Source organism: Pezoporus flaviventris, unplaced genomic scaffold (assembly GCF_033815535.1).
Source record: "Pezoporus flaviventris isolate CSIRO_AGI_PZ_B2104156 unplaced genomic scaffold, CSIRO_AGI_Pfla_v1 ptg000083l, whole genome shotgun sequence".
Lineage (NCBI taxonomy): Eukaryota > Metazoa > Chordata > Aves > Psittaciformes > Psittacidae > Pezoporus > Pezoporus flaviventris.
Genome location: NW_026892631.1, coordinates 4,993,251 through 5,136,805, shown reverse-complemented (window position 1 = coordinate 5,136,805; position 143,555 = coordinate 4,993,251). Strand labels below are relative to the sequence as shown.

Here is a 143,555-nt window from a genome sequence, read left to right as displayed (position 1 = left end):
TGCAGAATGCACGCAGTGAAGCCGACAGGCACCTGCTGTACCCTGACTGCAAACTAAACGTGTGCACCAACTCCATCCAGGAAAAACGAAATAATTCCAGTTGTGTGTGTGTGTATCTTGTGGCAATAAGCTCTAGCTGAACATTTTGTTTGCAAAGGTTTGATCAGTTCCTTTCAATTTCACCTCAGTCTTACTGTTACAGTATACTTCATCATCCAGCTCCCCTTCTCATTCAAGCCATTATTTGCTGTTCTTGTTATTTGCACCTGCCTTTTCCAAAAACGACCTTTATTAGCAACACTAGTCTCAAGCTGCAGCCCCACTTCTCTTTCATTTCTCCTAGAGCAATACCACCCACTGCAAAGCTCAGCATCTCTATAAACACTGTGGATACAAACAAATGCATCCTTCAGCAGCCTTTTAGACCATTTTTTCCACAATGCACGTTGTAAATGAGGAGTAATACATCTTCAGAATTGCCCAGAAAACGTTATTCTGATAGCAATATAAAAGTCTCACAGTGTCCGAGTAGGTGCCCTTGCCAAAAACATTTTATTGTGAGCCAAATAATTCAGTTTGAATTGTACACAGTTTGGTCTGATCATTCCAGTAAAGCATTCTTTACAATTCTGTAACAGCAAGTCACATGGCTCAATAAAGTTTATTGCTGCAAATGCTTAGTGATTCATGGCATGGATGAATTCTGTTTCTTTCCTGGATCAAGTAATCAATAGCAAAATAATCTGCCTGCAATTACATTGCTCTGCATTAAAGAGGTGTGAAGTAAATAACTACAAAATCTGATTTGAAAAAAAAATATGTACAACATTATTAATGAACTGCAATTTGAAACTGGGTGTCCTGCACCACAGTTTTGCTCACAGCCTGTGGCAGAGCTACTCCCAGCCTTACATGACTCTTGCTCAGCTGATTACACACATTGTGCAACAAACCCAGTTGGGACTGATAGGTTTCCATCCCTTCACATCCAACAGAGTCCTGCTGTGAACACTCTACACTCACACAAAACCCCCTGGCCATCCCCGTGGGTGCCAGGGACCATCTTTTTTGGAGTGTGCTGAAGCGCAAGGCCTACGCTCCCTCAATCAACTTTTCGGGTTCCTCCAGTGCTGCTCCTGCACACAGTAAATCAGTGTTTATAACATACCCCACTGAGCTGAGTGCAAATTAAATCAGGCTAATATAGCTTGCACCACCGTGTTCAGCTGCAAGCCACAAAAGGAAACAGAGGCATGACAGTTGGGAGAAGGCATGTGCTTTGTGACGGGAGCTGCTAACTGAGCCTCTTCGGCAGCCCAGCAGGACAGCAGCACCACGACACCGCTGCTCAAGGGCTCTGGGTGTCCCTGCTCCCTCCAACCTGCTCTGTTTCCCAGATCTGAACCCTTTGGCTCCAGTGACACCACAGCAGGCCAAGCACAATAGATGATAGATATATCATCTGTAATAAAAAAGTCCAAACACAGCTATCTATTTATCTGGTTCTAACAGTTTTCTCATAAAAACAGAATGAGAATGATACTGTTTAGAAACAGACTGCTCTGGGGAATAAAGTGCACACTGTTGTTTTTACTGTTTAATGCATCCTGACTAGGAACACTTACACGCAATGGGGTTCCTGTCTAAATATGCTTATGCTGTTGCACAGGCTTCAGTGCAGCAGTAAGCACACAGCCGAGTTCAGCCTTTTGCTTGTGTTTACATTCTTATCCACAGTCCACCTCACTCCTGAATCTCATATACACTCTCAAAGGACATTTATGAGATTAAGCACCTTAAAAGTCACAAAAGGCCAGAGGGAAAGCTGCCTATGCAAGCTTAATGTAACTCCTTCCTACAAAGGCATTAGAGTATGGTCTTTCATTATATGCTCATTTCCAGTGGAGCTCTGTTTCATTCAGCGCCCAGACTAAGCTGTGCTCTGGAAAAGAGCCACAATAGTGCTGTCTGCAGGAACAAAGGGAAAAAAAGCCTGTAATAGGCACTCAGTGTGGAAATTTCCAGCAAAGATAAATAAATGGTAAGAAAGTGAAAAAGGATCCCCCAGACAGATGCATCAGGCGACTCCAGCATGGAGTTTGATGTGAATAGTCCTACTTACATGTTCTCTAACGCTGTTCACAGCTACACAGCCGGTTTCCACTATTTAATTAGCTATAACCTACATGTGGCTGCATCACTTAAAAGTACACATACATGCACGCGCGCACACACACTATCTCTCTCATTCTGCTTTATAAGAAGTAACTGACAAATATCCAAATGTTTTACCAGACTGCTCCTGCATCATGCTACAGAGAACATCTACTCCCTGCCAATCCCTGGTGACTTAAAGACAATATGGGATCAGTTGACTTCTCACGATCCTGTACTTTTCAATCTGCACAGAGAACCCACTGCCTTTCTGAGATAAATATACAAACATCACAGCCTCCATCTACAACAAAGAGCTGGAGGCCTGGCTCATCGCTTGGTCAAATCAACTTAGTTTCACTTTAATAGAACTATGTTGACTTCTAAAGGCAAAAGAGACGGTTTGAATGCTTGCAAACCCCTTTTCCAAGTCATGGTTAGGGAAGAGCATTCATTCAAAGAGTTCCCACCCCTTCTTCCTCACAAGCACACAGACTCCTGCCCTCCGCCATGGATTTAGCAGCTGCAGAACTGGGATTTCCTCTGTTAGGCGACAAGCCACTCGTGGCAGGAGCTGTTTCTCTCCCAGGTACAAGAACCCCAGCACCAAGCACAGCAACTCAGCCACTATACTCCATATTGTCACACTGTGCACTCACAGTGGTTGGCATCCAGCAGCCTGTTCCCAGATGGGTTGTCTGAAGTGAAATAGGACTCAAAATAAATACATTAACTAGCAAAACTCCAGTTCACCAAGTCCGTGGTTATTGAGCCAAGTCTGCTTGAGGGGAAGACTCTTCATAAATGGTAAATTGCAGGGCTGAGCCAGAGTGTACAGGAAGTTGATACAAAGCAGCTTTCCTCATCCTGGTACAGGCTTAGTCGTCCCCTCATCTACAGCATTGCTTCAAGAATACAGTGTCATCATCATCCACTGTAAAATAATGGGAAAAGTGGGTTGAACTCATTGATCTCTATGAGAGCTCTGCAATATTCACAAGTGAACTGGACTATGGGGCATTAGAGAACTGTCTCCAGAAGGAGCAGAAGCCAGAATAAGGCAGAAGAGTTGGAAGCCTGAACCTCCTTCTTTGTTACCTAATCTCTTACAGAGAAGGTTAAGATACCTTTTGTTAATGCTACAACATAAAACATGCACTGCACCACTTGCCATGAAGAAGTCTGCATTTGACAGTCTGGGAACAGGCTTTACCTCGGATTCCTGGAGATAAATCCCTTTGCCATCTTGTGTTAAGTTACGAAAGGCTTCTGCAAAAGAAATAAATGAGGAGCATTAACTTGATATCCAAGAGATCAACACCAGCCAAGACTCTGTCTCAGGAAAAGCCTCAAAGGCATAGTTCAGAAGCTATTTGGGAGTGTATGTGAGCTTCTCTGGTCTGTCACTTGAACAACCCTGAAGGCTGGGACACAGAGAGCAGCTGGACAAAGTCAGCCATGTTACTGTCTGTCCATTCAACTGTTAGATCTTGAAAAGCATGTGGCCCAAACCTCATCCTCTACAGCACTGAGACATGTACAAAGTGTCTACAACATGAGCTCACAGACTGAATAACAGCTGTCTCATCATAACTGCAGTCCTACCACAGGTATATTCTAAGGTTCTGTTCTTCCTGGAGAATGAGGAGTCTCCATCTGTAATTCACCTACCTCCTCCTACAAAAGGCTGGTGCAAACCTGCAGGGAACTATACCACTTTGATATGTACAGCCTGACTGTCTGTAGAAAGTGACTGGTGGAAAGATAAAAAAGAGTGCTTGATTTTCTCTGTATCTGTCCCTTGCTTTTAATTGCTTGCTCTTGGTCTATTCAGAAACCCAGTCCTTATTTTGAACTTGCCACTGCCAGATGGAGCAGTGCCAGAACAGCCAGGGCTTAGCTGGGCAGCCTGGCTTGGCTGGCCAACCACATAGCTCCAACCTCACCTCCCACGATCTCCACTCGAAGCATGAAGCACACAAAACTCTCAAAGCGGATCTTTAAGTCAGGGTCACCATATCTGATTGCCATCAAATTACAGACTTCATTGCTGAGAGAAATACCTTCATAAAAGGGAGAAAAAAAAAAGGGGGAGTTGGGGGTGAGAACAGAATGAGATAGCAAGTCTCAGCTGTACACAGCTGAATGACGATCATTCCAGCCCAAAGCAACCTATGATTCTACAAATGTGCACAGCTATGGGTATGCACAGAGCTGTGAGGGTGCACAACTGAGAGGTCTTCAGCCCTTCTCCAACAGTTTGTTTTTGCAGACCTCCCCTACGATAGTCAAATATCAACAGCCCAAACGGGCCATTACGCAGAGATTACATCTCCTTCAAATCTGAAAGGGTTCAGATTTGATGCTCTCACAGAGGAAGTTGGCCAGAGTTGAAATAAAATACACATGGGCACCCTTTGCTCAAGAGGTATGAGGGAGTAACAGCAGCTGTGTTTAAGAGCAATACTCCACAAAAGGATAAGAAAGAAGCTGAAAAATAAAATACAGAGGAAGCTCATAAGAAAGTATCAGTCCCAATGTCAAGCAGCATTTGCAAGGAATAGAAGTATTTTCTATTCATGGCCTGGGATTTTAGTTTGCTTTACCAGAGGTCTCCCTGGGTTTCTCACTGTGTTTGCACTGACTCAGAAGTACTGGGTGAACCACTCACCAAAAAGAACAGTGATATTTAAGCTGTACACATTCAATGAAGCTACAAGACTGAGCATCAGCCCCCACTCAAAGCCCAGTGAGAGCAACAGAGCTTAGTCCAGTATTTGGATCCATATGTACTGTACTCCATTTCTAGATTAAGCTTCAGACATTATATTAGTGAAGTCAGGCACCAGTATTGCCTCTGTGCAAGTCCCACACTTACAGGTTCAATCCCTGAGCTGTCAGCTTCAGCAGAGGTAGCAATTTAATATGAGCTAGATCTGGCCTCCTGTATCCACACAACCCCACACAGTCCTTTACAATTAAATTAGCAATGAACAGGAAGGGATTTAAAAACTGGGTCTAAAATAGACACTTCTGTTTCAGAGAACTATCTATATGAGACCACACTGGGGCAAAAATTAAGTCACCCATCCCACAGCAAAGTAAGTTTCAGATGAGTTTACACAGCTAAAGAGGGAAGCAGAGATGGCTAAAACCATGCAGCCTATGGTGTTTTCCCCTCCTCCCGAGCTCTACCTACAATTCTCAAGATGTTTCCTAGCCCTAGGCTTTTTCTAGCCTTCCTGAGGAAGAGGACTTGCCAAGGTGTGCTGTGGGCTCACCTGTCTCCTGTACAGCTGCATGCAGTTCCGCAAGGTCAAGCTTTCCTGATCTGCTAGTATCTCTTTTCTGGAACACTTCCTGGTGAGAGGAGTATTTTTAAACAAAACAAACTCCCCCAAAATGACAAATGACACCAAAGGGACTGTGAGCAAGGAGATACAGAAAGGGGCCACAGAAATTATTGTTATACCAAATAGAAAAGCAGCCTTTTCCACAGGACTCTGAATTCCTGGATACTCAGCGTGCCAGAGGTGTTCAGCTTTGGGGGAGAATTAAGGTCAGAACATCCCAACTAAATATCAGAGAACATCCATTACATAAAAACCCCAAACAAACCAAACCCTCATGGACACTCTAACAGTCACACAATTATACTATGAGGATAATGATTTCTTAACCCATAAGGCCTATCTATAGGCTTGATCCTCCCCCCACTAAATTCATAGAATCATAGAAAGGTTTGGGTTGGAAAGGACCTTTAGATCATCAAGTTCCAACCCCCCTGCCATGGGCAGTGACACCACACACCAAACCATGTCATCCAAGACTACATCCAGCCTGGCCTTGAACACTGCCAGGGATGGAGCATTCACAACTCTTGGGCAATCTGTTCCAGGGCCTCACCATCCTCACAGTAAAGAGCTGCCTCCTTACATTTAACCTAAACTTCCCCTGTTTAATTTTGAACCATTATCCCTTGTCCTATCACTACAGTCCCTGATGAACAGTCCCTTTCCAGCACCCTTTGTAGGCCCCCTTCAGATACTGGCTGCTAATTTCAGAGGCAGCAGGAATCAACCATTTCCCAAACCAATTCCATTCTGTTACAGCTGAACTGTTAATATGGAGGGTGAGAAGTGCATAGGGCTGTGTCCTGGTGGTAAAGAAATTACAGTAACACCCAGTCTGCCCTAATAAATAATGCTCCAGAAAAACATCACTCATACGAAGGATACATCCAGGAGCGCCAAGATACCCTGGCAGGCATCCAGACTGAAACTCAGGTGAAAACCCTGGAAATCTGGAGAGAAAGAAGAAAGAAAAATTGTTTTGAAGAGTCATTGAACATCTCTCAGAAAAATGGACTCTGACAAAATCCACCCTCACTTGAGAGGGCTCAGGCCCCAAAGCCTTTGTGAAACTTTACACCCACTTGAGAAGATGTATCATTTATGATGATAAAAATATGAGGCTACAGGATGGATTCTACTAGTCGCAGAAAATCCAATATGAGCTCCCTGCAGGCATGTAATACAGAATGAAATATGGTCCACTATCTCCAGCTATTAGAGAAAATGGAAGGAAAGGGACATCCGAAGCTGTAATCCCAAACAGAATTTACTGCATGACCTTGAGCAAAGTCGCTTGACCTGAAGAGCGGTGGGGAGCAGCACTGCAGATTGAAACCCTTGTGCTAATCACCTCCATCTCTCTCTTTCACAGACACACTGCCAGCTTTATTAATATAATTAAAAGTACAGGCATCACTGAAAACATGATGCTGCACCAAAGCTTAGCATTCCCAGTTCATACATAAGTTACACAAAGAGTAACAGAAATAGACTTTAATCCCACTGCAAATCATGATTATAGATTGTCTGTGGACTTCCACTGAGCAAGGGACAGAACCATAACTCACCAACCCCTTCGCTGCAGAAAGTGAAGATGTTTTAATCTTGTAATCGCCCTGTTTAGTAAGTATGAATCAAGTACTGTAAGGTTTTTAAATTAATGTCTTCATATTGATCACTTATGAAAAATGAAGACAGTTTAACATAGTCTTCTCACAGATAAGACAGTGCCTGGCGGGTCACTTTGCAAAGACAGAAGAGCTATCTTTGTCCACCTTCTTGGAAAAGGGAGCAGTGTCAAATTCAGCTTAAGTGGAAAAGGCATCACATAAGTCTTTTGTTTTTCTTTTTTGTTGCCTATAACGGCTGGATGGTGTATTTTCTGATGCACATTGGTTGTTATCAGTGAAGAAACTGGGAAGGAAAATTGGATTCATCATTATATCTGTAGCTTTGTTATCACTTTTCAGAGAAAACAGCCCCTGCAATACCTTGCTGCTGCCAGGTAGCTTTATTTATAACCAGGGACCAAATTATGAGTTTATGGAATACTCTAGGCTGCCACTGGCATACTGGATGTTGGAGGCCTTGCAAGAGAGACAACCTCAGGGCTCACCTGGTTCTCGAAAGTGCAAGTTACACAGGCTACCTGTACCTCCATCCTGTTTCCCAAATACAAACAGAGCAAGAAAACAGCCCTATGCATGCACAGTAGGGAAGAGTAAGTAAGAATAGCAGGCATGAGCCAGGCACATCAAGGTACAGGCAAGTCCCCCTTCCACTGCATAACTGCCTACAGAGCAGGCTGACTTTCTACACCCTGTAGCAGTGGTGCTGCCAAGACTGGCAAGTGGCATGGGGTGAAATATGGTAGTTCAGAATCAAGGCCGAGATTAAGCTGGGCTTGGAGGTCCAATTCAGACTTGAAATTCACACACAATATCTACGCTTGCTCTTCCCCCTCATTCTTTCAGTTGTTGAAATTCAAACCAGATTAGCTTCACCTAGAAAACTTCTACCACATCAATTCATACCCCAGCAAATCCTTTCTGGAAATCAAACATGGTGTCAGAAGAGTCAGTTCAGTCAGACTGAAGCCAATTTCTCTTCCCAGAATTCAAGAAACAGATACAGAAGCTGAGGCTTTTCTCTAAGAGGGTTTATTTCACAGAAACATTCTTTTTCAGTACTTACTTCTCCAAGATATATTATTCAGGATCCTCTGGAGCTGAACAGCATTTATTTCAGGATTCTGTGATACAGAAAATAATTTTAATTTTTTTTTTTTTTATAAAGTATTAAATCACCTTTCTCCCTCTTCTGTTTTCCCAGCATGTCCCATCTTCATTCTCTGCTTTTTTGGCCCCACTCCAGCCACTGTGAAAATCAATAGAAAAGACTCCCTTTGAATATGACAAGATTCTCAGCCTGCAAGGGCTGCAGTCTGCTCTGGGCTAAGTTCTCAGGGCTCTGCACAGATCAATACAGTAGTGTAGATTTATGCTGAGTGAGGATTCAGGCTGTTAACCTTTCAGCCCTGGTGCCATCTGTCCCATCAAGCACACTGTCAAGAGACCTGCGTCAAGTATTTCCCTTTTATCATTTACAAACAAACAAAAAAAAAAGATGGAAAGTTTGGAATACTTTCTTCCCAAACTTTTTCAAAGCAGAAACTTCCTCTCCTCCTTGTTATACTAAAGTTTACAGTTTTTTTAGGAGCTGTGACATTTGTTTCTTTGGAGGATGCTTTTTTAAATGTCACTCTTCCAAATAAAAGCCCATTTTCAGATCACGGAGCCATGCCAAGGTAATGCATTAAGAAATGGCAGAACTTGCCTCTGTGTGTACTTGGACCTCCTGAAGCAAAGGACCAGCACTTCACAATACATGGCAATTTCTAGCATGTCTGGAAGCCATGCTGTTATCAAAATCAAAATCTTACACAAGTGGCCAAAAGTAAAAGCATTGCTTGTTTTTAGTAACAGCTAAATATTGCTCAACATTTACATAGTCAAAATATTGCTATCCAAAGAGCCAATGTGTTTTTATGAAATTGTGTTTGCCAAATACAGGGTACGTTGCTAAATAAACCCCTTTCGAAAGGTGAAACCCTTGCATCCTTTGTCAGCTAGTGAGATTCCTGAAGATCAACTCCATCCCAAATCAGGACAGAGAGATCATTCAAAAGAATCTTTCACAATAAGAATCATATTCACTAGGAAAGTTAGTGAAAAAGGGAGGGGATGGGATACCTACTTCACCTCTCCAAGCAAGTTAGCTACCATCAAACTGTGTTGAAGCATGTGTGAGACGAGTGCCAATATTTCTCTAACAGGATACTTTCCCCAGTGAGTCTAAGAATACCCTAAAGGATAGGATGGAACCCTGCATCCCACCATTTTATTATCCCCAGTACAGGCAATAGGGATTAATGTTGAGGAAGAGCACGTGAGCCTGGCCAGCTTCTGCAGTTCATTCTCCTGTTTCCCAGGCACCCACACCTGTTGGAAAAGGGATCTTAGAGGGTACATCCCTGCCTAGTCCTTTAGTATCTGTTTATGCAACCGATGCCCATCATTTTGCTAATACCTTTTCAGCCTGTTGATACTGTCATTGCATCCACAATGTCCTGTGGTGTTAAGTTCCAAGCATTTGCACTCAGTTGTGGAGAGAAGGATACCTGTTTCAATGCTAACACTGCTAAGCTTCACAGTCACTGGACACACAGCCCAACCTCATGTGGCCCCTCTGCTTTACACACTTCCACATCCAGACCTCCTGTGAACATCCATGTCCTTTTACTTTCACAGAGCTATATAATAGCTCTGGAGGAGTTTACTCTGGGAGCTCAAGCACACACTTACCTGTTCAAAATATTTTGTGAAGAAATCCTCCCAGATCTTGCCCTCATACCTATCTACAATTTCCTTTAAGATATTTAAAAAAAATAAATTAAAAATATCATTAAGTCAAGGAAGAAGAACATTGCCAAAGACCATTGCTAAAGATGCTTTCCCAGAACTGCACTCTTGTCCTCTACCTTTCCAACTTCTCCCCACTACTGCAAGCAATGCTACATCACTGCTAAGATAGCTCCCACCCCCTAGAAATGTTATTTTTGGAAAGAAACACTCAGGTAACACTAGGGTGAGGAAAAATATTTCCTTCCCCCCAAGCTGTTCAACAACAAAGGATGGGGCTCATTCCATGCCAAGAAAGGGAATGGTCTCTGTCCTTTATACAGGAAGATAGAGGAGCAAATAAGAAGAATAATGGTGTCACAAAAAGAAGTTTGCAAAAAGACAACTAAGGTGTTGAAAAATTTGCCCATCCCATTTGACTGCATCTGTGCACAGGGTCCAGGGGACTCTGCCTGTAAACCCAAGCTGTGCTAGAAGAAGTGCTACAACACAAGAACACCCATTCTCACTCAGCGTCTCCATAGGGCAAAGCAACACGAAAAACCCAACATTCGGAACTGAAGACCAAAGCACAGACCTCCCACACCTCTCATACTCACCTTAGATAGGGTGAAACTGCTGTTGCCACCCATTTCCCTGGAGATGCAAAAAAGCAGACACATTAAGGAGACATCCCAGAGCTGTGTGTTTGTCTCATCGCAGGTGGCATCCCCCATTCCCAGATGAGACCACAACCTCCTGCTGCAGCATGTATTTTTTCTTAGTGTTACAGCTGCAGCAAGGGAAGCCCACATGTCCATATGGCTCTCAAAGGCCTGATGGCATTTGAAGTCTCCAAAGCACCATTTCTGCAAAAGCAACCATCATAGCATTGCCAGCAGGGTCTCCTGGTAAATTGATGGTGCATTAAAAGCCTCTTGTCCTTCTACACATTCTCAAACATAAGCATGCTGCAAGAATCCTTTCTGTGGGTCTAGCCCAATACTACTTGAAAGGATGAAGCCAAAAGCAGTGCTTCAGCCATTGAGAATCCTAAAGTAGAGGAAACCCACAACCATTCTCTCCAAAAGAGATTGTGCTGCTTTTTTGCAGAGTAAAATCTTTATGTTGCATCCATGAGACTAGAAAGACCAGACCATCCCACCATCCCAGAGAAACAGGTACTAGCGGAGGAGCAGCAGCATCTCACCGAAGAATGTGCTTCCTGGAGAAGACCCGCAGGATGAATTCAGCCTCCTGCTGAGGCTCCAGGGTGGATGGGACAATCACATAGACACAAGGCTCCAGGTGGAAGTCATGAGTCACCTCTCGCTCATCAAGGAAGACCTGGTGCTTGTTCACAGGCTGATGTTGGGTGAAGAATGCTGGGGGCAGCTTTCTGTTGCTTTCTTGGTACTGTTAAGGGAAGATACAGAAATGTGTTCTACCCCAGCCAAACAAATGGACAAAACGCAGGTGGGGAGCTCACAGGCATGGCATAGACAGCCTGCCTTCACACCTTGGATATTTTTACAGCACAAGCAGGTAACAGGGCCCAAAGGACTTAGTCTCCTGCCAGGACATGGTGATTCTCACTATACACCACCCCTGCCCAATGCTAATATGACAAAGAATGGGCTTCCTGCAACCTTATCAACTTAGTAGTACTTGAAAGGAACAGCAGCAAGGACTGGGGAGGAGAAGTGGCTCCTGTCAAAGTGGCTACTGCAAAAGTAATTTCCATACTTGCAGAAATGACTGCAGGCAGGAGCTGCTCTAGAGATTGCTCTTCACTAACCAGGACATCTCTCCTACCCAATAGGTACCATGCACTTTTTCCCCAGCTTGCCCTTTATACTAGGGATGTGGTAGTAGAGGATTTTTCAGAGCACCTGTGATCTGAACGTAATGCAGGGCCATCCTAATTCCTACCTCTGACTCCATGCACGTGTTCTTGATCTGCCTGGCACTCTTAGCATTTACAGATGTTTTGCTCTGCAGGCACTTTGCTACAGTAGGAGGATGGATAAAATGTTAATCTAGACAACTCTGAACTCATTTTTAATGCTATGGAGTGCCCAGTACACAAGCCATATAATTAATCCTGCTACCTAAAACCACTGTCCCCTTCTGATCTTGGCTGCTCCTCAGAACATTTAGCCATTTTACTCCACAGCCTCATAGTGGAGATGCTGTTCCCCTTTCTTTTGCCAGTATTTTTCTTGCTAATAGAACAATCTTTCTTCTGAAGGGTTCAGGGTTACTCCTCCTCATGCCCCTTATGTTAAATTCAAAGTTGTTATATTCCAGTCAATGCTTTGTTGACTGTAGTTCCAATATCTTATATACTCTCAGCTTGTCATCTCTCTATATTGATCTTGGCAACTGCTACAAACGTGAAACTGAAGTCTTGGCTGACACCAAGGTGTGGCACAGCAGTGTGCTAGGGCTACACTCAGAACCCCTCTGCCAGGAAGTTTAACTCATTTGTAACCCCGATAGTGCCCAAAATATTTAAGTCAGGAAGGAGTGGCATCTTACCTCATGGTTACCATGCTGCAAATACAGTAAGTGGGAACACAATTGTGCTGCCCTGACCATACACCCAAAGTAGTTCTTTGCCACCTTGAATTCAAAGGGACTCTCATGTAAACAGTGCTCTGAGTGGTAACAGAGTGGAAGGTATGCCCTTTCCAGATAACAAGAGCTAAACCTTTCCTTGTTTTTAATAGCCCTCTGAAGTCAAGGCCAAAATTGGGACTTACATCAGGGTTTAAGTTCCAGAGCCCTTCTTCAGGTCCCAAAGGCTTCTGGCTAAAGAAAATTCTAGAAATACATCTGGCCAAAGGAAGCTGAAAACACTGGCAGCATCAGCTCCAGAGCATCCCCAACCAGGAATGAACTTGGGCTCCCCAAGAGATCCCTGACTTGCATGGGACACAGGTTCTGTTCACACTTCATCCCAAGACTGAGAGGCAGCAAAAAAGTAACTCTGGCTCCCCTGAGAGCTGCAGTGAGTCCAGTTTAGACATAGTCAAGAAATGGTCAAGAGACCATCCCACAAGTGCAGCATGGACAAAGTGCTGATCAGGTAAACACTGATGCTGCTTGTAATACCTTTGAAGGCCTAGTGCAGAAGCTGAACTATTAATGCCCGCTTTTAAGGCCACTGAGCCCTGCCGATACAGCTGCTTTTCAGAAGAGTCAGTGGATAGCTCTGCATTAATAGTGACTTACCGTGGTGCCTTACTGAATTCAAATACACTGTTACTAGCTGTCAGCCAAGGAACAAAGGCAAACACACCACCTTCAGTGTTGTCATAACAGCTGTACCAGCCCAGGTCCCCCTGCAAACAGCCAGCAGTGGTGACAAGGGACTCACCTGTAGGCCCACCTGCAGGAAGAAAAGAAATAGCATCTGTCAGGAATCTCTGGGTCTCACACAAGATAGCCATGTCATTGCTGGGAAGCAGTTATGTATGTCCAGCTGGGGTCTTTGCCTTCAGAAACATCAGCCCCTCAACCTGAAAAACCTTCCCCACAGCCATCTCTCTGTAACTGTGCAAACTCACTGCAGCAACAAGAGCTGTGGCTCTGTCCAAAGAAGAAGAGTGGCTCTGCAAGGCACTCAGATAAGCAGAGAGCTGAGGGAGGGGGAAAACTCTCACTCCTTCTAGTGATACCCACTTACCCTTACTAGCAGCATTCACACATGGGCAGCTGCCACCCCACGCTAGGAATACTTCCCAAACACAAGGCTGGATATAACCAGAGAGCAGCACTCTCCCTGCCCCAAAGTAAGGGGACTTCTGGCACCCTCTTCTAGGGTTTACACATGCTCTCAGAGAGGGCAAAATAAAGCCCAGTGTGCTCTGAAGCAACAAGCACTTCTCTCTGCTCTGCAGGCTGACACACAGCATGCCAGAGAGGCAGCAAGTAAGGCACAGAGCCTGCAGGAGCCTAGCCCTGCTGTGTGAGAAGACTGGGTACAGGCAAGAAGAACAGAGACCACCCTGCACACAACAGAACTCCTGGTTTGCAAAGCTGTACAATTTACAGGGACTGGAATTTTTCCTATGTGGTGAAAGCAAGAAAGGCAAAGCAATTCTTCACACCTTGTAGAGTGAAAACCCAATGAAGAGGTGGGGCGCTCGGTTCCTATGTTTGCTGCTGTGTTTCTGCATCAGGGATATAACCACACTGCAGGAACCCAGGCTTTTCTTACTGTCTTCAACTGGTAAAACATTCAGCCAATACTGAGGGTTCATCCAAAAGGTGCCTAAACAAAATGGGAAAAACATTTTTATGTCATTTTCCATCACAAAATTGATTGCCAGCTTCCCATTTGATGCCTGGCATCAGACTGAATAGATCACAGGTTGTCCGGACTCCAGAACTCACAAGGACTTGATCTTCAGGTGCAGTTTGCACATCCAGCAGTGCAATCACTATGCAGGACAGAAGGAAGGACAGGGAACTCCATCTCTGCTCACATGCAACTGAGAGTTCAATTTGTTTATAAATGTATCACTATTCCTCTATCACCTCCAGTGTATGGGCTAGCTGACTTCAGATCCCATCTGCTCCGCCTCCAGGAGGGCTGAGCCTCTGCATTTCCCATCCACTTTACTTCAAACACCATTCTCTGTAGGTGCCAAGGATGCAAATTTTAACAAACAAGTTTAATGCCACAAAGAAGTTCAGTGCTGGCCATAACAATTTCATGCCATAACAAGCCCACTACCCTATGCTAGCAAGTAATGACTAGCCTCTGCTATCACAGAAGCTGCAAAGTCCTTCAGCTGCTTATTTCTGATGTTTGTGTGGAGGGAGAGGCAGGAAGACCATGTTTCTGTTGTCAGTTTTGTGTTAACAGGTGTAAAGTGTTGGTAATTGTGTTAAGAAAGCAACATTACCGCAAAGTCATCCAAAAGCGCAACCCTCACCATTACGGAATCCCAGACTTCCTCCTGCTGTACTTCCTTTAACCCATCTCCCTCTCTTCAGGGAGTACATCCACTTCTTCCCATATTCCTGGCTCATCAGGTCTGGAGTTAACTTACAGATCATCAGATCTACAAAATGAATCTTAAAATCTCGCAGAGACATCCTGGGAAAAGAGTGCCAAGAAACATTTTGTCAGCAGTTTAGTTTAGTCCATATGGCTTATAAAAAAAGAAAAAGAAAAAGGAGCAGGGAACTTCTAAGCTGCACCATTTTGTGTTACATATGGTAATGCTCATATTTTATTAGGCAGTAAAGAAAAGAGCGTCTGCTCCAGCAGCAGCAGCTATGAGTAGCAAATGCACGACTGAAAATTCAGTAAAGGATAGCAGCACAGAGATTAAAATAATACTGCCGCCGAAGGGAGAGCAGTGAAACGACACGGGTGACAATATTGCCACCTCGTGGCAGAAGCCATGGAGAAACCACGAACAAACAAGGCACGCAAGAGCTTCCCAAAGCTATCGTCAAAAAAACGCAGGACAAAAACTCCTGAAAGCTCCAACAACAGTGTCCTGCTTCTCCCTCCCTCCTGCCACTGAAGCACACTGAATGTCTTCGGTGTCAGCACAGCTACTGCTTCTCACGTTGTCATGTTGCAGAGGACAGAACAAAAAGCAAGCATGGGCTGTCATAAAGGAGATCCCATATACCTTGACCTAAATGGGCTGCTTCATCTCCAGATGCAGCCCCAGAGCTACTGGCAGAGAAGAGAAAAGCAAGCCTGTGCCATTACCAGAATTCTCCGTCATCCTTCTTTTTCCTCAGCAAAATCTTCTCCTTCGGGCTCAGCAGCTCCCATTTGTAAGAGCTGAGGGCAAAAACAAGGTGACTGTTCAAACATTGCCTCAAATTCAAGGCAGAGTACAGAGCTTTTCTCTAAAAAAAGAAGGCAAATTCCTCTCCCCACATATCTCCACATTTATTCCCCACTAAACACAGGTCCCCTATGCCTTCAGCCACAGGAGATGCTCCACAAGCACTCTGGGTCCCATGAGATGTAGCTAAATGACTCCAGTTTTCTCCAGCAGTAGCCAGAAATACTCCATTTCCATAAGCCAGTCCATTCACTTGCACACACACAGCTTCCAAGTACTTAAACCATAAAAATCTAGACCTGTTTTGTTGGTTAATTTTCTGTCAAAGGAGACATAATAGGAAGAGTGTTTGGCATAATGAATGAATGACTAGGACAGCACAAGAGGCAGCTGGGAGTCATTTAAAAGGCAGGCCTACAGTATGTTGCTCATTATGCTCTTTAACAGGAACAGCTGGTATGTTGTCATTATGTGACAGACACGCATCAGAGAAGTCACTGCTCTGCAGACAAGGTGAAAGTCACTCACAGTTCCCAACACCTCCCTGTGCTCTTCCCTCCTCCCTACCTCCAAGCCTCAGCAAACAGGGGATGAAGTGAAGCTTGGAAGAAAGGAATGTGCTCCCCTTCAAAGAGGAATAGGACACAAGTCTACAGTTGCCAGTGGTCTAGAATACAAACCATTATCTTGCATGGCTCTGAATCAAAAACTTCAGGCAGATGCAAATATAAGGGCCCATTTGCCCCACTAGTTGCTTCCTTTGATCTCATACTTGTGTTTCCCCATCCCCCAGCCAGGATGGAGGACTCCTTCACAGCCACTCAATTCCAACACTTTGCAGCCCATGGAGAACTTTGCATGGTCCCTCCCATGCCCTGAAACATGCTGTTTGTTTAAAGCTTCCTGCATAGCTGTCACTGTATGCCAGCCAGGTCACAGCAATGTGGTCCGTGTCTGATGTTCACATTATGTTTCCTCTGGTATTCAGTGAATGGAAAAGAACTGAGCTTGTTGAAGCTGCATGTGTGAAATGAGCCCAACTATGTGAGCACTATGTGCTGGACGAAATACAAATCTATCAAGTCATTGCTTTGACACCAGAGGGTCTGTGCAAGCAACTGTTACTTATCTTAAGGCTGCTCTCAGCACTAATTCACGCCTGAAGATGGCAGCATCTTTCCTCCAAGAAACTTTTCCTCCCACTGGGCATCAGACCCTCCCTTTTTTAAACTCACCTGTCACTCCAGTCTCCTTTCCATTCAATTTTTCCCCATGGATTTCTCAGTCTCACTAGGTTTTCCGGTCCATATTGACAGGTCACCTGCAGAAAACAGTAACACTGCATTGGCACTTATTATTTTACTGCCACTTACTGCTAGACAGATACCTTTAGGGGACTTCCAATGACACTTCTGCAGATCAGTGGGATCCACCTGCACTCTCTGCTCAGAAGCCTGGCTCAGTTCCCTTATTTTAGCCTTGACTCACGTTTCCATCTGCAGTTTTTCATGGTTTTGGCCCTTGTATTCCATTATCTCTACTTCTCTGTGGCCCCTCTTCTGATTTCAGAGGAAGACTTTTTAATCGCAAGTAGCTTTCAGCACATCCTCCCAGCATCCCCAAAGGCCAGTTCATTCTCAACATCCAAGATGCATTTGTAGGTGATGCTTTCAGCAGAGCTCTAGGAATCATTCCCACATTTTTAGATATGCTGATCTATAACCACTGTCCTTTACATTAAGGTCACGATACTAAAATGGACACACTTGGAAGTGAACTCTTACACACAGTCTCTTTCAGCCTTAGAGTAAGACAAGAGCACTGGGGGAAGAAATACTATAGATTTCCTATGGCAACCTAAAGCTTGAACCTACGCAATAAAAATTGCTGACATCCAAACAAACCTGGACCCAGGACATTAGGGATAGTCTTACCTTTCTAATACCAGTTACTGTGTATGCATGGCCAGCAACAAGCCCATTCTTCAGGACCTTTGTTGCCTGTATACAAGGAAGAGAAACAGAAGGAAAATAAACCTTTTATTTTATCCCTGCTTACACAGCAGACTCATACTAATACCAGAGACCTGTATCAGTGCAAGCAATGACTCTCAAAGCAAACAAAGATTGGTTTGAACTGGAAAAAAAAAAAAAAAGATTAAGTCTAAGCTCCTAACAGCCATATTTTGCAGTATGTTTGGATTTGGAAAGTTGATAGGAAGATCTCTTCCTAAATTATGGATCTTTGGCTAGAGACCTCACTTTTTAAAAGTCCAGGAACAGCAGAATCATAGAACTGTTAGTTCTAACTGGGGTTAGAAGGGACCATAAAGATCATCCAGTTCCAACCCTCTGCTATGGGCAGGGACACCTTCCACTAGACCAAACCCTGCCCAACCTGGCCTTAAACACTGCCAGGGATGGGGCAGCCACAACTCCTCTGAGCAACCTGTGCCAGGGCCTCACCACCCTCATAGTGAATTTTTTTTCCCTAATATCCAGTCTAAATCTTGGAAGCCAAGATCTGAATTCATGTTCTGAACTACACACCTCTCTATCTTAGATACAAGATATTCCATGAGTCTCTCTGCCTCACTGCACCACCTGTAAAAATGGAAAATTTATTTAACAAAAATGGGAAGAAGAACAATATGTAATAGAGGTTCTTTGATAGATAAACCAGTCCCTAAGCATAACAACAGGGAGCTGAGAGCAGCAGAAAATCAATCCATGTGCAAAGTTTAACTCTAAGAATGTGGCTTCTATAGAAAGTCATGTGCAGCAGCTTTGATACTTTTTGAGTCACAGTGACTAGCTGAGCAGAGCAAAACAGGTCTGGAAAGGCTTTCAGCTGTGAAGCCTTTTGATGTCACTCCAAGTCTCACCCCTAAATGTGTCTGACAGCCCATAAGAGATCTGCTGTAGGTGGCTCTGGTCAGGATATCCCACAAATCAGGAGGAGCTGCTGCAAGCTTGATCCTTACATTAACACCACCTGTAAAATCCACCAAGGCTTCTGAAACTTGCCCAAATTGCAGATCTTCATAGGAGCCATAGAGTCTAGGAAAAAAGACATCAATATATTCTTGGGATTATAGTCCCACATGGTAAGAAGAGAACAGTGTACCAATGAAAACATACAATAAAGGTTTGCAAAAACAAAAGGAAGGTTGTAAGTCATGGTTAATTCAAGGAGAATCTTTGGAATTTAGAAAGAGGGGGATCTAGCAAATGGTCCTCAAGATCAGCCATAGCCTAAAAAATCTCTCACTGACACTCCTCACTGCACAATAATGAGAACATGTACCTCACTACTTCTTTGATAATTCTGCCTTAGCAAATGTTTCCTAAATTTATCACCATATATCTATATCTAAGGTACAGTGCCTTGAGAGGCATACTGTCTCCATTTAAGTTTCTTTACCACCGCAGTGCAACTTTCTCTGGTCATTTTGCTCTAACACCAAATGAAAATATCTCAGCTTTCTCACCTTTGCCGGGATCTTTCTCTCAATATTAACTAGGAGATTTCCCTGCTCTGAAGAAATTATTTCAGCCCAATATTAACAAATGCCATCAGTTCTGCCTTCTTAGTCCCAATAAACCACTCTAGACAAAACACCCTGGAGAGAAGCCAGTATTCTCACTGTGCCATGCAACTTGTTAGATGCCTCAGTTTTGGGGCATTTTTACCAAAACCAAAATACAACTTTCCAGCAGACACCCAAAGTGAAACTCCTTGGAGGTTTCTCGAACTCATAATACATCAAAGGAGGCATCAGAAATCATTCACCTTTCAAAATCCTGGTTCTTTAAAAAACTTCTGGCCTTCGCTCCTCTGCAGTATTACAAGGAAAGCTTGAGCCTAGCCAGTACACTCCAAACAGTGATAGCACGCACAGGACAATCCCCGCACAATAGGTCTGTTTCACACCTATTCCTAAACCTTTGGATTTTAATTCAAGGGCCTGGATTGATAATAGCTACTACAGCGGTAGCTTTTACTGCATAACAACAAAAAGATAAGAACCACTTACTATACTCCAAACACGGCAAGGCTTAGGAGATGCAGTTATAAACAAGAACAAACTGTGTAGGCACCAACCAACATATTTTAGAGACACTATTTGCATAAATTGGAATGAGTCACTTACTTAGCATATGCCTTCTCCAGAAGGGCTCCCCAGAACACGTTCTTATAGACTGAGGAAACAAAGATCAGCTCCCCTGCCTCATTCACAGGCAGGCGATCATCAACCACCACATCAACCCATTCACCAAAATGCCAGAACTGTCAGGAGAAAGGAATGGGAAAAGAATGAGCTGATGTTTCCCTTGGAAGGGACCTCCCCTTGAAACAACAGGAAAGGCAAAACAGCTTAGCTATGGGCACAGGACAAGCTGCTTTGGGTCAGCGAGACATACTGACTCACCCAAAGAACCAGCTCTTCAGCCCCACCCTGCCAGAGGAGAAAACATCAGGTGCAAAAGGATTAAGCGGGGAAATGAGGCACAGTTGGGTTTCTGGGGAAGAAATTCCTAACTGCAGGGTAGCAAAGTGGTATCAAAAGCTGGGTAAAGCGGTAGAAGGGTGGAAGAGATGTGCTCAAGTCCTGCCACTTGTTGCTACTATGTAAAAAGACTTTTATCTGGATTAAAATATGGGTAGGGCACAGCTGGAGAGAAAGGCCAAGCAGGGTTATATCCTCAGAGCAGCTTGTAGTTGATCCACTGCACTGCTCTGTGGGAGGGGTGATGGGCTACTCTCCAGGCTGGGATAGCCTCTGGCCACTTGCCCCCCTGGGCAAGGGAAACAGCATACAAATTATCTCAGAGTGTGACATAAAACACGACAGAGGATTTGTAAAGACCTCCTGTGCTCTGGGGGAGCAGACGTACCTGGAAGTGGAAAATACCAGCATATTTCCTCTCAAAGCTCTGGTTTTGTGGCACGACTGCAGCAAAGATGTCCTGGTGGAACGTCAGGGCTTGCAGGGCTGCCAGGAACCAGCAGTTCTCTGCGCCAAGACAAACGGACACATGCAGTTGGCTGAAAAGTGAGTGTTGTCAGCCAAGTTCAGGAACACCACCAAGATCCTGCCGAAGAACTGTCGTGCTGATGTCTTTACAGTTATAACAACTGTCCATACAATCATAACACATCGTACCCAGAAAATGAGATGATCCAGATGTGTGCTTTACTTAACCAAACTATGGTTTGTAATTGTTCCCCCATGATCTTTTTATTTGGATACTCTTTGGTTAAATAAGAAATCTAACAAGAAATAGCTGTCAGTGGAAATATTATGGGGTTTTATGAACATTGTGCATTAGGGGCTGTTTCTCTGTTCTTTATAAAGGCACACTATTTAAAAAAAAAATCCATTTTTCTTAGAAAACATTAACTTTTCAGAAGTGAAAAATAATTTCCAATGGATCTCACACACAAGACTATATTTATCAGACTTCGTGCTTAAAGGCTTAAGCACTTCAACATGAATTTAGTCCTGCCCTACCTGTTTTGCAGATGACAATATACCCTTTCATTTCAGGTAACACGAGCATAGCATTTACTTTCCTAACTGCAAAACTGGGAAGAGAACACAATCATACTGACCCTTCAGTACAAAGATAGTGAAAGTTTCAGATTTGCCTGCTTCTGTGGTCTCTGTGCAGGTCAAGTAACAACATTCCAGATCAGTAAGAGCACAGGATCACCTCCTATTGCAGTATTAATATGCACAAAGAGTGGTGATTCCAGCTGGTGGAGACACCTTTCATGCCTCAAATCCTACCTTAAAATTTGACAGGTTTTTTACTGAGTCTATCCCAGCTTAATGATTGTTTCATCCACATCATGCCAAGTGAAGATAGAAGGATATGTACACCTTCTATTTCTACGCCAAGTTTTATACAGTCAAATTTCCAGGGAAAATGTTATCTTGTATAAAAATTCTTAGATATTTATACAAAAGAGCTTCCTTACCCACCAGTCCTTGGCAGAGATCAAGTTGCTTTCTGTTTGCAGCATAAAATACTGGACTTCTATGCAAAGCCTGGAAAGCACATAACCAAAAAAAATGAGAGAGTCAAGTCAGTAACATAAGCTGGGTTAGCCTAAAGTAAAGGACTTTCTGTAGTCTCCTAAAATGAGAAATCCAATGAGTTCCTAGTCTAGGATGTAAAAACCTCATGGATATGTGACACAAAACATTCCCTCTGCCTATTCAAAGCTTTCGAAATGCTTGTGGTCCCTTTGTCCCAGCAGACATTCTTCTGGTTCAGGTATAACTCCAGTGTTATCAAGTGCTCTGGCTAACCTGACCCAAGCCTGGGCATACATTTGTGCTTGGTCTGCATTGAATTTGGTCTCAATGTAAGTCACTGATGTGCAGATGCATTGAGAAGAGAACCCTGCAGATCTGCCAGCCCTGCTCCTCCCTAATTGCTGACAAGTATGGCAGAGCATAACTGTTCAAACTTTCAGGTAGCCTGGCTCATGTCTCCGCAACTGGCAATTGAGCTACAGACTAACTGATGGCTATTACAGAAGTTCCTGTTGCTGTGACAAGAGTAGGTCCATGAATAATTGTTCAGAGAGAAATTATGTTGTTATTTTTTTCCCCTCTCACAAGTGCCTCTGGGGTTAAATAATAACCCAAGTGTCAAACTTATGTTTCACTTGAATGACCCACAAATTGCTCAATCTAATTTTCACACTGTTGGCTTCCCCTTCAGGCAGTAGCAGAGAAACAGAAAACCCTCAGAAGGCAGTTACAGTAATTAGACACCAACCCCCATCCTTGGTGAATTTGGGTGTTCAATTTGCAGGTCATCAGTCATAGAGGCAGCAAGCTACAAGCCTGCAGGCTGAATGGCAGAATCTCAGTATTTTCCTCTGCAGCACAGGGACTGAAGGATGCACAGCATTCATCCTCAAAAAGCCTTTGCTGGGCTATGTTTGGCATTTAGAGAAAATGGCAGCCTTCCTCACAAGGCAGTTTAGAGCAGCAGAATGGTGGACTGAGAGACAAGGGAGCTTTCAAGTCCATTCCGTTATCTCTGGGGTAGTATCTACACCTCAAGGGCTTTGTAGAGGCCAGGATTCATGTTGACCTCTCCTACCCAAATACCTCTATGCTGATTTAGCTGTCTCAGCCACAGGGCAGCACAATCCAGCTCAGGCCCCTGAGGACTGCACTCTTCCTCTGCATGCAGATTCTGACTTAACACAAACCATCTGTGAGATGAATAACATACAAAACTCTGAGAACCAGGGCTGCTATTTCCAAACTCTCCTGCTCACTTAGCAAAGGTGCCTCTACTTTCCTGGTGATTTTCATGACTTTTGCAGAAGCTCAGCCCTTCTAAGAAATTGATTAAATCTGATAAAATATCACAGCTAGAAAATATCTTAGCTAGGAGATGCTATCTGCTATTACCTGGCTGAATTCTGTTACAGACATGGTAACATGAGAATTGAAACTCTCAGATAAATCTATATGTTGCTTTCAGGATGTTCTGATTGTCAGTATGTTGCTCAGTGGCTCAGTAAGAACAGAACTACCATTGCTAGTAACAGGCCTTATCTAACTGTGCCAGGCCCCTGCCATGGCCTCCTGCTCTTGGCATCTATCCGTCTGTTATGAGAATGTGCTCTGTTACCAGCCCATACAACAAGGTGTCTCTTATTCTGAGGTACAGTTTAAGCATAGGATATCAGCAAAGGCCTTGGAAATACGTGCACAGTAGAAAACAGGTCCCAGAACTAAAAACAACTTACTGACTAATGGTCAGTTACTGGTATCAGTACAAGCCAAACCTTGAAAGCTGGGAAAAGACTGTTCTAAGTAGAATACACTAAACAGTTAAGCACTGAAAAAACAGCCCAGCAAGATAAGGCACCTGCTGCTGCATGTGAAAAAAAGCAGACTACAGCATCACAAGGGTATGTGGTCCGTGGGAGAGGGTTCAAAGGCTAAGAACTGTCTCAAAACTCAGAAATTTTCTGAAAGGTCAAGATCCTGGATTTTGTGGAGAGGGATCATCACCATAAGAACTGCCATCATGCAACCATGGTGGGATCATCAGAGCTATGAGCTGTATGGACACCAGCTCCCCCTGCTCCCTTTGCCTGTTCTCCCTGCCTGCTCTGAGCATTACTGGGTATAAACTCAGTGCACCTGGTTATGATTTTGGGCAATAAATGCTTCAAAGGCAATTACGAAACTCTGCATAGCCCAGCTTCCAAAATGACAGCTGATACAACATATGTAATCTCTAGAAGCATTAAAGCACACCTAAATTAAAGTCTAAGAATAGTCCAATCAATGTTAAAACTATTTCCTGGCTATCAGCTGTGATCATCCTCTTACACTACAGTATTCACTGAAACTCACTTACATGTGGCCTCTTCCACTGTAAATTTTGAGGCAGTTTCTTCAGCAGTGCTCCAGTTCCAATAGAGCTGATGTGAGCAGGGAAGCTGTCATCTGTGAACAGCTGATTGTTCTTCAAGCAAGTTTCCAGCAAGGCTTGATAGTTCTGCTGGGTGAGAGGGGGGTGTTTCTGAAAGATACTCCTGCCTAAAGGCACAGGTGACTTCTTTCTTTTCAAGCACAGGAGAAAAGGCATGATGATATCCACAGTAACGCCTCGATAATTCTTTTACACTGAGGATTCTGCAGGGATCTCACCCTGCACAGTCCTGCTGGAAGCTCCTGTTTTCTTGGGATGAGGTGTGACTTCTCCCAGAGAATTCCTGATAATTAAAATAAGGGTAAAGAGTCAATTTAAACATGGCTTTTATAGTTTTCTCTTTAGCCAGCAGGGAGAGGCAGGGGGGTGGCCCTCCCTGGAGGAGTGGGGACTCATCTGATCCTAATCTAGCACCTATTACTCCATTTTCAGGGATTTACATTCACTGTAGATCTGAGTGAAATCAAAATGAGTGACCCCATTGACTTTTAATGAGGCTTTGAAGCCATACACATAGTTATTCTGAGTCTCCCTGGGCTATTTTAGGCTTTCCAGGATATTTTCATAACGCATTGCAACATGAATGACAGTTTTTATTCAATCACATTCTGGCATGTGGTTATTTCCCCTTCCCAAAAAGGAAGAAAAATAACACATATACCAAAGGCTAACAGAAAAATGGAATATATTAGGTGTTATAAAGCCATTACTCACACCCCTCCAAAGGTTATTTTGCCCTTTTTGCCTCATTTTGGAGAATGATACAATCTCTCCCAAGAGATCGCATTCCATCTTGCTGATTACCACAGATTCACATGCTGAGGTAATTTTTTTCTTGTAACATTTGAGATCGCTGTTTCTCATCCCCCCACTGAAAACAGCAGAGTGATTTCATTGCCCTTTTTTAATATTAGCAGCTATGCTAAACATTTAAGGAACTTTTCAACCCGAACCATTCTATGATTTTCAAGGCCTTTGAGCAACCTGGTGTAAGGGAAAAGGTGTCCCTGCACATGGCAGGGGGTTGGAATTAGATGGTCTTTAAGGTCCCTTCCAATCCAAACTATTCAGTGATCCTGTGATCACCTTCTGCTACAAGTGGTGGGCTCCTGAGAGAAATGATGATTAAACTCTCAGCAGACAAATCACACCCCTCAGTGGCAAGAAGGTGATCATAATCACAGCCTTCTCATTACAGTGTGGATTGAAAACTGAAAAGTTCAATAAACAGTTCACATGCCATAATGATACAGCATTTGGAAAGCTTTCCTGCAGAGGAATCACTGCCCCAGGCACCCTAGGAAACTAGTCTCAATTAGGAATCAGTTGATTGCTACTCCCATCCCATCAAAGTCGAAGGTCACTGGTGTTCCCTGTGAAAAACCAAACAACCACAGATTGTGACATCCTTCCCGCACAGAGCCTTCATTTGTTATAAAATCGCTCTACAACTTATCTACAAGGCATGATCCTCAAGGGCAATCAAGGAAAAATCTTCAAAATATAACCCTGGCAACAAAAATTCCATTTTCTATTGTACAGTAAACATTCCAGACTTGAAAAAGGATTTAAGTGCCTAACAACTTGCCTGCTTGTTTTTTTTGCAGATGAAAAATACTGTCCCTCCAAACTTTGCCTTTCATAGCCATTGACTTTCACGGCTACAACAACAGGAGCAACAGACAGAGAGATAGATTTAAGAGAAAAACAAGAGGAAGGAAACAGCCTGGTGACTGGCTGCACTTTATATAGACAGACAAAATACGTATGAAGAAGAATTTCTCATTTTGCTGCTCCCCAGGAAAAACACTGATGAGCAACTGATATACTTTGAGCTACACTGAAGAGGAAATACTTGAGACTTGCTTTTAGGGTGTGCAGAGTATTTATGCCTGACAAAATTATTGTAACCCTTCACCAGTTCTCACCTCATTCTGGCATTTATTTAAAAAGGACTAAACTTTATAGACAGGCCTTGAAACCCAGAGATAGTCTGAAAAAAAAAACCAACCCCAAACGATGCTTTCAAAAATGGAGATTTAAATCATTTGAATATGGAGCCTTTTTTTCAAGAAACTAAGCCACCAGACTCAACTGTATCAGTCTGTGTTGAGTCAATAATGCAGCTACTTTACATGATTTGAAAACCTCCCAGCTGAACCTACCTGTATGTGTATTGTTTTAAACACTTTTCCAAACTACCTGGAAATCTCCAAACAAAAGATGCAGTGAAGCATTTTATGTGCCATGAACAGTCACTCATTAGACAGACTACAATGTGTTCCACCTCATGTTTCCACCTTCTTCTGCCTGCTGTCTGGCTGCAGTCATGTGTATGAGCAGGTGCCAGACACAGTTGCATACAGCTAGCCAAGGTATACCTGGAAATCACTTGTACTCCACCCAGCCCTGTCACCAAACCAGACTGAATGGGGATGTCCCACTGTGTCCTCCAGCACAGGTGGAGCACAGTAATTGCAGGTCTCTTCCTGCAATTAAAATTTCTAAGGGAAAGCAGTCAAGTGTAGCAGACAGAGGTTAAAAGCTTTAGATAGAAGCTGTGAACCAGTAGGTTGGATGGATTTGATTCTCTACTCACCGCACATTCCCCTTGTTAGTATGTTTGCAGCCTAAGTCCTTCCACTACATTAGCATCCTACGATTTCTTCTATATCTTTCTCACATCTTAAAGACCTGTCCCTAAATCTTAAAATGAGTATCTGAAGAATTCACAGAAAATCCTTCACTTTTAGTAAAAGCAATTGGACCATGAAAGAATTCTATGAGAGCCCCTTACTCTCATCTCCTCTGATTTAATGAATACAATCTATCTGCGCTGAGGAGCTGCTCCTGATTGTGTGGAACAGAACAAATGTCTGCATGCAAAATAAATTTTCGGGTGAGCAGAGCAAACAATGCAGGGCCATCTTTTACAACTGTTCTCGTAATACAGCAGAACATTAGCTACATAAATTAGTAGTCATTAGTCAAAATGGAAACATAACTGAATTAGGCTTTGTTAATCTTTATTAGTCTCTAAACACAGTATAAAAAGAGCACTTGCAGGTACAACGTGAAGTCTTTGATTAAATGGAGTGGTGTATTTCAGAAATAAAAACTCAAAGCTGACTCCCATTCTTCCTATGGGCTTTTTAGCAAATAAAAATATCCTGAAAAGAAGCACTGAACTGTGTTTTCTCACAAAATGAATGAACATACCATCAAGTGGAGGACCTTGCTCTGATTTCCCAGTGCTTAGATTATTGTCCCAAATGTTGATAAACACCTTCTGGTGCTGAGATTTTCAAGGCTGAGCAGTGAATCTGCCCCAGAGCCTCCCAATGATATTAACAAAAAGCCTGTAGCAAAAATGCCTGGATGGCTTTCAGAACTTCAAACAATGTCTCCCTGACATTCACTTTTAAAGACTCTGATTGAGAATTTAAAATATATATTCTTTGCTGCGTAAATTACCCAAGCCACATTGAAATCAGTGGAAATACGAGAATCCCATCAAGATCTATCCTTCAACACTTAAGGTTACACATCCTATTCATAATCATCATCATTAGAGATTCTGACTGCCCACAACTCCCATTTAATTCAGGTGAAGCTTTTGATCTCTGCAGAATATTTTCTGATCATGTATCAGCTAAGCCACCCCTGAACAGCAGAACTGAGGGAAAAAAGGTGCACAAAATGTGGCTTGACTCTGGAGCTGTGACGTGAGCAGCTGGTGCAGCTCGTCTAGTTGCTTTACATCCCACCCATTCTTCTCACGTTTGCTAATAGGAACTTTTTGCCGTTCTCTACAACTTCCAGAGAAAAGAACAGCAGCAGCTGTACACTAAGCACTGCCAGCAGCATTGTGTAACTAATACACCCATCTGATCCTAGAGGACAACTTCAACTCAGCATCCTGCTGGGACGACAAGAGTTATACTCCTTTCAACCCCCCGCAAAATCCTAAGTCTGTACTAGCCACAGGCAACTGCTGAATGCCAGCACCAAATCCCTCCTCGTAGCACTTGGCATTTGAGGTCCTACCTTTTCCAGGTGTGTCTTCAAGTGAAGGATAATTGTCCCACTGGCAGTGATGCCTGCTGCTTTTAGATGGTGTATGTTATCTCTACCTATGTGTGAATTTATGTGCACATGTACATGCACATATATATATATATATGTCTTGCCTACGTAATCCCGAGAGCTAATGCTAACCTATCAAGCACTGGGGTAGAAGCAGGAGGTGGGTTAAAAAAGCATACTGAGTAATGCCAGAAAATTTCTGATGAGCCCAATGCAAAATATTCCAGAGAAGACATGAAAGAACAGGTCAGCCTATCATGCAGACTACCGTTTGACTCACCTATCGCTTCAATGGACAGCAGCTTCCTTGTTTAATTAGCCATTTGGTTAGTCAAAGTTCAAAACTCCACGTCTCTCCGAATACCACCAACAAGGAAGATGCATTCAGCTGTGTCTTAATATGTTCTAACAAGGTTTCTGCTTTCAGGTAAGACAAAACACAGAAAGGAAATACCCTCAAAACCCTCACATTTTCTCAGACCAGATGGGGCCTTGACAGTCTCTCAACTTTGTCAATAACTAAATCATAATGATTTCTAAAAGAAACATTTATGAGATTTTGAGGGAAGTATAAATCCTATGACAGAGACAGTCAAAACCATCTGAAAGTTATATGAGAAACCCCCAGGCTTCTGCATCACAAGGATGGTAAAAGGCTCAAGAGGATTTTTCTTTTCAGCACCATTAAAGACATTGCATGGGTCACGTACCTTATGTGCAATACAACATGTTTTATTTGCTGTACAAATTTAAGGAGAAAGCTCTCTGGAGGCAAGCATACTTCCCCCTCATTATACATACATTAGCCAACCCCACATTCTCCGTTTGTAGTGGCATTTCTGGGTCCCAGCACCTTGTTCCACCCCAGGCAATGAGGAGATAAAAGCAGCATGGAGAGGGTAGGGAAAAGGACAGCATGTGCATGCTAGGCCACATGAGAACAATGGTAGAAGAAACATAATGGGAAATATTTCAGAGGAATATGAAGGAGCAGTAAGGGCAGGAGAGCAAGGCAGCAGCTTTCTGGGTGGTAAATGCACAGCAATTAGTGAGGAAAAGCACAGACTACGCTGGAGACACTTGTTCCTAAGCCACGTGTCAACAGCAGGCAGTAAAGAAGTTTGATCTAGCTGAACCAGAAGAAACTGTCCTTCCCTTACTCATCAAATTAGTGTATTTGGTTAAATTATGGGGACCCACTGCACCTTCCTCTCCCCTCATCCCTTTTGCACAACCTGACTATTCCCTGTTGAATCCATTGTTACCTGAACTTCTGACACTGCTTAGGTTTCTTACTTGGTAATGAACAAACAGTGACAGTAACTGTACAGTCAGGAAGTTAATTTTACTGAATTACATTGTTCCTACAAGTTTCTTCACAGTGTCAAAGCATTACAGTACTGAGTCACCACCTCTTTTCCAGCTCAGTAACTTGCTAATGTCCCCATCCTCAGTTGACCTTGTGTAGGAAGTAAACCTGACCAACCTAAGGCAAGAGATAAGCAAACACACACACGTCACCATGACTTGATGTCATATGAAACGAGTTTCAGTTATACAACATTGTGTTTCACACCTCAAAATTAGGTTTCATTTTGAGTGCAAACACTATATGACTTGGTCCATTCCCATTCACTTCCAGCAAAGTGGAAGTGAATCTTCTCCAGCAAAGTTTCTCTCTCCTGGTCAAGGCAAGCATCCAGCTGAGTGACTGGCAGCCATCAGCAGAAAATACAGAGCTAAAAGTTTAATCCATCACAGCTTGAGGGAAAAAGACAAATTCTATAGTAAAGGGCGTAGCAGACCCTCATCGGTATCAGATACGGGTATGTTCTGAGCAGCACAGTAGTTTCTGTACGGGACAAGAAAGACCTTTCACGTATGAACAGCTCAGAAACTACAAAGAAAAACAGCCATTCTTCCACTAATGAAGCATCATTTAAAAAAAAAAATTCCATTATATTAATATTATTTAATTGGGTTTGTGCTCTTTCTGTTTCAGAATTTCTAAAATGTTAACTATTCTTTAGAATTGCCTAAATATTGCACCATGAGACCAACCTGTCCAACACAAAGCATCCACTACAACATCCCTGTTTCACAAATGAAAAGGAATAAACAATTAAAACAGATGAAAATTTTCAGTTCAGATTCTGGCAACAAGAAAAACCTCATTATACCCTAAGTTTCCTCTCCTCATTTTACTTCCCATTGTTTCTGACAAGCTCTACACTTCAAGGTAAAAGGAGTCCTTGAGGAAGTACGCCTTCCAAAGACAAATGGCTAATAAAACAGACTGAAAAGTAAATCAAATTTTGCAAGGTTTGTGAGACACCTAAAGAAAGTCTATAAAAACTGTCAAGCTTGGTTGTGATCTGCCCTGGTGATAAAGAATCCAAAGGAAAGGGACTCTCTTTAGACAGGGCAAGGAACCATTTTTCTGGCCATACGGTATATGATTAGCACAACTTAACGATTAACATATACCCTCTTCTTGTAAACATGGGCCAAAGCGTGGCTCTCCCATACCTGTAGCAGTCAGCTCCTGCAGCTTGCACAACAGAAACCTTGCTTTCCTCCCCTATTCATTGCACTCAGGAAGGGCACCAAGGTGGCCTGCAGAGATTTATAATCAAAGGCTTCCTGGCCTGACCTTTGCTCAGCTCGGAGGATATCACAAGTAAGCACCAAAGAGACTCCATATATAGCTGTAGAAATACCAGTGCAGCCCTTAAATGGCAGAACTATCTAGAAGATGAAAGTGATTTTTTCCTACAATATGAGCAATACTTGCCAAAACATGTTGATTTCTACGGGGTCTTTCATTTTCAGGAGTTTTCACTGGAAAAGGAGTTATTAAATTCTTAAAGCCAAAAATCTCAACTTATAAAACTAAACAAATGAGGGAAATCAGTCTTAAGGAGGTTTCAAAACATTAATCCCACGTTCAGACCAGCTTTAGGCACTGGCAGGAAAGCAGAGGAGCCTGACCTTCGGCAAATACAGTCAGCTTGCAATTCTCTTCCAGAAAACCAGTCCCTGAAGCCATCACTTGCACCTCATGGGTCAGGCTGTACCGCAGAGTGTACAAGCACATGGGATCACACAACAGGAATAACCAGGAAAACGCCTGCTCCAGCAGCCAGATGCATGGAAAGGGACCTGGGTTGTTATCCAGGCACACAAGGATGCACTCATCTGTGGATATCACCCCAACCCCATGAGAAACAACCACGTTTAATTCACCTCTGCTTACGCAAGGCTGGGCTGCTCCCGTCTGCAAATAGCTGGGGAAGGGCAGGCGTCTGCCGCACAGTGGGACTGCTTCCAACACTGCCTCTTGCCACATTTCACATCCCCGCTGGATCAACTCAAGGGAAAAAAATGCCGTTGGGAGGGAGATATTACAGGAATAACTCCCTGCTCTGTCCCACACGCTCTGTGGTGAAAAGGCGAGGCCCGCAGCGGGGTGTTGTGGCTGATGGCCGGCCCTGGGGACACGCAACAGGCCGCTGATGGCAGACCCACGCAGGCTTTGGCCCCAGCTCTGCAGCCTTCGCTCGGCAGCTGTCCTGTCAGCCCCCTAATTGCTGGAGGAATAAAGGAGCGCAGACAGCAGCTAATTTGCCTGTCTCATCTGCTTGCGTGGTGAGCACCTCTGCGCACAGGCAGCCTCATCTCTGCGAGCACCTGAGAACCGAGGGGCAGCAGTAGCGCAGCCGAGTCACTGGGATAGGGGTCTAGGGTGGCAACTCGGGGTGGCGGGGTTCAGAAACAGCCTAGTCCCCGTTAAATTTGCACATGAAGGGGGTTATTTTACAAGGAGGTGAGAAAGGCAATAAAATGGCGGCCGGGCTGCAAAACCCCGCCTCGGCCCCCAGGGGGCGTCGTGCCCCCCTCCCCCTCTCCCGCCTCAAGATGGCGCCGCGCTGCGCGGCTTCACCCGCCGGGGAGAACGGGCGGCGCCTGCCAGGCCCCGCCGGCTTCCGGCGCCGGCCCATTTCCTGTAGGGCAGGTCTTAACCGCCGCCCGCCGCGCTCGGAGGGCGCTGCCGCCGCCGCCGTCCGCCCCGCCTCCGCGGCATGCCCACGCCGGGAGCCGGCGGCGTGAAGGGAAGGAGGCGGCGTGCGCCTCTCAGCCGAGGCTGCGAGGAGCGGCGGCGCTTTTAGTCCTCCTGCGGCGATCTTCTCTCCGCTGAGACCGCCCGTGTGCGGGTCGCGTAACGGAAGGCGGGTGGGCGTTGGAGGGGAGCGAGGCCTGCCAGGTCACCCCGCCGCTCCCGGACGGAGCGGGCATGCGGGGATAGCCCATCCCGCAGCCAGCCCAGCCAGCGGCAGCTCTTCCCCCCCACCCATCCCAGGCCCGCCGCCCCCCACCCCCCGGCCCAGCATTGGTGGTCGCTGCGGAGCTGGCTTCAGGCGGCCCCAAGATGTTCAGCTGGTTGGGCACCGATGACCGCCGGAGGAAGGACCCCGAGGTGTTCCAGACGGTCAGCGAGGGCCTGAAAAAGCTCTACAAAACCAAGCTGCTCCCCCTGGAAGAGCACTACAAGTTCCATGAGTTCCACTCACCTGCACTGGAGGATGCCGATTTCGACAATAAGCCCATGGTGCTCCTCGTGGGGCAGTACTCCACCGGGAAGACCACCTTCATCAGGTAAATGCCTGCCCCCTTAGTGCCCGTGGGCTGTGGTGGGGCTGCTCTCCTACCCGTCTTCTTGCACCCCGATCCTTCTGTTCTCCCCTTCGCGCCCCTGGTGCCCATTAACAGCTTTCCCTTGGGAAGCCACCTCCCCTCAGACTCTGGGAGTATTCCTTCGCTAGGACAAGGGTGGTGTGAGATGTCCCATGGAACACAGACGTGGCAAATGCGGGGCAGGAATGCAGGCAGGGCATTAGTGTGGAGACGTGAGTCAGTTGGGGCCCTCTTGTCCGTTCAAAGTGCAAAGGCTGCGGGAAGCCTGGTGCAGGGTATCCCTGAGACTGCTCCGGTCAGGGTAAAGCCCCTCTGACAGCTGTTGTTTTCAAGTTTTGGGTGGTGGGACAGCCTATGGCCCAGGGCACCTAGGAAGCGGTCTCTTGTGTCTGTCTTTCTCTGCACCGTGCCCAGAAGCAAGGTGCAAAACCTAGCTTGAGTAGCATGTGTGCGCAAAAGAGACCTGCCCATCTTCAGGACTCCAACAGTAAGCGCTGTTTTAACTCTGTCCTTGCACTGCTGAGATGCTGGGAGCAGTAAGTTCATTCCTGACTGTAAAGAAAGGGCAGCTGCCAGCAGCAGCTTGATGTGAAGCTGTGGAAGACATGGTTAAACTTTTCCAGCCGGACTTGGTTGCAGGGATCTCTGTTCTGCCATGCTGGTAGTTCAACTTGCAGCAGCTTTTCTCTTGGGATCATAGCTGAAGCTGTGCTGTCTGTGTTTCCTATGTGATTCATAAGCTTAGCATTAAATTCCAGCCTTTTTCTGGTGTGGTTGTGTTGAAATCTGTGGAATTACCCCAGTGTAAATCTGGATGCAAGCCACAGGCAGCCAGACCTTTGTTCTACCAGTATTTCTTGGGGGGGGGGGGGGAAGGAGGGAGCTGTGAAGAGTAGAGAGAGGTGAATCAAATTGTCTGTACCTGTTAAAGAGTGACCTTGAGAAATGCAAGGGGGCACAGTGGGTTGTGTGCTGTAATATTCCTGCTGCTTAATGTCCCGGCCAGGAGCCAAGAAATGAGTGCACTTCTGTTACCTTGTCACACACCCGGCAAACAAAGTTTAAGAGTAAAAAGGCTTTTGTCATGTGAGCAAGTCAGGTAGATGATAAAGAGGCATGAGAGAGGCTAGCTAGCATAGCTGTCTGGTTCCACCCCAGATCTTTGTTCTGTGACTTGGTACCAAACCTGTTTGAAAGGCTCTTTCTGCCCTCTGGGTTACTGACACTCAGAGCAGGACCTCCCCTGAACATGAGGAGCTTGCTGAATATCCATTCCTGAGGTTGCTGGCTGTGCAGCTAGAGCATCTCTTCCAAATGCTTCTGCCTGGATTGCCAGCATCAGCATTTAGCTGCAGTCTCACCTGCATGCTGTTGTTAGCAGACTTCCTGCCTTTGCCCCTCTCTATTCAGTAAAGCCCTTTTTCTATAAGCCTGAGAGGCTTCTGCAAGAAGTTCAGGTGTCTGAGGCATGTTGCAGGCATCCCACTCATGTGGCATGGGCCGCAACCCCTTTGCTCTGCTGTCAGCAAGCTTATCTGAGTTCTGACCACTGCATTTCTTTCATGCTTGTGTCTTCTCTCAGCCTTCTCTGTGCACAGGGCTGGGCTGCACCTACCCAGAGGCTGTGGTCAAGCAGAAGTGATCAGGAGCTTCCACTTCACAGGACAACGAAATAGACCTGAGGTGGCCTTATAGGAAGGCAGAGCTGCTTTCTGTGTAAAATAGTGCATAAGAAGGCGAAAGTTGAGAACCCCAGGGCCTCTAATAGTAGGAGGCATGTGAGGGTCTGTTACTTCACTGTGTTCCCAACCAGAAGCAAGAGCTGCCAGAAAAAGGAGTACTGCTTGTGATAGGCTTTCAGTGTGAACTCGCAGGTGTTGGTCACTAGAGAACTGGGATAAGCACCAGATTAGCATCCAGAGTTATTGTGGGAAGGCAAGTGGGAGCTAAAACAGAGCAGGGAGGAGTTAAAGGGGACTTAAAGGGAAGTGGGAGGGGAGACAACCATTATGTCTGGGCAGTAGAGTGAAGCAAGAAACAGCCTCTGGACACCTCTTCCATGATCTTGTCAGGATGGGAGATAATTAGTATTATCCTTATGTACCCATTCCACTCTTGCATTGCGTCCTGCTTGTACTGCCATGCAATTCAGGGAAATGACTTAGTGTCACTAAGCACTCATGTAGAATGAACTCGGGCCCAGTTCACTGTTAAAAAAGGATCTTGGTCACGTACCTGAGGTGGGTTTGTCTCCCAGCCATCTCTCCTTGTTCTTGGGAAACTTGAGGTGAAACAAGGAAGAAATGCAAGGCTTTGAAGCACCAAAGCTGCAGCATGTTGCAGTGAGGCTGCTCTCATCAGAAGCTGGTGGCAGAAAAAAGGCAGTCAAGGTCAGCAGTGAGAAACATTCCTAGAGGCTTTGGTGGGGAGGAAGAAGGTGAGTTGTGTGTGGGCAAAGCCAGTGGGGTGAGACCAGAGCAGCGGCTTGTCTTCAGTGGAACCAGGCTCTTGGTTCTCCCCTGCTGTCAGGGACGTAGAGAATTGAGCTTTATTTTGCTATGTGGAAGATGTAGTGTCATAAACTGCAGCTTTTCCATTCCTGCATTTTCTTCTCGCTCACTCCCGTTTGTCTCCTCAGCATAAATTTGGCTGAGGCTATTCTGAAGTGCCTGGGTCTGAAAGACATGATGATGAGGACAAGGTAACATTTCTACCTGAGACTATCCGACATCCACAGCAGGATGTCACTGAAGCCTGCCTTTATGATGTTATTGCTTTTTATGTTTCCTGTAAGAGGGTGGGAGTGCAGGACAGAGCATTAGTCTCCTAATTAACTTAGATTCTGTGGTCTTTTTCTGAAAATAATCATGGCTTCTGTCCAGCTATCCTGCTAATAAAATAAACAAGCCTGCCAGAGCCCTGCTAGCTGTCACTATGGCTTGCTTTTCTGGTGTAGCCACCCCTTCTTGCTCCAGCTAATCATTTACATGTCCTGGCCTCTCCAGACTATTTGTTACAGGCTATATGCAGAGCTCTGGTGTGACCTCTCCATGTGGCCCTGAACCTTTCATTTTTGCCTGCACCAGGCAGTTGTCACCATTTCCTCCTGCTCTGCCCTTCTTCCCTTTTCTAGTCGGCATCACCTCTGCTACCACACACAGCAGCATCCTGCATGGCTCCTGCATGACTCATCACAGGCACGCAGCCCCTTCCCCCACATCCTGCGGCATTCCTGCCCGGAGAGCCTGGGATCTCCTCCTCCCCTGGCTCCAATGCTGCTCAAAACCCACCCTAACCCTGAGCCAAGCTGCCACTGCAGCTTTTCTACCCTTGTCCCTCACCAGGAGCAGGGGCAGGCCCGAAATGAGGAAAACAATGTGATGCTCCTAGTTACATACTAACTCCACATACTTCTCCAAAAAGCAGATTGGCCATTAAGAAAACATTCACCTCTTGGCCTGGCAGTCTCTGCAGGCTTCCCCAGCCAGGCTGCAGATCACTCCCGCAGGCCCCTAAATGTGCTCAGCAGGTCAGAGTAAGGCATGCTGCACTGGCAGGGGAAATTGCTTGCTGCTCATCGGTGTTTTCCATCGATACTGTTTGCTCTTCTCTCTCAGAAATCCCCACTAATGTGACAATTGCATGTGTTCTCTAGCTTGCTTCTGCTAGCAGACTGTGTCACTGCCTAGCAGAAGTGCCTTCCTCCCCTCAGACAGTGTCAATAAATCCCCTTGTATTTGTCCTGTGTACAATGAGATTCTTGTGCTGCAGACACCCTGCTGCGCAATGTACCCAAGTCTCCCAGAGAAGCCTTACTTAAAATAGATGCTATGCTGCTAGGAAGTGCAGATCTTCATCTCTCTGATTTCATACCACTTGTTGCACATTACGTCAATTAATATTGGCTTGTAGCTACTTCTTTTGGGTTTTGTTTTGATTTTAAATCTTGTGCAAGAAAACCACATAAATGCTTTGAAATATAGCTAAGTGGAGCTGTGATAAAATGCTCTTGAGCAGCCTTCCTGGAGGAGGAGTGCTGCTATTACATGCAGGTCTTTAGCTTAGACTTTGTCATTTATAGAAAAGCTTCCGAGAAACAACCCCCCAGGGTTTTTTGTCCCGTTGCTCAACAGCTATCATATTACATGTGCATCTCAAACTTGTAGGAAAACAGGCAGGTTACTGTTTATGGCAAGGCTATGACCTGGAATTGGGAGCGTTTCCCAAAAGCCTTCCACTTGTTGCATCTGACAGTTGTTATCTAAACCTGTTTTTTTTTCTCTCTAGTATTTGAAAGAGAACTCATATTTAATTCTGTGGATTCGGTGAATGCCCATCTGTATATTGCTCTTAAATATGTTATGTCAGACCAAAAGCAAAGTACAGAGCAGGAGCAGAGGAAAGCCAGTGGCATTGACTAGCATTGCAGCGATGTCCAGCAGGGGTACCATCTCTTAACAGCCATCCAGGAGGCATGAGTTAAGTTCCAGACTCTGGCCAAGTGGCTTCTAACCCAGCAAATAGCTCTTTCACTGTAAAGAGCCTTCCAGGGAGTAGAGCCAAGAACATTTATATGATAGTGTACAGAGCCCATGGTGGGAGAAAAGCGTCTCCTCCTTGTTCTCGGCTGCTTTAAGCTAGAGAAAAGTTACTGTAGCTGCTGGGAAGGTGTATTGTGATCACCAGCCAGGGAAGTGGCAAATACCAGATTAGCTGCTGCCTGCTTTTGTTAAATAATGACCTACTTCTGTAGGAAAGTTCAAGGAATCTCTGTGTAGGATTTTGGTAGATAGGATGTATCTACCCTAGTACAGGACATCAGAGTGCTGTTCCCTTCCTGGACTCCTTCCTGGTTTATTTCAGTTTTTTGGGAACTGCTAAGCAGTTGCTGTTTCATGTCAGAGTTGCTCCCATTAACAAAAGTCACTTCTGGTGGTGGTCTGGTGAGCAGAGGACTTGGAAAACACTTTGGATGAAAGGCACAAAAAATACATGATAAAACGTATCTGATAAAGGAGGTGGCCATCTTCTAGGGGAAATATGGATATCATTGTCTGTAGGAAGAATAACTGCACCATTCTCTTCACTAATGTGTACCAAGCCAGATAAGTAGCAGTGATTTGCCGTATGTCATGGATGTGCACTTGGTTGGTTTACCTCTAGATCCAGTTAATCTGGACTTGCCCATTGGGAGCTGAAGATGCATTTGGTGATAGTGTCACTAAATAGCCCTGGTGAACAAACACAATTTTTTGTTGTTCTTAAGCACTGATAGTGATTACCTCTGGTAAAATAATGGTGAAATAGGGAAGCCCCAGAAAGTTACCACAAGCTTACATGCCAGGAGGAACCTCCCCTCTCTCACTCACCTGAGTGAACATTACTGGTCTCAATCATGAAAAACCCTTCTACTATTTACTTTTTCCCCCATCCCCTGAATGTACTTTTATCATCACAGCAATTCTGTATCTTTCTACCTACTAAAGATTAGGTTAAAGCAACGAAGTGTCAGCTTACTGCTGACAACAAGCAACAGAGTAGAATATGAACTTTGATAACCTGGCAGTCATTATGTTCTTCATGTAACAACCCAGAGCCTATCACCAGGTCAGGTGGTCCAACACCATCCAATGCTGAGGCCTACCTTTTGCAAGCCATATGCACACAGTGGTCTTAGTTTTCACGACAGGACCAGCATGTGATGTTTTCTGCACCCATAGACATAGACCTGGCCTCAGTGATGGCATTTGGCTCCTTCATGAGCCAAAGGGAGCTGTCCCCGTGCACACCACTGACACACCCTGAACTTGGCAGGGTAAGTCAGGATGTGCTGCCAGCATCATATTTGCAGGCCTGCAGCACCATTCCCTGAGATTTGCCAAACTGTACCTTCAGAGAAGCTGCCAGAGGCTGAGGAAATCATAAGGGGTGCTGTACTCTACTGCTCTGTTGAGGTTGATAACAAACATTGGGATATACTCTGCCACCTGCATGCTTATGCTCAGTGTGCTTGAGCAGTCTGTAATGCAGACCTGTAGATGCATTGCAGAAGCACGCAAGGGACACTTGAATCTTCAAGAGTCAAGTACAGCAGAAGCTGGCATATGAGCAACTGATTTGAATGAGGAGCTAAGCATATTAGTTGGATGAGTCGGCTGAAATGAGCAGCAATAGAGTAATTGCTATGGGCACCGAAGGCCAGCAAGGTTTCAGGATTAACTCTGTGATTGCAGTGAACTGCTGGTTTTACTTTGCTGAGCTAAGTCTGTTCCAAATGCCTTGAGGATTAACATGCACAAAATGATCAAACGTGATGAGACTCTTTTCCCAGCAGCTATAATCATCTCAATTTCTTAATCCATCTGAAGTAAGGAAGCTTTAAACGGGGAGGTCCTGAGTAGAAAAGCTACCATGACATTTATCAAACAATTCAGTGACAGTGCTAAAAATAGCCTCAGAAGGATCCATACTCTGGAGCTTTGGAATTACACTGCAATCCTCAGTACAACTCATGTAGGCCTTAGGTGGTTCATGTCTCATGACCACACCCTTTTTGTTTTTCCACCTACAGGTACCTGCTGGAGCAGGATTTCCCAGGGATGAGGATTGGACCAGAGCCTACAACTGACTCCTTTATAGCAGTCATGCAAGGAGATGTGGAAGGAATCGTTCCTGGAAATGCATTGGTGGTGGATCCCAAAAAACCATTCAGGAAACTCAACGCCTTTGGCAATGCCTTTTTGAACAGGTCAGTACTCAAGAACTTAGTTGTTCTGGAGAATAAATCTAGAACCTAATGAGCAGCATAGCTAGCAATTTAAAGGGGTAAGGTGTTACACTATTCCTTTTCCCCCATCTGCATAGCTGGTGCAAAGCCATTCCAGTGCTACCAGGTGCACGTAAGTCACTCACTGCAGATTAACAAATTCAAGTGAGACAAACCTTCATTTTACTTGAACAAACTGTCACACAGCTTGTTAAGTTTATCCTATAGGAGTCTAGAGATAAATCTCATTAGTATACTTTGCTCTTCCTTATTTTTGTTCCTAGCCTCTTCTACTCTGCAGTCAGTTCAGTTCCCTGAAACTAAATAATCCAACCAATTGTAGCCACTGAAGTCAGTAGAAAAGTGAAATTTGCCCAAAAAATGCACATCTTTGTGTTTTTTAATTTTTAAACATTGCGTGAAAGTCACCTTTGGAACAAACCTGGGCTCTCCCCGTTCTGATGCCTTATGTGTGTAACCTTAGGTGCAAACTGACCTCTAATCTCTTTCCTGGGAGAAAACAAACCCATAGCAGTGGCTTGGACAGTGGCTCTGCAATGTGATGAATATAACCTTTCCATCCCCTAGACCCATCTGAACCATACTGAGTTTTGGATCTAGGCCTTGCAGGAAGCCGGCAGCACACACCCATATCCTAGATGAGCACAAGCTGTGCTACAGCAGGCAGATGGGAACAAACTGACTACACCCCTCATCAAGGCCTTCCCTGCTAACACAGTGTGAGAGACATTGCAAACATGGCAGCTGCTCAGCCAAACAAGCTGGAAAGCTGGGCTTTGGCTCCTTTTCTGACTTCCAGTCTTAGAGTCTATCGTGAGAGTGCAGCATCTCCAACCAGCATTGACCACAGGAGTGTTGCAGGCTGCAGTGAGGCAGGGAAGGCCGAGTCTTCTCTTATCTTGACAAGAGAAGAGGGAGCTAGCTGGAGTCACTACTATGTAGAGAACTTCACAGTGCCTCAGGAAGCAATCTCTGATCACTACACAGGCTCATAATTCAAATACATGAACATGGTTTTGCACTAGGCAGACTTTTTCAGTATTTTATAGGACCCAGAACATCTGTATCTGGCTAACAGTTAGGTCAGGTGACTGCCCCCTCTCTACATCAGGGAAGGAATGTGGTTTGCCCTAAGAAAGTAACAGGTCTCCTGCATGGAGTGCAGAGATAGCAATGAAGAGAACATAATTCAGAGCACCTCTGCTGATAGCCAGGAACAGCCACAGCTGGCAGACAGTTCAGTGAGAGAAGAAGCAACATCAGGAGTAAGGAGGCCAGACATGGAAGGTAAAAAAAGCAGCCATTCCTGAACTGGACTGATCGATGGTTTCTGAATGCAATTTGCTCCTAATACAGCAAGGGATCTCTACATCCATCAGCCTAGTTCACTGTATCATGCTGTGGTCTTGTTACTCTCCTCCTCTTTCTCCTCCTGTGAGAGGAGGGCAGAGGAACAGAGCAGTGATTCAACACAAGTGCAGTTCTGCTTGCAATGCAGGGAATAGCCACAACAGCTGATTAGCATCTTTCTGCTGACAGATAGAAAAAAGTGGAGGAGGGGGGGGGGTAACAGTTTCTAAACTGGCAAAGGAAAACACACTAAGGGCCACCAGCTCAGCAGTGTGAGCATCACAATGCTGAAGATGCAGATGATAATACCCAGCTAATTAGGATCATAGAATAGTTAGGGTTGGAAAGGACCTTAAGATCATCTAGTTCCTAACCCCCCTGCCATGGGCAGGGACACCTCCCACTAAGCCATGTCACCCAAGGCCTCGTCCAACCTGGTCTTGAACACTGCCAGGGATGGAGCATTCACAACTACCCTGGGCAACCCATTCCAGGGCCTCACCACCCTTACAATAAAGAACTTCTTCCTTATATCCAATCTAAACTTCCCCTGTTTAAGTTTTAACCCATTACCTCTTGTCCTATATCACTGCAGTCCCTAATGAAGAGTCCCTTCCCAGCATCCCTATAGCCCCCTTCAGATACTGGAAGGCTGCTATGAGGTCTCCACGCAGCCTTCTCTTCTCCAGGCTGAACAACCCCAACCTTCTCAGCCTATCTTCATGTGGGAGGTGCTCCAGTCCCCTGATCATCCTCATGGCCTCCTCTGGGCTTGTTCCAACAGTTCCATGTCCTTTATATGTTGAGGACAGCAGAACTGCACACAGTACTCCAAGTGAGGTTAAGAAACTAAGTGCATGGAAGAATTGTCCAAGAACCAGAAATTTAGCAGATGTAGGACAGGGTGCACCCACTGGATTGGATCAAGCCACCAAACTTAACTCCTGTTGTGGGCCTGGCTTCTTGGCAAGAGACAGTGCAAAGATGTGTCTGCCTTGCACATATCTTGCTGCTGGTATGTGCATGCTAAGGCACTGACCTCAGATAGAAGGCTGTGATCAGGAAACTTGGAGAAGAGAGATAATTGCCAGGAGCCACCCTTCTAAACTGAGATAAGAGAGCAACCATGGGCAAGTTTGCTTCACCCATGGGTGGTTAAAGGTAACAACTGATTATGGGCTCTGGTGGAAAGGAGAAGAGCAGCACAAGGCCATGGCATTCATACAGATCGTGCTCATTGCAGCTGAGAGGTGACAGACCACAGCACTATGTCCTATGGGGTACAGAGCCTGCTGCTCCAAGGGAGGCGAAGTAGAGGAGCAGAGGGAGTGAGCATCCAGCCTCTGCTGCTACTGCCTTTCCCGGCAGAGACTAGGATCTGCTGCCTTCCAGGAAACAAGGGAAGAGTGGTACAGGCATGATTTGGCTAGGAGACAGCAGCTAATTGTGCTGCTCAGAGCCTGTCTCCTCCCTCCCTTCATTCCCAAGAGACCAAGTGCCTGCCCATATCTTCCTGGCTAAAGGCAGAGGTAGGGCTGACAAGCTGCCCAGGGGGAAAAGGAGAATAGTAGCTCTGCAGTACCCTGTCTCTCCTTGCCTCGGGTGGTTCCTGGCTATGTGAGAAGAGCTTGTTTTCCTCACTCTAACTCTGGTGGCAATACCCCAGCTCTGGAGGGATCCCAGCAGAGAGATTACAGGTTGCACTTAATTATCAGGAGGACTTATTTGGCACCAAGGGCCTGGAGCAAAATCAGGAATCTTGGCCATTACTTTCATATCACATTGGCTTTGTTGCAAGCTTCCTCCTACTCCTCCCCCCCCATCTTGGGAAGCTAAGGTGGAGTCAGTCCTGCTTTTGTGTGGTCAACAACAGGAGACATCATGGATAACAGGTTCCTCTTTCAGCCCCATGCTCTGTCTGCAGAGGTAGTGAAAGTCTAGTTTGGCACCACATTCTTCCCTTCATATGGCCCCAGAGATAATTAGGTCATGCTCCCTGAGGTCCTGCAGTTCTGCGTGGACAGCAGGAAGGCAGCAGGCTTAACCTTGCCAACAGAGCCAGAAAGCACTCACTCGTGCTGGCCTCTGACCTTGTATCTGAAATCTCCCATGGAGTACTTTCCCTAGAGAAGCTGGTAGGAAATCCCCTTGCCTGAGCCATTTAATACTAGACCATAAAGAATGCTCAGGTCTGTAGCAATGGAGAGCAAGCTTGGGCTGCCAGGAAAGGGGAATAACATGACCTCTGGACCCTTTTGTTCTCTGCTGCTGTGCCCGGCAGTCAATAGGAGAATCAAGCCAGCCTGCTTCTACACGAGGTGTTACACATTCAGAAATGCTCCTTGGTGCCACCTGCCAAGCTGTAGATACAGGACAGAGGCTGTAATATGTGGTCTGAAATAGCCGAATAGCTTATTAATCTAACCCATAATGATTCACTCTTGCAAGAATCTTCTTGGAGTCATACAAGCAGAAAAATCGGGGTGAGGTTGTAGCATAGCTTGGAGGGGTTCACAAATGCAAGGACTTCAGTAGGACTGGCCACTTCAGAGTGCTGCAGGGCTCTGTCTGCCTTGACTGCATCTTTGTGCCAGTCCCCATCCTGTGGTTCTGCTTCCTCCCACAGTAACATGTTTTTACGTCTGGATGTCACACCACCCTATTAATATACATGTATACATACACACACAGTTACAGCTGCCTGGAATGCCATCACAAAAAGGCTATCCATGAAATGCTACCAGGAGCTATGTAAATGGTTTGGCTTTTACTGTCCTTTGCTGTTACCAGCAACTGAAATAGATGAGCTGCAGCCCACAAGCACAAGTTACTCTTTATAGGCAGTGATTTGCATAGACTCGTGGTGGGGAACAACTAGCTAAAGAGTGGTTATGCAGAAATAGAGCTGCAGAGCGAGGAGGAGTGAATTACAAACTGAATGCAAGTCAACAGTGTCACACTGCTGTTAAAAAAGCAAACATCTTACTGAGATACATAAACAGGACTGTCATGTGGAATAGATAAGGAGCAATCCATCCACTCTCTTCACTGCTGGCAAGGTCACAGCTGGAGCAACATGTCGGGTTGGGGCATCATGCCTGAAGAAATATGTGAAGCAGTTTGAGGACCCAAAGGAAAGGTGCAAAGGTCTTCAGGGATTTAGAAATGAGCTGGAAAGGCAGCTAGAGAGAACTGAAAGAGGTGAAGGGGAAACCCACAAAAAACACCACTCTTCAGAGGAAAGACTGAAGGGAGACAGGGTGGCAATAGCATATATTGTGACAAGAGAGGAAAATAAATCATTTTCTACATCTGCTGTGTTTGAGACTGAAAGGCATTGTAGCAGAGGAGATTCAGATTACACATTAAGAAAAAGAGGGTTTGCTCTAAGGATAATTAAGTAATGTAGTAGACTCCCAGCAAATGGTGGGTTTGCATTGTTATGGATTTGAAGAACACTTTAGACAAATATCTGATTAATCCTGCCTTGAGGCAGGAGGATAGACTAAGCAACTTGTTGAGATCTCATGCTGCCTATGCTTTAGGATTTCTGTGGTCCAAGGACAGAACACTTTGTCTGTTGAAGACCAGATTTAAAAGAGAACAAAAATCTTATAACATTGTCAGTTTATTTCTAAACTAGTTTTATTTCACTTCATTTGAGTTCAGGAGTCTGCAAGGGAATGCTTAAGTGAAGAAAATAAGTACCACTTTCTGCTAAAATCTAAACAGCAAATGAAAACATTTGGATTTCCACATTTTCATAAATAATTTGCAATATGGGAGCCATATAAAAAAAAACCCCTGTCTTAGATCATGACTGAGACCCATGTTCTAGAAGCAGCAAAATAGAGAAAGTGCTCAGTTCTGGCTTCCCTGTCATTTCTTTAAATCAACAACAGCTTCCAAGCTCAAACTGAAGACTTGTTAGTGATATGAAAGCCTGGCTTGTCCCATGCTGTCTGTGATGTTCAGCACATCATAAATAGCTTTTGCTTTTATTTTAAGCACATTTATTTTCACACAGGTTTGTTTGTGCCCAGCTACCGAATCCTGTGTTAGAGAGCATCAGCGTCATTGATACGCCAGGAATCCTTTCTGGAGAAAAACAGCGAATTAGCAGAGGTAAGTCCCAGGTTCAGTTATCTTCCACATGGCAGTAGTGAAAACCAAAGGGATCCTATATGAGTTGCACCTCAAATGTACAAGCTGTAGACGGAAAACCTCTTAGAGATACAGCATGACTTTGCAAATCAAGTCCAAAGGAGCATTGGTAATATGCTATAGAGAATGTAAATGCTTTCAGGGAAGGTTGCTGACAAGGTCATCAGTACCTGTGTCTCAGTCCAGTATTTCCCAGTGGAACAGATTTCCATCAGAAAGAGTCAATTAATACCTGTCTACTTTGCAGAAACACTTACTTTCAGTGACTTATTGATGAGCAAGACTGCCATGGCAACGTCTGGTTTCTTTCCAGTTGACCTGCTGGCAGGTTTCTTGCACCATCCAGTCTTCCTAGATCTAGCACAGGACTGGACTGGGCTTAAGAATCAGTGGCATCTAGGTTCCTCATTGCAGTGGGGAATCTGGATATCTTGGGCACCCTAAATGCATCCGATGACTAGCTGTCATGTCCTTGGTCAGGGTAAACATCACTTAGCAACAACCGAAAACATCGGCTTCACCAACGCTGTTCTCAAAACTAGAAGTCAAAACACAGCACTGCACCAGCTAACACAAAGGAAAAAACATGACTGCTACTGCTGAACCCAGGACACTAGCACAGTGTCTTAATGAACTTCTGAGTGTCTCAGGCTGACCCTCTGCAGTGGGAAAAATCTAAGTACTTCAAATCTAACATCTGTAGTCACTTACTACTCCTTAAGGCAGTAGTGGCATAGTTCACATTTCTTGCAGGTTCCTTAGACAAAGCTGGTAGCTATGCATCATCTCACTGGAAGAAAGCCAAGAGTAGTAATTGCAGCATTCAAGTTGGAGAAGATTAATTCTCATTCACACTGCCTATTAAGAATGCACAATTAAGGTTCAGCAGCACAGGCTCTACCCCAAGTTCTAAGGCCTTTCCCATATTTCGGTGTTCTGTCCCATAAGGTTTCTGATGACTCATGCTTTTCCCACTTCTATAACACTCCTTTGCATTGAACTTGTTCTTGAAAACTTGCTTTTTACTTTAAACTGAGCAACCACCTTGCACAGAGCCAGGTCTTGTTTGTTTTACTGGAATTTTCCACCACAGGGACCTTAGCTAAAGAAGCATTGGTAAAGCTATAAAGGACAGCTAGAGTTAGTTGAAGACTCACATTAAGTTTTTTTTAACATGGCTCTCTGCACTGGCAGTTTGCAAAAGTTAGCAAGATGCACAAGCCTTCAGAAGGTTGAAAAACATGGTGTGCAAACATTCCTCCCTTCAGCAGAAAGCTTGCCCAGGTGGCCAAAAAGGCCAGCAATATCTTGGCTTGTATCAGAAATAGCTTGTCTGGGAGGACTAAGGAAGATAAAATACCCCTGTGCTTGGCACTGATGAGGCTTCAAGTCGAGTGCTGTGTTCAGTTCTGGGCACCTCACTACAACAAAGACTGGTCCCAAGGAGGGCAGCGGAGCTGGAGAAGGCTCTAGAGCACAAGTCTTGTGAGGAATGACTGAGGTAAGTGGGATTGTTTAGCCTGGAGGGAAGGAGGCTGAGGGGAGACCTTATCATTCTCTACAATACAGGATGTTGTAGCAAGGTGGGTGTCAGTCTTTTCTCCCAAGTAAGAAGCGATAGGGCAAGAGAAAGTGGCCTCAAGTTGTGTCAGGGAAAGTTTAGATTGGATGTTAGGAAAAATTTCTCCACCAGAAGGATGGTCAAGCATTAGAACAGGCTGCCCAGGGCAGTGGTGGAGCCGCCATCCCCGAGGTATTTCAAAGACTTAGGGACATGGTTTAGGGGTAGACTTGGCAGTGCTGGGTTAGCAGTTGGACTCAATGATCTTAAAGGTCTTTTCCAACCTAAACAATTCTGCGATTCCCACAGCTACTCTATCCAGTAAATGCCAGAAATGCTGATGCACAGCTGTTAAGTTAGGAAAGTCACTGGTGCACTTTGACCCAAGCCAGTAATGCCTCTCCAAACATCTGGGAACAACCGAGGGAACATTCCTCATAAGCAGAGAAGGCTAAAGGGGAGTCCTAATTCTCTAAGCTTTTGCATGCTATACCTATTTGTAGGACTGCCTCAAGCACATGGAACAAGTTCTTCCAGAACAACTTCTCTGTCCTTAATGCAGTTAAGTGCTTGTGTATTGGCCCTGTGACTAGTGTGTGGTCATTCCACCCTCTTGCCAGGAGGCGAGAACTTTAGATGGAGCACAGCCATCTTCTGCTCATCCTACCATCCCAGGAATTTGCTCTGCTACATTTCAAATAAGATAAGGGGGCTGTCACAACTTGGCAGTCAGCTGACATAATCACAGCAGTTCAGAGTACAGGGTAGGTGGGATCTTGCTTAGTCACTGATTATATCCAGGACAACCTGAAACGGTCCTGTGGACCATGTCAGATGGCCTTTCATTCAATAGCTAGAGGACAAGTTCCTCATCTGGTTTAAATCAACATAGCTTTGTTGAAGCTGGCAGAATTCCAGCAGTTTCTGTCTGCAGGGGATCCAGCCCAGGGAGCAGAGAGAGTCAAGTGTGCTGAGGTGCTTATGTTTAGGAAGGGCTGCTGCCAGGCATTGGCTTAAGTTTATCTCAAGGAAGCTAGTGTTTGAAAGGGAGTGCTCACCTTCCAGCTCCCATAGAAGAGGAATAGGAAAAAAGGGCAAGGCTGGCGCCTCTACCACCAAGCTTATGAGCCAGCTGCCCTCATTACAAGTTGGTTTTGGAGGCAGATAGAGCAATAGTGTGGTTTCTAGGCAGAAGATGGTACTAAAACCTGCTGACACAGCAAAATGCTCCTGCCTTTACAGAATCACAGAATCATTAGGTTTGGAAGGGGCCTTTGGAGATCACCTTGTCCAATTACCCTGCAAAGGCAGGACCATCTAGACATCTAGAGCAGGTTATACAGGAATATGTCCAGGTGGGTTTGGAATGTCTCCAGAGAGGGAGACTCCACAACCTCCCTGGGCTTCCTGTTCCAGTCATCTGCTGCCCTCAACAAATAAGTTCTTCCTCATGTTCAGGTGAGGCTTTTTGTGTTTATGGACATTGTTCCTTGTCCTGTCACTGGGCACAACCTTTCTAGACTGTCCAGATTTCATTTGGGAATGAAGCAAGACCTGAGGGAATTTTACAGAGGTTTCCCAAGAATACTTTGGAGTTTCTTAACTGCTGGGAAGAGGGGTGTTCTTCATGGCCCTGTTATTTTCTGGTAGTAGGTTTTAAAACCCTCAGACTTGGGTACCTGTGACATAAGGACAGGGAAGGGAGTGGACAGTAAAGCAGAAAGAGGAAAAGTAAAGATGCAAAAGATGTGGCAGTGCTTTCCCAGCCTGCCCATCCCATGAGAACCAGCAGAGTGTCTAAAAATAGGAAATTCCTCTCGCTGGGAACATCACAAGTCTGTCTCCTTTCCCATTAGACATGAAGAGCATTAGCTAATCTATACAGTGCCAATTTAGCAGATTACCATGGTATCAAAGTTTAGGAATCCATGAGGGCCACTTTATACCTCTGAATTTCAAGGCAACAGCTGTTCCTGTTACTGCATCCATGTTTCAAGGAGCAGGAGCAAGGAAAGTGGGTTTAAAGCAGTGGCTCAGTGGGCAAGACCAGGCTCTGAAGCTTTTCATTTGGCTGAACTCGACTCTGAATTAAATTCACTGCCTTGTTGCTGTAGAAAGGACCAACGTGACAGATAATGCAGTCCCTTCCCCAATGGACAGACAGTGTGCAGAAGCACCAGTGTCAGTGCTTGCGAGCAGGCAGCATCCTGTAGCTAGCAGCAGGGGTTTGCAAATGCCAGCTTTCCTCCAAAGAGTGTTGTATAATTCTCAAGAGCTCTGCACTGGTTTTCTTCCAGTACACCACTACATGATCATAAGAGCCACCTTACCCCCACAGCAGCCCATGAAGTTTCTCAGTAGCAGACCTGCAAATTCAGGCCTGTCAAGCAGTTGAGGGCAAAGCAGTGTGTCGTAGCTGAAGTCCACATCCCCTTGGCATACAATGAGATCACCAGCACTGACACAGCTGCTGCTCTCAGGCTCTGTTAAAAAGGGTAGTCAAGGAGCTGCCTGCAGTGATTTGTCCTACTGAGCCGTGTCTCATGTATTTCATGATGGGTATCCATGGTGTCACAGGTGTGGTAGCTAGACCCCTAGTTTTTACAGGCCTGGTGGGAAATGTTCCGAGGATGTCATGGCCTAAAGCATCCTGCCTTTCACTGCTTCTGTATTATCCTTGCCTGAAGGAAAGCCATTTCTCTTCCAGTCTTTATCACATACTGGGGCATGGATCTATGCCTACACCTAGAGAACTAATCATTGTATTCCTTCATCTGACCTTCTCCTTTCTTCTATTGTTTCCAGCTGAGCATGAGGCAACAGCAGGCTTCAGAGATGCCTACAGGGGAGATACTTGTACCAAAACAACACAGTTTTGTCTGCTTTGACAGTTTTATAATATGGGTGCTACCCACTTGCAAAACACTGTTCTGGTGTCACATAATGAGCCGAGGCTATCCTGCTGGGAGGGAAGACGAGGAAGGAATGACTACTGAAGTGAGTGAGGATAAAGGGGAAGACCACATGTCAGGTCATGCAGTACTTCAGAACAGGAGTTAGGACTTTCTCGTAATTCATCATCTTGTGCAGTCTGCCATGCTAATTGAGCCACCTGATAACAGCAATTCATGTACTTCAGTAGTGATACTACCCTGGGGGACTGGGCCTGACATGCTCTGCTGTCAGTCTCAACCTGCACATGCCCTGAGCTAGGCAGGTTCAAGTCTGCCAGGTTCAGTGATGCCTCAGCCAAACAGTATATGATCCCTGTTTCAGGGTGATACTTCCTGAATATATCCTGAACACTTACTTCATTTTTACCGTATATATATGTACATAGACAATATATGTATCACCTCCTCCCTTCCCCACATTAGGGTCCTAGCTACAGGTCAGGACTGACAGCATCATTCCCCATCAGCTTTCTTGACAGTATGCACTATTCCAGCCTTTTTCCAGCCTTCCACCCAATTCCATTCTGCTGGCTGCAGTACAGCCCAGGCTTCCCATAGCCAAGACAAAAAAAAGCCCACACACTTTGCTTGCTGCGCCTCCTGGGAAGGAGAATTCCCAAGTGACCAGCAGCTTCAGCACTAGGGATATTTAGTCACTCAGAAGCCTGACAGTGAGAAGAAAAACACTAATGGCAAGAGTCTTGGGCAGTGCAGAGCTCTCAGACTTGACTGTGTCTCAAATAGCCATCCTTGGAAGGGAAGGGCAAATACCAAGGGAATTGATGTTCTCCCACTTCATGTGACGTTGTTTAGGGTACAATGGCAACAAGAAAATATTTTTTCTAGAGAGCCTTGTCGTGTGCTAGCAACAGCATGATACGCAACTGAAAGCATCCACCCTGAAAGCCTCTAAAAGGGAGGCATTTCAAATATTTGCTGTAATACTCCCTGCTGGTGATATTTGCTTATATTTTGTATTTCAATCTGCCTGGCAGGGTGAAAGTGCACTGCTTAGTTTTAACTTCCCACTTCACCTTCATTGCTGCAGTGAGGCAGCCTCTCCACCAACTTGCCTGATTTTAGCACAGTCTCACAAGCACTGTGCCACTGAAAGGCTCAGTTCCTGCAGTCACACAGCTCTGTGCTTCCTCTAAAAGCAACCCAAGAATGAGCAGAAAATCTGCACAGTTCTTTTTATTCATAGAAATATATGAAGCTGTGAGCCTAACTTTTCTGACCTGTAAGCAGGGTGCACAGAAAACCTCATGATTGTGTTTGGGTTTTGGAAAGACCAAACCGTGATTTTGTTTAGGGAGAGGGGCTGTCTTCATGATTTCAGTTGGAAACAGTGCTATATTTTGCAGTTCCTGAACTGGAAGAGAAAGAAATAATGCAAAAGAACAGAGATTAAATAGTGCACAGGTAGAAAGGGCTGTGCTTTTTTTTTCTTATTCCTGTTAACATATACAAGCACTTAATTTGTGTAACAAGTCAGATTTTTAGAACAGCTGTTCAGTTTGTCCATTGTATCATCTACTGTGCTCTCCAGCAATATCCTAAGGATCTGGTTTCATCAAGGAAGGATAGTCATGCCCATCAGTATCTCATCAATTTGCATTATTCATGCTTTCTATGTATTCTCTCAGCACTGAATAACAATGGAGGAGGACTCTTTCCTGGTCCCTGGTAGCAGCTACCAGTTACTGATGGCCATTTCAGGTCAGGTTTTCAAACATGATTTCTCCCTAGATTTAAACTATGTATACTGGGAGAACTCTGTATTTGGACATAATAAAAAGACTTCCTTAGAATTCCAGCTGCTCAGTGCTGCTGTGTACTGACCACTCTGGAAAACTTAACCTATATTCAGATGCCTTCTGAAGTCTCAAAATCTGCCTAGGAACTGTTTCCTGGATTGGCCCAAGTACCAGAAAATTCACAGTCTATCTGTCACAAATGACAAAGACATAAACATGTAAAGGGTAGAGGGGAGGAGGTCTGCTGTGTGAACATAGAAGCTAAACAGGATGTTACAATGAAACTTTGTTCTGGACCATGCTATCCTTAGTTTTGCTCCACGTGACTTCGGTATGCCTAGTGAGATTTCACTGTTTCCGCTGACATAAAGCAAGAGCCCTGTCAGGCTCCTGGCCCTGAAATATGAAAGCTGAAGCCTGCCAGTCCAGGTACTGGTTAGTGTAAATGTTAGCATTAGGAATATGACACCCACTCATCTTTCCTAGCCAAGAACATAGGTAGGTTTTCTGTGCTTTGAGTCCTTTTGACTTTGCTTTGGGAAACTAAGTCTCCAAAACATGTTAGTATTTCCATTAGTTCTTGGTACTGAGAAGGAGATGCAGGGCACTGGCTGGAAGAAGTAGCTCCTAGTGCTGTGAATCAGCAGTTCCAGGACAGGTTATTTCTTTGAGCATAAGCAAAGGCAGAAGTGATCAGTATCTGAGGCCTGCTTTAGAAATTATGACATGTAACATTCATAGAAACCTTTTCCTGCTGAAGGACTCCTGTCTATTTCCCAACACACCCACAGGTATACATTACGGGAATATCTCTATCCCTGTGGAAGGCAGCCACTTCCAGGGAGGAGTATGGCAGCATTTTACAAAGACAGTTTAGGATGAGTTGCAGTGAGGTATATCCAATACTCATCCCTTGCTTTTCACGTTCCCTTCTGTCCTCTCCTTCCTGGCACCACCAGCTCCCACCTTGAGAGAAACTTGCCCAAATCGCTGTTCTTTTCCACCCAGTCCTAGCTGTTTCATCTCATTCTTCCCTATCACCCTCCTCTCTCTGCTGCATCATCTCTCCCAGGGTCTTAAAACGGCTACCTACCCTGCTTCCCACTCACTGTGTGTGTCCTCAGAGGGATATGTCACTTCCCCCTCTCTTCCTTCCTTCATTTTCTTCTTCTGACCATCATGTTGCCTTACTTCTTTGCTTACAGCCATCTGTCACACTTGGGTAACACCTGCCCCTCCTGGCACATTCTCCCTCTCCAGTGTGGGCTGTCTGCTTGTTTTTGCCATGATATAGTTGTCTTCAAACAGCTTTCAGGCGGGACATCGCCATGACCAGATAGACTAAGCCTCCAAACCCTATTATTCAATTTAAAATTCAGATAAAGTCATTAGCTTCCTGGAATAGGCATTCATCTTCAAAAGCTGCTCCCTCTCTAGGTAGTCAGCATTTGCTATGCCAGCTATCCCGTCTTGTGATGCTGTCGTCAGATACAGAGCCAATCTATCCTGACAGACAGGGACATGGTCGTAAAACTCTGCCCTATAGAGGGCTGCTGGCTCGTGAATATTCAACCTTTGGGTAGCACCAGCTTTAAAAGAATGAAAAGGGAGCTCCCAGTGACTAAAATTCAGGAGGAAATAGGTCAACTACTAAAAACAGCAGCACGATTTAAAGCAGTAGTGCCAGCAAGCTGAGAAATACCTGGTGCAAAGCAGCATCTTTAGGGTTTTCAGCATTTCTTGATCTTACTATACCTGTTTCATCCCACGTGAACAACACTACCACAGGGGCTGTGGACATAGTTTCACAAGACAGGAAATCCAGAGTGCTTACCATCAGCCAAAAAAAACCAAACCAAAAAAAACCCAAAAAACCAACCAAACAGAACCAGTGTAGCTACATGGTGAGAAATGCTGAACCAATACATGCACACTCATTCCTGGTTTAAATTGGCTTAAAATGTTACAGCCCTGCAGATTTTATGCTGGGTCAGGTATCATCTGTGTTCCCACAGTCAGCATAAAGGCTGTATCGTGCTTGGCCTGACTTGACAGAAATGTAATTGCATAATCCTGCCAGATCTTAGTGAAATGCATGCTGCCAGGTATTCCAGTAGTGCACAGACAAGTATTCATTAAGCCAGTCTGCCTTGTGGAGTCTAGGTGGCAGGGTGTCTACAAGAAGATCATTTTCTCTCTATGCTAAAGCCACCGACTTGTCAGCTTTGAGTTAAAATCTGTTGAGTCGTTTTCACGCTGTCAAAAGGAAATCTGTCCCATAAAAAAAAACACAACCATCTGATAGAAGAAAGTTATGTTCATCTTGTCGTCCTAGTACTGTATGCTTGGGATTCATTTTCTGTTAATGTTCGCCTTATCTGGAGGTTGCGAAAGCTGCACCAGTGATGCTAGAGAATGTTTAAGTGTGCATTGTTTTTCATCAGAAATGCAAGTGCAGCCACGGACAGGAATTACTGAGCAGAAAATTCTCCCCTTTTCATTTGTCTGAACTTCCCTGCAGTGATGGTTTTGCATTTATGCAGCTTGGCAAGCAGATGGCTTCCCAAATGCCCTGTAACTTTAGAATAAAACTCTGCTGTGTTATGTGGATAGCTTCACCCATCACTGAAACACTGCCAAATCAGAGATAGTAACTGGCTGCTTTTGTGAGAGGCCTTAGCAACACTACAACACTAAGAAGGCGTGAAGAAACATAACACATTTGCAGTGGAATGAGCAAGGGAATACTTCAAAAAACTCTTAATTTGACTGTGGATCAAGATCAATTCTTGGTCTAAGCTCACACACTGATAATCTGCCAGAAGAAAAAGATAGGCCTCACACACCTGTGAAGTGAAAAAGGGGTAATAGGATGGAAATTAAAGCAAGGTTATAATGCTTAGATTTAGTTACAGAATGAACTTTGTGTGTTTTCAGGTATTGAGCACCTTTAGCTCTGGGTGGAGTCAGGCAAAACATCCTCAGTTCTCCATGCTATTGAGGAACCATCTGAAAATGAAAGCTTTGCTTAAGGAACAATCTACTCCTTCATGTGCTAAAAGCAAAACTAAAAAGTCAGCCCTGCAAATCACCAGTGTAGCAACTTTCTAGGCACTTGTCTGTGTGGGAAAACACCATCACAGTCAGACTCCAAGAAGACAGTTGTAAACAGAGGTCTGTCCCACCTGCCCTTTCTGCAGGTCATACTACATGTTCGTGAACAATACACCACTTAAAGTGTCATCACTTAACAATATACACACACCTTGGTTTTTCTGAGGGATACTTCTATACCGGAGAATACTTAGAAGTGCACAGAGAGAGGTTTCTTGCTTAGCTAGGAACCAACAGGAGAGGTCTCACACATTCCCTAAGTGCCAAAGCTAGCAGGACTTACAAGATGAATATATGAGTTGTTTTTTTGTCTCAGTATGGGTTGCAGATGAGTCCATACTGTTTTGCCTGCTCTGAAACATCACCCCAAGTGTAACTCCCCAAGGGCTTTTTTCTCTCTTCAATGGCAGTATGCAGGACAGCTGGCAGGAGAATTTCCCCAAAGAAGCTGGGAAAGAGTCTAGTAATCAATTCTAAACATTTAATGAAGTCCATAGGGACCTTCAAGACTGACTGTTACTGTAGCAGCTGGAAACATACAAGAGGTCTGAGCAGATATTAATGCTCTCTTTTTGTTGGGTCGAGCAGCTTTTTTTGTTGGTGAACAGGAAAGAGAAGCTCACAGAACAGATACTTTCTGAGTGCTGTTGTGGATCCAGGCTTGATACATGACAGAAGTCAACAGAGCTAAGCACCTAGATACTTTTACTATAATCCTGAGGCCGGGGCAGATCAAAGGGCTATGGTCAGTCTCCCAAGCACTTGGCTAATACCAAGACTACAATGCCACATTTTATAGGTACAGACACCTTCCCTACCTCATCCCAGCCCCTATTAACCACAGGGAGGCTAACTGGCTGTTCCTGTACTATCAGACGGAAATATCCACGTGATCTGTGACAGGACATCATTGTAGCATCACAGTGTGTCTTAGAGAGCATAACTCTGTTTTCCCCTTAATCCCCCCAAGAAAAAGGCTGGAAAAAGTAGTCATGGTACCATGCAAACACATGCCAGCTTGACAATAAAGCATCCCAGTCAATGAGATTTGACGAAATTAAATACACAAACATCTCCAAACAAAGTCAGCCTGACTCATTGCTTCCATGGTGAAAAAGCAAGCTGTGTAGCTCTGCATATGAAGACTAAACTTTCCTGTCATACTAAGTGGTTTCCAATACAGCCCAAGCAGAACAGAACATTAGGTGTGGCTATATATGCCACGTTGAAAGGGGAGGGTGGTCCCCATTTGCAAACTCACTGATCTGTGTGCAGAGCAGCAACTTACAGCCTGAACCCAGTCCACATGAAATAAGGTATCTGTATTGAGTTTGTCACGCTGCAAGTGCTCTTAGAGCAATTTGGGAAGGAGTCAGCACATGCGGCTTTACAGCAGATAAGCAGTTAGACCTGTGGAGGTGAGCTCATTGCAGTGAGAACTTTTAAGGTTAAAAGGCTGTTAACATCTGAAAGCAAGCAGGACCAAGTTTATTCCAATTGTAAGAAGATCTGACTCATGATTGTTACTGAGGTCAGACAGATGGACTAGGCAAGATATATGGATATCAATATAATATATTGAACGCTCAGCAGGTCTTTGTCAAAGGTAATGCTAATTCTGCATTATCTGAAGTTCTCAGCATCAGACATAACTGAGCGAAGAGCCAGGGCCCATCATTGCTTACTGCTGCTAGAGAAGGCACCAGTGTCCTAACTGAGCAGAAGGCCACTGGTGAGACAGACATCTCTCTTCCATCCAATTTCTGTAGATTCCATGGAAAAGAGCAGAGCAAGCTGCCCACATCCAAGAGCACCCCACCACCCCAAACCCCTTTTCTTGTAAGGAAAAAACTGTAATTGACCAAAGCAAAACTCTTCCCAATAATAATGCTTTGTAATTGTATAAGTTCTCAGTAGCAAATGTTTAATACCGATTTATCCAGCTGAAGAGAAAGTTGACCTGACTTGAGAGCCAGGATTCCACCCCAGTTTGCTCAGTCAGGAGCAGGAAGTCTAGTGGCAAAAATCAGTATCAGAGCTTATCAGTCCTTCCTTCTGTAGTTCTGACCTAATGACTAGGTTGCACTGGGTGTCCTCTAGGTTTTTAAGAGGACAGAAAGAAGAAAGGGGAGAAAGGGAGGAGTACTGAACTAATTGTCATACATTTATTCATGAAAGCCAAGATTTAAATAGTAAAAGGATTTGAATGCAAGTAGCATAAGCTCTGTCCTGATCTCTTTTAACAGAGTACCACTCTCTGGCAACACAGATAACCCCAAATATCACACAGCATAGAGAGCCTGAAAGAGCAAAGGGAGAACACTAGCCTCTCAGTGAGGCTGAAAGGTGAAAAACCACCACAGAGCTAGGAGAGAAGGTCTTGTTGTTGTTATTGCTGGCTTTAAAAAAAACATCACCACCACACTATTTATCATGCCCTGCATTGCCTAGAGATGCATCCAAGTCTAACACTGAGGGTCCATTATCCTTAGTTCTGAGGCATAAGAAATTTGAACCCACAGTTTGCAGATTGAGTCCACCTCTGGTGTTCACAGCAGTGCTTGTCTGCTAAGCATCAAGCACTTGGCAAAGTAAACACAAATCATTTTGCTTTGTGCACATGCAGGAGGTATGGCAGGATGGTTACTCAGGTAAGGCAGGTTATTTGCATCTGGGTTTTGAACTGAATGGGACAAACAGTCTCACCAAACTGGACAAGACCTTAGAGTTATTAAGCAGTAGAGACATGCATCTCAAACCAGTCTGGGTGCAAGTACTGCAATTATCCAGGGTTCTACAGCCTTTGTATGGTATGCTGGTGGCCAGTAATTCAGAAACTAGACCTCCCTTGTTGCCACATACAAAATTTCTGCAGTAGCTGTTTGAGTATAGCAATTTCCTTGTGATATGTATTTAAATGAAGCATCTGTAGCACAAGTTTAGGATTTCCTTGCATGATTTCTTAAGATGATGAGAGCCATCCTTAACTCTGTGCACCTTGGGTGTTTCAGTGTGAAGGACAATTCCTCATCTCCACCTTTGATGAGGAATGGTGTTTCACACTGCCTTTATCAGGCTACCTGAGCTTACTGGGGCAGCTTACTCTTTGCAAGCTTACCCTCAGATGACATAGCTCTGGTACAGCAAGTAGGCTTCTTTACTCGCATGCATGTGCATCTCAGCTTTTCCTCCACCCCTTGCAGGTTATGACTTTGCTGCTGTACTGGAGTGGTTTGCAGAGCGGGTTGACCGCATCATTCTCCTTTTTGATGCACACAAGCTGGACATCTCTGATGAATTCTCCGAGGTCATCAAGGCCCTGAAGAACCATGAGGACAAGATGAGAGTTGTTCTCAACAAGGCTGACCAGATAGAGACTCAGCAGCTGATGCGGGTGTACGGTGCCCTCATGTGGTCCCTGGGAAAGATCGTCAACACTCCTGAGGTCATCAGGGTCTACATTGGCTCCTTTTGGTCCCATCCATTGCTCATCCCTGACAACCGCAAGTTGTTTGAGGCAGAGGAGCAGGACCTGTTCAGGGATATCCAGAGCCTGCCCCGCAATGCAGCCCTGAGGAAGCTGAATGATCTCATCAAGCGAGCACGGTTGGCCAAGGTGGGTGTTGGCGTAGAACCCCCCCAGGCATTCAGTTTGGACTCTCTGCAGTATGGAGGCTTTAGGGGAGTGGTTTCAGCCAGTTTGGCTTGCAGAGCTGGTGGATCCTACTTTCTATCCATCCCATTTCACTCAGGCCTAGCATATTAGTCCTATGCACTTCAAGGAAGAAAGCACCTCCTTTTCTTGGTGCTTCAGTCATGACAGGCTACAGTGAGAAAGGTAGCTGCAGATCAAAGCAAGTAGCACTTGAAGGGATCTGGAAAGCTGCTCTGTGGTTGCAACTTGAGAATTGAGACCTTTTCAGTATGTCAGAACCAAGGGAATTGATAAGCTCTAGCTCTTTTACCTTAAACTTTCTTAGCCAAGAGAAGTACCTGGACACAGAGAAGGTGGAGACTCGCAAGAATGGCAAATAAGCCTGCTGTATCTCTGGATATTTGAAATGAGCTGAATGAAGCCCCTCAGAATCCAAGGAATAACCCCATATAAATTTAGAAGAGAGATCAAAGATCCCTAGAAAGCCCTCTGTGCAAGGGTCTTCCTTTCCAAGAGAAAACACAATGTCACAAGTTAAGGACTAGTGTTCCTACTAAAACAGTAAAAATAGCCTAGAGAGCTCCAAAAACCTGTTTGGTTCAGACTGGCAAGGAACTATTCTCTGGAAGGCTATTCCCAGTAAAAGAAAAAACCCACACCACTCCCTCCAGGAAGTGCATATGAATGTTACTGTATGTCCAGGACTCATACACTGTCTTCACCTTGTCCTACCACAGGTAAACCACACAGCTGAGCAGCACATAGTACTGCAGCAATAATCAGTAGGTACAGGCAAGCTGAGGAGCTGAGCATGTTCTTCAGGGTCGGACAAGATGGGGTTGAGTCCCGGGTACAGATACTCTCTGCTGGGAACAGTTTTCCAATATGCTCTTTAACACTTGTCTCCTTCATTCTATATCATTTAATGCCCTTCAGGTTCATGCCTACATCATCAGCTCCCTAAAGAAGGAAATGCCCTCGGTGTTTGGGAAAGACAATAAAAAGAAAGAGCTTGTTAACAACTTGGGAGAGATTTATGCCCGGATTGAACGGGAGCATCAGATCTCACCAGGAGACTTTCCTAATCTGAGAAAGATGCAGGTAAGCAGTGACATCTTGGCCCGATCACCAAGCATCCAAGGAAAGCATTAGAGTACCTCAGGGTATATGACAGAAGCCACGCAGACACTGATAGTTGTTGTGATTGTTGGGAAAGGCGTGTTACAATGTTGAAATAGGCTTTGCAATATGTGCAGGCTATATTTGGCCATGTACGTTTTTGCACATAGAGCTCATGTGAAGCTACAGCTGCCTTCATTTCTCAGATCTCTGCCTGAATAGCACTTGACAGCAAATTATTTCTTCTGGTTTTATTTTAAATTCCAGGTTCCATTTACAGATTTTCCAGGCCTAAGAATATTTCTAATGTACATTAAAAGAAAAACTGTAACCAGAAACAGTTATTCATATGCCCCCCTCCTCAAGAGCTGCCTTTTCTTTCATCTTCTACTTCACTCTGTATATAGAAAGAGAGAAAGGAGCCTGTGGAAACTTAAAGCCCCTCTTCTGTTTTAAACAGAGAAGCAGGTTTTCTGTTCTGCAGAGCTAAGACCTGACGCAGTGTTCATGCAAGTCAAAGACTTCAAAGAACATTGGATCAGAGCCTCATATTGTATATGCAGACAACGCTGGACACTGCTACATTGCTGCATGGCTTCAGTCCAAGCAGAAACCTGTTCTGAGTTGCTAGCTGTTGAAGTCATTACTAGCTCCCTATGGAAAACACACCCATCTGCTCTTTTGTGAAGTATATTTTCCATAAGTTCTTGGGAATGAGATCTATGGAGTGTATCCAATAGATGATCCTATTCACTGCTTGTTAAAATGTGTGTTTAAAAATAACTGTACCAATCCAGAAGGAGTGAATAGTGTGGATTTAACAAGTAGAGGGTGAAGGATAAAACTGTAGGTCGTTTTGCAGTTTTTAGAAGAGACTTATCTGCAGGCCCTGCTCAAAGCACTTTTGCTTAGCTGTGAAAATTACAGACTGAGCCATGCTGTAAAGACATGCTCACCTCTTTACAGGCATACTACTGCCTTTATGGCATGTGAAAGATGCCCTGCATGCTGGTGAATAAAACAGTCCTTTCCTAGAGTAACATCTCCTTCCCAGAACGCAGAGGGGGAGGGAAAGCAGAGCACTGGCTGGAGGATGTAGCAAGAGTTGCAGAACCAGTTTGCCTTGAACAGTTTGCTCTACAGGGAGATTGCTTCTATGTAACTTGGAAAGGAGGAGTCTTGCTTGCATATGGCCATCGTCTTGGCCTTTGGGTAAACCAGTTTCCTTCTCACCATGTACCACATCAGCCCCTCTTTGTGAGCTGAGATCATTTTCTGTAGGGCTTAAAGAGCTTTTAAGTAAGAGCAAGGCCAGCCAGAGAGAGGCCATCACATGCCGAGGAGCAGGGCTATCAGAGGAGGGAATGCTGAGCTCCCCACTCCTCTTCTGCAATAGCAGGTTTTTTTGAGCCAAATAGCAGACAGCCATCCCACTCTACACTGTTACTGCACTGTGCATGGCCATGTTGCTCACATCTTGCTGTGTTGTCCCGCTTTTAAGGATCAGTTGCAAGCCCAGGATTTTAGCAAGTTCCAGCCCCTGAAGAGCAAGCTGCTGGAGACAGTGGAAGACATGCTGGCTAATGACATTGCCCAGCTCATGGTGCTCGTACGCCAGGAAGAGTCACAGCGGCCAACACAGATGGTGAAGGGAGGAGCCTTTGAGGGCACCTTGCATGGTCCATTTGGCCATGGCTATGGCGAAGGCGCTGGTGAAGGGATCGATGATGCGGAGTGGGTGGTGGCCAGGGACAAGCCCATGTATGATGAGATCTTCTACACACTCTCGCCTGTCGATGGTAAAATAACTGGTGCCAATGCAAAGAAGGAGATGGTAAGGTCTAAGCTGCCCAACACGGTGCTGGGCAAGATATGGAAACTGGCTGACATCGACAAAGATGGCATGCTGGATGATGAGGAGTTTGCCTTGGCGAATCATCTCATTAAAGTCAAGTTGGAAGGTCATGAGCTGCCAAATGAGCTCCCTTCCCATCTCCTCCCTCCATCCAAAAGGAAAGTAACAGAGTGAAAGGAAAGTTACATGGGAGAGGGAAAGGGAATGGGGGGAAAAAAAGATCTAGAAAAACATGTTTACTTAAATTATACCTTTAGAGGTGAGATCAACTTTGGATTTATACTTATTTTGTTGTATGAAGAAAAAAAAGTAAAGAGAACAAAAAAGTCTGGTCCTTCATGATAATATGCAATTAACTCTTCCAGTGTAACATCCCTGCTTTCTAATGTGTAGTCTGTAAAAAGGAAGGTAAGGAAAGTATGTTGAGATTAGGAGGGTCTGATAAGTCGGAGTAGAAGAAAAACTGAAGTGGGCTGCATTTCTTGAGTGGAGTAGGCACTAATGGAAGCCTGCTAACTGCCGCTATCACTCCTGAGCTTTGGCTGCACCCTCTTGCTCTTAAATGAGTCTCACAAACTTCAGGAGACAGAGATCTTGATAGCAAAGAGGAAACCACAAGGTCTCCGAGCTGTTGGCCAAACTAAAGAGCACTTCCTGATTGACAGATACAAGCCCACACTAAAATACTAGTTACTAGACCCCAGAGTTAAGACTTTAGGAGCCTTGATTTACTGTTAGATTCAAATTTTACAAGTGTTTCCCTGTCCTTAAAGACAAAAAAAAATGAATAAAATCTGAAACAGCTCTGAACTGAGCAGCTGGAGTTCCTCATTGTTTGCTGTGGGACAGGCATTGAGAATTCCCAATAGTCTCTACCTCCTGTTTCAGTCCCCAGGGGAAATTAGTTCTGCAGGCATGGCCAAGAGAACCACCCCACAGGGGATACAGAAGGAGGGGGCACTAGAGGCAGACATCAGGTGGGTTGGAACACCACTCCCAGGCTCACTGAACATTTCATAACCAGTGGATAGTGTTTTCTCTTTGAACAGTGGTGTTTATCATTCCTGTGAAGTGACATGTTTACTCTCATTGTGCACAGTGTAAGCTAAGGTCCCATTCTTAATGTAAAGATAGGAGCCTGTCACTGTCAGGTAGGTAGATGGTCCATCATAAGAGCAGAGAACACTGGGGCACAGGGCAGAGCTTGCTCTGCTACCTGTGCCCCCACAAATGTAACAGAGATGACAGCCTTCACCCACTTTCCTCCTCGCCACACAGTAACACTTGATCTCCAGAACCTCTGCCTTGAGCTAAGAGACCCTCTCCCTCCTCTTTCATGCTCTGAGTTTTTTGTTTTCAGGACCTGATTTTGGCAGAAATCCCTCTATTTCCTATTTTTCTTTCCTGAACACACAAACACACAGAGGCACTCTTCTGGGTTTTGTTGTTGCTTTGGAGCAGCGTGTTGTTCCAATTCCTATTGTCACTTTATATAAGCTGAGCTCCTACTGTGATGAAAAACCAAGACAAGTGTAACTTATTTTATATCTCTGTGTTCATATTATATAGAGAACTATATTCTGTGTATGTAGGATGTGCTTACTGCAGTACATTTATCACTTGTCAAAAATTAATGCATTAACCTCTTTTGTGCCCTGGTCCTAAAACATTATTAAAAAAGAAAGGCCAGATCTGTCTATTTCTTTACATAGCAAAATGAACTGCAGCTGATAAGGGGAAAAAAGCTTATTTCTACATGCAGCAGAATGAGGAAATGATCCTTAGCACATTCCCAAATATGCGCATACAGACCAGCCCTGCTGGCCCTGGGTGTACACTGATGAGTGACTGGTTAACATCTGCAGCGTCTCCTTTCTCTTCTGGCAGGCTAATTGCAAGCTCAGTGCTTGCTGAAGCAAGTGGAATTGTACCCACCACTCACCTTGTTCAACACAAGGGGAAGTAGCCACCAAATGATTAGGAAAAGGAATATATTGAAAGGGTTTTCACCTGCCAGTCAGACAATGCTTCAGGTTTATCAAGATCTGAAAAGGACATAAAACCCACCGGTCCGTAATGTTGCTGGTTCTAATTTTGCTTCTGTTGTCGTTGCCTTTTCTTTATGTGTTGATTACGGTGATTGTCATCCCCAGAACGGGGGACAGAGGGATGCACAAGACAGTGAGAGCAGTTAGGATTGTACTGGGGAAGCACACAGAAAGAGGGTGTGAGCTGCAGTGATCGGCACAGTTTCCATTTGGCATTTGTACAGGAAAGAGAGGTGAGAGAGATCATAGGGTGGAGAGTAAGAAGCAATAAATGCACATTTAGAAAGTCAGCAGAGTGGCTGTTACTCCAGTTCAACTACCCAGTAACCCCCAGTTTCACTGTCGTTGCAAGTGTGCTGTCTGCTAATGCTGTCCAGGTCATTCTATGGAATTGGCATCCATCTGACTCCAGATTGAGGCTGAAAAGAATACCCCAAATCAGCCCTTCCTCTAGTTGGGCATGATTTTCTGATGCCTGCTCATACAGCACATTGCTTGTGCCATTCATGCCATGCTGAAATCTAGCCTTCTTAAAAAGCAACCGATAACTGGTTCCCTCAAAGGGGATGGCAGGTGAGGTCTGTTAGTCTTTTTCCAGTATATACCAGCAAGGTGCCCAGGTAAGCCAAAACTTCATTGTAATGGGTATCAAACAGCTTTCAGGGCACAAAATGCTTTGTGCTTAATAGTTAGGACATGCAAGCTCACAAACCCAACCCCTATCTTGTTAAAACACACATAGATCAGTTTTCATTGCACCGACTGCAGTTGTTCTTTAGCAGTCTCAATAAAAGGCTTGCTGTTAAACAGGAAAGAGCAAGCGATTGTGTTGCTGGTAGCAGCAGTCCCCCCACACCATGGCTAACCCACACCAGGGCTACAGCACATGCCGTAGCTCCTGCATCTGCTCTGTGTGTTGTGCAGAGGCTCCAGCTCTACATCCCCGCACCAGCCTCTCCAGGATGTGTCAGCAGGATTCACTCGGAAGGGACAGCAGGGCAAATTGCTCTGCCAGCACAGGCCAAGCGCACGAAACCACTGCAGCATGGGAAGGCTTTCAACACTTGCTCACAAAACACTTGTGATGTCAGAGCGCAACTTCCCCAGCCGTGTTGTAGGGGAAAAACCAACACAAGCGTTTTAGTGACAAACAATTACTTAACACAATTGCGTTGTAGTTCAGCAAGAGGGCAGGAGACAAAGCAACCCCATTACAGAGGGAACAGGACAGCCTCTTGAGAGGCTGTTTCCAGAAAGGCAGTTTACAGGTAGTCTTCCATATTCAGAGTTGTTTATCCTGTTTGTTTTACTTTTGTTAAGCGCTTCAGGAAATGAAAAACCAAAACCACACTCCAACCCCCCACACCAAACCCCAAGCACCCTGAGGTTCTATATGCAACAGATACAAGCTTATCTGCAGTATAGGCATGAGAAGACCTACATTTCTCTATCCCTTTCCCACAGACAGCAGCTGCACACCCTCTCTTTTTAATTTTCCCTTCAGAGTTACAGCTTTTGGGGTAATCCCAGCCACTTGCATTGTTCCTCACATCTGTAGCAAGGAGGTGATTTCCCAGACCCACAAGGACTCCATGTCCACTGTGCCTGTTCACAGAACCATGCTCCCAAAGGTATTATCTGCGTCCAACAGTGCTTCCTTTTTGTAAGAGCAGTTCTCAGTTACTGAACGAGGTATTCCCCAGGAAGTTATACAGAAGAACCTATTCATTTGCTCATGTCTGGGTGGGGGATTCCATCACATGGACATGCGAGTATCACTCACTGCTTTCATGCCCCTCTCTGTCCATCCACAGACAGAAGAGCTTCCACAAGGTCAGAACAAAAAGGTCCTTTTGCTTTCTCCAAGTAGGGTCTGCGCTTGGTCTTTTCTCTTTCTGTTCCTTTCTGGGAAGGATTTGGAGTAGAAAAACCTGTACCCACAAGCTATATGGGCCCAGAAATGGGTTTCTTGAAAATTCTCTCTACTGTGGAAAACAATAGGCAGATTGGATCAACAGTTCTCTACTACCATTTATGCGAAGGGAAGGATAGCAATTACACTAGGTTCCCTAGATGAGATTTCACAGGAGGTGTGTAGTTTAGAAAAAGGCAATTACTTCTGTGAGCTGGAATTTATCCAGCATGCTGCAGTTCAGAGGGATTTCTAATCAAACAAAAAGTTGGAATCAGTTTTTCCATCATTTCAAGTTCCAACATAAACTCCATACAACAATGAAATTCAGTCTTCAGTCTGGAAACTGTTCTTTTAACTTGTTCTTATTATGCCTTAATGCTTTGTCCATATGACAGAAACCTTTGGTTGGGGAACACAGTTATGGGCCAGTTGACCTCACATGTATTGACAGTGTTCCTACAAGCCCAGCAGGGCTACACCTCTTTCATCATTGATAGCTTCTTCCTCTGCTATTGTTTTATCTCAATGTTTCTCTTACTATAGGGACAAGCTGTGGGAAGAGGGATTAGGTAACTCCAACATTTAGACTTCGGCAAATCAAGGGACATGATAGACTATTTAACCTCTTCCTAGACTCAGAAGTCCTAAACTCCTTCAACGCTTGACAGGCGGGCGTTTGGGAACACTCACTGAGAACACCATTGAGTTATCACAGAGGAGCAGTGTGACTACAACACCCAAGTTATTTTTGTGGCATTTTCATAATACAGTATCTGTTATTTTCTGGTCTTTCCCTTTCCTTCTTTGTGCTTTTCCTCATCTTCCCAGTCTGTGCACAGGTGGGGGAAAACAAGGCTTAGTTTGGAAACTCAGCATCCCGAGAAGCTCAAGGCTAGTGCAGCAAGTCAATCACCGTGTAGCTTCCCAGCACCTTCAGGCACTGCAGATAGAGTAAGGAAGCCAGTATTTAAATGAATGCATTTTAAACAACTCCTGTCTGCCCGAAAGCAGAGAAATCCCTGGTGAATTCAGCACACATTGTCCATGGCGTGCCCATTCCACTGATGCCTTTGCTGGTCAGGAGCACGTCAAACACTGTGAGAGTTGCTAGGTTTAAAACGGGCTCTCCTCCAGCTAGTTACGTGTTGTGTAAACAAGCGTCAGCAAGGGCTCCATTAATGTCTTCTGAAGACATGGACGTGAGAGGTATTTATAGGCCTTGGATTATATTGTCCTCCTCGCCTGTGCCATCGTGCAGACAGATGAAGGGCGTATGCATGGAATTCCTCTCCTTGTGCCTCACGCGATTGCTGCAAGCAAATGCCAACTAGAAACTGTCTCTAAATAGCTTTTACCCATCGCTCAGCCTACCACCCTCCACATCTATCAGCAAGATGGGAGTCACAGAAGCTCCTTATAAGGTGATGCAGGAGGAAGCACAGCTCCCCGGGAAAGCTCTCTGGTCATTTCTCTTACCTCCTTCAGCCATCAGTTTTCAAGGCAGAGTTTCAACAGCTTTTCCCCTAAAGCCAGTGGAAAAGTATTGATGCAAGAGCTCACTGCCTGCCATGCTTAAGCCACAAAAACAGATAAGGGAGAATTATCTGCATCCAACCATCTTTAAAGCTTCACATAGCACAGGCATCTCCAGTTTGTACCATAACTACGTAACTGGAGTCCCAGCTGGCAAGCTATTAAGTTCTCAAAAGCTGAATTGCTCCCTGATTAGCATGGAAAGACCCAGTCCCTCAGTGAGGAGTTTCAGTTCCTCTATATACACAGAAAGGAGATGAGCAGCTTAAGCATCCGTAACAGCTAACCTGCACCCATCAAAGCAGTTCTAGCATGGAGCAAACCCTTGGCAAACTAGGGAACTCGCACCATTTGCCACAAAGGAAGATGAGTTCTCCAATATCATCATCTTTGATGACTCATCCTGCAAGAGGGGTAAAAGCAGCAAAGAAATCACAGCTTGCAAACTAGACTATAATAAGAAATGGTGGCATGCTTCCAGGGTCCCACCAGCAGCCACCCACATGTATTAGCAAAGCACACCTAAATCCCTTCTTCCTTCCAAGCCGTGCAAGACCTGACCCTTCTGAAACTGAGCAGCCTCAAAAGGGTAAAGGAGATGATCTAGTGATTGACGTTTAATGCTGGTCTAGAGCTCTGTAGGCTGCTCAGGGCCAATAAATCATTCAGCAACCAGAAGAGCAATTGAGAAGGAAGTTTTGCTGCCTAGAGATGTCTCACATGCCCTGGAGCTAACAGAGATCTTTACAGAACAGGAGTTACACAAGCAGTACATGTCAACCCCGGGTCTCACAGGGAGCCTTAATCAAAAGCCCACCATGGGTCAAGTACTGAGGATGCTTTGGGACCTGTTTTTTAAGCTCTGGTTCAAACCTGCTTCAGCCCCAGGCAGGCAGTACATGCTATAAACCAGCAATTAGCTCTCAACAGAGCTACGTATGTTCTTTGCCTTGCCACCAAGTATAGTGATGGTTGAATGCTTTGTAAATATCCAGGCCCATAGCAGCCAAACCATAGCCCATGGACCACTGACTGTCCCAGAGCTGTTTGTGCAACAATACAACCTTTATGGTGATGGGGTTTTGGTAGTTTTCCGTGTCACTTGCGCCAACGCTTCCCAGGAATGGTGACTGAGGAGGCAGTGAGGTTTGGCAGCAGTACTTTCCTTAAAGCTCTGCTGATTGAATTGCTCCAGCCCTTTGCCTGCAGTGCATTCCCCGTGTTATAAGGGGAGGGGACACTGGGGAGGAGGCTGTACCAAGCCTCAGGCATAGCACTTCAGCAGAACAGCAGAGAAGAGACCCATGCTGTCTATGAAGTGTCAAAGTCTAGGCTTGAAAAGCTTTTCCCTCCTCCATCCTCTGCACAGCTCAGTCAAACCCAGAATCACCACGTCATCTCAGCCTTGGCAGCATTTCAACACAGACCCAAGGTCAGAGTTTCACATCTCTTGTGAGAACCTGGAAGGAGCAGCGGCAGGCTTTGTTTGTGGGTTTTCATAACAATTGGTTTTCTCAAGGCCACTCCGTGTCCTTCTTCCCCTCTCAGTAGGGCTCTGGGGAAGCACAGATCCTCACCCAAACTGCACAGCAGGAATGGGGAAGAAAAGTGCTTATCTTGACACCCCAAAGATCTTTGGAGATGGGCAAGAGTAAAGGCCCTTGTTCTGTAGCCCCCTGGAAAAAGTCAGTTCCTGTCAGGTACCAGAACAACACAGAGGTGGCTTCCCAGCCCGTGCCACAGGAAAAGCTGGCAGAGGCACAAAGGGAGCCCAGGGGTGAGATCAGGGAATGGGAGAAGCTGCTGAAGTTGGTCAAGATGCAGTGTACATGGAGCCAGGGCAGGCTGCTGCAAGCAGAGCGTGTTGAAAGCAGGTCATGCCTCCATGGAGGATCCGTCCTGTATCCCAGAGCAGCTATTCTCCAGCCAGCAGGAAACACGGATGTCTCCTTCACAGGGGAAGAGAAATAAGCCCTGCACAGCAGGAGATGATAAACTGCTAACATGACAGATCAGGACACATTGCCCTTTCCAGATGCCTCTATCCCAGCCCTGTAGAGATCATGGAAGGTCACCTCCATCATTTCACTTGGATCACAGAAATAAGGGCAGATGGGCAGCCTGTCACCACTTCCTTTCAGGAGGACAGATACGAACAGAAGCTGGTGTGGTCCTTGCTGCAGCCTTCCCCTTTCTGCAGGAGGGGATTTGCTCAACCACCTTCAACATCGATGTCAGAGCTGTGATTTACATGGGAAGGCTGCCAAGGTCGGGGTGACACAGAGCTAGCGGGCTCACCTTAGCCACTGGGACACCGCTGGGGAAAGAGGATGCACAGACCTGGCTTCCCACCATCTCCAGGGCTGGTCAGACCTGTTCGCAGCCCATTTCCCCCCTCATCTAGCCAAGAGAGGGCCTTTCAAGGAGTCCACCACCCTGGTTGGAGGTCTGCAACTGAGCTGCCGGACCTGCCACTGAATTTACAGCACTAATTATTCTTGAGGTGCCTCAAAGCCTCAAGAATAATCAGAAATGCAACCTCATTGCCTGCCCCAAGTCCTTTGCTGGAAGGGCAAGGCAGACAAGCACCTCCCAGCCCTGTAAGCAACTGCTGACTCCAGCAAGAGAAAGCAGGCCAAGAGGCCATTTCCAGGAGAGGCAGGCTGCTGTTATCAGCTCCCCAGAGATGAGTGTGCAAAATACCTGGCATATTATACCCCTTGCATCATTTGTATTCAATTGTCTATCTAAGAGGGAAGGGGAGGGGGGAAAGAAAGAGGCTCTTGACTTCTGCCCAGGAAGATGCGATAAGGTACAAGGAGAGGAAGAGTGATTTTTACAGCCCCAGCAAATAGCTATTTACTTCCTAACGAAGTGCTACTGCAAACACAGAATGCAGTCCAAGGAGAGAAAAAGGCCATCGTTTACTGGGTTTCAAACAAATGTCTTTAAATGCCCTGTTAGAGAGATAAGTGCATATTAAGAGAGGAAAAATGAGTTCACACATGAATGCAGTTATCAACTGCACTCGTGTTTGGCCAAGTGTATCAACTACACTTGGCCAAAGACTTCAAGCAATCATGGAACAAGCCCATTTCCCAGAAGCACAGAACACAGCATGCACAGAATGCTCTGGGGTTAAAACCATTATTTAAAAACAGAAGGGTGGAAAACAGTTATCTTTCTATTTAAAGATTTGTTTCAGAGAGGGATATCAGACCAGAAGCCGATAAGACAGTCAGGTTGCAAAATGCACTCGTTATCTGTTGTAAGATGGAAGGATGGAGATCTGTAACCTCTGATTATGGTTTTACAGGGATTGGGACCCCAAGCCATGCTCAGAAATGCATTATCTCCAATAAATCATTGCTCCCCAGACTCCCAAGCCAGGGTGTATTTCTAAATGCCAGGCCAGGAGTCCATGGAAAAAGGCTCTGCATCACTGGTGGCACTCAGTGAGCTCACTCAGGACATCATCCTGGCTCTTCTGCATGACCCCACTGCCGTTAGGAGAGCTGGTCATGGGTTACCCACTCAAAAAGTCTCCTTTTCCTTCATGGCCCAGCAGCTCCGCTTTCCAGACAAAAGTTTAATTCTTATTTATAGGCAAAAGAGATTCGCCAGCAGAAATAAAGAGATAAAACAAGCACTTTAGTCAGCAGTGAACGCGACAAGCGCGATAACCTGGCAGCAGCGTTGTGCTTCCTCCTTCGCATCGCACAAGCCAGCTCTGTTGGAGAGATCGCTGCGATGCTGTGTGACAGCAATCCACAAAGCGCTCCAACAGATACACCAGGGGACAAAACAGGCAAAATAAAAGGAAATGCTGGGCAAGGAGCCAGTGCTGATCAGCACAGCTACCAGGCAGGTTTGAATGTTAAGCTCCTGATCTCTATACATAAAGCGCTCGCACACACACTGAGTTTTCGGATGCATTTTACTACATTGCATACCAACATTTGGGGTTTTACATCCAAAGACACTTTGGAGCAATGCAATTTTTAACTACTACTGGACATGAACAAGCCCTCTGTCCTGGAGATGGGCACATCAAAACTGGGGCACGAAAACAAACCAGCCAAACCCCTGTGACAAGTTTGACAAGCTTCAATAGCACATATATATAGTTTTACACGCAGACACCTGCACGTATTTGGAATACAAACACACAGGATTTCATATGGCAATAATTTAGGAATCCCCCTGCCAAAAAGTTCTAGACCATCCCAAGTGCTTCAGTTACTTTTGCTGAGCAACAGTCACTGAAGACTAAACTTTTGCATTTTTTGGAGACGTATTTTTGTTGTTTCCTGATCCAAATACAGAAGAAAAAAAACCCCAGGATCATAATTTAACCATAGAAAACAATGAAAATCTTATCACTGTAAATATATGTAGTAAGATAATACAAATCCTGTTCCTTGGCATTTCCCCTCCACCCTCCACTCCTACCACTACCCCTTCCAGCTTTAGAGCCTCTCCCGTGCTTGTATGGAAGATTGACGCCCATCTTAAGGCCATAAATTACACACAAACAGCTACTGAAAGTAGCAATGACCGTAGGGTAACACTTCCACAAAGCAATAGAGTTTCCTGGCAAGCTGATAAGAGTTTCCTGTTTTGAGTTTTGGGTTGGGTTTTTATTTTTTTCTGATAAAAATTGACTCTCTCGAACATCGTGGAAAGGAAGGACCAGCAGATATTTTTTTTTTGCAACATAACATATTTGAGGGAGGAGGGTAAAATCGAGTTCTGTTTTGCTGAATATGAAACGGGGACCAGGTCCAAGAAACCTGAGCACATCAGCCAAGAGGAGCACTTCGAGCCCATCACCACTTTGGGATGATGGATGGGTGTCAGGGCACACCTTTGGTCCTACCCTGCGCTCTCTCCATTAAGTTCTGCGTTTTGCACTGCCTCTGGCAACACTCACAGTTTCTAGCACAGGCAAAAAAAGCTGCAATCTCCAGGGGCACAAGCTCCACATTTACCTCTCTCATTGGGGGTGGCATGACCTCCATTACATCTGGGCACGTATGCATGATCGAGGAGAGACACCAGATGGGCAGCTATTTCTGCTTACTACTGATCTGCCCTGTGTTCACATGGGAGGGGATCTCAGACACAGGTTTTCACCTGAAACCCCAAAGTCACAATGAATGCTCCTGTGGAGATTGCCCTGCAGCCCAGGCATCATGAGCGCCTACATGGGAAACCATCTCCACCGCTTCAGTATCCTAGGCCAGACCATAGGTCCTATGTCTGGGCCAAACAGGTTTCATCAGAGAAAGCAGTACCTCTCAGTTACCTTTCTCTGTAAGTGCTACAGCCCCAGGGGGCTCTTGGTGCAGGATTCACACCCCCCCCATCCAGCCCAAAAGCATTCACATGTGCCCCTGTGTTCACTGGTTCTGCAAGCCTCTGCTCTTCAGAGATAAGAGATAAATCACTGCACGTGCTTGACTCAACATCAGGTATGAACACACGATGTCCTACCAGATTCTCACACAGGATTTTAGCATTTAATGCCCAAATCAGCTCTCCTTAAAAGAGGAATAACCAGCTGAAAACTCAGTCCACTCCAGAAAGTCAAGTAAAACTAACTTTAAATGCCCTATTTCTCCTCTGGTACACAGGCCCTACCCCTGGGAAGGGGGAAGGCAGGGACAGAGCCCCCCCATCCTGTCCAACACAGGAGCAGTCTGGGCAGTCATGACAGCGATCTCAAGGGGTCAAACCAGCAAGGTGATGTTTTGCAATGCAAAACCTTTTCTGCATAAGCAAAATAATATTACAGAGTGAAGTCCAAAATAGATTGCACTCTGCAGAGGAAGAGCAGCTCACCTGTGACTGGTGCTTTTCCCAAATCAGATTAGGCACCATGTCACATCACTTCTCCTTTGAGCTGAATTTCACTACCTTAGCTTACAGTAAGTGACAGAAGTGAGAAGCACTTACACAACATAGCAGAGATCACAGACTTGCATTTTTGTGTGCTTCCAGACATCCACTTCTCACTCTATGCAAGCCTCATGCAATCATTCATGCACAGGGTTACCCAACATCATTTAATTTCTTGCCCATGCTAGCTAGCAAAGCTGCCAGTGGTTCTCCCCTCATATGCACATCAATGCATAAGAAGACAGGCAAAGCAAGTGATGATGCCATGATATTAAACTTCAATACATGCAGCTGACCAGGCCAGCCACAGACAGGAGCAGGGATAGATGCCACAACCCTACCATCTCTCCAAATCAAAAAGCCACCTTCTAAAAATGACACTGTGGCTGAACCAACAACCCAGGCAGCTCCCTCCAGCCCAAGGCATTCAAGAGTGTCCAAACCACCACCAAAAGTCTTCATGTTCCTCCCTTACCTGTCCTCCAAAGGCTGTGCCCTTCATACACTGTCTCCCAGAAGTGATCCAGCACCACTCTCTCCCCAGGTTTCAGACCTTCATCTAACTGCATTAAATGGGAGGAGACCAGCTCAGGTGAAAGAAATCCTACTCTCAAACTCCTGTTTACCTGGCAAGCCAAACCTCTGCTGAGCACTTGCAGGGGCCTGGCTAACTCAAGCTGCCCCACTTGATTCTTCTGGGCTTTCTTTTCCTGATGAAGGCTGCAAATGCTCTGAATTACTTCTTCCAAGCAAACAACCTTTCAGGGTATATTTTGCAGCCAAAGGCTCAGAGCAAAGCTTTGCTGCAGAAAAGGGTCATTGCATGCTTTTTCTTTATCCCCTCTCAGAACAGGCAAAGCAGAGCAAAGTCTATGTAGGGTCAGCCTGGGCAGAGCTGGTGGTGGTACCCCCAGGGCAAGTGAGGGCTGAGACCCTCCAGGCTCAGTGTATTGGCTCTGTTGCTCCTGTTGTGCTTCAAAATATCCAACTGTCACATGTGGTTTATCGTCTCTGGGTGCCATTTACATTCCTCTTGCCCCCTTTTGGAGACTTGCTGCTTTTCTGGACCATGCCAACATTAACAGGCTGCACATCCCAGGTCCTCTGAGCCCTAAAACACCCATCCCTGGCTGTGAGCTGACAGAGCAAGCTGTGGGCATCCTGCTGCCTCTGCTTATGGCTCTCCGTGGGGTTTGAGCATCTCTCACCCAGCTGGAAACCCTGTCATGGTGCAAAATGCCCCCACCTGAGTTCAAAAGCCTTCCTGCTTTCCATGGACGTTTGAAAGGGACTTTTCCCAGGCCAGAAGTACTCTGTGCCTATTTTTATCTGCGTGTATATATATATACACACACACATAAAAAACATCAGCGTGGTCAGTCAGGAGATGCGCACCTCACACATCCATTCTATGGGGTGACTTTTCTGCATCCATTTCAGTTGCTTTTTGCAAGACAAATAAAAAGCCTTTTGGCCCATGATCATCCAATACAGATAAGCCCACAATGAGCTGCCTGACAGAACTGCTGTCAAAGTGTCATCAGGGTCACCTCTGTGACCAGTGGTAGCTGTGGGACTTGCCCCGGTGCCACCCAGTGCAGAGCTGGGAAAGCAGCTCAGAGGAGAGCCCTGACAAATGGGTTTTGTTGGCTGTACGAGTCACAGTGGTAATGAAAACACGCAGCCACAGTGCTGCTTTGGCAGTTGCACATCAGTGTTGGACTGCAGGAAAGAAAGAGATTGGGGGATTGCGGCCCATGGCTTGTTTCGTTGCTACAGAGCCCAAAGGACTTTGAAAGGTGATGCTCAAACTCCAGACCAGATATGCCAGTCTGTGGAGCAGACTCAAAACTGGCCACTTGGGCATGACAAACCCTCCTGATGCATCAGTACGTCATGTGGGACCATCTGGATGCAGCAAGTTTGGTCAGAGAAAGGCCTGGGTTGGGCACAGGTCAGAGCAGCTCATCAGGCAGTCAGAAACTGAAACCTCTGGCTCAGAGCGGTATCAAGGAGCCACATGAAGATGCCAAGAGGCACAGCAGTGGTCCAGGGTGCTTTATTTAAGCAACACTCATAAAAGAGTGAAAAAGAAAAGAGGAAAGCATTGCAGCAGAGCAAATCCCAGCGAGAGCAGCCAGAGACAGCGGGCTCCTTCTTGGCATTCACCCTTGGTTTCTCAATCAGGCGAGCAGCAGGAGCCAGCCATCGGGGAGAAGCTCAAGGTTTAAGTTTAGCCTGTGCCCATGGTGCGTTATCTTTCCCTTGTATTTTTAATCTGAACTTCATGTAAAAATAGCATTTCCTGCTGCCCGATAAGGGATTCCTGTTTTTGCAGCAGGTCTGCCTTCTTGGGAAGCCGGTGCCTACAGGGTTATTGATGGATGCTTCAAAGCACAGCAGCCCAGCCAAGGGGGTAGGATGAAGGCGTTTGGGATTTACATTGTTCCTGATTGCCTTAAGGGAAAATAAACAGAGCGGCTGTGCCCCCCTCCCTCAATGAATCACCTCCAAATTTAGCATTTCCGGAACTCTGTTTTGGAAAACCTCTCTTTGCCAGGATATTTTTAGCAGCAGGGTCCAGGTTTGCATCCTTCCCAGGTAGATGTTTGTGAGTTCATCGGGCTCCAGGGAGGCGTATCCTGTCTTTTGAGCCGGGTCATCCACCGGGAGATAAATATAAGCACAGGAGAACAGATGTTCCTCCCACCATTCCCACTCCCCCAGCACACAGCTCCCACACTCCTCGACACGCATGTGCCCGCGCTTCCCAATGGAGCTGCAGGGAGGAGCAGGACATAAGGGGCTGCCTTGCGGGCTGCTCCATGCCTCTGCCCGCACACACGAGCACCACAGTGTCAGGCCAGGCTGTTTCGAGCCTGAATACCAACGGATTTCAGTGTCCTGTAAGGTAAAACCATCACTCTTGTTAGCTATGTCTGCCCTGCGCAGGTACTCACACCCTGAAACCTTTATTCCACCAAGGTCACCTGCATTAGTTTATGGAAGGAAAGTGCTAACAAAGGCTCTGCCACCCGCTGGATCCTACAGTTTCTTGCCTGCTTTTCTCTGTGACCGGGGAAGAAATCCTCAAGTGCTAACGGGAGGAGTGGCAAGAGGAATGCGAGAAGGAATTCACATGTTTTCTGGGTCTCAAGCAGAAGCTTGCCTCACCCCCCAGCAAACCATTCATCCTGGCAAGCGAACAGGAGGGAGTGAGAGGTTTTCCTGAGAAAAGTGCAGGTTTTTTCCTTTCCAGAATAAATCCTGATTCCCTCACTGGGGATGTGGATGTGGAAAATGCGGCACTTGGGACTGAAGGCAGCTCTCCCTGCAGCTCATCCCTGACATATCCTTTAACGCTGCAGAGAGCTGTCAAAGACATGCAGGCAGGCAAAGCTTCCCTCTTCTTTGCACGGGTTTGAATCCGATGGGACCATTCCTGGGGACTGGGCCTCACCGTGTGAAGAGGCACAGAAAGTCAGTGGGGGCAAGGACAGCGTAAAGAAATCATAGGATCACAGAGTGGTTTAGGTTGCAAGGGACCTTAAAGCTCATCCAGTTCCAGCCCCCTGCCATGGGCAGGGACACCTTCCACTGGAGCAGGTTGCTCCAAGCCCCGTCCAACCTGGCCTTGGACACTGAACACCGTCCCTTTAGTTTAACATGAAAAATAGCACTGCTGCTATTCCCCAGGGCCATGGAGGTGAGAGCTGCCTTCAGCCCACTGCCTCTGGGGAAGCTCCAGCCTTCTAAATGGAAGGATGTATCCTGCAACCACAGGAAGCTTCATGCTGACTCCTCTAAGAAACAGGGAAACGAAGACCCACGGGTCTGACCCCAGCACACTGACATCTAACCCAGGCTCACTGCTACAGAGCCTGCAGTGCTTTTGCATGCACGCGTGTCTTAGTTTGCTTTCTAAGATCAATTTATCCCAGTGCAAAGACTAAAACATTTGACTTAAACAGGACCAAGGGGATGGAAATGTTGCAGTACCAAAGTGCCACCATTGCATCAATTATTAACCAGCTGAAAATCAAAACGTAACCCTTCTAACAAGACATTATCTGTCCCTGGTGTGGCAGCGCACACAGCCTGCACCCTGCACCGCAGTGATTGGAGACAGGGCTGTGCCTGCCAGGGACCAAACTCTCTCAGTTTATAGCAGGACTATTTATAGAGGCAGCTGGCACTGGCAGCTCTCCAGGGATACCAGCATGGTCTTCTGCAAAGGGGCTGCTGGGGAAGGAGTAAGGGAGTAGGAATGTGATGGAGCAACATCAAACCGCCAGCCAAGGGTGTAAAAAAGCCTCAGGAGGTCTCAGGGGCATTGCAGTGATCTGCTCCAGTTAAACCCAAGGGCTGGGGCAGCACTCCCACATCGATCCCAGCAGTGATGCCAGTTCCCACCCCTGGAACTGTGGAAAGCACTGTTTTGGCACAGCATCTTCCCACCGCTTCCTCGCTCACCCTCCCTTGGGGGCTGAAGCGAGAGATGGCTGCCTGCTTGTGGGTGTCTTTCCCAAGGGAGCCACCTCTCCATTGCTCATTTCTTTGCCTTCTCCTTCATCTTCACCAGGAGAATCAGCTGAGGATGCTCAAACAGGGTGCAACAACTACTGGGGGTCAGGGGCTCACAGGAGCAAAACCTGCCACAGGGTCTTGGGTAAGGGTTAGCAGCGGTGTATCTGAAATCCGTGCTTCCAAAGGGCTCACAATGTGATTTGCTTCCATGTGCCACATTCACTGGAAGTAGGTACAGGGGAAGACTGAAGCTCGCAGAGTCTGGTGTGAAACAGTTCACCCCTCCTGGCCCCTTCCTTCATGCACAGAGATCTCTGGGCCTCTCTTTTGTGCCTTTCTTGCCCTGTTTGTTAAGGGTTCCATTGCCCGCTTTTGAATTCAACACACATTCAGCAGGTGGAGTGTGCACCCGAGCATGACTTCCACCAGCTGCCGCAGCTCATGCCCTGCACTAGGAAGCACAGCTGAAATCCTTTGGGCTTTTTTAGCCCAGAACTGCCTTGACTGCAGGATCTGCTGCTGCTTCTTTAATCGTGGCTGCGTGTGAAAGGACAGTGATTTGCTCATTTGCATCATAGGATATGTCAGGTTGGAGAGGACTCGTAAGGGTCATTTCTCTCCTGAAGTGATTTCTAGGTGTTTTCCAGGCCCTATCATGTTTTTGCTCTGTGATGAGAAGCCACTTCCCTTGTTTCCAGCCTGTTTGGGAAGATGTAAATCAAGTGTGCCTCAGCACCTGCAGGGAGACAAATGTGATCCTGCTGAATAATAGTGTCACAACTGCTTGAGAACAACCATTTGAAGGGGAAAAACATATTTAAATCAATGTAATTCAATGCATTATGCTGCAAGCACTGCACCCCAAAACGGAGGGGGCAGCCCCAAGGAGGAGGTTGTCAGTATCAAGACTGGTCACCAAAACTGATGTCCTTCATGAAGCGATGGAGGTAGGTAGCAGGTGATGGAAGATTTTGCGATGAAGCAACTCTTCTTGTCAGCTGAGATGTACAGATGAACACCTGGATAAACAGGACTCTAATATTCCTATGTCCCAAGTACCCCCAGATGAGTCCATCAAAGCCCTGAGCTCACGGACAGCGGTTCCCTTGACCTGTATCTGCTATGCAGGCTCCTCAAAGAGGAGAGGCAGGGGAGTGGGTTTTTTCATCTGCAGAGATGCTCAGATTGCAGGCAGTTAGGCGAGGTTTATGAATAGAAGTAAAATAATGAGGAGTCAGGTTTTGGCTGTGTTTGGCAGCTTTGAATGAGGGAGGAAAGCCATTTCTTCCAAAATACCCTGGGAAAAAACAATTGAAGAGCAGTTTCTCTTTTCTTCACTTTTAGATAAAAATAACCCTGAGGATATATTGAAAAAGACAATAATTCTGGCCGATTTTGAGCTCAAGAAGGAGGATGTTGGGCCCTGCTAGGGACTGCAGTGAGGCCATGAGCTCCTGGCTCTCCCTTAGAGAGCCTGCCCCAGGGTGAAGCTGTCAGAGCCACCCCAGGTTCCACGGGGGTGAAACAGGCACTCAATCTCCTGGCCAAGACAATTCCTCTCCCCTGACGTGTCTCAGCACCGGTGGTGCTGTGGGGCCTTCAGGGCTGCACATTTTACCTCTGCCCAACCTCTCCCTGTTGGGCAAGCAGCTCTCTGAGAGTTCATTAGGAAATGAATTAAAAAACGAAAGGAAAAGCGTGCTGGGATTGTTTCCACAACTTTTCTCCTTGTGCCTGCCTGTGAAGGGCTGCCCGGCTTCTGTGGAAACAGCTCAGGTATGAGTTTGGGTTGCGGGAGTGTGTCAGCAGAGAAGAGAGGAGGGCAGAGCATCCCTCAGCTCTGTGCAGCTGAATGGGGCAAGACCTATCCCTGGGGGGATAGCACCAATGGGGGTGCTCTATGTGGTGCCTTCCCAAATGAATCCGCACTAGGCAATGCTGATGTTGAGGCAAGGGCCTCTGCCCTCGGGATGGATGGGACTGGGCATGGACCAGCTCAGCCCTGGCTTTGCTTCTGGTTTAGTTTGCAGCACCTAAATCCTATTCACTGCAGGAAGGTGTGAGGCTCAGGCCAGCAAGGGATGGGGGCACACAGGCACAATGAGCTGAGTGTCCCCAGGTAGTGTCGGGTGCCCAGAGAGGGGACGGTGGGAGCCAAGCCCAGCCAGCGCAACACCATGCAGCTGAACCCCACTGTGATGCTTCCTGTCCGTTCCTCACGACAGGAGGGACCACGTTTTTGGGTAAAACCACAGGAAAGCAGAATTCTGGTTTATGGTTCACATCCCCCAGACTCCAAACCTAGCCTGTTGGATGGGAAATCTGATGAGGCCACTTCCCACTGTCCACAGCCCCGCATCCCGCAGGAGCCGGTGGGAGAGGAGGAGGCAGCAGCTTGGGGATGCTGCTGGGGACCAAGCTCTGCCTTTTCTGTGCATCTTCCCCCAACCTTAATGCCACCAACAGGTTAAAACCAGGTTAAAACTCATGCCCTTGCTGTGCCCTCACCACCTGGACCAAAGCTCCAAGGTCATCCTGTGCATCACACGAGTAGCTTCAAGAGGTTTCTGGCAGCCAGGCCTGCCCATGGCCGGGCCTGTTTTGTCCCACACTGTCTCTTGCAGGAGAAGTAAATGTGTCATTTTCCTTTCACAGGACGCAGAACAGCCTTATCCAAATATAAACAGCCTGGGAGTATTTGCTGTCTTATTGTCTGGATAAAGAAGTAAAACAAACAGACCTTACACCCTTTTCCCCCTGACACTTCTGGTACAGTAAAACAGTCGGGAGCAGAGATTCCAGAGTTCCCGAAAACGATGCTCATTAGAAATAACATCCCACAAGGCCAGGTGTGGAAGCAGCCCAAGCCCAAGCCAATGCTGCTGCCTCCTTTAAAAGATATTCAAATCAAGTCGGAGATCTTGGAATACTTAAGGAGTTTCTATATGAATAATGGAAACAATCAGCAACCAAGAGAACGTGATAGCCAGCAGTGTAACACGGCAGCGCTCCCTTGGGAGAGGCCAGGAGCGATGGGCAGATGCCTGTATGTGCCTTCAAACAAGCTCGGCTTTCAGGGAGCATCCTGGACCAAAAGCTGCCTGAGAAACCATCCTCCTCTACCAAGCAGCAGGCACTGCGTGAGCCTTCCTCACCCAGCCAGGCAGCGGCACAGAAAAATGAGGCAAAAAGGGGGAAAATGCTGCTTTAAACATAAAGCAAAATTGCTTCCCCCAAAAGCAGGGCAGGCACAAGGTGTGAAGCCTGGGGAAGGGGTCCCAGTTTTGCAATACGGGAGCTGAGGCTCAGGAAAAGAGGACCCATGGGAGACACAAGCTCAAATCCCACGAGATCTTATCTTGCTTTGCCCATGTCCTCCTCACCCACTTCAGGCAATGCAGGAAGGAGATCCAGATCTGGGTCCGGTGAGTGACGTTTTACACCCGAAGTTTCCTTCCTGCCATCCCAACATTTTTCACCACCTCTCTCTTTTCCAGGAGCTCCTGACACATTCCAGACCCAGATCTCTGCGCAGCCCCCAGCAGCACCACTGTGGCCACCCAAGACCCTACAATCTCTGTGACGCTGGAGGCCGAGCAGAGGCTTCGCCCCCACATCAGTGGGGTGCAGAGGTGGTTCCTGAGGGTGCTTGGAGGATCCCCTCTTTCCCTGCTCCCAAAAGGAAGAGCGGTCCAAAGAAGAGAAGTGTCTGGATTAAATAACAAAGCATCTGCCCACGCTAATGCTTGCAGGGCACTGAAATGTAAAGGGCAGCCAAGAGCCGCACCTTAAAGAACGTGTTGTTAAGGAACAGAACAGCCAGGACAAGACCTGGTTCATGTTAAACAAATGAGAAAGCAAAGGTGAAGGACTCGATTTACCATATTACCACACATACACCGGCACTGCCTGGTCTGTCTGTAAGCACTCCAGGCTTCTCCCCACGGTCCTACTGCATTTTAACAGTCAGAGGAAGAGCAAGGAAGGCCAGGAGGAGCTGGGAGGTGCTTGGGATGCAAAGCAAGACCGAGATCTTGTTAGAGAAACTCTCTGTGATAAAAGGTCCTGTGCTGTCCAAGCAGGCCATGAAGCTCTGTGAAGAGTTGATGTGCCCATGGTAGGGGGTGAGATGCAGGTGATGGGATGGATGTCTGCTGCTCCCATAGGAAGGGATGGGCTGGGGGGGATAGGATGGATGGCTGCTGGTCCCATGGCAGGTGATGGGATAGAGATGACGGCCACTAGCCCCGTGAGCATCCTTCCCCTGCACATGTAGATCCAAACACGCTATTTTCTCTCCCATGGGATTCCCAGCTGTTACCACAGAGAGATGATGGCTGCAATCCTTCAGGTTTTAAGAAGTTCAGGCTCACTGAGTCCCATGACTCCCCTCTCCCAGGGAAACACACTTGTCCTTAACAAAGTGGGCAGAGATGGGTCCTTTGGGCAGGCATATGGTGGAGGTTACAAGGTGGCCTTTACCCCCTCTCCACCAGCACTAGGTGTTCACGTTGACATTGGGCCCTAAGCTAAGTCGACGCAAAGTTTAACAGCTTCTGTAGTAATTAAGCCAAGCTTCTCAATATAGCATCACTAATTACACGAATCCTCCCTGAATTACCAATAGCTCATGGCACCTTGTAAAATCCTTGTGTAACAGCCTGAGAAGAACACATCTCGTTGCTGGCAGGGAGGCACGCAGCCTGCATGGCAATCCCGAAGCTCTTTGGATGTTTATGAGCCCTTTCTAAATAAAAATAAAACCTAAAATGTACATTTCCCCCAATGACTCTGCTCCGGGGAGTATTAAAAGCAGTACCTTGACTCAGCCTACCACATAAACATCCTGCTGCCCCTGGACAGCCCGATAGTGTCTTCCTCCCAGGATGAGGAGCTGAATAAGAAGTGACAATCACAGCTCCTGCCCACGGAAAACAGGAAGCGCCAGAGTTGTACAACCCCTCCAAACATTGTCCTACCTGCTCCTTGGTGCAATGTGAACTTGCTTTCCTTTCCTTTCCGCCTTGCATAACTATTTCTGGTCCAGCACTGGCCAGTCCCTGTGGCCTCCAGCTTTCTCCCCTCCTGCCTGAAGCCAGCCTGGTGCTCTCCATCCAATGCAGAAGGACAAATGTCCACCTTTCTGCCCTCCCTGCTAACACTGTCAGCTTGGTGGCAAGTGCTGGAGGAGATGGAGACAGGCACAGCGCATTGGGCTGATTCACTTACCCCACAGCTGCCCACATCTGGCAAAAGCCAGATAGAAGAAACCCCCAAATCCTCCCCACCAGGAAGGAAGCAGCCAAGAACAAGCACGTTTGGCCAAATCTCTTAAATGACCATGAGACTAAAGGAGCCAGTGTTTACAGACATGCTCTGGTTCATGCATTAAAGTGCTAAACCTCACCCAAAGCAGTCCCTGTGACTAAAGGCAATGGGGTCAGTCTATGCCCTGGTGTTGAAGCAAGCTGGGCAGCCAAGCTTCTCCGTGAGCACACAGAGAGGAGCTCAGGGATCAGGAGATGTGGTGGAGAAGAGGTCACTCCCTCAGCTTGCAGCACCCCCAGTTTATACAGATACCCACTTCCTCCTTAACATTTGATATGGAGGAATCCCGAGCCAGCAGCCTTAAAAGACTTCTAGGACTGTCCTTTCCAAAGACAACAAGCATTTTCCATGTTAAATAGGGCAGCTTGTTCCTCTTCCAGCTGCTCCCGCGTTTCTGCTGCGCGACAGACCCAACTTCACATGCAAAACATAGATGTTGTGTCCCGAGTTTCCAAACAAGAAGTGGGAGGAGGAGAAGAAGAAGGTTTCCCATCCGCTCTTCCTTTACCCGCAATGTGAAAACATCCCTCGGTGGATGAGGCAGCGTTTGCCATCACTTTGCAGAGTTCACATTCCCACACGCGCCAGCACGAGGAGCAACAAGGAACAAGGAAGGGGGGACCGGCACACCAGCGCCTGCAGGTCATGGTCACACAAGACAATACTTAGCACGACTTGGAAGTGTGGGAGGAATGCGGGAAGGCCGAAGATGAGGATGTTTATTAACATGTAAGAATATCTCCAAAGGGTTTGCGTCCTATGAGGGGAAAAACAGGGAGCCTGAGGCAATCCAGTTAGAGCTATTGGTGGGACTGAATCTGGAAATACGTATTCAGACAATCCTGACTGGAAAGAAAAGGAGAGTAAGTTTTTCTCACATGTACAGCAATAAGAGTGTGCCCAAATAAAGTCTAATTTCACATGAATTCCATAATTAATTCCCTTGTGTAATTGCATTGAGTAGGATCAAGTGTGTTTCCTTGCCTGGCTCGGCCTCTGTGCCCGAAAAGGGTGCTGCCTCCCTATAACATAAGGTAGGAAGCCTTCTGCTTCCTACCAAGGATTGGTCTTGGCCTTGTCAACCACTTCTATGCAGTCAATGGGAGACGAGCAGGGAAAGCCTGATGCCAAGTTTAAATCTGAAGTGTCTACACACACTTGAGGAAACAGCACCACAAAGAAAAGAAAACCTGGGGACAAAACCCATTTAAATGGCACATACAAGTCAGGGAAGGAGAGGAGAAGTTCCCTGCTCCTCTCTTCCCCCTAAACTCAGAAGTTTCCTCCTGTTTGCAGGTCACAAAGGCACAGCAGACCCTGCATCTCGTGCTCCTCTGAAAAGGCCCATACTGGTGAAACTTTGCGATGCAAAGCAAAGGGGGGGGTTCGCTGTTTCCCTGCCCCTCAGGCAGAGAACATCTTTATGCTCTCACCTTATGACTGTAAAACACAGCTAAACTTCATTTCTCTGCACCAGCTCCAGCTGCATTTTTGCTCAGCAGGGCTGCGGCTGGGACAGTCCCTGCTGCAATGTGACATTCTGATGCAGGAAGGCACGTGCTGCTGCCACCTGCTTAGTGAAGAGAGCTCGCAGAGCTGCTTCTGCCCCTCTGATTCACCAACCTGACTGCAGAACGCTAATATAAAGCACATCCTTATGCTCAAGCCAGGTCTGTTGGCAGCTGGGCGAGCTCCTGCTGAGCCCCTGTAGGGCTCTGGTGTGTGTCCAGGCCATGGATGCTGCTGCCCAGCTGCCTCAGAGCAGCTTCGGGAGCTGCAGGGAAGCACCGGGTTGGTACCCAGGAGCAGGGAAGCTGATGGCGCTGCCCTCCACACCAGCAAACCTTCGCTGCAGAGCCCTGCACTGCAGTGATTTACCGACCCCTGTGCAGCCCTTGTGGGGTGGTCTTGTGTTACTGACACAAAAAACCCACCTATTTTCAGTTAATATTAATTACTGTTAATAATAATAATTTCATGGTTAATAATGACTTACTAATAATGCCTTCACTCAGGCATCCTCCTGCCCTAAGACCTATTACACTGAGAGAAGCAAGCATGGCACTGCAGCTCACACTGAAATGTGTGTCTTCTGCTGAGACCTGAAGCAAAGGGTGGCCATCCACTCCTGCCCCCATATACCCCAACCTCAGGCTGCACCGTGCTCCTCCTCTGTTTGGGGGGACGGGTTGCAGGGATGCGTGCAGCGGGGTCCTGCTGCAAGACGTGATCCCATCAGGATGCCATCACCTAAAGGACAGGCATCCTCCTCACTGAGGGATGAAAAGCACCCCACAGCCTTTCCCAGAGTCCCAGCAGTTTTCCCAAGGCTCGAAGGAGACCCAGCAGGCTTTGAAAGCCGCAGCTGCGACCGTAACGACGGTGATGGCTCGTTAAACGGCAGCGGAGAAGCGCAGCAGGGACGTTCCTCGGGGCTGGAGCACCCTCTGGTGGGAAAGACACGGTTGTCCAGTCCGAGCTACGGCAAATCCACCCGTGGCACAAGACCGGGCTCCGTCAGGACCTCCTGCAAGACGGGTTTCAACCCTCCGGGGTAGCTTCACCGGCAGGCCCCCATACAGCACAGCCCTTGTGCCCAGCCTGCCCGCTTGCTCTCCCCAGGCTTTGAAGCAGCAATCCCATCATCTCCTTTGGCCACTACAGCCCCTCGCAGGTGCAGGGTCTTTCAGCCAGTGTGTCCCTGCCCCGTGCCAGCCCATGGGATGCTGCTGGCAGCAGATCTCGCCATGAAAAGGCAATCTGTATATAACCACTACCTGGTTTGAAGTCTTTGTAGCCATGATATAAGCACGGGGCCGGATGGGAGCAGGTCACACTCCCCAGGCTGCTGCGGTCCCCTTTGCCCTGGTCTTTGCAGTTGTCACACTCCCTGGTCAGGCTGCTTCTCACTGGGGAAGCACTCCGTTTGTGGTATAACATGGCCTTCGCTGTGCTTGGGATCTCTCACACCACAAGCAGCGGTCACAGACTTTAAGCAGCCCTCAGCAAAAAGGGCACAGGCAGCAGTTCAGCAGTCCCTCCTGGACCGGAACATCTAACACTGGATGTGCCCCATCACATCCCCTCCCCTGCCCCAGCTTCTACCTTAAAAGACCCTCCAGCACTAGGGAGACAGGACCCAGAGCCCACCATTCACTTGTTCATCCCTGAACACTCCCCACAGCCACGCTTCGTCGAGAGGCAAAGCCAGCAGAGAACAAGGTGTATCAGGGGATGGGGGACATCTCTCCCTACCTGGGTCTGCAGGGTGGTTTTCACAGGGACCGCACTCATCTGGTGTGGCTGAGTACTGAGGATGCCAAAGCCGTTGAAGGAAAAGGCAGATTCTGCCTCAAAAGCTCAGCTTGTAAACACAGAGCAGGAGGCACCTTTTGTGCTTCAGGCCATTTCCCTGCCCCTAGCCGAGCAGGGCTGCTGCCCAAACAGTACTTTAACCCGGCTCTGGGTGTGTTTCCTATTAAATAAACACAGGAGGTTCCCCGCCACCTTCTCTCCCGGTCCCTGCCCGCTTGCCCGCACTGTGCTCAGCTCCAAGCATTGCAGCAGCACCCAAGAAATGCGCTTCCTTCCCCGCCTCATCTTCTCCGCTGCCCTGGGCATCGCCACCTTCCTGAGCTGGAAGCTGCTGCTCCAGAGCCCGGCCACTGGACACAGAGGTAATGTCAGGGGCACCGTGGTGGTCCCGCATGGAGGCAGCGCTTCTGTACCCGGGGGAAATGAACGGCCTGGGGATTTCTTTGGGGGGTCTGGGTGGGCAAATGCTTTCAGCACGGAAGATGCTGTTTGCACAGCTCCTGGGGCAGGGTAACCTGGGGAGAAAGCCCTTGCCATGGAGCCCTGCAGCTTTATGTCCTTAGTGGGGCCATTGATACCAGGTGTGGTGGGGAAATTGCTGAAGGTAACCCCCAAACCTTTGCTGGGAAGGGTGAAATGTTGTTGGGGAGGCAGGAGGGAGTCTGGAAATCGATGATTAATGCCTCTCTTGCCTAAAAAAAAACACAGAATGGTTTGGGTTGGAAAGGACCTTAAGCACATCCAGTTGCAACCCCCTGCCATGGGCAGGGACCCCTCACACTAGACCAGGTTACCCAAGGCCCTGTCCAACCTGGCCTTCCCCTTCAGTGCTGCTCAACCCAGGGCAAAGCCATCACTAGATTTTCTTGCCGGTGTGGGGCTGGGCCATTGAAGCCCAGGACAGCTTCAGGCATTGCTGTGTTTCTTCCTGGGCTCCTGCAGACCCTGTCCTACTTTTAGCTGTGTATCTGTTCCCTGTGCCATGGCCTCCACAAATCAGTGGGAAAGAATTAACTTCCCAAGGACCTGGGACCGTCTCCCCAGGGCTGCCAAATGCCTACACTGAGCAGATGAGGCGGATGCACTGCTGCTGTAAAGGAATGAAGCAGCAAGGCGGGTATTCATCCCCTGCATTCAAACCCGCTCTGGCCTCTTCACATCAAACCCAAGAAGACAAAGAGCAAAAAGCAAAGCTGGAATCTGAGAAATTAAACCCACTGCAACAGAGGCTTTTTGTTTGCTTTTGCCTTTTATATTTGCTTGGTTTTCTTCTGGCTTCTGTTTGCTTTTTGGGTTTTATTTGCTTTTGCCTTTTTATCTACAGTAAAAAGAATTTACATATGGAAGTGATGCAAGAAGTGTGTTTGGATCCCTAAATTGCCCTGAGCCATTAAGGATAATCTCTTGCTTTCACATACATTTCATAGCTGATGTTAGCTAATTAACAGAAGCAATTTACTACTTCTCAGCTCCCACAATATTTCTGACTCATTTTGGTAAACTTACCTCCGTCAAGCTCAGTTGAAAGTGAGGAGATAAAGGCAAAAGCTCTGATTTAGTGGAGAAGGGGGCCTGTCAGTGCTCAGACACAGTGGTTTGGGGAAAGAGGGGTCTGTGTGTCCAAGCTCCCCCCCATTCACGGGGACAGAAACCCATTTCCTGAGCTCTTTACCACGCAGGGCAGGTCTCCCTTCCCTTACCCATCTTCTTTCTTTATGCTATGTCCTTTTCACACTGCACTGGCTGGAAAAGGACCTGCCACAGCATCCTGGGCCAGCTCAAGGCAGAGGTCCACTATGAACTTTAGTCATCTTCAAATGGTGTTTCCCAGGTGACCTGGCCCCCAGGGCAGAGGAAGGCTTCACTTTGACGCTGGACACCTTCCTTCACATCCAGCAGCTCAGGAAGAAGAGACTAAGAGCTTTCTGCAGCCAACAGGGTAAAGTGACCACGCTGCCGAGGAGCCCGGAGGACAGAGCCTGCCTGCTCTCGAGTTTGAGGGTCAGCACCAAGCTGGACCTCCTCTACTGCCAAGTGCCATCGACAGGGACGGAGGAATGGCAGCAGCTTTTGGGAAAGCTGGAGAAGGAAAACGTGACGCTCCCGGTGCCGCTTCCCTACCCTTGGCATCACGCGCGGGAGACGCAGCTGAGCAAGTTCAACCTGACGGAGATAGAGGCAGTGTTAGGGTCCTACACCAAAGTGCTGTTTGTCAGGGACCCTTTCCACAGGCTGATCTCCACGTTCATGCAAGGCATGGGCAGCAGCCCTTCCTTCAGCAGCTTTGTTCAGGATGTTCTAGACAGCGGGCCACGCAACGCCAGCATGGCTTGGAAACCTCTCGTGAGCATCTGCCGGCCCTGCCTTGTCCAGTACGACTACGTGGTGATGTTCGGCTTCCTCAGGCAGGAGCTGGGCTACCTGCTGCAGAGGGCTGGGCTGGCTGTGGACAGCCTCCTCCCTGAGTTCACCGACAGCCAAGTGCAGTGGACCTATGGCTGGTTATCAGAGCAGATGTTCAGCGAGCTGTCCCTCCAGCAGAAACAGCAACTGTCTCGTTTCTACCGCTGGGACCTTGCTGCTTTCCCGTTCTCCAGCAGCTTTCTGTCAGACCTCCACAGCACCCCGGAGACCTGGTAGCAATATTCCAGCTGGAAGGCATGGTTTGGAGAGATGTAATCCAAATGGAAGTGCTTTGTGATACCGCCTGGGTCACAGAAAGACCTTTGCTCCAGTGCTGCATGCAGCACACTTGTCCGTGTCACCGCTACAAAAGGCACATCAGAGAGGGGACAGGGTACCAAGGCCCTTCACACGGCTGAATTGTGTTTAAATGTGGCAATAGCAGGCACTAGGGAAACACATGGCATTGGGATTTGGAAAAGTGCATGAATTGAGCTGCGATGGGGTTGAACAACTCTCAGCAAGCCTAGTGGGGTGGGGTGGGGTGAGTTGGACCTCCTGCAAATCACAGCACCATCCACCTGCGCTCTGCCTGCACTGCTGCACTGCCGTGTTGTGTTCTGGGCTCCCTTTTGGGCCAAGAGGTTTGGCGATGGCCTCCTTGGGACAAGTCTCTCCATGCAGATACATGAAGCAGTCCCAAAGGAGCACATCATGTGGGGTCTGTCTACTGCACACAAGTAGGTGAGATAAGGCACAGCGTGGCATACCCTCCTGAGGAACCACTGGTGATGTTCCCAACCCTTCCATGCTCAGGGAAGGACAGCCACAGCCCATCATTTGGTTTTATGCATGCTGTGTGAACTGTTCCTGGTTAACATCTCCTGCATGTTTAGGCTCAAGAGGGCCCCAGGAACACATAATGCTTGCTCCACTCGCAAGTTTTGAGCGAGGTTCCTCCTTTACAGGACTGGCTCAAATGGGCCAAGCCTAGCTTTCAGCTCCACTCACTAGTGATGAGATGAGGACACGGCAACCACCCGTCTTCTCCCACCCTTGGCCACTGAGCTGACCGGCCTCTGGGAAGGGTCTATCCTTGCCCAACACCAAGGATGAGCTGGAGCTGTCCAGCTTTCAGATTGCGACAGATTTTTACCATAGCACACTTGTTTCCAGAACAATTTTTAGCTTTATTTTGCAGTGTTGTGACGTTCACAGAGAATTCCGCATACATTCATGTGACAAGGACACTGATTTGACAATGCTCATTAAAGAACAATAGTGAGAGATGCTGATTAGAATTGACCTAAAACTGAAATTACTGAGAACTTGGCTTTCCTCTCTCTCCAAAGGACAATGCTATCAATGACATTTAGACATCAGATCAGATGGCCTCCTTCCACCCTCACACAAACTACCCAGGTACAGCAATTATTACTTAGTGCCCTTATTGTGCGTAATACTGTACAGCCTGGCAAGGTGGCATAGTTCCTCTTCGGAGACTACACTTCTGGAAGGACTGCATCCATACTGTGTTTCATTGGGAGCATTCTTCTCTTCATAAGCAGCCTTCCCTTCAGCAATGGCAAGCTGAAATCCCGTGCAGGGAGATGTGTGTAACAAGATCTAATGCAGCCCCTAGCAGAGGGCAGTGCCATGCACCGACAGCAGGAGAGCCATTCTCAGGCAGCTTTGTAGAGCAGCCCACATTATTCCTGCCAGCCCTCCTTCCCTAAAGTGCCTGGCGCTTAGTTCCACAGGAAACCAATGTATGAAATGTTAAGACACCAAGAGGTGAAATGAAAACCTCAGCTTCGTGTTCCTTAGGGTGCCTGTCTCACCCACAGGGATTACTATGATTGCTTTGTAAACTCCTATTAGTCTCCAAGCTTCCCTTTTTCCTACACCCTCAAAACCAGTTTCTGTAATTACTTTGCAACCCTGATGTTATACTATCCCCCCCTCCCTCAGGTGTTTGATATAATTTACTTTCAATTCCAGTGCACCCCAAAAGGAAGTGGTTTCCTCCTTCCATCAGCTGTGGAAGGGTAATAAGAGGGCCCTGAGCTGCAGTGAGCTTGAGGGCAAGGACTGGGGCCTGGGAAACAGTGGCTCACTGGTGCTGCAGCAAAAATGGCTCCACAGGCTAAGGTCTGCACTGAACTAGCCTGCTCTGATCACTGCACATACACCTCACGTGGCAAATACACTTCAAATTAACACACAAAGCAAATAACGAAAGAGAGACTTGATAGCTCTCATTTACAAATGCCCCCTGACCAGGCAGTCACTGGGGCTGTGAGACACACAAACCCCTTCTGAAATGATGGAAAAGGTGCCTCCAGAACCATGAGGGGTAAAGAGCACTTACTCGTCCTGCTGGTGACATCCCACCATGTTCCAGGACACCCACAGGTCTCTTGTGAACACTCCCCTGAGACAACGCTGGAAGCTCCTCAACATCATACTCTTTGCCTGTAGCTCCCCGTGTTCTGCATTAGCACATGTTCTATGCTTAAGAAACAGCAATATCATATTTCAATTAACAAGACAATTACATAGCAAGCCCAGCAGGCACAAAATACTTTCTGCAACTCACATACACAACTGTGCTTCTTCTAGGTGGTAGAACCATGGTATTTTAAGCCAAGAAATATATCTGCACATTTCCAAGCTATATACCCTGGAGTGCTTAAAGAACATATTTCAAACTGTGCATACATTAAGTCCTGTGATGGAGGCCAGTTTTAAGCAGTTTGTATGTGAGCAAAATCTTATACAAGGCAATGGAGTTACATCCTCTTGCACCATATTTTTTGGATGACCCTAGGAGTGCAAAGGTTGAAAAGGGACATCTTTATAAAGCTATGGGCCAGAGAAACAGATAAGAGTTGGCACATGATGAGCAGGTACAGTACATGGCTGATATCACCTAGAGATAACATGATGCTACAGTGTTAAATCTGAGTGACAAAACCTGGGAAGAGGGATGCTCAGCGTTAAATCCAACACGAAAAATGCATTCAACCCAGAAGACACGAGGTCATCACACAGCACATTTTTCAGACAAGCAGTCCCTGTAGCAAAACATTCTCATTCTCTTACATTCAGCAAACCCAAGAATTGTTTGGAAAAGAAGGCAAGGCAATAGCACGACAGCAAGGGACTGACCCTAGAGGGCACCCAGAACCAGCTAATCCCCAGCTGTGTCCATCCTCCTCTCCCTTTCCTGGGCCGGTATAAACCGCCTTGGGAACAATCATGAGTAGCTTTCTCTGTCATTCCAAGATCTCCGATGTCCTTTCTTATTTAAAGGATGGGGAAAGATGTGGATGCGTGGGGTGGGAAAAGGCTGTGCTAATGAAGCAGCATCTTGCTGCAAGCCTTCTTGGTACAGGTCTAGTTTTTATCTTTAATCAGTAGTACATGAGCTAAGAATTCATTAAAGCCCCAGTGGAGACAAAGCAATAGTCATTTAACATAGGATAATCAGTGATTGGTCACATTTTAGGATATTCCTGTGAACCACTTTTGTTAAATAGGCAAGACCATCTTCGTTAGCTTACATCAAAACTCCTCATCTTCCTCTAGTGTATATCAGGCTTTGTGTGCAGCAGGGACACAGCAGGGTCCAGCCCTCAGTGCCTCTCGTGCCTTCCCCCATCTCAGCTAGAGGACTGTTTGTCTGGGTATAATGCATTTAAGTTCTTGGCACAGCATCACAAGGTGATCCATCTTTTCCCTACAGCAGAAAAAGAAGAAACAACCACCCTGCTATTGCACATTGGCTGGCAATAAGCATGTCTCCCATCCTTGCAGCAGTTTTAAATGAAACCTGGAAGATTTTCCAATAACATCTGGATAACATCAGCTTCCACTTACTCTTCATTTGAATTTACATCACAGCTATAATCTGGCAGCAATTCCTTCTGCTAGAGGAAACAATGATTGGACAATTAAATGTGAAAGCTCCATGAATCAGTGGATGAGCCGCATGAACACAGATTTATTTTTCCCATTATAGTCCTACTGCCTTGTGGTCCCTCTGGTGTCAGCTCAGTTTCAGGAGGAGAGTTTGCTCCTCAAGCTTGCCTTCTACACACGCACGGACCATGGCTTAAAGGTCCCTGGCTCAGCAGAAGGGCACTGTAAAGAGAGAACAAAGTAAGTTAGCAACAGATGAAGGTCCTGGCCTGGGTTTGGAGTGCCCCACTATGCTCCTTTTGAGATGGGTGACTTTGTACCACTGAAGACCTGAGCTCATACCCCAGCCCTTCAAAACACAGAGACGTCTGTTTCATGGCACCTCTGTTAGAGGCTGGGCCTGGCTCTAGCTGAAGGGCTGATGGTCAACAGCTTGTGCAAGTTCTCAAAACCATTTCCAAGTCCTCCTCTCAGACAGTGATGCAGGTGTCAGGTGGGAATGACCAAGATAACCAGGTTTTGCTGTTAACCACAAAGGGGTTCAAGCTGGCAAAAGCCTGGAGGATGCCCACCTGGACAGACAGCTGTTTCCTGAGTATACTGCAATCAGCAGGCCCCTGTGCAGGGACCAACTCCCATGCAGCCCTGTCACAACACTGTTAACAGAGAAGGAAGCCATGAAGAAACAGTGAAAGGGTTGACTCCTGTGCTGTTATCATTCAGATCAAGCCCGCAGCCTCTAAGAGGACTCCTGTGATCATAACACTGAGAAGAAGTGAGTATTTTCAGTAACATTTTCCTCTCCCTCCCTCCCTGAGGGACACCATTAAATCACAGAATGGACCTGCAAGATATGCTAGTGGTGGTGATTCCCTGGGATAAGATAGTCAGGAGCATCAGGGCAACAAGTCAGGGCCTTCCTTCTACAGACAGCACTTGGAGGAACTGCAGCTTCATGATACTTTATAGCAACCTTTCCTGCAATAGGAGCCCCAGCAGTGCTGGTCTGTGGATTGGTCTCTCATTTGGTGGCATGTTAAATGAAGGATAACACCCATGAAATGAACCCCATCTGCTTAAGCAAGGCCCCAGCCTTTGATCTTGCCCTAATCCCAGACCTGTGACCAGCACACACACTCCATCCTATAGGGTAGGAAGCAGACTATGGAACCAGAAGCTATTACCATTTTGGTGAAGATATCCACACAAGCATTGCGGATCCTCTCTGGGGTGGCAGGACTGTCCAGCCTGAACGGTTCAGTCAAGCCAGAGTCCTTCCTTGCTGAGTAGATGGCATCTTTAATGGCATAGAACACCGAGGCAGACAGGAACAGAGGTGGTTCTCCCACAGCCTAGGCAGAGTACAAGCAAGAGTGAGGCTGCAGCCCAAAACAGTCCTGGCCCTTGAAAAACTAATGAAGCTAAAGAAAGATAACCAAGCCTTATGTGACAATCAGGAATTGTTTGCATTCCTCATGCCTTCTTTGTAATGTCTCCGGCTCCCAGATGTGGTCAGGAAGCAAAGGCCAAGCCAAAACACCCCCTTGCCTTCCAGACGTGAGCCTGAGTCTACCAGATGCGATCAGCGGGGAAACATGAAGCTAAACCAGCCTCCAGTCTGCCACATGGTATTGGTGAGGTAAGACTGAGCTAAAACAGCTCTCGGTCCATTTAAAGAAGAGACAGTAGGAAAACACAAGCTGTCTGGCACAGCAAGGCTGTTACAAATTAAAAAGGGACTAACCCATTCCCACAAACTTTGGGATGGTGCTAAAACTGCAGCAAAGGGAATTCAGATAAATGAGTGGTGAGCTGTCTGGGCAGAGACCATGATGCTCCATCACTAGAGGTCCTTGCAAACTAGCAGAAATGCCTTCCTCAGGGATCACACAAGTATTATCTAGTACTGAGGTCCCTGCCAGATCCTTTTTTCTTAATTGCCATCACCACTGATCACCCAAAACCTTCTCCTTGATGAGGATGCTCCTGTGGATGAAGGGGAAATGGGAATCTCTAAGGAAGCAGGCCAGGCATATACAGATAAGGATGTTAGATGGCCTCTAAATGCTCTGTTAAACCATAAGTAAAGCAAATTCATCGAAGCTGTACATGCAGCCCCGCTCTGTGCAGCCCTCACTAACTGCAGAGAACAGCACTGACTGCAGTGGGAGCAGCCCATGGATTAATAATGGACCTTTAGGACACATGGATTAATAATGGACCTTTAAGGGTGTCATGAGCACTGAAAGAGTATAGAAACAAACTCAGACACAAGATGTTGGTGTATCAGAGCTGGGGAAGCGGCACTGCTGGAAACGTTATCTGCAGTGGTGGCTCTGGTGCTGGGGAAGAGCAACCAGGGAACTGACATGCAGGGGAAGGCTGTGGCCTCTGTTACACCAGTAAAGCCACTTCAGTTGTCTCTAATGGACAATCAGGACAGCAATGTGCAGCTCATTTCAGTTCTTCCTAACTATAAAGGATAATATGCATCCCTCTGGTAAGGAATGAGAAAACATCCTGACCCCAGAATACAGCCAGCATAGCAAGACAGACTACTTACACACATGCATCATTACTTCATCACACCCAGAGTTATAGAGCAGGAAGAGGCCTGCAGATCTCACAGGTATACCTTGGATGAATAAACTGCCTTGCTGTTTGGACAGTCACGGAGAAGAGACACATAGAATTCCGTTGGGATGTCTCCAAACGCTGGGATTTTGTACATCCCAGGCCCTCGGGTATACAAGTTCCCTTCAGGAGAATAGCGCAGCTCCTCCATGGTGAAGAGCCCAAGGCCTTGGACAAATGCTCCTTCTATCTAAAAACACATCCAAACAAGGTTACATATTTTTTGCTGCTGTTCCTCCCTGCACTGGAACTAACAGTGATGATTTCTACCAGAGTTTCCAGCCCTCCCCTCCCGACTAATTTCCCACTTTTCATCCCTAAACCCTTGTCCCTTCTGCTGAGTACAGCTTGGCAGCTTTGCACAGTCCCTGTGTTCCCATAAAGATGTGGCTGCATTGCCCTGGCAGGTGAAGCAATTCACAGATACACACAAGCAGATACGCTGCAAACACAGGACAGGAATTCTCCGAGGAAGCAAGGGAAAAAAGGAAATCAGTGCCAAAATATTCATTCTTTCACAGGCAGGTTACCACTGAATGAGTTGTACTTGCTGGTAATTCAAAGAACAAGAAGACTGAAGATGACATACCTGAAGACAAACTATTTTACACTTTCTATTTCAGTATAAATGCTTTCCTAAGTACTGCATATTCTCAGGTGACCAGCACAGACACCTGCAAAAACCACTCCCATATCCATTCAAATACTAAAGATCACTGTAAATTTTAGGAGGGGAAAAAAGGGGGGAAGCAGCTATGAGAGGAGGATGTGCTTCAACAACCTGACATGAAGCAGCTCTGCCCTCTATGCTCATAGAGGCAGAGCAGTCTAAATATCTGGCACGAACACTCATAAACCTAGCTCTCTGTACTCTTGCTCCTGCAGTCACACAATATCCTTTCCTGTGCCCCTAGATCCTCTGCAGCAATTCCTCAAAGGACACAGGAAATTGAGATGTCTTTGACAGGCTCTGTACAGCCCACCTCTTTGTACCCAAGCTGACAGGCTGTGAAGATGGAAAGGCTCCTTCTCCCCTTGGCCACTTCCAAAAATGTCTCTTTCAGGAAAAATGTTGCTTTCAATGAAGTTTCATTTGAGCTAAAGCAGCAGGAATCACACTACATCAACATCTAGAGTTACCAAGGGAGCTAAAATGGCTAGATGAGCATGTGCAGACACCTAACATTTCATCTCTTAGCACATCAAACCCTGCGTTTCTTACCTTTATTTGCTGAGAGGTATCATTGTGATTACTACTGCACAAAACATGGACTTAAGCTTGTCCCTGCCCAAGGAATTTGCAAGCTAAGTGACTGGTACAACTTCCTATTGAGATTCCCACACAGCAGTAGCTGGAGGACAGAATCTCTTTATTCACAGAAGAATTTTCACTGAGTTAAGTGGGACTTGATGTTGACAGATAGGAGTGTGGGATTTAGTCTCATATACCACACTGCAGAAACGAAGCCTGGGATGAGGTTATTCCATCATATTAGTATTTTCTGGATTCATTCCTTAGGCAAGGCAGATGCTGACAAGCATCAGTGTGGTGGTAACTGGAGAATATCCTATAGTCTTAGTGTCTGAGGCAAAAAAAAAAAAGTCCAAAAGGGGATTTCCTTACATAATTCTGTGCTTACTGCATAGTTAAGTCAAACTGGTTTTCATAGCTAAGTAAGCCTCACTGGATACCCAAGTTTGAAACGCTCTGTTTGCAAAGGCACAACCTGGAGAGGGATAATGGCTGATCAAGAAAAGCCTGAGAGTAGTGTGGGCACTTGGTAGAACTGTTTTACTTACCTGTCCTATATCTATGGCTGGGTTCAGACTGGTACCAACATCCATAACAATGTCTGTGCGAATGTTCTGAAAGGCAGAAATAAAGACTAAATCAGCACAGAACACTGCAGCTTGTACCCCCTGGTCTTGTATGAGGAGGAGTAATATATCCAACCACTACCCACACTTGGCCAGTGTTCAACCATCTACCTCAGCTCAACTGACTTTTAATCTGAGGTGCATCCCTAAAGTAAACTAAAGGAACCCACTGAGGTTTTCCCCAGGGATGCAGGGACCCAGTTTACATTCAGCTGCTCGTGTCAGTGCTCTGCACCTGAGCATAACCAACTAGGTCACATTCTGATGAAATACTTTTGTCTCTTTTCTTTCTTTCTAAAAGTCTTTGGTGAGATTTTTAATGATTAACTCAATTCCAGAATGTTTCTGTTCTTTCTGTGCTAACACCATGCTGCTATCTCTTACTTAAGCAAATCCAATAACTTTTGCAATCATCCATTAAGCCTCCTAGTATCCCCCCAGGGTAGATAATTATCGGTTTATTATACTTTATGGACTGTTGCACTGTGGAACAGAGGAGTTAAGAAATTCACTGAAGGTCACACCAGACCAATGGCAGAGCTAGGAACAGGCTGACACCCAGTATTTGTTCTAACTCCCTGTGAATGTTTCCTTCACCTAAACACAGAGGGCTGTTTCACTGCTGACCCCCTCACCTTGTGGTCACCTGTCAGGCAATCTATCTCAACCTCGGAGCAAGCAACGCCGTAACTGAAGTAGCAGAACGGTTTCCCTTCATTCTTCTCAAAGTCGTAGCCAAGGTCAGGAATTCTGAACACAGAGGAAAACAAAACCACATTTCATTCAATGAACAGTCAAAAGGAATACAAGCACCCTGCAAGAAATCCTTATTCACTTTTGGGTCAGCCCTTCTGTCAAGCCCATGCAAAAAAGTACGAACAAGAGATCTGCTAAAGCTGCTCTGTGTTCCAAAACCTGACTGAATCTATCCAACTGTTTTAGCCTTTAGTTTCCCATGAATCTCAGGGCTCGTGATGACTATTATGAATTCATTCCTACCAAGCCAGTAGCAAATCTTTTGCTTTCGGAGTGCAGTTGAACATTTCCTGGAGGTCATTAAATTTCAGAGCATAAGCAAGTTGAACCAGAAACTGGATTAAGCTAAGAAGTGATTTAAGCCCAGCTCATGGCAAACTTTGTATCAGGCATTTTATACTTTATCTGAAAACTGGATTATTAAAATACTGACAGTCAATTGGTTAAGAGAAAAACACATTTCAGAGATGCAACAGAAATGAGCTCATATTGTGTTTTAGTCCTAAATAAGCTCTCCAACACTGTGTTTAGTTTGTTTTATGTTAACCTCTCTGCCTCTAAGATGATGGATCTCTGGTTTCCTCCAGCAGTAAAGCTAAGAAAAGTGCCTCATTTCAGAACTGCACAGGAACCAGACACAGTTTAAAGTGGGAGAATGAAACTGGAAGCACTGGTATCTCCTCATGCCACAACAAACAGGATACTGCTCCAGCCAATTGCCATAAGCAGCTTTGTCCTCAAGGACAAACCCCTGCCTCCTTTTTACCCCTGCATGATGGTTCTAGTGCAAAACTAAGTCACGAGGTTGACACAGAGCAGAGCCCCAGGCAAAGCTCTGATTTCATTTATGCCTCCTCAGACCTAGGTCACCTAGAGTGAAGTTAGATCTACTTCAGATTTACATGATATTTGAACTTGGCCTCAAGAGCTGTGCTCCATCAGGAGCTGATTCTCTACAGCCAGGATTGTGTTAACCTCAGCTTAACATTCCTAGGTAGGAGACGGAATGCAGCCCCAATTTAGAGCAGAGTCAGGGGATAGGGGCTGTAAATCCTCCAGAATTTCCCAGTCGAGCAGAAGCTGTGCCTCTACAGTATGAACATCCACTCACCTATAAAACCCCGTTGCCGACAGACTAACGCAGTTCTCGTATGCGGCTTTAATCTGGCAAAGTGAACAAGAGTTTGAAAGCAGTAATCGTCCAACCACAGCAAATGAGCTACCCCAAACACATTTCCAGGAGAGCATGAATAGAAGGTGTCCAGTGACACGCAGCTTTCATGCTACCCAGCACCAGCAGCGCAAAGGAAAACATCATGATGCAGCGGCTTCCCCAAATAGCCCTGTCAGCAGCTACCAAGGGCAGAACTTGCCCATTGGCAGGGGGATAAGGCTTGGTCTTGTTTGTGCAGCTCTCAGCTACAGGTTAGACTTTCAACCTGAGACAAAGGTTAAACTGACAGTCGTCTTGACTTGCAAATCACAAAGTCAGAGCTTCTCTCTTGAAGAGAACTTGGATCTGAAAATGGCCTGAGAGCTTACGGAACACTAATCTCTTACTACTGAGGGTACAGAGGTATTGCAGCTAAGGAGCACTACAGGAGGTGGATGGCAGCTCACAAAGTCATTTTTGTCACAGAATCCCTTCATTATTACAAATAAGGTTTCTTCCTGTCCAAGGCTGTAGCCTGAAAGATATATGTAACCACTCAAGACTTCTATTTTGTCAAGTTTGTCATGGACAGGCACCAGGATCGGGAGAAATCTCAGTACTAAAGTCATAACTGATGTTTTGGGGATGATCTCTTGCAAGTGGTGGTTACTTCCCTTGCCAGGTTTCTCTCTCACTGTCTTTGCACAGATCTTTGCTAGCAGAGGGGTGGAGGATATACCTGCATACAGGCTTTGCCAACTCAAACAATCTCTGACAATGCCCATTTATCTCGTGACAGATACAGGCAGCTTACCCAGTCTTCCCAGGATCCTTTGGGATTAGACTGTTTGATAGGCTCAAGTCTTTTTAAGATGGTCTGACAAGCATTCTGGAAACAAAGAGAAGCAATATTTAAAGATCTGAAGAGCCAGCTTATAGATTACAGCATGAAAAGCTTTATAGGAGTTTCAAAGACCCTTCTGTTTAAATCAATATTGCCTTTAGGATTTAGGTCTATCATAAAAAGGAACAAAGTTCACTAACAGATATCTTGCTATGTAGGAAGAAACGCTGACTGAAAAAGACGTTAAAGCAGATTGACTATGCTGATAGTAGAAGGGAACCCCAAATTCCGTACAGAATATTTAGGAGCATGACACAAAATATCACAAGTCCACCCATTTATACAGTAACTTGATCTGTACCAAGCCATAGCAGGACATTTTAGCGTACCTAGCAAGATGATCCTGTAACACTGAAAAAATGTATAACATCCTTGCCTAAATTCAACGCACTCAGACAAGCTGTGCAGAGAATAAAAACAACCTGATTATTTTACCTCAGGTTACACTTCCCCTTTTCTTTAAACCCGAGAATGATCAATACTAAATTCCTCTTTCCAATGAAAAAGTCACATACCCTGCAAATATATGCATTGGTAACTCCTCCATGTCAGAGACAATCATGACCACACCATTGCTACAGAAGGATGTTTGCTCTGAGTGTATCAACATTTACAGGTCTTTGATTCTGAAGCACAGCCCGCAAACCATCTGCTACCAAGATGTGCAGCACAATGTATTTGTTAAGGATAAGGCTGCATTAATTACTAGGAAGCCAGCTATTTAAATGGATGTTTTGTTCTGCTCATTTTGAGAAATCATAAATACTCCATTTTAGAACTATAAAAGGACTGAAGGAGAGTTTTGAATAACTTGAAAAAATACAGTCATTCATCATCTAAGAGTGCTGGTAGTTGTAGCAGGTAAAGAAGTTACGAGGTATCCTTAGCCTGGAATTGCCTTTTAATGTTTATGCTTTCCTTAAGCAACAGATAAACACACATCAAACTTCCATGTTCTGAAGTCCTAGCTTATAACCCACTAGTTCAAGTAACTCAGTTTCCATACATGGACGGCCATCCCATTGATGTCTGCACTGACAGATGCAGCTGTCGGGGAGGTATTTGGGACAGTGTTTGTGCTGGTCTCACTGATGTAAATTTTGGAGGTGGGGATTCCCAGTGATCTGCTAGCAACCTGCAGAGGAAAAATAAACAGTGGGTAAGCAGCAGTTCCTATACATGAGCACCATCATTCATTGCTTACACTGCTAGCACTGCGACCTCTACCTTCTCCTGTCCTAAATCTCATTTTCCTTGAAGCCTCAGTTGATTTGGTGACTGAGCACTAGCCAGAACATTAAGTTTGTCCTTCACGGACTGAATGTGTGTGACCATATACATGTTTGCCACAATGAAAGACATTCAATTCACTACTGTGAGACTAAATTCTTCTCTCAATGGTTATAAGAATCAGAGGATAAAGAGCCCTATTAGATTCCCCTTTAATTTCCCTGCCAAAACAGTATCACTCCCTTAGGTCTTTTTAGCTACAAAGGCATTAGCATATGCAGATAAGTATGTTTGCAATACAACTAATTTTCGCATAAAACACATGTAAACTCTAGTTTTATGGGAAATGAAATTGCTAGAGAAGCTAGATTGTAAGCATAACCTGCATTATCTACATAATAAACAGTTCAGATGATAAAGAACCTAATTCTCACACTCAACTGTGATAATAATCTGGAAATCTAGCACTGCTGCTGAAACAATGAAGATGAATTAGTCATGATTTGCTACCCTCCACATGCACATAGAGGAAGCAGCAAGCTGTCTGAGGTAATACTGTAGACTGAGTGTATGTCTCCCTGAAAAGATGTCTCATTTGGTTAAGTCCAAACTCATTATTACCTGAATCATTTTGGTGTGAAGTCCTTGACCCATCTCAGTACCCCCATGTGTAAGTAACACAGAGCCATCTGTATACACATGGACTAGAGCTCCAGCCTATAAAAGGAACAGTAATCCAAGAGTCATCATAAATGAACTAGTGAAATACTTAGCAGGATTTCAGTTACAAACTACAGAGAGAATTGATTTGGAACTAGACCAATATTGTTCTTTGGTGTAATTAAAGCCACCAGTTTGCACTTGAGGTGAGTTTGGGTTAGTCTCATCAACTCACTAGCAGTTCCAGTGACACAACAAACTTCAGTCAGTATTTTCAGCTTAGAAAACAGGTGAAGTAACCCAAACCTGCCCCTGTGAAACAGAGATGCACCCTTCACCTGAGCTTGCTAACACCACTGAGAGTCTGTCAAGTCGGGTCAAACAACAGAAACAGTGTTTACTATTGAGGAAGAGAGAATAGGTAGGGGAAATAACACAATACCATGGAAACATAGCTGCACCGTGGCGTCTTTTGGACAGCATAAACTGGTAACTGTTGTGTTGCTCACTTTATTTTGCAAAACATGCGCTCTTTCTTGACTAATTGACTACTAGTCTGAAAAGCTCCAGTTTGGTACAAATGGAGGAGGGCCTGGGGGAGGCAGCGTAAATCTAGCTTCTCTACTGAAAAGATGGATGACACTTACAGACCTGGTTCAGAAATGGGATAGTGAAACTGATGCCAAATTTGGTAGGAATGATGCACATCCCTCTCTTCTTCCAGCGATTCTGCCTGCAGGGAAAGAATGTTATTTGTATACTCATGAGGGCTTTCACTGCAACTCAATACTATGGTTCCCTCTGACAGCTTAGGTATCGAAGCAGAAATAAAGCACCTGAATGCAATATAGACTGAGTTAATCAGTAATTTTTATGAAAGATTGGCTTTGTTTATAGGTCCTAGCAAGAAGAAATCCGAACTGAAGGTGCTCCCCCAGGCTCTATAGAAGCAATTGCCTGGACTGTTAACTGTTCAGTTAACTAAACTGCCAACTAAAAGAGACTGGAAGGCAGCGGAAAACCTAAACAAAATGACTTAATAGCCATTTGAAAAACCTGGCTGGACTTACCAGACCCTCTCTCCTTTGCTACATTTCACTTACAAAATCAGGTCACGGTAGGTCAAATCCTGCCTTATTTAAGCTACAAACTTAGGAAGGTTTTTCCATAGTGAGCATAAAGGAGTTTCAGAAAGAAACGTTTTTCAAGTCACTCTACAAATATAAGGTCTGACTTTGTATGACTCAAGCTGCTAAGAGAACTTCAGTAGATGATAGGCAGCAGGTAACAAGGCAACTCCAGAACACCTACTTGTTGAATTCTTCAATTAGTTTCTTCCTGGCATGATAGCTAGAGCTTGACAAACATTCATCCCAGCACCTTCGCAGAGTAAATCCCTCCAGCTTTTGGTTAAAATGAGTCAGGTCTCCTTCATTGTAAAGATTGAGCTTCCGCACCTTCCCAAAGAGACACGTAAAGGACATGTCAAGTTTAATGCTCCAGATTAGGTCTTTCTAATGGAAGATATCAAAAGCATGTTAGTTCCAATTTTTACTCCTCTGCTCACTCTATGGTACAATAGAATTAACAGACATATATCTGTTTATGGGGAAATGGGGACTAAGACATTAAGGCTGGAAATTTTCAAGAGAGACTGGGACTTAAGCACATTGCTAGTAAGATTAAAGTACCTAGTGCCTTTGGACTTCCTGAAATACAGCTTCCCTAAAGCAGGTGTTCCACAACTGAGGCTGCTGGGGGGATTCAATGAAGTAGAAGATAATCCATGATATAACGTGGCTGTCACACAGAAAATCTGAGACTCTGCTAAGCGCTTAGCAAAAATGAAGTGAAAACTCTTATGCTCAATAAAATTCTGTGGTTTGTCCATTCTCAGAGCTTGCTCAAAACAGCATCACCATGAAATGTGTCAGTGGGTCTGTACCTCCTCAGGTGGCAGGCCGCACTTCCGAGCAAGGTCACTCATCCAGCACTCAGCGATCATCATTCCTTGAGGCCCTCCAAAGCCACGGAAGGCTGTGTTGGAAGCCAAGTTGGTCTTGCAAACAATGCCCACGCTGCTGACATTGGGGATGTTGTAGGAGTTATCCAAATGTAACAGGGCTCTGTCCATAACCTGGTAAAGAGAAGGAATGTGGGTGGACACATTACATGGCTCACATGTCAGACTTCTCACCAGCTGTCAAAGCCAGGCTGGAAAGCTCTGAAGCTAATGTAGAGCCACTGGTTCTTTCTCTTCCACCCTGCAGTTCCACTCAACACAGCTGGATGAGCTCTGCGGGGCAAGCCGTACTCTGTCCCATTTGCAATGGAGTGGCAAGTGGCATCCTCCTGAAGGACAGGACAATAAACACCTTTCTCTGTTGCTGACAGATTGACCTTCACATTCCTTTGTCGGCCCTGGTCTTGTGCTGAGCCAAACTGCTACTAAATACCATTACCCGCCCCGAAGAACCAGAAAGGGAGAAAGGGAGCTAAAATAAACATGACTGACACTAGGTTAGCAGCTTGGTCACTCACGTGACAAAAAAAGGAGAGGTTTCTTTACTCATCAGCAGAAAAAAATCTTAAAGACAAACTCAGAACTGAGCCCCATTCTTGTCCTTTAGTGCTTGCGAAGCCAGTGTCAGTTTTAGCCCATCCTTAACAAGCTTGTTGATTCAGGCACTCTGCCCAGAGCAGCCTGCTGGCTTGGATGTTTCTTATTCCAAAGAACAAGTTTTCCCCAAAGCTGAGGAACTATCAGTCATCTTGTGTTGAGCAACAAGTTTCTCACCATAGCCCTCTGTAATGCAAAGCAAACTTTCTTGACCCTTTTGCCTTATCCAAGTCATTTCAGCTTCAATAAGTATTATGTGGCACATGCCAAGGCAGGTCAGTTGACTCAAAGAGCCGGTGTAGAAGCTGCAAAAACCAATCAAGGACTGCTTTCAGTCATGTCAGGGAGCAGGATGGGCAAGCAGTGCTGCAGGCAATAACTCTCTGAAGCCATCAGAAAGTTTTACTTACCCCATAAGAGAGGTCTACAGAGTTGCCCCCATTGCTGTAGTATGAAACCTCTAGACTCTTGACTTTCCCATTCTTCATGAAGCCAACCTGTCAAGAGAGTCTCCTCAGTAACTGGCTTTCTACATGATGTTCTGTTTTGTGTTTCCCTCCACAAACCAAATGAATGGACATTACATGGCCAAAAGGCTGACTGTCCTCTGCTGCAGCACAGGCAGCTACTGAGGAAGCTTCCCAGTAAAGGGGCCACTTATGCATCTTAATCTCGATCCAGAGAACTCTTCTAAAACATGTGGTAACCACTTGTCACAGCCACACCTTCCTTACCAGCTCTTTGCTTTTTTGCTTTGAAAAGCAGTTGGATGGGGATTGAAGAGGAAAGGACATTAACAAAACAAACAGTAGTACCATACCCTAAACAAATGGGGAAGCATCTAAGAGCAGTGTGACTGTCAACAGGGGCAAAGTCTTGGTTGCAAGGAAGAGGGGAATGTTGATGCTGAGATCACACGTAGTGAACAATCCAAACCACAAGAAGGACTGGAGGACTTCAAGAGGGAAAATGCCATAACCCAGCTGACCTGATCCATTTGCAGCAGGGACATCAGCAGTGAAACAGCCAGAGCAGCACTTTTTTCCCCACAGTATTTTACTACTCTCTGGTGTTTCAGGTGATAACACCGAGACACCACGCATTCATTTCATATGTATGCATACCTTGTACCTCCCCAGGAAGGGATGTCTCCCACCACTTATCAGCATGTCCTCGTCTCGATCCAGCATGCACCGTACTGGGCGGCCAGTTCTGTTAAAGAACACATTTATCAGGCAAAACCTGAAACACACAATACAGCTCCTATAGAGCAAGCCTCTCTTCTTTTTGGTGAGCATTGTCCTTCCAGAGCAGCAATGGGGGGTTAAGGGTTAACTGCTTGGTTCACAGATCCTCCTTTTCAGAAAATGGCACAATTGGGTAAAAAAAAAACCTACCAACCAAAAAAAATCTTAGAGGTTGGGACCTGTTCATGAAAACTCTTGCAGAGACTTTTATATTAAAAAGAATAGTTTCTTACAAGGACAGAAACTCATAACTGAGCAATCACTGTTTTCCAGAGTGTTTCTTAAGGCATTCTCTTGGCTTTGCAAGAGAGAATGCCATATGAACTACATAATAATGCTAAGAGAAGAGAAGTTGCTCTGCATTTTCTGACAATTCTGCCTTTCCAGTGCCTATCTTCAGGTTGTAAAAATACCTAAGGAATGCCATAGATGTTATTTCATATCCTCCGGGATACGAAACAGTGGTTCGGCTCACAGAAATAAAGGAAAGAAAAAAATTCACATGTATTACTGATTAATCAGAGAAAGCAGGTGGTTTGCTCAGAATAGGAAAATAAAGCTATTTAACTACAGGAGCTGCCTTTTGGCTGTTTTCCTCTAAGGGTGTTTTATTAAGTTGCTGCTGTGTCGCAAGATCCATCTAGCATTGCCAGCAGGGCGCATCCTCACCTACAAGGGCAGTGCTGGGAAGGCCATGTTCAATCACAGCCACAGAAACTTGCAGCGTGTGCAAATATCGAGACTCCAGAAATCAGAAGCACATTTCCAGTCTACTTCACAAACGAGTAGAGTCTAGGTTCATTCCCTGAGCTTTACGGGGCTTGAAAAGTATGGATTTCTATCCAGTGGCCACCCTTCCTAGGGAAAAATCCAAAGAGAGAGTTTGCAGAAGAGCACGGAAACAGCAGTGCAAGGCTGGCGTAGTAGACTTTTAAGCAAGGAAGAGACTCTCAAACTGCTGTTAGACAAAACAATAAGCATGGCTAGTGCTGGATTTCGAAAGGGTTTGGGGTGAAGTGGAGAGGCAGATAATTCAAGATGTGAGAGTTTTCAGATTGCTCCCAAAGAATATCAGAGTAAGGGGGTTTTTCCCCCTCTCCTATTGAAAGCTGATATTCCCACATAAGCTTCACCCCTCTGAGTGGGCTCAATCACTCCTACCAGCTAAGAGCCCACTAGACACCTCCTTTGGGAAGTCCTAGGCTTGCTATAAACTGTAGAGTAACAAGACATGAAGAATCTGTATATGCTCCAGTGTAAATAATGCTCCAGAAAGAAGCAGGCTGGCACAGTCTGAAAGGAAAAAGCCCTGTTCCCCACATCCAAACTTACTTGAAGGCTGCAACAGCCACTGCAGTGGTCAAAATAGTATTCCTAGTCTCTTTTCCTCCAAATCCTCCTCCCATTCTTTTCACTCGCACCACAATCCGATTTGAAGGGACTCCCAGTGCATTAGCAGCAAACTCCTAAAGAACAACAGAACAGCAGAACATGTACGGAGCTCTGCTGGTGTTAGGAGCTAGATATTAACACATTGCCTTTCTACAGCCATTGCAACAGTGCAAATACTCTGTTGCGCTGCAGGTCCTATTGGTCCTGCAATTGGATTTGATGCAATTGGAACCAATAAGCCCAGTATTTCATCCCTGATGTGGGCAGGCACACAGTGCTTCAGCATTCAGGAAGAGATTAACATGAGATGAGGCTACCAAGACAAAGGTCTCATACAAGACAGGTTCTGATGACCAAACCACTCTGCCCATTCTCCTCACTCTATTATGAAACCTTTGGTCAGCCTTGGTGAGTCAGGAGACAGGTCAAAGCCACCCCATAGTGCCAGTAGCCTATCTTGCAATACGGTAAAGCTGGTACATATATAGCCAGCATTTATACCACCTCTCTTCCCGACATAACATTCAACAGCCATGCCTACTGACCAGCTGTCACCCTCTCCAGAAAGGGTTAAGCATTAACCCCTGGTGACAAAGATATGCTGCCAACAGAAACATACCTGCCATCTGCAAGCAGGTTCAGGACACCAGTAGGATGGATATGGACTTCAGATCCCATACCCAACTCTACGCCTATGTGGTTTCTTTTAATCAAGACAACATGGGATCAACTGTAAAAACCATTTATCTAGTCCAAAATTGAGAAACAAATGCCTTTTAGGTAGCAGGTCAACGAGACAGTACCTGTGTCTTCATAAGGTTTTGGGTTGACACAAAGAGTTCCATCTCACCATCTTCCCCCTTTGGCACAGCCAGAGTGGCATGAGTTTCCAGATAGAAATGCTCCTGCCCACCAAGGTACATCTCTCCTAGAAAACAGAAAGAAATGCCCCAAAGGTAGGGTGTCTCTGGTGTTATAAGGTGTCTCCCATCGTGTGCTGCCTGCAGGCTACTACCCTTTAGACACAGCAACCCTTTGCACTGCACAGACTGGATATCCCAAACCCTAAAACTGAAACTTCTGATTTGACATTAAAAAATCCCGAAAAGTTAAAAACCAGAAACCCCAACCAGACCCCACAGATGCACACTTTCTAGACATCTTTAGTCCAAACCAAGTGACTGGCGTTTCAAGAATAAGCCTGCACACTATGCCATTGACCCTTAAGATGCAGGGTTTGGTGCCTTTCAGACTGCCCTGATAACACCTCCGAGATGACGGATAAAAATAAATCAACTAGCTGAGCAGGTCAAATCCAAGGTTACAGACTGTGAAACAGGGGAACAAAAATAGAAGTCCAAAATGCCTTAAGATGATCTAACTGAGAATTAACTCTGTCATTGCATGTGGCTCTTCCCCAGGACATTTTACCTGGCAGTGCTGAGGGTACAACTTCCAGTCATGTTACGCGCTATACATGTCAGAATCAGCCTCCTTTCTCAGCCATGACCCTGATCTATTCAGCTGCCATGAAAATTAATATTCAGTGCAGTTCTCAAAGTCCTCTTCCTCTCTCCCTTTTATTTAATTCAGCAGCAACAAAATAGCTGCCTTCATTAGGTACATCAGTGAGAAATGCACATTTGTGTGAGACAACGCCTACTCTGGTACACAGCAGGGTCCCTCCCCTTGTCTCCTCGAGGGGGTTGGCCTGGCATTCCCACAGTATTGCAGCCTTTTAAATAACCTATTCTTCTAGCTCAGAACAGTTTCTGCCTTGCTTGGCACAGTGTTTTCATTTTGCACAGTATAGTACACGATAAGAAACAGTTAACAATAGCTTATGACACCTTTCAAGTGCCAGCACCAATTGCTGATTGCAGAGGAAGCTCTCAGCAATGCATACAACAAATGGTAAAGCTGGAAATTAGTGTTTCAGTTAAATAACTCTCCTTTCCTCCACGTGGAGGTAAGGGGGCATGCTTCTCCATGATCTTCAAGAATACTCCCTTCACACCAGGCTTTGTGTCTGTAACTGATGTAACTTCCTTCTTGCATCTGTAAGAGGGATACATCACCTTCTTATTGATAAATACACAGTTCTGTAAAGGTCTTCCTCCCAGGAGCTATTGCTCGGTGGTATATACACCAAGCAATGGCAGGGGTCTGACAGAGTATTCCAGACCACAGCTCTGGCACTCTCCCTTCCTAACTCTCAGAGGGTTTCAACAGTTGTTGGTAACTGCTGCGTTTACCCATGTCCCTACAACCTGGCAGACTCCAACGGAATGAAACCAAGAAGTACATCAAATCCCCCTCCATCCTCTAAGACAGGCCAACCATCAACATCGAGAAAGCATTACAGGGCAGTGCCAGGTTCTTCACGATTCCTACAGCCACCAACATCGGTGGATCAGGTTTCAGGCACAGTATTCATAACACAGAATGTATTCATAACATTCATAACATTTCAGACAATGTATTCATAACATTCATTCATGACACATATTCATAACATAGAGTGGTACCAGATTATAGGAAACTATCTATAAGATTTAGACCACACTATGCCTGGACAGGGAAAAGCTCCTACATGAATAAGTTTCAGGGAGGGGAAAAAAACCTCACTTTTTCACAAGAATATTTGCTTAAGAAGATGTGTCCTTACATTGGAAGAGAGCGTTTGCAGGGGCACAGCTGGAAGCACCAAAGTTTGTCGGAAACTGAAATTACATCTTTCACAAGCTATTTGTGTATAAACATTCATCTGAAACTGAATATGACATTTAGCCCCGCAAGCCTTACTTTCATGAGTCCAGTATCATGTGCATAAAACCAAGCATGATGCTTCACCTCTTTTGTCAAAAATCACCCTATTTTAATAGAAACGTTGATGCTTATTCTCACCTTCCAAAATGTGATCAGATTCTTCAAATCCTTTCTTCACATCTCCCTTTTTAATCCTCTTTATACCCTTAAGGAAGGATTGTTTCTCAATAGCTTCCTAGGAAACGTAACGACACAATGAAATTTTTGAGTGAAAACAAAACTTCGTCTGATTGAAGAATAAATACCCAAGATAAAAAGCTCAATAACTCATCAGACACTCAGTATGGTAAAAGCTAAGTGACTTGACTTAAAGCAGCACGTAATAGTTTTTGGCAACTCAGCAATTTCACAATAAACACCAGAACTGGACAGTCTCAGATTGCTCCTTGTGACCCATTTTACATCACGGGCCCAGAATCCCAAGGTCTGTAGCCACCAGAGCTATGACTTACAACCTGAGAACAGCCCGTGGACAAGAACAGGGGGAAAAGGAAAAGGAAACAAACAATGAGAGAGGAGAAAACTAAAACCTCTCCGACAGGATGAGAACTTCTGCAGAAATAGTTCACTTCTGAGCTCATATACAATAATCCTTCCTGGGGAAGTTCTATAAACACATTTCACCTTCGCTGAAGCTTTCCAGAGTGGAAAACAAAATCCTCAGAATGCCCAAACGACGACAAAAATCAGCACATTTTTGGCTCTATTCCATCTCCCCTGGTTGAATAAACAGCTAGAAGCCTCAAAAAAGTGCGCACACGTTGTCTGTGAACCCACAAATCATATAAACCAAAAGCTCTGTCCACAGATGACAGCGCCAGCATCTGCACTAGACAATGCACAGACTCTTTGTATTTGCATGAATACAATTCGCATTACAAAATGCAAGGTATGACCATACTGACCATTACAAAATTAATTAGAATCCCATGGCTCTGATTTCTCCCCCCATAAGAACGGCTTCAGGCATTTCTTTCTCATGTCTGGATTTGAATGCTGTATTAGATACTCTTTGCTTTTACTGTCACATAAGCAAATCTTGTCAACAAGCTTTCTAGTTAAAAAAAAGGCATGAAATGATGGCAAATTGTTGACATTATCTTCTTCAGCTTTGAGAAAAAGCCATCTCAGGGTTGTGTCCATACAGTCAGCGGAAATGTTCACAGTGAAGACTGAACTCCTGCTGAAAACTGATTTCATCAGCTTAGAAAGCAGACAAGTGGTCTGCAGAAATCCCAGAGAAGCAGTACAGTGACAGAGCTAGAAGAAAACGTTTCCACACCCTATTATTGAGTGTTATAAATCAGAATGAAGAATAAATGAATACCAATGAAGCCAGCAGGGTCAGACCAGAGAATATTGAAAACAAACACATTGGGAAGAATGTAACTGATAGGACCCTAGTTAATTTCAACAAATCTTTGCTGAGCATGATATAATTTCTTTTAGCTTCAAATAACACACAACAAGTTAACATACTCCCAATCAGTACTATATCATAGGTGTGTCCTCTTTATATTTAAATATGCATATTATCCCCTCTCTCCATATCCTGCTGCACCCACAAAGACTAACAAAACGCGTGGTTTAATAACCATGAGTGACAATAGAAGTTAATAAGAGATCAGGGGGCCTCAAGCTAACTGCAGAACCAGATCTGAGCCATCTTACCTGAATCGTGACAATAGGTTTGAGCTCTTCATACTTAATCTTCACAGCTTTAGCTGCTCTTCTGGAATGTTCTTGTGTGTCTGCAAGGACTGCACCAATGATATGACCAACACAAGTGACCTACAGGCAAGATTAGGACCCACCATCATTTGGTGTCTACGTGCAGTAATGGAGAGGCTCATGATAATTATCTCCATCTATTCCTTTTGTGCAGTTTTTGCAGCTGCTTGTTCAGACCAGTTTGTTTAAAACCAGCCAAGGGAAAATGATCACAAACAATTTTGGACAGTAACAGAGTGAGTGAGCCTATCCCAGTGGCCTGCAGCCAAAAGGACAACAGCACAGAGAAAACTCCAGGGAGACCCTGTAACAGTCTTCCAGTACCTAAATGGGGCCTACAGGAAATCTGGAGGTGGACTTTTTACAAGGGCATGTAGTGATAGGACAAGGGGAATGGCTTTAACCTGACAGAGGGGATTTAGATTGGACATTAGGAAGAAATTCTTCAGTGTGAGGGTGGTGTGGCACTGGCACAGGGTGCCCCATCCCTGGCAATGTTCAAGGCCAGGTTGGACAGGGTTTTGAGCAATCTGGTGTGGTGGAAGTTGTCCCTAGATGGTCTTTAAGGTGCCTTCCAACCCAAACCATTCTGTGATTCTATGATAACAGAGAGAGGGGCACAGGACAACGGGACCAAGGCCTTATTGAACTGGGCACCAAGATTGATCCAATAGTTAGGTTTTATCTCTGTATAAAGAAGAGGGCTTCACTGGAAATACGAGAAACCTTATCTCCTGGGCAGTGTGATTGAGAAAAGCTATTCTTATCCACATACCACATCCTCAGCAAAGACAGTCTCATCATTAGCGATGCCAGTGATGTTACTGCCAGGAACGTCTTTGGCGGAGACAAAACACACAAACCCAGGAACACTCTGGGCTTCAGATGCATCTACAGAACTGAAGACAGAAAGAAAGGAGGAGAGGCAGCGTTATTATTTCTCATTTTTCCTCTTTGTCAGCATTCATGAGATACCAATACATTTTCAGGCCTTATTCTCTGGCTATGAAAAAGAGAAGGAATTTGTTACATGAATATCATGTGAACCAATGTAGAAAGGATGTGTTAGACCAAAAACTTATGCAATCTATATGATAATTTGAATCCCAACTGAGCTTTATCATCAGTCTGCTGCATTGGATGATACTGTATCATACATCTTTTTCCCTAAAACATATCTGAATTTGACCCAGTTGCCACATGTACAGAGCCCTTGACATCCTTTGCCAAAGACAGACTGGTGTCAGTGATGGTTTGTATCCACTGTCTTCTCAGCTGCCATGATTCTGTGAAGACAAAATTCCTCCCTATTTGATAAACATGAATTCTTACTGCAGACATCTACCATCTACCGTGGGTTCACCTCTAGATAAAAATGTGCCTGTAAGTCAGGAAGAAGTTATTGAGTATCAATCACAAGGAAGCTGAAGGGCATTTAAAAGGATGCAAACGAAATGATGCTCCAAAAGCAAAAAGCTTCATGAAAGGCTTTTCCTGGTAATCTGCAAAAGAGGTAGCTAACCAAAACGCTTGTCTGCTTCAATCATATACGGATTTAAAACTAAGTGACAAGAAGGATAGAAAGTAACTAGAAAAATGCAATATAATTCAGTTTTTATACGAAGCACATAAAAAAAATCTATTACAAAAGACTTTCAAGCTCCTTCCGCAGTATTTTGCACACTGGCTGCATAATTGGCTTGCTTTACAAGGGACCTGGTGTGAATAGAAAAGCTGTGGCTTTGTTGCTGCTTAACTGAATGATTTATTGTCCTCTGTAAATTGCTGCCATTTTTTCAGCATGCCTGTTTAGATTCCCGAAACTCCAATACAAACTGTGCCTGGAAGTAGCTGTTTATGCATCCCAGTGAGTGACAGACTTCTTTAAGGAGACATTAAATGTATGAATGAACTTTCCCACATGAACTCTGACAGCAGGAACTGAAGACAGCGCTATATTTCTTTGGAAAGTTCACTTTCCCGTGCTTCTGCATGGGAATGCCTCAGAAACAATCCCCTGACAGCTTCCCTTAGTTGGAAATACAGAGGCAGACGATTTTGAATTTACACTTGGTAGTCACAACCTGACTCGGGTGAAGTGGAAGTTTTCAGACCCCCAAAACCATAGGCTGAGGTAATTCTGTCACCCGATGAAATATGCTACTTCTTCCTCTATAGAACCACACAGGCTCACAGCTCGAAAGATCAACGTGCAACGGAAATGCAAGAGAAGGTGTAATTAGAAAATAGTGCATGTTGTGGTCACAGGCATAGATCTGATGCTTTCTCTATTGCCCCGTCTGCACTGGTAGTAGTAACAGTGTTTATGCATTTGTAGCACTCATCAATGACTGCTTTGCAACACCTAAGATGTAACATGGATGACAGAGCAATTTCTTAACCCAAGAGCTGACTAGTACATCTCTGCATCCATGACCACCATACTGCCCATCCTGTGTTAGACCACTGTGGGAAACCTCTGGACAGGAAGCCTAAATAGGCAGGAAGTATTGCCTAAGGAATGAGCAGCACATCACAAAGCTATTGAGGATGACATGAGGCAATATAACACAGAGCATCCCACATCAAAGTAGTTGAAGGCAGACGAGCCCACAGAACCAACACAATTAGGGATTGTGGGGGGCAGCGAGTCCCACAATAAAGCAGCATTAAAGCTCATATGAGAATGCAGATGGCATTACCTGCCAGCATAGATATTTTAGGGTTGGTTAGTCACTATTGTTACAAATTATGCATCAGTCATGCCCTGCATGGACAAGATATTTTCAGAGTAATCTACATTCCAAACACTGACCTATCCACCTTGCTACATATCTACATCTAATAGCTGAAATTAACACACACAGGGCTGTTACGCAGACAGCTTGATCATAGCCAGTGTAAGCAAGCACTGTGCAGAAGACTCATCAGCAGGAGTACTGTGGTAGATTTGCATGTTACAACCTAAATTTTTAGGCAGATGGGGAAAAGCATGTTTAAGCTGTACGCTCTCGTTAGTGATAAAATGGCTCATTGTGGTGCTCTCCTACCCTCCTCCTTTCTAATCCTTCATGCTGGAGTACAAGAGATGCAACATGCAAGGAGGTTGCCTATTGCTGAGGGCTTTGTGCTTCAGCAAAGCTTTGAGCTCGGTGTTAATTCCCTCATATTCTCACTGACTAGGACTTGCAAGGCAGCTGTAACACATACAGCTCACCTCCACGTGACGACGTGCAACAAACTGGAGTTCCCCCTACTGCAAAAACATTTCCTTCACCCACAGCTTGACAGGTCAGTGTTTTCTAAACCACCAGGCACTGGATGCTTCCGACATCTGAAACTCAAAAGCAACACTTACAGGATCTTAGCATGGGCTTTGGTGCTGGTCACCAGCGTTAGATACAGCTCGTTCTCATAGTGAGGGATGTCATCGCAGTAAACAGCTTCTCCACATGCTTGTTTGGCTGCTGAAACGTGCATCAAAGGCCGGCCCACCATATCTTCAACTGCCTGCCCCCGGGGCACTTCCTGGAGTAAAACACACAGCTGACTACTACTGCTTAGACTGCAGATGCAGAAGCATTGAAGGAAGAGCAAAAAGCACCATGAGACATTCTGGTGAGATGGGGAATGGGATGAGGGCTTGTGCCTGTCAGAAAGGAAGGTAAACAAGACCAAGTGGCTACACAGAAGGAGCTGTAGAGAACGAAGTGAAAGGGATTTGGTTCTGGAAACCACCATGGAAAAGAAGGGTCTGATGTTACAGCTTGCATAAAAGGTTCAAGTTTGGAAGCTAGTTTCTGCTCTCAATGCTGAAGTGAATGGGTCATTAATGGAGAAACAAGGAAGAAGACACATCCTGTATCTGAAGCCTGAGATATGCAAAGAAAAGCAGGCTGTAAATGGGGAAAGCAGAAGGGAAATATCAGTCTGGATATGGAGCCGGCTGCAGGAGGACATTGCTAGCCACGGCATTTCTATGAAGCTGTACATGCCAAGAACAGTCACAGGCAATGAGAGGAAAGAACATCGTATACTAAAGCAAAGAAGGGACTGAGATCCCAATACAAGCCTCAGAAATGGCATTACATGAGTTCACATATTGCCCATACTCAGGGAGACAAGATAAGCACAGTTTGAGCTACAGAAAAACCCAGGTCTACACCATGCAAGTACTGCTACTTACTTGGAAGAGCTGGGCATTTGCAATGGGATCTTTGTGAAACAGCTCTGTAGCACTGACGTAGCTTGAGGGGACAGGCTCACACAGTTTGTTCTGCCAGAGACATTAAAAAACAATCATCTTCCCTGCCAGTCCCTTTCTCATGTTCCCCAGTAGCCCAGGATATTCTTCATTTTCCATCTTCCAGTGAAGATAATTCATCTTTTACTGGGTAAAACGCAAACAGGACTCAGGCTCTGTGCAATGAACAGCCACAGACCCACAGCAGTTGTAATATAACAAGAACACCATCCTTCCACAGCAAAGTGGGGATGCCATGAGGAAGCAAGTGGGAAGATGCACTAATCATCATTGCCATGCAGGTGAGGAGTAACTCCAGCATCTGCTGCAACATGGAGCTTGCTATGAGGTACAGCTCTCCTTGAATCTGAACCCTGCCCACCAAGCAACACATACAGGTCCTCCTTCCCCAAGTCTGCCTTCCCCCAGCAGCACTCACAGTGCCATTGTGGTCCCTGCTCAGCTTCTGAATGACCGTCAGGTAGAACTTGAAAAAGAAGCTGAGCGTGAGCGTGCGTCGGAAATCCACCATCCCACCAGGCGCAGAAGGGGACAGATCCATCTCACCTGCCAGTAAGCGGCAGGCATCCTGCAGCAGCTTCTCATTCCAGTCTCTGAAAGGGAACAAAGGTGACACTGAGCCCTCCCTCAGCCCTAAATATCACCAGGGCAGAATAACTCTTCTGACATGCAGCCCCACAAGCACTCAAGCAACATCTGTTCTATCTCTGCTTATAGTATATGTGTAAGCCTTGCTCTCATCTTGGGCTTACATCATCTTTTCTAAAGATGTGGCAAAGCTATTAAAGAGTGCAGATTTCTCAGCCCAGTTTGAAAAAAATCAGTTTTGTAGGTCATGCCCACACCTAGCTTCTGCCCATGTCAACCAACGGTGAATTTAGCATGGAAACAGCTCTCTGAATGAGACACTGACATGGATCTTTGAGGGTAAGGAGCACTGGAGGAAGCAAGGCACCATGCAAAACGCAGACTGCTGCAGAAGTATAGCTACACTTCTTCCTCTTTCCCCTTAGAGTATCTGTTATGCTCCTGTAAAAATCAGCACTGTTCCATTAAGCAGCCTTTCTATCATAGAAAAGTTCCTACCTGCCAGTAAGCTCCTGGCAGGTTTTGAGTGCCAGGACAGTTGTTGGAGCCATTCCTCCATAGCTTAGTTTTATGTCCTCCACTCGGCTAGTGCCATCTTGGAACAGGACTCTCATCCCACAGGTCACAATAGCAATGTCATCCTCCCGACGGGAAGCCTGCTTGAAAGCTGAGAAGTATTCACCCTAGGAGAGAGGAAAATATTCCTTTATCCTCTGCCTTGGCATGCTTTGGAGTATAAATATGGACAAGCCATTAACCCATGTCTCTACATGGATGAGCTACTCCAGGGAACTGTATCCGGTTGTTTCATCTTGCAGGGCCAAGCAGGACATTTTTGTTCATGCAGTGCTGTATATTTTCACATGATTCAACAATTAATTCTGATGTATTAGATCAGTGCTTACTAGCCAGCCTAGGACTGTGTGGGAAATGAGCTTTGACTGAGATCTGCCTGTACGTATCTTGAGAGGAAGAACCGGGACATATATTTGTATATAAACAAGTTTACAGTTCCTCAGCTGGAAGCCTCATCAGTAAAACACAGATCCTAAATCCCTTCCCTTTGGAAGTCTTTGAACTCTGCAAGAACTGAAATCAATGACCACAGATGTCTCACAGTTATAGAATCATAGAATAGTTAAGGATGGAAAGGACCTTAAGATCATCCAGTTCCATCCCCTGCCATGGGCAGGGACACCTCACACTAAACCATGTCGCCCAAGGCTCTGTCCAACCTGGCCTTGAACACTGCCAGGGATGGAGAATTCACAACTTCCTTGGGCAACCCATTCCAGTGCCTCACCACTCTTACAGTAAAGAACTTCCTCCTTATATCCAATCTAAACTTCCCAGACTAATTAATAAAAGACAATTTCAATCTGATACTGCACATACAATTCTCTGTAACCACCCTGAATCTTCTGCTGGTCTCCAAAGAGTGAGGAAATTCTTTTAAGTGCACCAGCAACCCATACAACTCAGCAGTTCTCCTATGAAGAGTGGCAATAAATAGGAGATAACACTCCGCCAGTATACACTGAATGATGGTGTCATCCTGGAGTCACAGTCAAGTTTTTCCCCCTTGCTTGTTCTGCAGGTTATGACAAATTTCTGTTGAGGCATCTTACAGACTAAGCGAGGAATCAGATCCAATGTCTTTGCATGGCCCTTCCTGAGAGTTTTCTGCCAAGTTTCTTCTGTAGTAGCTTAGCCAAGTGACTGTACAGCTCAGCAGTCTGTTCCATTAATTATTTCTCCTCAGAAGTGGACAGCAGTTCTTCCATTATAGTAAAGAACAACTCCTCTGTTGTTGTCAAGGAGAACAGTTTCACAAGAAGTCCCTTTTATGCATCGAGAGCTTGTTATTGCAGATATAACTGAAGGGTGTGTTTCATTTCCTGAATTCAAGTAATTAGTGGGCAGTCAGCAGGTAATAGCAGAGAAGCATCGCTAGCATCCTCCCAGTGAGGACATTCTGCCACGCTGAACGTTAAACCAGTTCGCTTTCAAAGAAGAGAAAAAGCAGCCTCTTCTCTTACTGCACACTCTCTGTGACAAAGCCTACCCTGAGCTCAGTCCCCCTACAGTGACACTTAATGTGTAAACTGCTAAACTTCTTTAGTCTTACTATTTCTGGGGTTTGGCCACTCTTACCTTGGTGTGACAGGTCACACCAGTGCACGAGGTAACATCAGACAAGCATGAACAACAACAAAACATTGATCTGTTTGCTGACACAGCCCTGCTTCCAGTTGTGAGGAAACCACAGTTCCAGAAGACTTTGCCTGCCACATGCCAGCACCTTCAGATGTCCCCTGAAGAACTTTAGTCTCTGTGATTTCATGTTTATGAGCAAAGATCAGCCAAAGAACCATGGAGCAGAGAGTTCAAAAGTTGGTTTAGTTTTTCAGATCAATGAGCTGCATATAACCTAGGGAGGAAGCCACTGCCCTACTGGTAAAAGTTTGCCTTGTGAAATTGCCCTAGGACTGTCATATGAATGGAGGGGTCACTACACACTACACTGTGAATTGCTGTATAACTTGTAGCCTCAAGCCCTAAAAAGGTAAATACCTTTACAGCCATAAAAATACAGTCTGATGTTCTGAACCCTAAAAGGAAGAAAGGGGAGGTTTACTTCTTAGGTACTCTGCTTCGATTATGCTTCATGCTGCTACAGAAGCGTTCATTGTTCTATTTGAAGGAAGTTTCACGGGCTCGTTTGAATTTGCAAATCCACATTGCCAAAATGCCCTAATAATCAGTCCTTCTGGTTTCAGTCTTGCAAGTCAAGGATGCAGAAACTGAACTTCCCTCTTATCCATACACACTTTTCCACATTTCTTTTCCCATTTCAGTTCACAGAAATGAAGAAGGAACCTCCAGAACCTTCACTTCAGAACTACTAGCGTCTTTGCTATATATTTTGCAAACAGATTCCTTGGGAGCATCACTTTGTCACCTTTCATCATTATTAAATGCACTCAAAAACCTCCGGACAATGAAGTGAAATTCATATTTCTTGCACTAGAAAACTTCTTGGGCTTACCATACTTTATGCTAAAGCCCAGCTTCCCTTGCTTGTCAAAAAGAGCATGTTGCTAGATTTTCACCAAATAATCTCCTTCCTTCCTGGTCCACCTGGGACTACACGTAACCATTTGGAGTTCAGTCTCAAAGTGAAAGAGTGCCTAACACTGAAAATAACAGCCAAATAACAGCATTTCAGCTCCACAAACACTGAAGTCTTTTCCTACAAACTTACCTTCTTGCTATAGGGTATTTCAACCGAGAGAAGGATTTCCTCAGGCTTAACTATTGTCTTTCTGTATCCAGTGAAAAACTTCTCATCCATCGTGACAGTCCTTTTGCCCTCTGTAGAGCAAGAAGAGATCAATGGCAGCTGGATTAATAACTCAGATAAAGCTCAGCAATAGTATGTGTAAAAGATCCAAAAGATCCTTCAACCTACAGAAATCACTCTTGATATGATACCAGTTTTCATTTTGCCACCCTCTCACTAAGTCAGGAAGGATTTTCCCAGATTTGCTTTGGTCCTTAGGACTCTATGACAGCTTCTGCCTACATACAAAGTTTTATTTAGACAGGAACTGATCGATCTCCCTCCTTCTTTATCTGATTATAGCTGAGCCTCCAGCTGAACCAGTTTCCAACAACCCGGTGTAATTCCCTCTTTACCCTTTCCATAGCCAGCACACAAGAGAAAGTCACTGATCAGACACTCCATTTCAGGGATCCTATTCCAAAAAAATTCTTCACAAGATCAAATACAAATTAAGACATCTGGCTTTCTTCATAGGAAAAAAAAAACAACCCAAAAACAAAACAAACAACAGTTTCAATCTTTATCTGCAAAGTCCACAAGGATCAAATGTAATGTTAATTTCCACCTTCAAATTCTGACCAAACATAATAATCCATGGCAGAGAACTGTTGACTATCCTACTCCCCTAAGTGCCACAAGGAAATGCAACTAACTTACCGCTTGACACCAAAGTCAATTTGCTTCCACTTGCCATTAACACAGGATTTAAGTCAGAAATGGGGCTTGCTGTCATTATGTTCCCACCAAGAGCCTAGAATTATAATGCAGTCATCAGATAAGACAGATAAGACAGATAAGGTAAGACTGTTTTAGGAACACTCTTTGGGTAATGCATCAGAACTACCATATGCTCAAACCACATGTACCCGACAATACCAAAATTCACTATAGCTGCAGTTAAGGGAAGAGCCATGAAACTGTGGAGCATCTTTTCAGTAATATTCAGGAACCCAAGTTTTGGCTATGATACAAATGGCACACTATCTTGTGGAGCAAAATTTCATGTTTGGTAGGCTGGTTCATCTGCTTGCTTCATATTTCTTTCCTTTTAGTATGTGAAGTCTGAACACATCAAACCCACCTCTTCCTTCCCTTTAAAACTAGAGGTAGATTTGCCACATCTGATGCATTAACACTGTGACTACCATAGTTGTGCTGGCAAAAATCTACACAGCTGCTTCTTTGAGGTTTGTTCAGCACTCTACATACATACTTGTTAAATTAGTCAAATCTCAGTCGTTTCCCCCTTATTCTGATAACAGACCTGGACAACTGCCACGTTTCTGTTTGCCTTGCTTGCTGAACCTGTGAACACAGGCACCAAAACCCACGTTGCTATCAGTTCCTGGGGCTGATTTACGCATAGTACCTTCTTTACCTAGGTTTGCAAACGTTCTCACGTGAGAAGCACACAGCACACCAAGATTGGATGACGCAGGCCAGCTCCTCAGACTGAGCTCTCAATTTTAGTCCCTGATGCTCCCGAGTCACTTACAGCAACGTTCCTGATCTGTGGCCCTGCAAACCACCTCAGCTGCTCAAGGACAGCCTGGAAGACCTCTGTTTTGTAAGGAGGAAGCTCTGCCACTGCTTTTCTCAGCACCTCCTCTACTGAGCTCAGGGTACAGGCAGCACCGAAGGTGATTCCTGTAAACAAATGAAAAGAACTGTTGCTCTCCAAAACACCAAAGTACAGGAGGATGGTTATAACTGTGTCTACAAAGCTTAGATGTCACTGAGTTTAATTAGACAGCAGGGCTTAGAGAAGACATTCAGCCACACTTTGTACGCACTGCACGCAAACATCACATCCCCAGAACAAAATTCACCTTTAAATCACAGCTCATGGTGGTACTGACTCTCATATGACAGTAACCCACTATACCCTCTTGCCTCAGTGTATCATGAACCATATTGCCCTCCTATAGGTATTAGTTTATCCTTTGAGAAGTGAACTCCAACTCCTCTCCAGTTCCCAGAACTTAAACACGCTACCAAACATTGGACCACATGCACTACATTGTCCTGATTACTTCTTAATATTTGTAAGGTTGACCTGTTCCCACCACAAAGATAAATGCAATACTTCACTTAGTTCATTAGATGGTCAAATCCAGCATCTTTCCCCCAGCTACTAATTGTCTAATTAAAAAGACTGCTCATTGAAATCCATTATTAACCCAGTTAATATAACTAAAACATGATGCATCAAACAGATAAAGTGTCTAATATACTCTCTAGTAAAAGCCCTCTGATTCTCAAACTGATTTTACATATCATTCACTTGATTCCCTGCATGGGAGAGGAATTAATGCATACAGAAAGCCGTTTTTAATCTTGGGATTTTCCTTCATATCCTCTTTGTTATTCGAAGGAGTCCCTACTCACTTCACAGACATTCTGCCTCTTTGTTGCTCACCTGTTTCAGTGTGCTGAACAGCATTCATTTCAGAGATCCATGCTGGTGCTATTATCACCGGATACAACATGTTCTTTAACCTCATCTCAATACCTTAAGGAAAAGTAAGACTCCTTCAGTTACACACAGATGATGGAGAGCCTGAGCTGTTTCCCAATTAAATGGCAGCAAGCCTATTAAAGAGTCAGTTCATTGACCATCTGTGATTATATAAGGTCACAGAGATACCAAACGAGAAGCTGGTTTCCACTAATACTGGAATTCTCATAGGGAAGTTTTAGAGACTCTTTTCTAGGCTTACAATAACCTAAAATACACTGTTTAGTACTTGTGTAACTTGGCTATTGTTGTACATAATCCTTCAGGAAAGAACAATGAATGCATGAACAATACAAAGTTTGGGGATTGTCTCCCAATTGCTCCGGAGAACAGAATTATTAAGTACGTCTGCACTCTCCTCCTCAACACTTATGTTTGCAGAAGCATATATTTGGGGGGGGGGGGGGGGGGGAAACAGTAAGATTTCAAGTCTTAACAGTTTACTCACTGCCAAACCTTTTAAAGCACAGGTTTCACAACTGAATTTGTTTACAAAGACATTTTATGCCGTGCCACTCACCTCTTCTCAAAATTCCACAAACCCAGCACATAAGCTTAGAGGTCTAGATAAGCATGGCTTTCTCACCCAACACAGCAAAGAACAGGGAAAAACGTTCACTGTGAGATGAAGCTACCCAAGAAGAAATTCTATTCTTACATAAAACCTGAAGATTAAACACCTATTTAACAGCAACGGCATAAAGGAGGTTTACACTTGCACAGCTCTCACAAAATACTCCATGGAAAGCGTTCCAAATGCTCATAGTGAGCACCAGCTCTTCTTCTTACCCACTTCAGTGTTCCCCACAACGAGCTTGGCATTGGGGTACTGGGATTTGAGAGCCACCAATTCCTTGAGAGTTGTAGGTTGGATCCACATCACACGCTCGCCTTTGAAACACAGCTGTTTCTGCTGTTTGTTACTCTGAGTCTGCAAAAGTGAATTCACATAGAACTCAGCCTATAGAAAGTGAACTCAGCTAGAGCTTGGCTCAAGCCAAGAATCCCTGCTCACATGCTGCTCATGCCTATGCAGGGCCAGGCTCCATCTTAGTAAAGTTACTTATGGCCAGCTGTGATATCCACACTGTTGTTGGCAGACAGCTATTCCCCATCCTTCTGCTAGCAGTGACAAGAGTCTTTTTCATGCTGACAAGAGTTTTTCCTTCCTGCTATTGCCAGTTGCATTCTGCAGACACATCTCCCCAGCAAGACCTCTGCCAGTAAGCTCCATCTCACCAAAGTCCTGGCAGATGCCTGTGGCTTCAGCCATCTTGGAGGTAATGGGTTTTCCATTCTCATCTCACTGCAAAAAAGTCAGTCCTTAGCACTGCTGAATTTGAGCTACCAGCTGTAAAGTCAGATTCTGGTTCCTTTAATTCCTTCATCCAGTGATTGAAGAAAACAGACTTATGCGGCTGCCCCCCAGCAACATCAAATCAACTTTTAGGCAGGAGAACATCTTAGAGAAGAAGCAGATGGGACCTATCTCATGCTAAATATATATTATGCTGTATATGAGAACCTCTTCATGCTGTAGCTCATGACACATTTAGGCTGAGTGCAGCAGCAGAACAACTGAATTTCAGTTGATTGTTAAATGTGAAGGAAGCTGGAAACGCACCATGTCCTGGACTAGATTCCTGGCTGGGACACATTCACTTAGGTGAAAACTGCCCCAAAAAAGAAAGGAATAAAACATGGAGAGAAACTAATCTCACCTAACTTTTCACAGTATCACAGTATGCTAGAGATTGGAAGGGACCTCGAAAGATCATCTAGTCCAATCCCCCTGCCGGAGCAGGAACACCTAGATAATGTTACACAGGAATGTGTCCAGGCGGGTTTTGAATGTCTCCAGGGAAGGAGACTCCACAACCTCCCTGGGCAGCCTGTTCCAGTGTTCCGTCACCCTCATCGAGAAGAAGTTTCTTCTCAAGTTTAAGTGGAACCTCTTGTGTTCCAGTTTGTACCCGTTACCCCTTGTCCTATCATTGTTTGCCACTGAGTAGAGCCTGGCTCCGTCCTCGTGACACTCCCCCTTTATATATTTATATACACTTATAAGGTCACCCCTCAGTCTCCTCTTCTCCAAACTACAGAGACCTAGCTCCCTCAGTCTTTCCTCATAAGGGAGATGCTCCACTCCCTTAATCATCTTTGTTGCCCTGCGCTGGACTCTCTCCAGCAGCTCCCTGTCCTTCTTGAACTGAGGGGCCCAGAACTGGACACAATACTCCAGATGGGGTCTCACCAGGGCAGAGTAGAGGGCAAGGAGGACCTCTCTCGATCTACTAACCACCCCCCTTCTAATACACGCCAGGATGCCATTGGCCTTCTTGGCCACAAGGGCACAGTGTTGGCTCATGGTCATCCTGTCGTCCACTAGGACCCCCAGGTCTCTCTCCCCTACACTGCTCTCTAACAGGTCGTTCCCCAACCTATACTGGAACCTGGGGTTGTTCCTGCCCAGATGCAGGACTCTACACTTTCCCTTGTTATATTTCATCAGGAGACTGTGTCAAATGCTTTGCTGAAGTCAAGGTAGACCACATCCACTGCTCTGCCATCATCCACCCACCGTGTTTTCCTCATAAAAGGCTAAGAGATTGGTCAAGCATGATTTCCCCTTGGTGAAGCCATGTTGACTGCCCCTCATAACCCTCTTATCCTTGATATGCCTTAAGATGGCACCAAGGATAAGGTGTTCCATCACTTTCCCAGGGACGGAGGTGAGGCTGACCGGTCTATAGTTACCCGGGTCCTCCTTCTTGCCCTTTTTGAAGACTGGAGTGACATTTGCTTTCCTCCAGTCCTCAGGCACCTCTCCCGTTTCCCAAGACTTGGTAAAGATGATGGAGAGTGGTCTAGCAATGACTTCCGCCAGTTCCCTCAGCACCCGCGGGTGCATCCCATCTGGACCCATGGATTTATGGATGTCCAGATTGCTCAACTGGTCTCTAACCCATTCCTCATCGACTAAGGCAAACCGCTCCGTTGACCTGACTTCATCTAAGGTCTCAGGGGTAGAGGGCTCTTCAGGACTGCCTGCAGCAGAGTAGACAGAGACAAAGAAGGCATTCAGTAACTCTGCTATCTCTGTATCTTCTGTCACCAGGGCACCCATCCCGTTCATCAGTGGGCCTACATTGCCTCTGGTGTTAGTTTTATCTGCCATGTATTTGAAAAAGCTCTTTCTGCTGTCCTTGACCCTTCTTGCCAGGTTTAATTCTAAGGAGGCCTTAGTCCTCCTAGCTGCCTTCCTACATCCTCTAGCAGCAGCCTTATATTCCTCCCAAGTGGCCAGCCCCTCCTTCCACGACCTGTAAACTCTCCTCTTCCACTTGAGCATACCCAGCAATTCCCTATTTAGCCACACAGGTCTCCTGGCCGTCTTCCTTGACTTCCTACGTGTCGGGATGCTCTGATCTTGAGCTCGGAAAAAGCAATCCTTGAATGTCAACCAACTATCTTGGGCCCCTTTACCTTCAAACAGCCTTGCCCATGGGATTTCTCCTAGCAATTGCTTGAAAAGGCCAAAGTTTGCCCTGCTAAAGTCCAGGGTTGCAATTCTACTTGGTATTCTACTGGTCCTACCACACAAGGTCCTGAATTCCACCATCTCGTGGTCGCTGCAACCAAGGCAGCCCTCAACCCTTACTGCTTCGAGCAGACCCTCCTTGTTAGTGAGGACGAGATCCAGCAGCGCTCCTTTCCTGGTCGGCTCATCCACCATTTGCAGGAGGAAGTGATCATCCATACACTGGAGGAACCTCCTGGACTGTGGCTGGGTTGCTGAGTGGTCCTTCCAGCAAACATCAGGGAAGTTAAAATCCCCCACATTTCCTGTCAGTGTGAGCTAGCCAACTGCTATTCCTGCTACACCGAGTGCAGAAGCTGGTGCTTTTGGAAAGTCATCTAGTTGAAACATATATTCAGCTACCTCCCATAGCTCCTCCTTCTTTTCCTACACTATAAAGAGAACACAGGGTTATTAGCTCAGATACAGCTGTATTTAATGTAGAAGTTCACGTCTGACCTAGTAAATTGAAATCTAGATGTCAGCAACTGTTCTGCCCATGGGGCAGTGACCAGAAAGGAAGGCAACCCAAGAGCAGTCATGTATGGTGAGAAACAGTGAGGAAAGCCAGCCAGCTGGGGCAAGCACTTGGCCCGCATATCTTTTAAGTCACACTGGCTTAAGCCTTCTCTTTTATGCAACAGGAAAACATTCATGCCCATCCATCTTTTATCAGCAGCCGTCTTCTGCTCACCATTTCCTTGGGGCAGAGACACTGTGGACACTCAAACCCTGTGCAGCACAATGAAACCAATGAACCACATGCTATTTCTTTTTGAATGAACTTACCATTAACTCTGGTGGGAAGATTGGCTCCTGTGTGGGGTCCAATGGCTGGAACTCAGAAGAATTGAACAGGCTGGAGGACATCATTTTCTATGACAGAGATAATGCAAATGGCTGGGTGGCAGAGAAGAAAGCTATCTGCATACAACACTAACTTGTTCCTCTTCCCAGTCAAATCCCTATTACTATTTCATGGAGCAAAGGATGGCAAACACAGCAAAAAGGTATCACCTGATTCAGCATTTTGGGTGTTTGTATTTTTCTGATCACAATGCATGTCTAGTCAGAAACCAGAACCCAAGCCCTGAACACACTAGCAGGCTTTTGCCAACCAGAAGTGACATCACGTTCACATTGGCATGTTAAATCACAAAGGTACCTTTTCTGAGGTAAGATTTGCATAAATACAGCTAAATACAAAACAGTGGGGTTTGGCACAGAACAAGCCAGAGCTAAGACTTCAAAACATCAGAAATAGAGGAAAAACTAATAGTTCAAAGGCACCTTACCACATTGTCTTCTTTGCCGTTCATGCAGCAGCCTGGACCATTGGCTTTTCCTCCACAGCAGCCCCCGTTCTAAAGAAGCAACAAGCACACTTCAGCTATTCTACACAAAGTCAGAATAGTCCAGGTTTTACATGACATATTCCTTCCTTTTTATGTAGTAATTATGTAGTAATGGTTTTCATTGATAAGCTACTTTGACAGAAGAACTCCAAGCAGTCCTAGTTGCTGGAATATTTCATGCAACACTGAATGCTTCCTAGCAAAGAATCCAGAGGAATTCACTGGAATTCCTGGCAAATAATTTTGTTATATTCTCTCTTTCCTAAATTCATTTTATAGTTGCACTACCTTATGTCCTAATTTGTGTTTTCATCTCTCCGTTGTCTGCACCTCAACTGGCGCATAAAATGTGATTAATTGTTTTCCTCCAGATATCCCAGAAGCTTCCAATTGTACAATTTATTGGAACAGTGATTAAATTACTCCATTCATCACTGGACTGCAGAGTTTGGGAAAGATTGTACTGGGGAATTAAGTGGTTTTTAGATCTGTTTTCACAGCAAGATGTATCGCTTCAATATACCAGAAGCTGGTAACACATTCTTACAGCTGTCACCATGCTATTTAACAAAAGAGTTGCACCTCCCAGATTCAGAAGGAATGTGTGTAGCTCGCTAGTGTAAAAAACCTGTGTCGTGATGGCTATTCATGCTAATCAGGACATATTCAATGGCAGTGTTTTCCAAGAGCAGACGTTCAAACAAGCTCAGGTGGCTCTGAGTATCTGCACCACAGCAGAGGGGACTAAAACATCAAAAGTCTAATATTACATTGCAAATTATGGCTTGTCAAAATTCAGCTTACCATGCTATTTTCCCTCTCACTACGACAGCATCCAGTACCATTGGCCACTCTGCCACAACAATCCAAGTCCTGTGAGGGCAAAAACTGTTCTGAGAAATGCATGCAGACTCCAAGGAAATGAAGTAGACTTGATTGGCTTTTGAGAGATCCCACATTTATTATATCCAAAGCAGAAATGGGGGATGGAAATGGCCGAGCAAGTAGGTATTTCCCTTGTCAGTGGAAGGCAGTACCCTGCCTACTGACAGACCTCTTGTCCTAGTTTAGAACTACTCTGATCATTCAGACAGTATCTCTGGTCTAGCAGGAGCTGTGAGGAGATACTAATAAAAGGGACAAGCACATACAATACAACACCTAGTACTCTACCAGCATCCAGTTGCATTCAGCTCAGGGGACTATCTTAACCCAGAGTAGTTTCTGTCTCTTTAGTAACCTTCCACAGGTCTCTGTCCAAGTACATGCTCAGCCTCCCCTGAAGCCTGTGCAAGTTTTTGGTGCTCACAACGCCCTTTGGTGAGTTCTGCAGGTCAGCTACCTGGCATATGGCAGATCATCTGCCTTTGTTTGTTTCAACCTGACTTCTACTACTTTCATTTCTTGACACTTTGCTCCTGTATTGGAAGAGGCAGCAAACAGCAGATGCCTGCCCATGTTCCAGCTGCCAGTCACGATTTTATAGATCTCTCTCAGAGATCACCACAAACCAGTACACGGGCTATGTAGAGCCCCTTCCCTACTGCTTCCCTGTATGAAAACCAGATTACCACAGATGTGATCCTTATTCCGCTTCTCTGGATGTTCCCCTATTCTGCTGTACCCTGTCAGAGATGAGAGGACCAGAACTGCACAGAGTACTCAGGTGTAGGAAGAGCCATAATGCAGACAGAGGCATGGCAGTGTTTTCTCTTTTGTTCTCTAGCCTTTGAAGTGTTGCTTTGGCTGCCAGTGAGCATTGAGCTGATGCTTTGGGGAACTCTACCACACCTCCAAGATCATCTCCCTGCATGTAACAGGAAGGTGACCTTGTGTCTACTCAGTCTATCCTATTAGATGTGAAATGAGGACTGCCCTTCTTTCTGTAAATTGCTTTGCATTTATTTGCCCTGAATTTTTTATCCCATTCTATTCTCCAGTCTCTCAGGTTCATGAAGTCCTTCTGAAATTCCTCAAAGTCTGTTTCTGTCCTCACTACCCAGACTAACACAACATCCGTTAACTTATTTCTCACATGACTCTTTTCCACTGCATTTAGGGACATCTTGAATAACCTCACACACACCACAGACCTCAGCAGAACTCCATGAGTGACCTCCCTCCATCACAAAACCACACCATTTTCTCCTACCTGCCATTTCCTGCCTTTAACCAATCTTTCATCCACACAGAGATCTTTCCTCTTACCCCAGGGCTGCTTATTGTCTTTAAAAGCCTTTGGTGAGACACTGTTGAAAGCCTGTTGGAAATCCAAGTAGACTATATCAACTGGGTTTATCAACCATTTGTAGTGGATCTCACTCCTGCTTGTATTTTTGTTGATCGCAATTCTGGATAATAAAATGGAATCAATGGGCAGCATTCTAAATTCTTTACTTGTGATATTTAATACCAGAGTAGCCCCCATGAGTGGCTGATAATCACTGAAGTACCAAATGATCTCCTTTTCTTGACAGACACCAGCAGTCTTTCAGAAACAAAGGGACTAGAGAAAACTTAAGGCAAAGCTTCATATCTCACTCAAACCAGCAGGTGAACTCTAGGCAAGAGCTATAGCTTCTTTCCAGAGCTATTTCAGCTCTGCAGCCAATCTTCCAAGAAAGGAGCTTTCTCCTCAGATACCCCCACGGTGTGTCCCTATTCATGCACCATACCTTTACACTTTTTCCACATCAGGGATCGTGTGCAAGCTGCATTATGCAGAGACACTGAGAACTTACAGAAAAGAATCAGTCTGATAGCCTGTGATCCATAAAGGGACCACCTGGTGCTCCACTTCCAGCAACTGGGGTGAGTAAAGGAGTTGGTCTTCCTGCATTATTATTGCATGAAGCACATTAAAGCAGTCAAGAGTTGGAGCTGGGCTGTTGTGGCATGTATATACATTTCTTCTGTCACCACTTCATCCCAAGGTGTATTTCAGTGACAGAAAGACAGCCAGCCTTCCAGATTTCTTTTAAACATTATTTGAAGCCACTTACTTTAGCAAATGTCCTGTATCCTTCCAGGATTGGTCTGTATCCCGTACACCGACACAAGTTCCCTACGTTGCCAGAGCAAAAGGACAAAGATTCAGTGTCATTTGGCTGAAAACTTCTCTTCTTTTAGAACATTTTATTGTTCCCACAAAAGCTTGTCAAATCTGGGTAAAGTTAATGAAAGAACTGGGAAGAGGAAAATGTCATTAATAATCCTGCAACAATCCTACCACCCTTTTCTATTGAAATTAATTAGAAAAAAAAAAACACAATCTGCCTTATTCAGTATTCATCTACTTCAACTGTGTGAGTGTAGTCAGTATACCAACTATCCAGTCTCCTGAATTAGAAAGGGTGCTTTCTCCTGCATCTGATTTCCTCGTGGGTCAGAGCCAGAAGCACGGTAAGAGCTCTAACCTCAGCAATAATAGCAGCCCCTCAGATGATTTACACAGTTGGATTCTGCCACACTCCCTCACCTATATTGCTGTCTTTATCCTTTACAACATGAGGTTGGCTGGCACAGATGCTGCCACCTCTGCAGGCTCTTGTGACAGCCATGAATAAACAAGATGTGGAGATTAGGGGCATCTTAATCCAAGACTGAGGCTACTTGCCCCTGCTTCAGGGCAAACAATGAGCTTCTGTGAGATTTTCCACAGTCTATGGCCAGTCTCCTAGGGGAAAAGCTACTTCTTAACTTCATGACAACTGGCTATCTTTAATGAAACACATTTGGTGAAGCAGATGTAATAAAAGCAGAACAGGCTGCAGCTCTGCAGGGCTATGAGTATTACCTTGGAAAGCATCTTCTATGTCCTCCATTTTGGGCTCAGGTTTGTTCCGAAGCAACGTGTACATGGACATGACGATGCCTGGAGTGCAAAAGCCACATTGGGACCCATGACTTTTTGCTATTCTCTCCTGAGAAAAAGTAACAAAAACCATCAGGTCACGATACCAAGCTCACTGCTGTGCTTCTTCCTGTAACACCCCTGTTAAAAACAATACAATCTCACCAAAGGAGCTAAACTATCATCAGATGTTCTCCGATGAGATGGTCAAATACTGTGTGAAGCAGACTGCAGAAAAAGAGAACTCTCTGAAAAGAGGCTTTGAATTCCCAACTGAAGGCAACTAAAACCTCCAATGAGGTCAGGAGTTCTTCAGATCTACCATGCTAGAAAAGTTGGGGCTACTTGTATAGACATGAGTGTGAATTTCAAAACTTAGCTGTTAGAATCTTCAGGGGAGACAAGGAAAAGAAGACAAGCAAACAAAGGTCAGCCTAGCTGCCATCCACTCATGCATGTCTAACATACTCTTCACTTTGTTGTTTACTGTCTCAGATGTTGGCACAAGTCCTACCTGCTGTACAAACGGAGATGAATCATAATTCCTCCTAAAGGAACAGTACCCCTGACAAAACTGAGGCTTCCCCAAAAAGTGCATTATAACACCTTGCTAGAAGAGCAAGGCTTCACATTCCTGTCACTCCTCCCCACCAAGAATATTTGGGGATTCCAGAAACATTGCTGAACCAAACCTTACTGCTCTACTGCAGGGAAGGTTCCTAACTACACAGGATGAGAAACCAAGGTCTTTCATGGAAGACCACAGAAGAGCCAAAACCTATCTCAGATTCCTGGCTCCAGGTCATTGTATAGGCTTTCACCATAACATCAGTCTTCCCAGTTCCTGGGATTTGGTCCAGGATGCAGACCAAACACAGCCACATAGCCCTAAAACAAATGCCTTATCAGTTCAGCCAGGATAGCACCAGTTAACTTGCTAGGGTGTAACAGAGCTGCAGCACTGACCCAGAAGTTTGATTCTATCACATAATCATTCCTGCCAGTAAAGACTACTTGTGGGAAGTCAAACTCCCACGTTTAACATTATGACAGAGGTCCCAACACCTTGGAACAGAATTCATTAACATAAGAAGTAAACATGAATAGAGGGTTTTGAAGTTGCCAGTATTAATAGCTTACCTGGGCTGGGTGCAGCCTGGATTTTGTGTTTCCTATGCCTTCAACAGTAGTTACAGCTACATGATGCAGGGCACAGATAGGGAAGAGGCAAGCATTGGCAGTATGGTGGCTAAAATAATAATTAAGGTCATTTCATTTGACAGTGCTGCTCAACAAAGGAAAAAGTGGACAGGGGGACTGAAGAGTACTCAGAAACTGTAGCAGTGGACACAACAGGAGAACTTAAATAGATGTGATACAGGTATTCATTACATAACCAATCTTACACCAGCCAAAGTTCCCAGCAACTTCACTTGAACTTTAAACTAAGTATGCACCAGGATTTGACCTAGAAATTAGAACTTGAAACATCCTTGTTGCATGTTAACCTTTACAGAAACCAAGTAATTCATAGAGGCAGTCGACAAATACCAAGATGTTATACAGCTGGTCTGTCCCACTCACAAAGTTACAGAAAAGCATTGAGTTCTTGGCCTTTTACCTAGAAAACAATTTCTAGATGGTAGACATCATGAAAAATTCGAGGTTGAAGGAACATAATAATATTATATGATAGATAGAATATTATAATATATAGAAATATATTATAAATAGAATATGCCAAAATTCTTACAATAACTAGCTGCTTTATTTAGTTTCTATCAAGACAGAATAAGAACCCTGAAGATATCCTATTCAAGACCACATCACTAAGCAGAACCATTAAGTCGATCCCAAGTTAAAGTATCTCCAAGCATTATTCCAAATATATCCAAGATTTCCTTGTTTTAACTCTGCCTCATCCTTTCTCTCCATTCCCTGTTTTGTTTGATTCCATTGCTCCACTCATCAATTAAAGAGAGAACAGAAGGAAGTTTGTGTCTTAGGAAATAAGAGTCATTCTGAAAGACACAATAGAAGTAGAGAAAAAGTGAGCAACTGCTGGCATAGAGGAACCAGATTATTGCAGTAATACAACAGCAATAAAGATTTTATCACAGTAATCAGTATTTGGGTGATCACAACCAAGAGTTATGTTACTTTGCCAGAAAGGAGCATAAAGGTATTCTGAATTGGGAAAAGACAGATAGCCTGCAAGCTTGAGTCAGTACAAGTATTTCAGGGCACAGTGAAATAGTTCCCTATCAGCACTGTGTAATGCTGTAGGAAAAAAACATCTTGTCTTGAGTTTATGTTCTGAAAGTGAAAAGCTATGTTTTGGCAGAAACATCCATTATATAACTTTTGTTAAAAACAGTAACGCTTCCGGAATGTCAAGAATCTGGATCTGTCCCCATTTCATTTCTCTTTTGGAGAGTTTAGATTGCAAAGGATACAGGATTTTCTTCCGAAAGGGATCATACTTGGATATCATTACAGTGCAAGCACCACATCCACCTTCTCCACAGCCTAGTTTGGTTCCACATAGGCCCACTGAGAGAACAGGAATCAAGGAAAACAAAGAATGTTGGCAGAAGCCTACTCAAAGAGGTGTCAATCAAGGCTTAGCAACATGTTCTTGCTGGAGACCAAACACTCATTTTTAATGCTTAATAACTTAACTCAACATAAGCAAAGTTTCAAATACTGGCTTGTGAGCTCCAAGATCAACACCCAAAGCCCTAATAAGGAGGCAGTTCATGTTCAAATAGACTCTTAGGATAAACAAAAAAGTGTCTGAACTTCAACAGTTCCCACTTTTCTTTAGACTCAGAAAAGGAACTGATATAAGGGAAACAAAGCAGTCAGCAACTGTGGGCAAAACACTGAGCAGTTCAGGAGCTGTTCAGGCATGCACCACGTCCCTGAGACACACGGTGACATCTCCTTCAGCACCTCTTACCAGTGGTGACTTCTTCCTTCACCTGGTGATTCCTACCACTTAGGAACCTTACCACTCTACCAGGTAGAGCAGTCATACAGTTCTCTGAGTCACACAGGAACTGCACCTGAACTACTCACAAACTACCTGCATCTTGAGAGTCATGGTCTGGCCACCCCAGCTCCTCTCTTGGCCTCATTTATGATGGCTTCCACATTACTAGGCACAAAACCAACTAAGCACACTTGCCAGCAGCCTGATTCAGGTAAGACCCCTGGAAACACTGAGAGCCAGGACTAGCAGAGATGCACAGAATCACTGCAGAGATACTTGGGAACTCACAAAGCGTGTGCACTGGCCTAAGCAGATTCCTCCACAGGCTGCAAAGTGGATGCCTGTACTCTAAAATCAGGCGTTACATCAAACGTCCTGCAAGGGCATTTCAGGGAAGAATTCCTTAAGTCCATCTGCTTTGGGTCCCTTCGCTCACTAGAAGGTAATGAGAAGCCGCTATTTATTGTGAAGAGGATTGGCCAATGCTGAGAGGTTTTTGGTGGGAAAAGAAGAGCAGTTTTCATTGGCAATGGACACACGCCTTTGCTGAGATAATCAACTTAAGCCTATGGAAAAGCAACAATCAGCATGATTCAGGGAACTCAAATCATCACTGCCTTCACTGCAAAGATTCTGGGACTGACTGCTTTCATAGGATCATGGAAATCAGAATCATTTTGGTTGGAGTTGGCCTTCAAGATCATCAAGTCTAACCATAAACCTAACACTGCCAAGTCCACCACTAAATCATGTCCCTAAGCACTTACATACAATAATGTGCCTGCTTTAGCAGAATTACAGCTTTTCTATGCCATCTAATGTTTCTCTTGGCAACAGCACTAACCTGCCTCAGTTGTTTCTCAAACTGTTTGTCTGACCATAACCAGACATCTACAACCTAAGTTTACCAGAATGTTCTTGTAGAAGATCAGAAGGTTTTGAAGAGCTCTCGTTATCTCTTTACAGAGCTATTTGCATTAGATATTAACAAGCTTACACATAAAAGGTCTAGTGGTAGGAAGTACACAAAGGCACAGAGTCATGCCACTTATTTTCCCTCTTGAACTTTATCCACCCCAGGCATGGTCAGACAAAATAGGGCTGTTGCTGGAAATCCCAAAGGAGTGTGATTTATATTCTTGTATTTCTTTCAGATCCCAGACAAACAACATGGCAGCATGGTGAAATAAGTGTGCACGATTCTCTTTAAGGCATAAACCAACACAGATGTGAACAGTTGGGCATATGCACACACCCAGCTGGTCAGACAAAACCTCAGAAGACACTACCTACTGAACCAGGCCTAGTACAGCCAGCCTGCTCATCACAGTAATAGCTACCAAGCTCCTGAAACTAATCATCTGACTCATGTGTTGACCAGTTTCAAAGAGGAATGAAACGTGACTGCTTGCATCCACTCCTGTAACATGCCCACTGTATGTGGTGGGAACCTCTGCCTCTGAGTTTGCATCCCTGGGTCATCTGATAAACAGGCCACAGGACAATCAAGTTATTGGATAGTAAGTATCCAGTAATATCCCAGTTATTGGGTGATAAAGCAAGCAGCTCAAGTGGCTGTAATATTTTGGCCAGGAAATTCTTTCCAATTTGTGTGGAACAAATCTGAATTTCCTTTAATTTTATGGTCTTTTTCTTTACATCCTATTCTGATTCCCAGTAATACTGAGAGTTTTCCCTTTAAAATATTAATAAATCATTTGAAGTTTATTTAAAGAATATTATTTAAAATTTGCTGTTGTTTAAGCTTGGAACACCAGCTGTAATCTTTGGCAGCAAGAAACACCAGACCCTGCAGAGCCCTCCCTCTTACACTCTGCACAAGCTCTGCCTAGCACTCAAATGACAGGCAGAACAGTAAACAATTATGAAATGCTGTAGGCATTTAAAGCCTTCTGCTTTTTCTTCTGACACTGGATACGTTTTCTTCGCAGGTAGGTTAGCAGAGTTGTTTCCGGGTCCACAACTTTCTCCACCACCTGGAAGAAGAGAAAGGTCCTGTTACGCACAGAATGCTGAACAACATAGAGAGGTTAGCTGGACGGAGAAAGCTTGGTCATTCTATAGCTTCCTTTCAGAGCAGGAAGGAGAGCCACTGATTAACTCCTCTTACTAGGTTGAGCAATGTTGGCCACGTACCCGGACACAACTTTTCCTTGAATTTATTGTGACAGAGAAAATACGCGTTACGTATGTCAAAGTCTTCCAGTTTTTCACACTGAGACAAGTCTTCAGAAATGGCAAATAGAATTAGCAGCGAGCAGAGAGAAAGAACTGTGTTTTGTACTCAAGTTTTGAACTCTTGACATCTCCCCAAATTGCATCTCATCTTTACTGACCATATGTAACTGACCTCTGTCCCTTCTCCTTATCAGAAGAGACTGAAAAATGAGCAGATAAACAGAATGACAGAAACAGCACCAGTAATAGTCTTTGCACAGAAAAAAAAACAACAGCAGAAACCCTAAAATGAGCAGTACAGGTGCTGCAGGACATACAGCAAGTACCAATCATCTTGAAGTTTTCTCTTCCTTCCCTGCTAACATTAAGTCAGTGTTACATTAGCAGCCATCCTAAATGTGCGAATGGGAAATATCAGCCAAGGGGAAATTTTCTCTGCGCATTTTGGGTCAGCTCCATCCTATTAGTGAACAACAGTATTAGCAGTTACCTATTAGACTGAAAATTAGATTTTACTTGAAGTTCTGCCCAAGGGTCAGAAACCAAAGTCCTGTCCTTGCCTCCAAATGGCCACAGAGCTTGTCTTCCCCTTCTTCTGTTACTAATAAAGTGTCAAGAAGCTTTTCCAGATTCACTGTGTGCCAGAACGTAATCATGTGCTCTTGGCTCTTACATTGTGCAAGTCCCAAGTACAATAGCTACAGTTTATTTAAATTAATCACTCCCAGTTTGAAGGGCAAATTGAAACAGAGGTCAACTGTGCAAGCCTTTTTTCTCCCCGATAAGAAACCTTCACAACCTCTGGACTGCTCCAATGATACGCCTTCGACACGTGACAGGGCTATTCCGAAGAGACAAGGTACATACTTCCTATTTGAGTCCACGTTTTTAGAACTAGCTGAAAAGGTGCAAAAAACAACTGGCCATTTTTTTGCATCTCTTATTCCTGCATTGAGGATAATCTATAAGGAAACAGAGTTCATTCTTCTAGCTTGGGGATGTCTTACTGTAAATCCTACAACACTTGTTGCTGCTATTCAGAGCAGAGCGTTCCTATTCCCTCACCTTTTGGATGCATAGAAACAAGTAAGAGCACATAGAGGCTCTCATGACCGGTTGGTTCAGAGTAAGCACATATATCCTTCTGCTGCAGTCTGGGAAACAGATACGAGCAGATAATTCCAAAAAATACCTGTGAGTACCAGTGTCCCATAGACAAAAGTCCTTTGAGAGCCCTTTCACAGGAAAAGAGCCTTTCTCAGCAACTCATCCTCTCATTATCAAGCTGAGTTTCTTCCTCAGGGCTGTGCTGATGGTCATTGCAAGCCCTTCAAAGCAGCTTCCAAGATAGCGAGGCACTCAGAAAAAGCTTCAAAATACTTAAAAGACTGAGATTATTCAAAGAAAATGTCCAAGAATTCTTCCTTAAAGAACCCAAGCAGCACTCCAGTATGTACTCAAACCAAGCAATTAAAAGCTTGGCCGAGTGGCTCCTTTTCAGAAAGTTAAGTAAGAAATGAAACATGTGCCTAAGCCTTCATTCAGCAAAGCATTTAGCCACTCAGCTCCACGCACTTTCAGTGAAGTATTTAAGCATGTGTTAAGTCCCAAAGTCAACCCTCTATTCAGCTTTGTCAGAAAGTGGCTCCTACTATGGAGTAGGAACATGTCCTGAGCAAATCCATGCTCTTACCCTGCTGAAACCAATAGCCCAGGATTCCTACTTCAGTTACTTCAAACTACTCCACTGTCTCAGCAATGCTGGCAGAGACTTGGGATCAGAGGGAGATAAGGGGTAAGAGTTGGGAGGACATTTTGGTTTAACCCAGATCTCAAATATCCGAGAGCAAGGAGTCATTTCTTTGCAATGAGGGTCCTGGCGGAGGGATGCTTGTTTACGAGCCTCTCTTGTTGGCTATAGAGTAAGAACTTTTTACTGTTCCTCCCCTTTGTTCATTGCCATTGATGAAGAATGACATGCTGCAGGACACCACCAGCCTTTGGTTTGTTACAATCACCTGCTGTGATTTGTTCTGAAAATATTTTAAAACCCTGTGGGTGGGGATAACATCTTCTCTTGTCTGATGCCCAGAACAATATGATTCACAGCTCAATATCTTACCCATCAAAACAATTCCTGCTCACCTCCCCCAGCGTCCTTGTATAGAAGGAAAATGAATTATATTCAGTGCCCTCAGTGGGAGTAGGATCAACCTACTTAGACACTGCGATTAAAGAAATATTTCATTTTTGCTCATTACTGGCTGGGTTTTTTGATTTTATTTTTAAGCCAAATTTCATATTGCCAGATACATCACTTTGGCAGATCCAAAACTGTGGATTTTACTGCATGTGGTAGCTTAAATATTAATCAAATGCAGAAGGAAACTTTGTTGGAAATGTTAGGGTGGCACAGACAGTCAAATGACTCCAGAGAAATTTGCTCTGTACTGCTGTATTTGTAGTACACATCTATTTGCCTACTGATTCTAGGACTCCTAAACACACAGATCACCTCAGCAGGGAGCTCAGCCTGGCTCCATAGCTATTCAGGCACTACATGGAACAAGTTCCTAAGCAGTTCCACTCACCTAGAGTCCATGGGCTGGTCCAGAGAGGTGTTCAGCTCACTTCCCCATGTTTTTATGTAAAAAACTTGGATCTCAGTACATATTATTTCTCTACCCACGTTCACTAACTCAGATGAGTTCTCCTTTACAACATAAAGCATCATGTTTAAATTAGTATTCCCAGAAAGTTAAAGAAAGGGGGTTTCAATTTAAAAGAACAGGAGTTGAGAAAGCTAAATAGAGAAACAAAAAGGAAAATAAAATGGAAACTTCCCTAGTTTACCAAACAACATGCTAAGCTTTCCATCAGCTAGGGTCTTCAAATGAGACACAGATGCCTTTCTGAACAACAAGCTCCCATTCGATCACTAGTTCCTAGTCACTCAACTAGGCACTAGAAGAGAAGGTGGAAGGTTTTAACCAGACTGCCCCACAGCAAGTCAGACTAGACAATGGTAAAGGTCCCCTAGGACCTTAAAATCTGTGAACGTGTATTTCCTGAAGTCAATGAGAGATTTCAAATTCATTTAGTAGGGCAAAGGATTAGAACACCGAGGAACACACTGAATATAACCACACAACGTAAATCTGCTATTGCTCATGAGAACATTGTGTTTTGCTTTAAACCAGCACGCTGAAAACTTGTAATTCACTGTTTATGTAGGACCCAGAGAATCCCAAAGCTCAAAAAAAATCCTGTATTTTGGCTGGTCCCATCTGCAGTCAAACATCCACAGGCTTTGGAAGAGGTCTAATGTGGCCTCCAGCACAGCACCCCTCTTAACCCTCAGAATAGGAGCAGAACCAGAAATATTGACTCCATGTGTTTGAACTAAAATTACATGCTATATATGCATCGGACAGACTTGTCAGCTGAGGAAAACAAAACTGCCACTATTAGTTTTAAACTGTGTGTGTTGTTTTCCATTCTGCTCGAGGCAGACTCTGTGTTAACTCTGTGTTAACATCGATAACTCTGTGTTAGTTACGTGCCAAGCTTTATACCCAGTGAAGTAAACAGGTGCTTAAAATAAACAGTCCTGAATGTGAAGTATGCTCAGCTGTCCTGAAGAGACTTTTTCTCTGACAACACTGCAGACTGGGCTAAAGTAAGAGGGAAGGATTTGCTGCCATGAAAGTCCCTATCTTATCAACCACCTCTTATCGCAGTTTTGTACTATGACAGAATACAGGTGACCCATTAGCAATGTCAAGCTGTCAAGAATTCACACAGCAGTAGCCTTTCTCACAGGCAATGTTATCGCATTCTTCGCAGCAAATCAACAGGGATATTTAGCCAGGACTCTATGGATGGAGCCACATCCTACCTTGCTACCTCCTGTTTCAGCAGCGTTGCCCAGGCACTTCCCACCACCCCTTCTATCATATAACATCTCATTGTGCAGACATGTCCCAACAAACTCCACATTCGTTGCCACAGATTGGATTGCCCCATGAGCCCAATTCTCTCTCTTAAACCTGCATTTGGTGGTGGTGTAACTCAAGCCATTTTGGCAACACATCCAAGAAAGGAATAGGAAAAAAATGTCACTAGAAGCTCTGAGTAGAGCACAAGCCCTCTCCTCTCTGATCAGTGGAACGTGCTCCTTTGCTAGCAATGTCACATCCATGAGCCAGCAGGGAAGGATACTGAGACAGCCTTGACACACGGAATGAGTTGATAGCATTGGTAGTATTAATCATTCCCTGGTGGCGTTTTCTTAGCCAACAGCTGTCAAGATCACACTGTGATAAACCCCTTTACACAGCACAAGGTCAGCTCTGAGATGTGGCTTTTGTAAACAAGAGCTGCAGTTCCATAAAAATTGCTGAAATGCATCAAGGGCAATGCCATTCACAACATATTTACGAGCTTCAGGATGGAGTAAGAACAGATAACAGTTACAAAAGAACTGTTTGCCTTCCACTGCTAGCCTTCAGGGTCTAGGCTGCTCTTTCTTCCCCTCTCTGCCTCACAGCACATAAAAGAGTCCCACAGAATCAGTTCTGTGCAGCTCAGTCCCTTCTTTTTTGCCTTGACCGATATACATTTTCATGTTAGCCAAGGGTCTCCTCCAAGAACAAGGGCTTTTCCATTGATTTCTGCAGAGCAATGCTCCTGTACTACTAATAATAGATAACTACTCATAAATGCTGAAGCTGTAAACACATACAAGAATTTGTTTATAAACTCTTCATACCTACTATGAGTAGCATCTTGGTTTCGAACCTTAGCTGCTCTGGCACCAGAGCTACAATTCCCTTCCATTAGAGCATACCAGAAAATGAAAACAAGGCAGTGTACTTGACCTGTGTCAGGCTCTGGATTGTCCAACATGTTTGTGGCAACCTCCTACTGCAAGAGTCAAAGAGCTCCCAGTTCACCCTCTAAAAACTGGGGTTCACAGAGTAAGGAGCTGAAGTCACTAAAACCTTCACAGGGCAAGAAGATGACAAGTTAATGGTATGCAACCTGTGCCCACCATAGCAGAAAATGCGTCAGATGAAATTCGCACATCAACTTGTGCCACTGCTTCACAGCCTTGATGAGGCTCCATTACCTAGTCAGGATTAACCTGGAGCTTCAAGTTTTCACCTCCCTCTAGAAACAATGAACGGCTGATATGTCAATTAACATTGACATAGGAGCCATTCCTGATCTGTGTGAGCAAAGCTTAGTTATCACCCTTCTTTATAGAACCTCAGAAACAGGACTGGGTTCTAGGTCAGTTTTACATTCAAAAGCCCTTCTACTGACTTGCAATCCATTCTAGGTAAGCTTCATTCTTCACCTAACTATCGATACTTTGATAAAACAAAACTTTAGTATCAAATGCTCTAGTACCTTGGAAGGTTCAAATTCCAATCCAGTTCTGGGATCCAAATTCATAACTAAAAACTCTCATTGTACCAACAATCTCACCCACATTTACACTTGATTAAACTAGAAGAAAGATCAACAAAAGCAAAAATGAGACCAAACCTGTGCCAGTCTATAGGGCAGGGCACAGAGCTTTTTAACCAGATAAGAATAATGTGTTTGTTTAATCTCAAAGGATTAAATAAAATACATACATATTCTCTAGCCCAAACCTGGTGCTGCACGTGATTTACCCCTAAGCAGTGCACAAACTCTCAGCTCCACAGCAGACAGTGGATATGCAACCCTCTCCCCTCCCCAAGTCTCCCAGCTGGAAGATACTTTGGCACAAGTTTCCCTCCCCAACTATCTAGGCAAGGGGAAGGCAGCAGGGCAAGGTTAGCATTGAGCTGAGCTCGCAAACAGAGCTAACTTGGTACTAGTAATTCAAAACCAGGCAGCCTTGACTTGTTCCAAGCTTTGGAATAGTCAAGGCTGCAATGATAGCCAGGGAAATCCAAACAGAGAGGGGGCTTTGGGGCAAACAAAGGTGTCTAGCATACGCAAGGACCACACACCCTCCTGCAAGACACAGTCACTTCTTGGGTAATTGTCAGCAGTTGATCTAGGAAACAGTATCAGTCAATGGGCTTTGATTTTAGAGCTTTCTAAATGGAAATGGAACGAACATTTTGCTGAAACCCCTTCTAAAACTCAAGTCATAATTACACACTGGACATGCAAATTATATATGGATATTTACATACGAGTTATGCTTTCCAGATCTGTTGTAATTACTGAAACGATTTCTAGTAGAAATGCCTGTATGAAGTTAGTGCACCTTTACTTAGCTGCCTCAGAACTGCAGGAAATTATTGCCAACAAATCTAAAATGTAAAAGGAACATTATACACTTGTGCTACTCTGAGTGGTTCACAAGGTAAAGTCGAAGAAGAGAAAAAGCCACTTAGTAAAGCAATAAGCAGTCTTCACAATTTAATAGGTAAATGCCATGGCAATTGTGCTGGTATCAGAAACCTTGAAAGGAGGAAAAAAGATTACCAGAAAAATAAGTAATCAAGACACAAAGCTGGAATCTTCCTTACCTTTTTCCCATTCACAAAGAAAACAAGTTCATCCCTTGTGTCGCTTGGAGCCATCCTGCGCACCTTCCACAATTCACTCAAACAGGGCCACAGATCACCCTCCCAAGAGCAGCCCTACACCCCACAGCGAAGCGAGCACCAGCGATACAAGTAATGTGAGTCTGCCTCAAGAATGTTTGACTTTATTTCTACATCAGTGCCCTGTGAAACCCCACATTATGTAAGAGCCAACGAAGAGGCGTGCCAGCTGCCTTTGGTTGGTGCTTCTGCAGCAGTAATGACAGAAAAGGAGCTGGAACCAGCAGAGTGACCCGCCCCCTTTTATATAGCAATAGATCACAATTCAACTGCATTCCCTTTAGATTATACTGCCAGGCTTGGGGCACTCGGAGTGTGCCACCGCAACAGCTGCCAGGAACACACAGGATTTTGCAATACAGCACACACTCGGGGAGGGGAAGGGGGGGGGGGGGGGGGGTATCTCAGCTATCCCCCCACCAAATATTAACAAGGAAAAGCTCTGTGCATAGCCATCCCCCTGGCATTCACCACACACAGGTCTCTAATGAGAGCTCCTGCTTATTTATCAACTCCTCCATACACGCACATCAGCTAGTAGACTGACTGCAAGGCTATTTCACTACTTTCCTTACAGTTTTAAAGCTACAGTATCCTTCACCTGCAAGGACACAGTTTAAACAGATAAGCATTTGTCCAGGTAAAAGCAATTCTAGACAACCGACACTCTAATCCAGTTGAAGACCATAATGTTTTCACTGGGATCTTACAGCATTTAGGCTTACATCTTTTTGGCTTAATCCTCATATCCTGGACTGTATATCCTTATGTGAGTGTCACCAGCAAAACACAGAGGAATCCAATTCTATGAAGAAGTTGTCTTCCACTTCCTGATGGGGTCTCATCTGGTTTCTCCATTGCACAACTGTACATTTTGCATTAAGTCTTCCTGGTTTTGCTTCCAAAGTTGTTGCAGAATTGTCCACGGCCCCCTGGATGTAACACGCACTGATTTCACAAACAAGCTATCAAACCCCTTAGTTCCAGTTCAAAATCCCTCCATAAAACAGCA

General features: G+C 45.3%; 4 protein-coding genes across 5 annotated transcripts; 2 read left to right on the top strand and 2 right to left on the bottom strand.

Annotated features, from left to right (window-relative positions):
- Positions 1-529: 529 nt before the first annotated feature.
- On the bottom strand, positions 530-28,329 carry CAPN14 (calpain 14). The gene is given in 21 exon segments (XM_061475594.1): positions 530-3,088; positions 3,368-3,423; positions 4,101-4,217; positions 5,436-5,514; positions 5,627-5,695; positions 6,393-6,457; positions 8,202-8,259; positions 9,872-9,934; positions 10,528-10,564; positions 11,118-11,323; positions 14,011-14,186; positions 14,854-15,017; positions 15,648-15,722; positions 16,965-17,050; positions 17,664-17,729; positions 18,614-18,788; positions 19,883-20,019; positions 20,628-20,746; positions 21,715-21,784; positions 24,132-24,489; positions 28,254-28,329. Coding segments are annotated over 20 exon segments (2,076 nt in total). The 5' UTR covers positions 24,363-24,489; positions 28,254-28,329; the 3' UTR covers positions 530-3,061.
- Positions 28,330-32,345: 4,016 nt separating this feature from the next.
- Positions 32,346-62,992, top strand: EHD3 (EH domain containing 3). Its single transcript, XM_061475492.1, has 6 exons — positions 32,346-32,948; positions 39,559-39,735; positions 45,152-45,249; positions 57,878-58,290; positions 59,266-59,430; positions 60,950-62,992. The coding sequence occupies exons 1-6, from the start codon at positions 32,722-32,724 to the stop codon at positions 61,475-61,477; spliced, it is 1,608 nt and encodes a 535-aa protein (XP_061331476.1). The 5' UTR covers positions 32,346-32,721; the 3' UTR covers positions 61,478-62,992.
- Positions 62,993-86,057: 23,065 nt separating this feature from the next.
- Positions 86,058-89,558, top strand: LOC133280544 (carbohydrate sulfotransferase 9-like). The gene is made up of 2 exons (XM_061475341.1): positions 86,058-86,232; positions 87,702-89,558. Exons 1-2 carry the CDS (start codon positions 86,133-86,135, stop codon positions 88,508-88,510), a joined length of 909 nt encoding a protein of 302 aa, XP_061331325.1. The 5' UTR covers positions 86,058-86,132; the 3' UTR covers positions 88,511-89,558.
- Positions 89,559-92,259: 2,701 nt separating this feature from the next.
- On the bottom strand, positions 92,260-142,702 carry XDH (xanthine dehydrogenase). Of its 2 annotated transcripts, XM_061475338.1 has the most exons (37): positions 142,466-142,702; positions 135,670-135,727; positions 133,192-133,288; positions 131,876-131,984; positions 130,679-130,805; positions 129,885-129,946; positions 127,687-127,755; positions 126,823-126,891; positions 126,317-126,403; positions 122,737-122,878; positions 121,849-121,941; positions 120,925-121,076; positions 120,087-120,180; positions 119,349-119,458; positions 116,582-116,766; positions 115,914-116,088; positions 115,418-115,507; positions 114,590-114,759; positions 112,007-112,130; positions 111,172-111,291; positions 109,579-109,675; positions 107,475-107,599; positions 106,612-106,745; positions 105,157-105,244; positions 104,443-104,529; positions 103,358-103,549; positions 102,724-102,869; positions 102,064-102,145; positions 101,374-101,469; positions 100,529-100,657; positions 99,433-99,507; positions 98,577-98,629; positions 97,345-97,459; positions 96,632-96,697; positions 94,833-95,021; positions 93,382-93,549; positions 92,260-92,419 (listed from the first exon to the last, which is right to left on the bottom strand). In XM_061475338.1, the coding sequence occupies exons 1-37, from the start codon at positions 142,517-142,519 to the stop codon at positions 92,369-92,371; spliced, it is 4,080 nt and encodes a 1,359-aa protein (XP_061331322.1). In that variant the 5' UTR covers positions 142,520-142,702; the 3' UTR covers positions 92,260-92,368. The 2 variants fall into 2 exon arrangements, with proteins under 2 accessions (XP_061331322.1, XP_061331323.1); XM_061475339.1 differs by lacking the exon at positions 126,823-126,891.
- Between the last annotated feature and the right edge of the window lie 853 nt (positions 142,703-143,555).

Coding starts and splice junctions, on each gene's coding strand:
- EHD3 (XM_061475492.1), top strand. CDS start 32,722: ATGTTCAGCTGGTTGGGCACCGATGACCGCCGGAGGAAGGACCCCGAG. Junction 32,949..39,558: donor GGGAAGACCACCTTCATCAG/GTAAATGCCTGC, acceptor TTCCACCTACAG/GTACCTGCTGGAGCAGGATT. Junction 39,736..45,151: donor GGCAATGCCTTTTTGAACAG/GTCAGTACTCAA, acceptor ATTTTCACACAG/GTTTGTTTGTGCCCAGCTAC.
- LOC133280544 (XM_061475341.1), top strand. CDS start 86,133: ATGCGCTTCCTTCCCCGCCTCATCTTCTCCGCTGCCCTGGGCATCGCC. Junction 86,233..87,701: donor CCCGGCCACTGGACACAGAG/GTAATGTCAGGG, acceptor GGTGTTTCCCAG/GTGACCTGGCCCCCAGGGCA.
- XDH (XM_061475338.1), bottom strand. CDS start 142,519: ATGGCTCCAAGCGACACAAGGGATGAACTTGTTTTCTTTGTGAATGGG. Junction 127,756..129,884: donor GATACAGGACATTTGCTAAA/GTAAGTGGCTTC, acceptor TTGCCCTCACAG/GACTTGGATTGTTGTGGCAG. Junction 105,245..106,611: donor GTGGCTGTTGCAGCCTTCAA/GTAAGTTTGGAT, acceptor GTTCTTTAACAG/AACTGGCCGCCCAGTACGGT.